Raw genomic sequence first — 142730 nt, 5'->3', positions numbered from 1 at the left:
ATAAAAATAACCAGCAAACACACAAGATGCTCAATGCCATCAGTCATTGGGGAAATGCAAAACAAAACCACAATGTGGTACTGCTTCACACTCGCCACAATGACCCCAATAATAATAATCAAAAAGTGGAGGTCAGGCCGGGCGCGGTGGCTCAAGCCTGTAATCCCAGCACTTTGGGAGGCCGAGACGGGTGGATCACGAGGTCAGGAGATCGAGACCATCCTGGCTAACACGGTGAAACCCCGTCTCTACTAAAAAAAAATACAAAAACTAGCCGGGCGAGGTGGCGGGCACCTGTAGTCCCAGCTACTCGGGAGGCTGAGGCAGGAGCATGGCGTAAACCCGGGAGGCGGAGCTTGCAGTGAGCTGAGATCCGGCCACTATGCTCCAGCCTGGGCGACAGAGCGAGACTCCGTCTCAAAAAAAAAAAAAAAAAAAAAAAGTGGAGGTCGGGCGCAGTGGCTCATGCCTGTCATCCCAGCACTTTGGGAAGCCGAGGCGGGCGGATCACTTGAGGTCAGTAGTTCAAGACCAGCCTGGCCAACAAGCTGAAACCCCGTCTCTACTAAAAATACAAAAACAGTAGCCAGGCGTGGTGGTGGCCCATGCGTGTAATCCCAGTTACTTGGGAGGCTGAGTCAGAATTGCCTGAACCCAGGAGGTGGAGGTTGCAGTGAACCGAGATCACACCACTACACTCCAGCCTGGGTGACAGAGCAAGACTCCCCTGGGCCCCCCAAAAGTAAATAAAAATAAAATGGTGAAAATGGTCAATTTCATGTTATGTGTATTTTACCCCAATTTAAAAAATACATTTCTGCATTCAATCAATGCTCCTTGAGTATCTACTGTGTGTATAGGGAAGTGTGCTATGCATTTGAGACACAAGAATAAATGTGATGGATGTGATGGATGTGATGGATGTGATGGCTGCTTCCAGGCAGTTACAGATTGGGAGGAAATCCAGCAAACAGTGATGGACCCAAGAAATCTAGGGTGTGATGGACCCAGGAAGTCTAGGATGTAGATGACAGGAGTTGGGAGGAGGAGAAATGGTTTTCCCTGGCTGGAGGTGGGGGGAGGGTCGGGGGAGTCTACCTATAAAAGCAATGTGAGATAGCTTTTGAAGGAGGAGGAAAACTTGCCCTTGGAGAGTTAATCTTATTATTGAAGGGATGTGTAATTAGAGGTCACATGATGGCATCCCATCCCTGCAACGGGTAAGACAGTTTAATGTGTGGAGTGTCTAGAGAAAGCAAGGATGGTTAGACCCCAGGAAGGAGGAGCTAGAACACAGACCCCCTCAGAGAGCTCCCTCAGGCTTTCTGTGAAAAGCTCCTGCAGCGCAGTGGTCATGGTGGATCTGAGGGCAGAGTGAAGAAGTGAGGACAACTGATTTAGCCTGCTAAGCATTCTTGGGGCCTCAGGAGCCCCCACTGTCCTTTCTGAGGCTTTTGTCTTCTGCCTCCTGGCAAGGACCAGGCAAGCAGACAAAAAGGTGCGAGAGGCCGGGCGCGGTGGCTCAAGCCTGTAATCCCAGCACTCTGGGAGGCTGAGACGGGCAGATCATGAGGTCAGGAGATCAAGACCATCCTGGCTAACACGGTGAAACCCCGTCTCTACTAAAAAAATACAAAAAACTAGCCAGGCGAGGTGGCGGGCGCCTGTAGTCCCAGCTACTCAGGAGGCTGAGGCAGGAGAATGGCGTGAACCCGGGAGGCGGAGCTTGCAGTGAGCTGAGATCCGGCCACTGCACTCCAACCCGGGCGACAGAGCGAGACTCCGTCTCAAAAAAAACAAAACCAAAACCAAAACCAAAACCAAAACCAAAAAAAAAGGTGCGAGAGACCAGGGCTTGTATTAATTAAGCACCTACTAAGTACCAGGGGTTGGAACACATGGTTTTATGTAATCCTCACAGCAGCCCAATGAGGGAGGTTCTACTATTGCCTCCTCCTTCTACCATTTTTTTTTTTTTGGCTTTCATGTTTTTTCCTTTGTCTTTTAGCTATTTTAAAGATAGAGAAATGAGGCACTGAGAGTTAAAGTGGCTGGCCTGAGGTCATCACGTGGGTGAAAGCTGGATTCAGGTGAGGTCAGTCTGATACCAGGATCCCTCTAGGTGCTCAGAAAAGGAATTCTCCCATGGTAAGGAAGGAGGCCTGGCCTGCTGAGATGAGCCTCAGATTCCTGTCTCTTGGCCCCAAAAACTATTGGCAAACTCAAAGCTAAATTTCACCACTGGCAACTTCTGGTGTGACCAGGTCTCTCAACTTCTGTGGGTTGTGCTCTACTCATTTTAATTTTTATTTTGTGATTAATTATTTAGAGTCTCCCTTTGTTGCCCAGGCTGGAGTGCAGTGGCTCGTTCACAACTCACTGCAGCCTCAAACTCCTGGGCTCAAGTGATTCTCCTGCCTCAGCCTCCCAAAGTGCTGGGATCACAAATGTGAGCCAAGGTGGCCAGCTCACTTTGCTCATTTTTAATGCATGGGAAGCGGGTGGAGATTTATTTTCTTCTTCTTCCCCCATGAATATGTTCTCATACATATATACTATCTAGGTCCCTTTAATTCTCCACTTCCCTAACTATCTATGTTCATGCATATTTACTTTAAAAAAAAATAGGATCATACTGGCTATATTGATTCTGTGACTTTATCTTTTTCATTAAATCATATGCCTCAGGAACCTTTCCAGGTCAGGAATGTGGATCCACCTCATTCTTCTAAAGACTGCTCATTCTCCCACATGAATGCATATGCTGTAACCCATTCCTATACTGGTGCAGTATTCCTATGCAGGCTCTGCCATAGACATTTTTATGTTATGTCAGTGCAAGTGTGAGCATTTCTATGCGAGATTTTTCAAAGTGGGATTGCTGGACCGAAGGGCATGCCATTGAAGTTTCGAAAGACCCTGATAACTAATCTGAACAGGTCCCAGAACTCAGTTGTTTCTCAAACAATTTCTGGCATGGATGTTTCTTTGATCCTTGGTGGAGAAGCGGGTGACGGTCTTAGGCAAGTCTTTTAACCTCTGGGAGGCTTAGTTTGCTTATCTGTAGAGTGAGAAACAGTGTCATAGACACAAGAGTGCTTTGGAGATGATAAGGTCCTATGTAGGCTGGACACTGTGGTTTATTCCTGTAACTCACACCTGTAACCCCAGCGCTTTGGGAAGCCAAGGTGGGAGGATCACTTAAGCCTAGGAGTTCGAGACCACCCGACTCTGTCTCTACTGAAAAGGAAGACAAAAACCAAACAAGAAAATCCTGTGTAAATGTGAGAAATTAAAAACTGTTATTAACATTGGAAGGTTCCGCAGCTAGACACATCTCCTTCTCCTCATTACATGGAAACCAAAACAAGGAGTCTGTGCAAGAAAGAAGCTGTTTTTGGTTTTATTTTGTTTTTTATGTTTTTGGAGACAGGGTCTCACTCTGTCACCCAGGCTGGAGTGCAGTGGTGTGATCACGGCTCACTGCAGCTTCGACCTCCCCGGGCTCACGCAATCCCCCCACCTCAGCCTCCCAGGTTGCTAGGACTACAGGGGCATGTCACCTTGCCCAGCTAATTTTTTTTCCTGTACTTTACAGAGATGGGGTTTTGCCATGTTGCCCACGCTGGTCTCAAACTCCTGGGCTCAAGCCTACCACCCGCCTCAGCTAGGAAGCTGTTTTATATTAAGTATTAACTATGTTTAAGGCCATGTATTAGACCAGCAGTTTTCAATAAGGAAGGAAAAGGATGATTCTGCTCCCCAGGGCACATCTGGCAATGTCTACAGACATTTCTGATGGACGTGACTCATGGGGTGGGGAGTGTCACTGGCATCTAGTGGGTACGGACCAGAGGTGCTGCTGAATATCCTACAATACACAGGGGGGTCCCACAACAAAGAATCCTCCGACCCAAATGTCAACAGTGCCCAAGATGAGAACCTGTCATCTAGACCTGTCTCTTTTCTGATGTCCAACTCCAACAAACCTCATTCAAAGATGAGGAACTGAGGCTCACAGACATGAATGACTTGCCTAAGGTTCCACAGACAGACACTACCAGTGACCAACTCTCTGCTCCATCTGGCTTCAGGGTCTGTGGTCCATTCCATATACTACACTGTCACTCTGGGAAGGCATCGCCTAGTCCCCAGGCGCCTTAGCCCTGGCAGATTATCTACAGCAAGGGTTACAAGTTTTGCCTTCAGGCAAAAGCACCTCCCCACTTCATGATTAGAGATTTTATGACTTTGCACGTGTAATCATTGTTTCTGCTCATTTGCTGTGTGCTAAACATTTTATGAGAATTAACTCATTTTACCCCAAGGATATGTCACAGAGAGGTTAAGATCAGACACCAAGTGGCAGATTTGTGCTCCAGACCCAGATAAAAGGTCTCCAGGGACCAACCTCTCTGCCTCTCTACCGTGGTTCCCCTCATGCTTTGAACTTCGCCTTGGCAAAGTTGGGGTACAACAACCAATCCTTTAGCTGGGAACTGGGTGGCGGCAGAAACAGAGAGAGCCCCTACTTCAGACTCTCTCATTTGTAGGGACCCAGTCCCTGCTGCCTAGGGGGACGGTCCTAGAGAATCTGCCAGAATTTCAGCTCTTTTCCCATGCAATGCCCCAGGAGAAAAGACACAGGGCTCTGAATAGAGATGAGACAATGTGCAGGGAACTCAAAGCCAGAGGGCATGGGCAGGGGCTAAGAGGGAGGGGACCTTGGAGGGAAGGGATGTGACATCCTTAGGTCCTGTCCAAAGTTCTTGTAGCAAAGCCAGCTAGGCAACTGAGGTTCCTGCAGTAGCCTCCACTCCAGTATCTGATTCTCATTAGCTGCAACTGATCTTATTAGCTCTCCTGGGTCAATTTGGATTTTGGCAAGCCTAGATTTGGCAATGGCCTCAATACAAAGATCACACGGGGAAGCAGGGATGCACCGACACCCAGGAATGCTTTCCCCGAGGCAACCTGCTGGGGAACAGACGTTGAGTTCCAGCTCTGCCCCTTCCTGGCTTCATGACCTTCGCAGAGCCTTGGCGCTTCCTCTGACAAGTGGGGACTTGGGACCCAGCAGTCCCCAAGTCCCCATTGTAAATGTGAGGACTGGGGCTTGTGTCAGGGATCCTAGCACCCTAAGGGTCCTGGAGGGGTTGGGGCCAGTTGTCACCCACAGGCTGGGTGACCTTGAGCAAGTCTCTTCCCCTTTTGTGCCTTTGTGTGTTTAACTGTCAAAGGAAGGGGCCACGTCTTCAATGTAGAAGCCCTTTTAGGTCTTAGGACTCCAGACTGGACCATTTACCTCTCCCTGGGGCTGATCTCTTTGGGCCTCGAGGAAACACATTTCTCTATGACTCCACACCGCAGCACAGGCTCCAAAGAGCAAGACACGACTCACTGCCTCCCTCTCTTCTACCCCCCAACCTGACCCACCAGAGAAGAGCTCTTCCCACCCCCTCCCCACCCCCAGGTCACCAACATCCTGTCCCTTAGTCTAGCTTCATCAAAGCAGCAAAGCCAACACTGTCTCCTCCCCATTGGATGGGCCCAGTAGCACCCATCTCTCTTGGCTGAATGCCCAGGGAATTCCACCAGGCAATGCCCACAGGAGCTTGAGGGGGTGCACAGGAGTTTCGGGGGAAAATGGGGGTCCTCTTGGAAGAGGGCCAGTAGTCCTCTCAGACTGTAAGAGAGGATGCACTGAACACAGCCCTTTGTGTGTGTGTTGGGGTGGGGGGCGGGGGAGAGGTGTCGGGTGGTCTCTGCTGGTCCTACTGCCTCAGAGGCCATCTCTGCTGTCAGAGTTTGAAGACTCCTGGAAGGGCCTCTAGGCCCCGGATCCCAGTTTCAAGAGCTCCAGTCTTACTAAATCTCACTGAATCCCCCCCTGGTCTTACCTTGGCCAGGGTGGGTGAGGAAAGGTGAGAGGATGTGAAATAGGTGGGGCAGCCAGGTGTGGGAGTGGAGCTGGGGTGAGGTAGAGAAGGATGGGATTGGGAGTAGTGGGAAGATGGCGCAGGGCGTTACTAGGTTGGGGTTTGTGTGAAAGGGCTTGGGAGGAGTGGAGGGAGGTGGATGACTTGGAGGGGTGGCCAGACCTTTGCCCTGCTCCTGAGTATGAAGATCCCTCATTTTACATCTTTACTGGGGAGGACAGGGGAAATCTCCAAAAGCCTTTAATGTGGTGGTATCAGAGGCCACCCTGCCTCTCTGACGGGTAGGGAGGGGTCTCCGGCAGGGCTAAGGGTGAATCATCTATCTCTCCAGAGCTCAGTATCTGGGGTGGGAGGGTGACTTGCAGGTCTCTGCTCCGGGATTTCCTTGTCTTATGATGGGGGGAGAGCTTCCATTTTTCATGCAGGGGGAGGTCACTGTCATTTATGAGCTGAGAAGACTCCCATTATTCCGAAAGAGAGGGGAGAAGCAAGACACCCAAACTTAGTTTTTTAAGGATGGGGAAGGGGAAGGGGCATCAGTCTCCCAAGAGGTGAGGGGGCTTTAGAGACCTGGGGACCACTTTTAGGGGCCACATTCTATTTCAAGGGGTAAGAGGGAGAGGACTTCTGTCTAGAGCTGGAGCCAGGAGGAAGGGCCCATTTCTGAAGGAGAAAGGAAGGTATTTTGCTCTCTGGGTGGTAGGAGTTCCTGTCTTTTTGGGGGAGGGGCCTCGCGCCTTGGGAAGATGCGGGCTCCGTTTCTTAGGAGAAGATGCCCAGGTTTTGCTCCCTGGGGGCAGGGCAGAAGGACCTCCTCTCGGCTCTCCTCGGAAGGGCCCGTCCCAAGCCACCCGGCGCCTCGCGCTCACCTCCAGGCCCCGGCTCCGTTCCGCGGGATCCGAACCGCCGGGTTCCGACTTGCGGGATGCGCGCCCCGAGTTCCGGCCGCGCTGTGTGTCTGCTCGGCTTCCCCCAGCGACTCGCTGGACTCCCTGGCTCCGCCGAGCGTCCTGGCCAATCAGCGCCGCCAGCCCCGGCCCTCGCTCTCGCCGCAGCCAATGGTTGCGCCCGCCACGGGCCACCGCCCCCGGGAGGGAGGGGCAGGCGGGGCGGGGGCAGAGTCCAGCCTCCGGGGGCGGGGGAGACGAGGGCTGGGGCGGGACCGACCCGGGGGCTGGGAAGAGGGACCGCGAGGGCTGGGAGGAAGTGCTGGAGCTGGGGAGGAGACGGCTGAGTATCCCCGTCAAGTTGTGGGGACACTGGACCCTCTGGGGGGCAACTCCATAGGTTGATTTGACCTGGATCTTAATGGGCCTTTTACACCCTCAGGGCTGCAGGCTAGTGTAGCTCCACCTCCACTCGCGTCTCGGATCCGGTCTCTGGAGCTCTAGAGTCAGAATCAGAAGGGTTCCCTTTGCGGAGGAGGGAAGGAGCATCCCGCCCTCCCCACCTCAACCCCCATCTCGGCCCTCAGGGCCCTGCCAGCCCTTCTTGCTCCCAGCGACTTTCCTCCGCCGGGCCCCAGCACTCCGGAAGACAAACAAGGCACTGGGAGTCAGAGGGGGTTCCTTCTGCATGACCTGGAGCCGGTCACTGCGCCTCCTGATTCTCAATTTCCTGAAATTGGGACAACAGAGATTGTACCTCCTTCGTGGGTATAAACGAGACCCTAGATGTGATGAAGGTCCCTTTCTACCATTGTATAAAATGCTGTGTGGAAGCTAGGTAATACTCAGCTGTGACGGACAGATAGCCCCCACAGCTTTCTAGAGGTATTTGGAAAGAGGATGCAATCTTTCAGTGACAAAATCAGAGACACAAAGAACTGCTCATCAAGACCACAGGCGATGACCAAGTGCTCATAATGAATGAATGGATGGATGGAGATTACAGACCTTAAAAGGCAGAGAAAGAGTTCAGCTTGGTTCTCTCCACTCAGCCTGATCACTGATCACTTGGTATCCAAGATGTTACAAAAAAAAAAAAAAAAAAAAGGAAAAAATAAGTAAAAAAGGAAAAGAGAAAAATAAATTTCAATTTTTTAAAAAAGCAATGACTAGTCAACCGAATAACTGTATTTTAACTGTATCCATTTATTTATTTTTTTAGAGACGGAGTCTTGCTCTGTCACCCGGGCTGGAGTGCAGTGGCGCGATCTCAGCTCGCTGCAACCTCCGCCTCCCAGGTTCAAGTGATTCTCCTGCCTAAGCCTCCTGAATAGTTGGGATTACAAGCGTGCGCCACTACACCTGGCTAATTGTTTAATTTTTTAATTTTTAGTAGAGACAGGGTTTTGTCATGTTGGCCAGGCTGGTCTCAAACTCCTGGCCTCCAGTGATCTGCCTGCCTCGGCCTCCCGAAGTGCTGGGATTACAGGCTAATCCTTTAATTTTTTAATTTTTAGTAGAGACAGGGTTTTGTCATGTTGGCCAGGCTGGTCTCAAACTTCTGGCCTCCAGTAATCTGCCTGCGTCGGCCTCCCAAAGTGCCGGGATTACAGGTGTGAACCACCACACCCAGCCTGTATCTGATTTTAATTTAGGGTGTAATAGTAACAGGAAGCTAGTGGCTATCATATTAAAAGCACTGATATAGCCAGCTAGTAATGCTGAGTGAAAAACTACATGTTCAGTAGGAGAAATGGTTGTTTTTGTGTATTGAAATTATGGATTATTCTAATATTACTTTATTTGCATGTCCATGTCAGTAATTTTTTTATCCCCTTTGGTTTATTTTTAATAGAGGATAAACTCTACAATGTCACTAATTTCTAATTATTCTATAATGAATATATATTACTCTGGTAATAAGAAGAAAATATTTAAAATGAAAAACAGAAAGGAATATTCTAAACCAAAGGGCCTGGAGCCAGTACTCTGGGAGGATGAGGCAGGCGGATCACTTGAGGCCAGGAGTTCGAGACCAGTCTGGCCAACATGGTGAAACCCCATTTCTATTTATAAATATATATTTTTTAAGAGTCTAAGCCAAAGGTTGACAAACTATAGCCCATAGACCAAATGTAGTTCATCATCTGTTTTCCTGTGACCATGAGCTAAGAATTGGTTTTACATATTAGATGGTTAAAAAAAATTCAAAAGAATAATAATGTTATGTGACACATAGAAACTATATAAAATTCAAATTTTACTGTGCATAAATAAAATTTTATGGGAACACAGCCAGGCCCATTTATTTATTCATTGTCTGTGAGCTACAACAGCAGAGCTGAGTAGTTGTGACAGAGACTGTGTGGCCTGAAAAGCCAACAATATTTACCTTCTGGCCCTTTGCAGAAAAATCTGCCATGTCCTAGTCTAAGGCAATCAAGGGAAATAAGAGGTGTGTGCAGCCATCTTCATTCATCTGTTCATTCATTCATTCAACTAGGTATTGAGCACCCATTTGTAGGTCAGGCCCTGGGAAAGAACATTTCTAGGGGATGAAAGGAGCTGCTTTGTCTCTACTTAAGGACCGGGGAGAGAAGGCTATTTAGAGCCAGGTGCTTCGCAAGCTGATTCTCAAATAGCTTCATTGTGATACTTGTGAAGAAAACTGTCAGCGTGTGGAAAAAGCCCTTTCCACATTGGCTTCCCTTGCATTTTCTGCCGTTCTGCAGTTTTCCTATGGAGCTGCTTGGGGTTGCAGGTGTCTGCTGGGAAATGCAGAATGTTTCCCAGAGTTTGGCTGAGGTCTGGGATGAAGACTCACCCATGCTCTGTGCCTATCAATAAGCTCCTTCCAGAAGAGCAGCTCTAGCTGGGAGGGCCCCCACTGCACTCTGGAGAGGAGAAATGAAAACGAAGGCAATGGTAAATGAGGCTCCAAGGGTACCAGTGGCCTGCACAGGAAACTCTTAGAGATCAGCAGCCCATTGTACAGAAGAGGAGACTGAGGCCCAGAGAGGAGGAAGAACTTGTCCAGAGCCAGATTAAAGCACATATTTTATTGGCTAGGCCTGTGATTTCCACATCCCTGGTCACAAAATAATAAAGAGATATCATCTATCCAAAACTATAAAGGGCATTTTGATGTGGTGGAAAGGGGATCAACTTGGGAGTCAGACCTAATATTGAATTCTAGTTCCAACTCCCAATGGCTATGTTACTCTGGACATGTCATTTACTTCCTCTCAGTCTCTATGCTCTTATCTGTAAATTGAATAAAGTATCTACGACATTTTCACATGTAAAAGAATGAAGATAGACCCTTACCTCACACCACATAAAAAACTAAACAATGGATCAAAGATCGAAATAAATATAAGACCTAACACTATAAAATTCTTAGAAGAAAATATGGGAGGGGGGAGAGATGCAATGGCTCACACCTGTATTCCTAGCACTTTGGGAGGCCAAGGCTGCCAGATCACTTGAGCCCAGGAATTTGAGATCAGTCTGGGAAACCTGGGAAAACCCCACTGTTACAAAAAATACAAAAATTAACCAGCTGTGGTGGTGTGTGACTGTGGTCTCAGTTACTTAAGAGGCAGAGGTGGGAGGATTGCCTGAGCCTGGGAGGCAGAGGTTGCAGTGAGCCAAGATTGTGCCATTGCACTCCATCTAGCCTGGGTGACAGAGCAAGACCCCATCTTAAAAACAACAGCAACAAAAAAGCATTGTGATTATACTTAATGCCATTGAATTTTACACTCTAAAATGGTAAAAAACCGGCTAATTTTGTGCAATGTGTATTTTACCATAATAAGGAAAAAAGTATGTACCATAGTAGGTCATTGGGTGGGGTAAGTAAGGGAAGTTTGCTCCTGGTCCCTGGTGGGCAGTGTCCACTGGCGCTGTACGTAGCTGTACTGGTTTTACCAGACTATCTGCTTGATTGTGAGAGGTGGGCCAGAGCTCATTCATTCATTTAGTAATTTTTCCATCAATTTGTTCAGTCATCAAATACACACTTAGCACCTACTGTGTGCCAGGTGCTAAACTGTTCTAGGCATTGGGGATTGTGGTCCTGCCCCCACGGAGCTTCCATTCTGCAGCTGGGAGACAGTGTATAAGAAGGTGAATGTGTAACTAAGAAAGCTCTTTTCTTTTTTCTTTTCTTTTCTCCTTCCTTCCTTCCTTCCTTCCTTCCTTCCTTCCTTCCTTCCTTCCTTCCTTCCTTCTTTCCTTCCTTCCTTTCTTTTCTTTCTTCCTTTCTTTCTCTCTCTCTTTCTCTTTTTCTCTCTCTTTCATTCTTTCTTTTTTTTCTTTCTTTTTGAGACAGAGTCTTGCTCTGTCACCCAGGCTGGAGTGCAGTGGCACTATCTCGGCTCACTGCAACCTCTGCCTCCCCAGTTCAAGCGATTCTTGTGCCTCAGCCTCCTGAGAAGGTGGGATTACAGACGTGTGCTACCATGCCCAGCTAGTTTTTGTATTTTAAGTACAAATGGGGTTTTGCCATGTTGGCTAGGCTGGTCTCGAACTCCTGGTCTCAAGTGATCTTCCCACCTTGGCCTCCCAAAGTGCTGGCATGAGCCACTGTGCCCAGCCTAGGAAGCTAATTTCTGGTAACAAGTGCTCTAAGGAAATGCAAAATAAGGTGATGTTCCCGGGATCAGGGTGGGTACACCAGCCATGAAGCTCAGGGAGTTGTCCGCAAGGCTGTGACATTTAATCTGAGGCCTGAATGCTAAGAGGAAGGCTTCTATGGGATTATCTTGTGCTCGTTCTCATGCATTTTGACCCTTGTGCTAGGCTCCTAGAAGACCCAAGGGCTGCCTCCAGCTTTCCTCCTCTGAACACCTCAGGTAATATGAGGAAAGCATGAGAAAGTGAACCAGGCCCAACAGGCAGCTGCTGCATCTGACATGTAACACACATGTCAGGGCTTTGTTCTACTGTCATTGTGATGACTGGGACCATCAGCACTGCCAGCCGAAAGGATGCGTGGCAGTGCAGTCCCCCTTCTGGCTCAAGACACAGTGAAATGACAGAGGAGCTGGGACATACTGCCACCCCCATGCTCTGCAGGACTTCCTAAAGGCAGAAAGTGAACAGACAATTCTCATGCTCAAGATGTCAGTGGTGCCAAGCTTGAGAAACCCTGCCTGAGTTAATGTGTATATAGTTCCAAGAATACAGAAGGAGCTTAGTACATCCTGGGTCCCTTCCTCCTGTGGCTAGAGATGCCCTGCCTATTCACCCCAATTCTTCTTGACAATACATGGCTGTGGCATCTCCAAGGGTCAGTTGGAGTGTAGCTCCCTCATCGAGACTGATGGAGAAAATAGCTAAACATGTACGTCTTTTCTGAGATCTTTGATGACCTGACTTCTGACAGTGCTTGGCATGCAGTAGGTGTTCTGGCAATACGTATCAATTTCACTGCATGAAAAGAACAGCAGGATGCTGAGGGAGGACATCTCAGCGCTCTCTTGGGGAGCTCTTGGCCCTGAGGCGCTGTCCAGGAACTCTCTGCTGAAACTTCACAGAGGAGGAGAAAACTCAAAAAATGTGGCACATATACACGACGGAATACTATGCAGCCATAAAAAAGAATGAGACCATGTCCTTTTCAGGGACGTGGATGAAACTGGAAGCCATCATTCTCAGCAAACTAACACAGGAAGAGAAAGCCAAACACCATGTGTTCTTACTCGTAAGTGGGAGTTGAACAGTGAGAATACATGGACACAGGGAGGGAAACATCACACACCAGGGCCTGTCGGGGGTGGGGGGCAAGGGGAGGGAGAGCATTAGGACAAATATCTAATGCATGTGGGGCTTAAGACTTAGATGACGGGTTGATAGGTGCAGCAAACCACTATGGCACGTGTGTACCTAAGTAACAAGCCTGCACGTTCTGCATATGTATCCCAGAACTTAAAATAAAATAATAAAATAATAAAGAAAATAAAAATTTAAAATAAATAAAACAACTTTATTAATTTTATTAAGATGAAAACAAACAAAAAAGAAAACCCGAACTAAGATTGAACTCCTCCCCACTGAGAAAGCAAGCCCAGGCATCCTTTCTCCCTCTCATCCTCATCTTTCCTCCCTACAGACAATGGAAGATGAAAATCAGGAGACAGACTTGGGCGCAGTGGCTCACACCTGTAATCCCAGCACTTTGGGAGGCTGAGGTGGGTGGATCAGCTGAGGTCAGGAGTTTGAGACCAGCCTGGCCAACACAGTGAAACCCTGTCTCTACTAAAACTACAAAAAAAAAAAAAAAAAAAAAAAATTAGCTGGGCATGGTAGCAGGTGCCTGTAATCCCAGCTACTAGGGAGGCGGAGGCAGGAGAGTTGCTTGAATCTGGGAGGCAGAGGTTGCAGTGAGCTGAGATTGTGCCATTGTATTACAGCCTAGGCAACAAGAGCAAAACTCCATCTCAAAAAAAAAAAAAAAAAAAAAAAGAAAGAAAGAAAAGAAAATCAGGAGAAAAGCATGGCAGAATGGTTATATCCTCAAACTCTGGAGTTAAAGAGAGTTGGGCTCATATTCTGACTGTGACAATGAAGAATTATGTGACTTTACATAGATGACTTCAGTTCTGAACCTCAGTCCCATCTGTAAAATGGGGATGATGATCACAATGCCTGCGTCTCAGCGATTTCATGAGTGTTAAGTGGGAGAAGTGCCTTAGAGCACGTAGCAGGCAGTGGAGTGGTTGGCATGTAGTAAGCACTCAACAAATATTAGCTATGACCATAAACGTTTTCATAATCATCACTCTTGTAGTTTGGGTTCTCCTAGAAATAGACTCAGAGACAAATATTTGAGTGTTTTATTTGGGAGGTGATCTCAGGATGATTCCAAGAGATATTGGTGGGTCGATAATAAAGGGTGGGTTATCTAGCAAATAATCACTGTGGGTGACTGGAGCTCCATTCCATTTGGGAACACTGGGAGCTGGCACAGAACAGTCACTTTAGGACTATCCCACCATGGAACAAGGGAGCTGGGATATTTATACACCAACTACTCCCTGACATTGGCCAAGAACTGCTTGCTCAGGATGTCAACTCCCCAGCACTTCTGGCCACCTGTCCCTTTCAGGTTGAGCAGACTCAGGTGACCAAGGAACACCCTCAGGGCAAGTCTCAGATGATGACAGAGACAGGTGAACTTGCAAAGAAATAGAAAATGCTGCACAGATATTGGCTTCTCCTCCAGCACCATCACCTGTGGCCACAGCTAATGTTCTAAATGCCTCTGCTGGGCTATCATAGTGAAGGGGTGACCTGCCCCTCCACACTTGTGGACGTTTCTCGTTAGGTGGAACGAGAGACTTGAGAAAAGAAATGAGACACAAAGTATAGAGAAAGAAAAAGTGGGTCCAGGGACCAGCGCTCAGCATACAGAGGACCCACTCCGGCACCCGTCTCTGAGTTTCCTCAGTATTTATTGATCATTATCTTGACCATCTTGGAAAAGGGGAAGTGGCAGGATAATAGGATCATCGTAGGGAGAAGGTCAGCAGTAAGACATATGAATAAAGATCTCTGTGACATGAATAAGTTTAAGGAAAAGTGCTGTGCCTTGATATGCATATGCAAACATCTCCATAAACCTTTTTAGTGCATAAAGAGCAGCATAGCACATCCCACCTTCAGCCCTAAGGCGGTTTTCTCCCATCTCAGTAAATAGAACATACAATCAGGTTTTACACTGAGACGTTCCATTGCCCAGGGATGGGCAGGAGACAGATGCTTTTCTCTATCTCAACTGCCAAGAGGCCTTCTTTCCTCTTATGCTAGTCCTCCTCAGCAGAGATCCTTCACAGGTGTCAGGCTGGGGGATGATTAGGTCTTTCCCTTCCCACGAGGCCATATTTCAGACTATCACATGGGGAGAAACCTTGGACAATACCTAGCTTTCCTAGGCAGAGGGGTCCCTGTGACCTTTGGCAGTGTATGTGTCCCTGGTTACTTGAGATTAAGAGAATGGTGATGGCCGGATCTCAGCTCACTGCAAGCTCTGCCTCCCGGGTTTACGCCATTCTCCTGCCTCAGCCTCCTGAGTAGCTGGGACTACAGGCGCCCGCCACTTCGCCCGGCTAGTTTTTTGTATTTTTTAGTAGAGACGGGGTTTCACCGGGTTAGCCAGGATGGTCTCGATCTCCTGACCTCGTGATCCGCCCGTCTCGGCCTCCCAAAGTGCTGGGATTACAGGCTTGAGCCACCGCTCAGGCCGGCCGGTGATGACTTTTAACCAGCAAGCTGCCTTCAGGCACTTGTTTAACAAAGCACACCCTGCACAGCCTCAAATCCGTTAAACCTTGAGTCACCACAGCACATGTCTCCTGCAAGGACAGGGTTGGGGGTAGGGTCACAGGTTAACAGCATCTCAAATACAGAACAAAATGGAGTCTCTTATGTCTACTTCTTTCTATATAGACACAGTCACAGTCTGACCTCTCTTTCTTTTCCCCACACCATAGTCTGTGCTCACTTCTGTAATAGCACTTGTCAACTTCATTAATTCATTCAGTCATTAATTCACCAGCTGACTCACACCTTCCTGTATTCATCCATTTCCTCACTCACGTATACTTCTACACTTAACTGCTCACTAAATGCTACATGCAGGCCTCAGGCTCTTAAATGGTCTATTCCAGGGGTGCCTCTTCCTGGCCAGGAAGCTCCTTGGGGAGAAGTCCTGGGCCCGATTGGTCTTTTGGTGCCAGGTATTCAGCACAGCATCTGGCACACAGCAGGGCTCAGGATGTGTTTAATGGAGCTTAAGTAAATGAGAGCCCAGAGTGGGGTTTTCCTCTTTTACAAACTGAGCATGCTATGAAGATCCAGGCTTCGTCCAAGCTGGGTACTTGTTAACCTGATGTTTCAAATACTTGTCCTATGGGAACAGTCTTTGTGAAATGAATCTTGGGAGTCCTGGAAGTTTTCAAACCTGAAGTATATGCAAACGCTCACTCTCCTGCTGAATTCGGAGGCAGCAGAGGGAGGGGCTTTGCCTGGAAGATGCCAGGCTGTATGCTGGGTCCTGGAGGCAGCTCCTGACTTGGAGTCACGAAGGTTCAAGATCAGGCCCACCGTTCCTTCTCAGGCATTTGCCTCTGAGCCTCAGCTATTTTTGTTTTATTTTGTTGTTTTGAGAGAGGGCCTCAGTCTCATCACCCAGGCTGGAGTTCGGTCTTGGCTCACTGCAGCCTCGATCTCTTTGACTCAGGTGATTCTCCCACTTCAGTCTCTTGAGCAGCTGGGTCTAGAGATGTGCACCACTATGCCTGGTGAATTTTTTTTTTTTTTGAGACGGAGTCTCGCTCTGCCGCCCAGGCTGGAGTGCAGTGGCCGGATCTCAGCTCACTGCAAGCTCCGCCTCCCGGGTTCACGCCATTCTCCTGCCTCAGCCTCCCGAGTAGTTGGGACTACAGGCGCCCGCCACCGCGCCCGGCTAGTTTTTTTGTATTTTTTAGTAGAGACGAGGTTTCACCGTGTTAGCCAGGATGGTCTCGATCTCCTGACCTCGTGATCCGCCCGTCTCGGCCTCCCAAAGTGCTGGGATTACAGGCTTGAGCCACCGCGCCCGGCCTTTTTTTTTTTTTTTTTGGTATTTTTAGTAGATACGGGGTTTCACCATGTTGCCCATGCTGGTCTTAAACTCCTTAGAGGCTACCGTGGAAACTTCTGCCCTAGAGTCAGGCCCATCAGGGCTCCCACTCAGCTTTCTCACTCACAGGCTGTGGGACCCCTAGGGGGTCCCTCCTCCCCAGGGACCCTCAGTTTCTGTGCCTTTAAAACAGGGTGACACAGCGAGATGTGCCGGACAACGAAGCAGGTGAGATGATTTTCATTCTGACTTCCTGAGCACCTGGTTCAGGCGCTGGGCTACTCTAGGGCCCTGGATAAGGATCTTTGCAGGAAAGACCTCAGTGTCACATGACCACACATGGATCACGTGAGATGGGTCCTGGGAAAAAGCTTTAGAGTGGACCACACGTGGTGGCTCACACCTGTCATCCCAGCACTTTGGAAGGCTGAGGTGGGAGGATCACTTGAGCCCAGGAGTTCGACACCAGCCCAGGCAACATAAGGGACCCCATCTTCACAAAAAAACAAAAAATAAATAAATTAGCCTGGTGAGGTGGTGTGTGCCTAGGTCCTAGCTACTTGGGAGGCCAAGGCAGGAGCACTGCTTGAGTCTGAGAGGCTGAGGCTGCAGCGAGCCGTGATAGCATCACTGTACTCCAGGCTGGGTGGCAGAGCAAGACCCCATCTCAAAAAAATAAATACATAAATAAAATTTAGGCCGGGTGTGGTGGTTCACGCCTATAATCCCAACACTTTGGGAGGCTGAGACGGGTGGATCACCTGAGGTCAGGAGTTTGAGACCAGCCTGGCCAACATGGTGAAACCCTGTCTCTACTAAAAATACAAAAATTATCTGGGCATGGTGGCGCAGGTGAACAGACAGGTGAACTTGCAAAGAAATAGAAAATGCCTGTGGTCTCGGATACTTGGGAGGCTGAGGCAGGAGAATCGCTTGAGTCCAGGAACCAGAGGATGCAGTGGGCCGAGATCACGCCACTGCACTTCAGCCTGGGAAACAGAGCAAGACTCCATCTTAAAAAAAAAAAAAAAAATTAAAAAACTTAGAATGCACAAGGAGAGGAAAGATTATTGCCTAGCCCAATGCTTATTAACTGGGGCCATCTGGCCACATCTGAGACAGTTTTGGTTGTCATGACTGTGGTGGGGGATGGGGGATGAGAAGGTGCTCCTGGCATCTGGTGGGTGGAGGCCGAGGGGGCTGCTGAATGCTCTAAAATGCACAGGACAGTCTCCTATGACATGGGATTACTGAGCCCAACACGTTGGCAGTGATGAGGTTGAGAAACCTCACTCTAGTAGAACTCCTCTAATCTGACAAATGAAACCCAGAAAGGTCTAAGATGATCCAAGGTGTGATTAGCAGACTGACTGTGGGCAAGCTTTAATTTCTCCTAGCCTCAGTTGCTTCATCTGTAAAATGGATGTAAGAATAATAGTACTTACCCCACAGGGCTGTGAAGAGGTTTAAAGGGGATACAGAGTCAGAGCTGGGAAAATGCAGGCAGAAAAACAGGAGGAGCGGGAGGACCTCCCTCAGCCCCCTGGTGGGGCCGCCTCTTGATTTTAGCTCTGAACTCTTCCCCAGGTGACCCTCCCCCTGGAACATCCAGGTATGTGTTGTCATAGAAACCTTTCAGGGACGGTGCACTCGAGAGCTTGACTGATTTTTTTTCTCCCTAAAATAACCCACCCTGTCAGTCAAGTAACACTTAGGCGAAGTGGTAAGGCAAGTGAGACTGTTTTACCATCATTAACGTTGAGCAGGCCGCCTACTTGGGGAGTTTCCACTCTCCCGAGACAGACAGTTAATAGAAATGCAACAGAGATTAATAATAATAGGGAGATGATGATGATGTTTGTTTTGTTTTGTTTTTTGAGACAGAGTTTTGCTCTTGTCGCCCAGGCTGGAGTGCAGTGGTACAATCTTGGCTCACTGTAACCTCTGCCTCCCAGGTTCAAGTGCTTCTCCCGCCTCAGCCTCCCAAGTAGCTGATTACAGGCGCTTGCCACCACACCCTGCTAAATTTTGTATTTTTAGTAGAGACGGGGTTTCACCATGTTTGGCCAGGCTGGTCTCGAGCTCCTGACCTCAGGTGATCCACCTGCCTCAGCTTCCCAAAGTGCTGGGGTTACAGGCGTGAGCCATTGCGCCTGGCAATGGCTACATTTTTTGAACCTTTCTCCCTTGCCTGGTTATATGCTAGGTGCTTGATAGACGTTACCAAGTCCAACTTTGAGAAGTAAGTACTAGTAGTGTGTGCATTTTACAGACCAGGATTCTGAGGCTCAGAGAGGTGAGTGTTGGGGCTGGTTTTAGTTCAGATGCCAGGCGCCATGTTCTAACCATCAAGCTTTATCGCCTCTGAGGAACCTCCAGTGGAAAGAGGTGCCGGATGAAGGCTCTGTTCCTTTTGTCCCTGTCTCCAGCACCCAAACCATCAGCTTCTCGCTGTTTCTTGGTGAGCTCTGAAGCTGGAAACTCCACCACCAGTCCATGCCTCCTAATGTGAAGGTTGTCACCTTCCTGGTCTAGAAGAAACGCTCCACAGAAACACCCCCAAGGAATGCTCCCACATGGCTCTATTAGCAGTTGGTTCCTGAAGCCTGAGGCAGGCAGAATAAGACTGTGATCGTGTCCCAGCCCTGGCACGTCAAACCCTTCGATCCATCCCAAGACAATGGTACAGCATAAGCTCCAATCCACAGGGCTCCTGGATTCCTTCAGACAAACAATACTCACCCTGGGCAGGGGGTCATGGAAAGAGCTCTGGGTTTCCAATGGAAAGACAGAACTGGTGTTAGATCCCACTCTTGTTGCTTCTTTGCTATTTTTATCTTTAGAGAGTCTCGCTCTATTGCCCAGGCTGGAGTGTAGTGGTGCGGTTATAGTTCACTGTAACCTCAAACTCTTGGGTTCAAACGATTCTCTTGCCTTGGCCTCCTGAGTAGCTGGGACTACAGGAACTTGTCACCATGCCCAGCTGATTGTTTTTCTTTTGGTAGAGACAGTCTTGGTATGTTGTCCATGCTGGTGTTGAACTCCTGGATTCAAGCGATCTTCCCACCTCTGTCTCTCAAACGGTTGGGATTACAGGTGTGAGCCACCATGCCCAGCCCATTCTTGCTACTTATGAGTCCTGTGACCTTGGACAGCCTCTGTAAAGATTCGAGCCTTAACTTACTTGTCTCTAAAATGGGTACAGGAGGCTGGGTACAGTGACTCAAGCCTGTAATTCCAGCATTTTGAGAGGCCGAAGTGGAAGGATTGCTTGAGGCCAGGAGTTCAAAATCATCCTGGTCAATATAGTGAGACCCTGTCTCTACAAAAATACAATAATGATAAAATAAAGTAGAATAAAATGAGTACAAAGTTGTTGGGCAGATAAATGAGATCAATGGTAAGGGCTTAATAAAGGTGGATTTTGTCTGAATTCGGGTTTGGGGCTAGCTGGGTACTGGCGGCCGTCAGAACTCATGTGCTGCTGTATATTGTATAGCAGGTTAATTAGGGTCCCCTGAAAGTCACCCACACTTTGGCATGGCTGCCAGGACTGATGGTTACCTTAGATTCCTTTCTGGCACATCTGGCCCTGGATTCATGAGGCTGGGGCACCACCTTGTGGTGAGAATCCTGCCGGGGGGCCAGCAGGGACGCAAGGTGCCTGAGGACCCTGCTCCCCTCAAGCCGTGGAACTTGGGTGAGGAGAACGTGACCTCCAGACTCTTTGGGAGACTTGAAGCCAAGACCAAACTCTGCACCTGTCTTCCCCACTGGTTGGGCCAGAGTCCAGAGCCCTGGTAGCTCTGGGTTTCCATTCACTCATCTGCTCAGCCACTCAGCACAGCTCTTCCTTCTCCCCCTCCACGACTTGCCCACTTGCTGGCCCAGTCACTCCACCTGAAGCAGCTACTGACCTCATTCATGCTCCTCCAGCCCCCGATGGCTCTATTGTTCTTTCTAGTACTTACCAACACTGCCAAGGCTATAATTTTCAAACCATTAAAACATAATTACCTTAAAGTCAATAGTGACTATGTATTAAAATTCATATTTACTTTACTAATGAGGGCCTAGGCAGAATGACAAAGCTGGCTCCAACGAGAATTCGAAAAACTGGGATTCTTCTAGGAAGTAGGAAAAATGAGGAGATAAAATTGCCATATTATGCTGGGTGCGGTGGGTCACACCTGTAATCCAAGCACTTTGGGAGGCCGAAGCAGGTGGATCACTTGAGGTCTGGAGTTTGAGACCAGCCTGGCCAACATGGTGAAACTCCATCTCTACTAAAAAAACACAAAAATTAGCCAGGTGTGGTGGTGTGAGCTTGTAGTCCCAGCTTGGGAGGGTGAGGCACGAGAATTGCTTGAATCCAGATGGCAGAGGTTGCAGTGAGCCAAGATAGCGCCAATGCACTCCAGCCTGGGCAACAGAGCGAGACTCCATCTCAAAACAAACAAACAAACAAACAAGCCATGTTACATGTAAAGTCGGTTAATGTGCTACAGGGCAAAATCACTGTACCCCTGGGGGTGATCTTCCTACTAGATAGAAAAGAATAGCATCACATGGTTTCAGTTCGATAGAAATGAAAAATGTGGCCAGGTGTGGTGGCTCACACTTATAATCCTAGCACTTTGGGAGGCTGAGGTGGGAGGATGGCTTGTGCTCAGGAGTTCGAGACCAGCCTGGGCAACATAGTGAGACCCTGTCTCTACAAAAAAAAATACCAAAAAGTTGGCTAGGTATGGTGTCATGTGCCTGTAATCCCAGCTACCTGGGGGGCTGAGGTGGGAGGATCGCTTGAGCCCAGGAGGTCAAGGCTGCAGTGAGCCAAGATCACGCCACTGCACTCCACAGCCTGGGTAACAAGGTAAGACGCTGTCTTAAAAACAAACAAACAAACAAAAAAAACCCCAAAAAACAAAAACAAAAAACCAAAAAAAAAAAAAAAGAAAAAAAAAATCCTTGCACCCTAATCAACTGTGTTCACAAGTGCTGCACTGTCCTAAGGGCTGTAGCACACAGCCACCTTTTTGCCTCACTTCTAGCTTTTGGACTGTGGTTCTTTACACTACCTGACATTATATTTTGCGTTTATTTGTTTATTGCAGGTTGCCTCCTCTAGAATGTAGGCTCTTTGAGGGCAGACAGGTGGAATGCCTGGCTCCCTGCTGCCTCCCCAATACCTTATAAATATCTAGCATATGGAAAGTGCTTGGTAGTTATTTGCAGAATGGCTGAGAGGGTCAGGCTGGGCAATGAATATGATGCCAGCCCTGTCATCCCGGAACTCATGATCTGGTGAAGGATGGATAATTATCGTACCAAGTTTTTTTTTTTCTCCCTCAGTCTGTTGCCCAGGCTGGAGTGCAGTGGTGCGATCTTGGCTCACTGCAACCTCCTCCGCCTCCCAGGTTCAAGCGATTCTCCTGTCTCAGCCTCCCAAGTAGCTGGGACTACAGGGGCGCACCACTGTGCCCAGCTAATTGTTGCATTTTTAGTAGAGACAGGGTTTCACCATGTTGGCCAGGCTGGTCTCAAATTCCTGACCTCAAGTGATCGGCCCACCTCGGCCTCCCAAAGGCTGGGATTACAGGTGTGAGCCACCATGCTGGCCTTGTTGGTTTTAACAGTTCTTTCCCAAGCAGGCTGCAGCTGAACAGCCAAGTCCCCTCCTCGCGCCATATATTTTTCTGAAAATGTTAGAATGTGTCAAAAAAAAAAAAAAAAATTGAGTCCACTGGCCTGGGCTAATTACCTAGCAGAACATCCCCATGGTTTGGTGATTCTGAAGTATCGCTGCCAAACAAACACTTGTAGAGGCGCAAACAAGGCCATAAAACATGGCAATGGGGGCGTGCTTGCACTCTGGGAAATGAAAATCTGATGATACTCTGAATTACAGTGGATCAAGATTAATTCCAGGCTCTACTTAGAGGAAGCTTTCAGGCCGAGTGGTTTAGACATAAAAGCAGTTTGCCCTAATACGGCAGGTGAAAGCCGTGACAACTCTATTGCTTGGTGCCAATTACATTTATGGGCTTGTCCCCAGGAGTGCTAGGAAATTGTCACCGTTAGTGCTGACGTATTGCCAGCTGGTGGCTCCGTCTAGTGGGGTTCTGATTTGAAGACTCATTATTAATATTCCCCGTCGTGATCTGCAACTCTGCTCCATGATGGCAAGTTTGTCAGGAAAGGAGTGTGTGCAGGCATTTTAGAAAACAGCAATAGGTTGAGGGCTATGCGGTAGGCCCCAGAGCTTCAACTACTGTGCACACAAATCACCTGGTGTCTTGTCGAGATGCAGATTCAGAATCAGGTCCTGAGCTGAGGCCTGATACTTTTTTTCTTTTTTGGAGATAGGATCTCTCTCTGTTGCCCAGGCCAGAGTGCAATGGTGCAGTCATGGCTCACTGCAGCCTGAAGTTCTTAGGCTCAAGCAATCCTTTCCCCTTGCCTCCCAAGCAGCTGGGACTACAGGTGTGAGCCACTACGCCTGGCTTTTTTTTTTTTTTGAGACAGAGTTTTGCTCTTTTTGCCCAGGCTGGAGTGCAATGGCGTGATCTCGGCTCCTGCAACCTCTGCCTCCCGGGTTCAAGTGATTCTCCTGCCTTAGCCTCCCAAGTAGCTGGGATTACAGGCATGAGCTGCCACACCCGGCTAATTTTGTATTTTTAGTAGAGGCAGGGTTTCACCATGTTGGCCAGGCTGGTCTCGAACTCCTGACTTCAGGTGATCCACCTGCCTTGGCCTCCCAAAGTGCTGGGATGAGAGGTGTGAGCCACCACGCCTGGTCTCTTGCCTGGTTATTTATTTATTTATTTATTTTTGAGACGGAGTCTCGCTCTGTCACCCAGGCTGGAGTGCAGTGGCCGGATCTCAGCTCACTGCAAGCTCCGCCTCCCGGATTCACACCATTCTCCTGCCTCAGCCTCCCGAGTAGCTGGGACTACAGGCGCCTGCCACCTCGCCCGGCTAAGTTTTTGTATTTTTAGTAGAGACGGGGTTTCACTGTGTTACCCAGGATGGTCTCAATCTCCTGACCTCCTGATCCGCCCGTCTCGGCCTCCCAAAGTGCTGGGATTACAGGCTTGAGCCACCGCGCCCGGCCTAATTTTTTTTTTTGAGACAGAGGCTCGCTCTGTTATCCAGGCTGGAGGGCAGTGGCATGATCTTGGCTCACTGCAATCTTCGCCTCCTGGGTTCAAATGATTCTCCTGCCTTGGCCTCCCAAGTAGCTGAAATCGCAGGTACACACCACCACGCCAGGGTAATTGGCTGTTTAATTTTTAGTAGAGATGGAGTCTTGCTGTGTTATCCAGTCTGGTCGAACTCCTGGCCTCAACTGATCCTCTTGGCTTGGCCTCCCAAATTACTGGGATTGCAGGAGCGAGCCAATACACTTAGCCTGATATTGCATTTCTAACCAGCATCCAGGTGATGCCACAGATGCTGCTACTGGTCTAGGGACTACACAGTGGGAACGTGGGAAGAGCAAAGGCTCGGGAGTCAGATGGACATGGGTGGACATGAGCTCTAAACCTGACTCTGCCCTGGGTGGCTGTGTGATGTTGGGCAAGTTGCTTAACCTCTCTGAATTTTGGATTTCTCATATGTAAAATAGGCATCACTTCTGCCTTTTAGGTTCTTTGAAGATGTGTAATAACATACATGCGTAGGTTTTCTTCTTGCTCCCAGAGGGGCAGGACGAGGTCACTCTCCTGCATGCTCTGCACTACAGGTTCAGCCGAGACCCATGTGTTCTTCCCTAAAGTACTCGGCTTTCTTCTTCCAAGTCAGGATTTCTCTGCCTCGGTGCGACTCACATTTTGGGCTGATCCTTTTGTGTCGTGGGGGCTGTTCCGTGCATTAGCACATTATAGGATGTTCAGCAGCATCCCTGGCCTCACCCACTGGATACTGGTGGCACGTCTCCTCTACCTGTGACCACCACAAATGTCTCCCCACACTGCCAAATGTTCCTGGAGGAAAAATCACTCACAAATAAGAAACAATGCCCTAATTAGTAACTTATATTAGCAAATCATTCAACAATACATGTTGAGCATCTGTTTGCCAGACCATACACCAGGGATGTAGTGATATTTAAGACAAACAAGGTCCCTGACCTCATGGAGACTTTTTCCTTTTTGGACCTCAGTCTTCTCTGCTGTAATGTGGGTATCACAAGGCTGTGGACCTCCTAAATTTCTTGGGAAGATGAAATGAAGTTAGACTTGCAAGTGCCTGGCCCCTGGCATCAGGGATTAGCCAGTGCCAGGGGTATGATGGGCCTGGGGATGGAACCTGGGTGCTTGGGGAGAAGCGAGTGTGGGCAGGGACAGTGCATGGAGAAGCCAGCAAACCTGAGCTGCGAGGGAGGCAGAAAGGGGCCATGCCAGGCCCTGGTGCAAAGTGTGCAGCAGTAGCAAGACAGGGGAAGGGGCTGCAGGGAGGGCCAAGGGTAGCAGGAAGATGGGACCGAAACTAGAGAGAAGGAGAGACAGTGGGACATAGAGAATGACAGGAAGGGGTGGTAGAGATGGGAGGAGAGGCACAGATGGAGAAGATAAAAAAACCAGATAGACAGACACGAGCACACGTGATAAGATGGAGAGAACAAGGGGCGGAGGGAAAATGAGCCCAGGCTGAAGGGAATACCTCCGAGGAAGATCACTGCACAAACCCCGGTCGGCTGCATGTGACCCCGAAGAGTGACTCTTAGGTTTATTCCAAACGTACCTGATTGGGGTGAGAAAGAGTTAAAATTAAATACAAAGGCCGCTGCCAGGCCATTCCTGGCGCCAGCTCCTGCCCCTTCCTTCTCAGGGGGCCCTCGCCAGAGGGACGGGGTGGAGCATACCCAACCCTGCGAGGAAATGAGGCTTTTGTGCCGAGCGGAGATACGATGGCAATAGTGGCAATGGTAGTCAACCCATCCGTGAACAGCTGACACAGGGCAGTACAAGAATCCACCTCACAGCCAGGGCTGCAACCCCAAGTGAAGCGCACAGCTGAAATGACTGACCTGGGTGGAACTGAGCTGAGAAGGAACGTGACTTGCCTTGACCCTGGAGCACGTATCACAACCATGAGAAACAGGTCACTAAAGTGGCCCCCAGCCCACGCCAACAACCTTCTCTGGCTGCAACTGGGTGGCAGGGACAGACCCCAGAAAACCATCTTGGGTCGTCTAAGGTACATGCAACCATACTTTTAAAATGACAAAATCTCGAGCACGTTGCTTTGGTGAGCTTCTGATTTTATTAGAAATATACTCTAAGAACAGTCGAGACGCCGCGCCTTGTGGAGGCGATGGGTCATGTTACTGGTTCTGCGATGATCTTCCAGAGCTCCTGCAGCAAACAGAGAAAAGGTTTCTGAAGCGCACATACAAGAGCATCACAATTTCATGAAGGAAAGTGATTCGCCAAGGAGAGCAGTTAAACAACACGCCAGCCATGGAGCAGGCGAGCTGGGGCAGGAGCGGGCGGGCGGCTTCCTCCTCTCTTTGTTGCTCTGGCTTGTTCTGTTTACTGTGGCAGAGGCTGGATGGATGAAGTCCCAGCATTAACAGAAGGGGCATCAGAGGATGTCACACAATCAGAAGAGACCAGAATAGCAGTGAGTCGCCACAATCTCTCCATTTTTGGGAAGAGCTTTATATACAGTTTTATTTTAGAGACAGGATCTCACGCTGTTGCCCAGGCTGGAGTGCAGTGGCACCATCACAGCTCGCTGCACCCTTGAACTTCTGGGCTCAAGCAATCCTCCCACCTCAGCCTCCAGAGTAGCTGGGACCACAGGTGTGCACCACCATGCGTGGCTAATTTTTTTTTTAAAATTTTTGTAGAGATCGGGTCTACGTTGCTCAGGCTGGTCTCGAACTCCTAGCCTCAAGCAACCCTCCGACCTTGGCCTCTCAGAGTGCTGGAATTACAGGTGGGAGCCACCACACTTGGCCTTTTTGGGACGTCTTAGGCATCATGTACTGGGTCTACTGATTAGTAAGAAGTGCGTGTTCTTGGTCACGTGACACTACTCTTAATGTTGCCCAGAAGTGGCAGAGCAATAAATACAAGATCCTCCTCGCACACAAAACCACACGAATTCCATGCTGCCCTTGCTGAGGACACGAGAGAAAGCGCGAGGGCGGCAGCTCCTCATGACTCCCTCTTCCTCCCTTATTCCTTAGAACTAGGCCCGGGTCTCCGAAGACACAGAGAAAGGGAGGCCACAGCCAAAAGGCAAACAGAACAAAAGAAGTTAATTCTCAGTCTTTGGACTCCAGTTCACAGAAAAGCCTGTTCAGTCCGAGAAGCCGGTGCACTTCCACAGTGAAGACGTGACCAGCGGCCACCACAGCGGGGCCCCTGCACCAAGGTCTGCTACCCACAAACTTCCCTCCACTGACTTCCTGTTCCCCAAACAACGTCTGCCTCAGTCTTGCCTCCCCTGGAGTCTGAACTGTCCATGGGGGAAAAACGTGCTCTAAAGTAGAAGATAAGGTTCACCCGAAGGCCCCTCTCCAGACATGGTGGCTGCTCCCCCAACAGGTTCCCCCATGATGTAGCTCCCCCAACAGGTTCCACTACAGATGGTGCCCGGCACGCAGGCTTCACCCCCTGCAGGACCTAGGGTGGAGCCTGTGCCTGGAGGCCTTGCTTCATCACTTCTTTGCCCCGGAGTCACCCACTTCACAATAAAGCAACTAATAAAGCTGGACCTACCAGCTGCTGGATGCGCTCGTAAACCAGGAGCTGCGGGAAGGAGGCCTCCACGGGCTCCACCACGAAGCGCAGCTTGCCATCTGCGAGCTGCTCCAGCGCACGCAGGCAGGAGCGGAAGTGATCGTAGGCTTCACATGTGACGTCCAAGTGTCTCAGTGTGAAGTTGAGCCTGCAAACCAGCCAGCCGACACACACATGGCCATCATCACTGGGAAGGGTTTTGCTGTTTCCGCCCATGTTGCTTTCCTGCCCCTCACTGATCTCATATCCCCTGGATGGGCTTTTACGGAGCACCTGTCTCATGCTGAGTGTCTGAGCGCAATTCCTTCCTACATCTGCACAATAGCCTGGGGGGTGGAAACAGCTAGCACTTTACAGATGTGGAAACTGAGGCTCAGAAAGCTGAAGTCACGTGCCCACAATGACACCGCTGGAAAGATCAAGACAGTCCTTGCCTCTGAGAAGCTAGAACTGGTATAAGAGGCAGATGCAGATCAACACTTGAGGATGGCCCTGCAGGTCCTGCCTGCACCCAGCACAGACTCTGGTGGCTGGAGCTGCGCGTAACTATCTGTGAAATGAATGAACAAGAGGCAGTGGCAGGGGGCGGTGCAGAGGACTCTGAGAGCGCAGAGGACAGACAGAAAACTGCTGGGAAGCGGGGGTCTGAGAGATTTCAGAGAGTGAGCGCCTTCAGAAACAGGTCTCCCAGCCCTGCCACTTGCCTTTCAAAAACTCAGTCTACAAGATGGTTTCACTTGAAATTCAAGCTCTTTGCCTTTTTCCCTTTTCTTTCCCATTTTTTTTTATTAAGAAAAATTCCAGACACGCAAAAGGAGTAAGAACAGTCTATGCTGGGCATGGTGGCTCCTGCCTGTAATCCCAGCACTTTGGGAGGCCGAGGTGGGCAGATCACGAGGTCAGGGGTTTGAGACCAGCCTGGCCAACATGGTGAAACCCTGTTTCTACTAAAAATACAAAAATTAGCCAGGCGTGGTGGTGGGCACCTGTAATCCCAGCTACTTGGGAGGCTGAGACAGGAGAATTGCTTGAACTTGGGAGGCGGAGCTTGTGCTGAGCCGAGATTGCACCACCGCACTCCAGCCTGGGCGACAGGGTGAGACTCCGCCTCAAAAAACAAAACAAAACAGTCTAATGAACCCATTACCAGCTTCAGCCACTGTCCACTTTCAGCCACTCTGCCACCTTGGCTCTTCCTGGGGCCCCCAACCTCCTCTGTGAAGCTGAAAATGTCAGTGTGTGTCTCAAAAAGATGGAGACCTTTTCAACTAAAGTTTAACAATCACCCTTTAACGTCAAATATTCAGTATTCAACTTTTCTCAACTGTCCTGATGTTTTTCCTTTACAGTTGATGAAATCACGATCCAAATGAGGTCTGTACACTGCTATTGCTCAGTGTGTGCCTCAAAGCAAGCCTCAGGATTACTGGTATCGGTAACGCTGCAGTCAATTCGCAGATACATAGAGCTTTGTACACAACCATGAGCGTGAATTTCCAGATGCTGAATTGCGGGGTGAGGAAGTCTGTTCAGTTTTATAGCTTTTGCTGTGGATTCCAAATGATTTTCAGAAAACTGTGGCATATTGTTAAGTATTGCAGGAGAATGTGTGTAGCTATCACAAGGTGGGCACTCAATACGTGGAACCTAACATTTTAGGATATTCAAGTGGAAATGTCTGGGAGAGGCTGTTGGGTGAGGAGCTGTCCGATTCAGCAAGAGAAAGAGACCTGGGGGAACTGAAGAGACAGACCAGACCGCACCACAGAGAGAACATTCAGGAAGAGAAGCTCTCGACAGTGTGTGCTGGACAAGCGTTGAGGCTCCAGTACAGCGGACATTCAAGTCCTTGTCTATCACTAGCTAGCTGTGCCCTGGGCAAGGCCCCTGGTGTTTCCCAGCCTTCCCCTCTTCATTGGTAAGATGGGACAGCAGTGCCTGCACATGGAGCTCGCATGCGGACTCAGTGCAGTAACGTACACAACGGATGAGCACACGCCTGGCACACAGCAGGTGCTCAATAAGTGGTGCTGAGTAACAGTCATGATGACACTGACAAGGACACAATTAGGAGGTGAGACTTCTGCCCACACTCGGGACACCAGCATGGTCCCCGTGATGCAAAGCTCACCTCTTCTCCACTGACAGAATGGCCGTGCAGGCATTTTTCAATCTGTGGGCGAGTCGGGAGAGGGTTTTAAATACAGCATCCGTCAAGTCGTCGTCGTAAAACACTGTGGGAAGCAAAAAGGCTGGCATTAGGGGAAAACACGCAAATATTAGAGAAATCGACTTTTCAGAGCGATCCGCACAGAGAGAATGCTTATCACCACGGAAAAGCAGCAGCTCCCAGAATGAAAACTGCAGACGTGGCCGGGCGCGGTGGCTCAAGCCTGTAATCCCAGAACTTTGGGAGGCCGACATGGGCGGATCATGAGGTCAGGAGTTCGAGACCATCCTGGCTAACACGGTGAAACCCTGTCTCTACTAAAAAATACAAAAAACTAGCCGGGTGAGGTGGCGGGCGCCTGTAGTCCCAGCTACTCGGGAGGCTGAGGCAGGAGAATGGCGTGAACCCGGGAGGCGGAGCTTGCAGTGAACTGAGATCCAGCCACTGCACTCCAGCCTGGGCGACAGAGCAAGACTCCGTCTCAAAAAAAAAAAAAAAAAAAAAAGAAAACTGCAGACGTGGTGGCACATCCCGGAAAGTCACCTCTAAAACTGAACTCCGGGGGGAGGTGAGGAGAGACTGCACTTGACTTCATGCTGTGACAAAGGATGTGTATGGTGAAGGAGAAATTTTCTTACCTTCGGCTGCAAACAGGATGGTGGTGTGATTGTACAAGTCAGAAATTTCCTCTTGTGACCAACTGAAGGGGACCTCGGGATCTAAGAAAGAACAAAAGCATGCTTTGTGCCCATTGCCTTCTCTCCTGGCTACCAACTCTCACTGGGACTGACTGAAAGGCACTTCAGGAGAAGAAACAGGGCTGGGGGTAGCTGGGTGCAGTGGGCACCGCCAGGCAGACCAGATTCCCTGCTTCAGGCCCACTGCTGCCCACGTGCAGTCACGGTGGAAGAGGTGCCTTTTCTGCTGAGTGTCTGCTCTAGCCAGCGAGTAGCAGGCGGATTTCAGCCTCACCCGCCGCCTTAGCCTGTGGCCCAGTACAGGACGTGATGTGCCTCATCTGCCTGCTGGGTGGCCCAGGAAAACGGCTTCAGTTTCGCACTCACAGAAAGGGTACAGTACTACTTCCTCACAGGACTACGGGGAGGGTCGAAAGGCCTACAGTGCGCAAAGTGCTAGGCAGGTGACCGGTACTTAAGGAATGACTTTCCCCATCTGCCATGTGACGGGAAAAAAAAGACATCTTTATACAAAGAAGGAGCAAGCACCCAGGTCTGAAGTAGTCTGTGTAAGAAATACGGGAAACTGTCCTACCCGGAGGGCTTCCTGGCACCACTGTTTGTTGGGAAATGGTTTGTGCCCAAGAGTCTGGCAGACTTGGGTCCATGCCCCTACCCTGCTGTGTACCAGCTGTGCCCACAGACAGTCTGCACTCACAATTCAGGGATTATCATGCTACCACACAGGGAAACCACAACACCTGAAGAACAAAATGAACATGTGCCCAGCAGGCAGCAGGCGCTTGGAGAATGACCGCTGATGCTCATCGGCCAATGCAGAGAACCTGCCATGTGTGGGTGGGACAGTGGCAGCAGCTGGGGCTACAGCTCCATCAAGGCTACTGTACCCTGGCACTGAGGTACTACAAAGAAATCACTGAATCATTCTGGGGGACGTCCGAGAGAAACACACACCTGTGCAGAGGTCGTCCTTCAGCCAGTCCAGTTCTTTGACCTTAACTACACCACCTGCAAAAACAAACAAAAAGAGAACCTTCCAAACTATAATCAGGAAAAAAAGATAAACTTTTACACTATATACCAAGATCCATCTATCCACCCATCCACCCTTCCTCTCACCCATCCATCTTTACAGCCCTTCCATCTTTACAGCCATCCATCCATCCATCCATCCACCCACCCACCCACCCGCCCATCTTCCAGCCCTTCCTTCTATCCATCCATCCATCCACCCACCCACCCATCTTCCTTCCCTCCCTCTCCCATCCATCTTCTCATCCTTCCTTCTATCCATCCATCCATACATACATCCGCCCACCCATCTTCTTGCCCTTCCTTCTACCCATCCATCCCTCCATCCACCCACCCACCCACCTGCCCATCTTCCAGCCCTTCCATCTATCCTTCCATCCATCCACCCACCCATTTTCCTTCCCTCCCTCCCTCCCATCTATCCATCCTCTCATCTGCCCATCTATCCATTCTTCTACCCTCCCACCCATCCACCCACCCATCCTTGTTATCCTCCTTCCCTCCTTCTCATCCATCATCCACCCTCTGTCCCTTCCCTCCATTCATCTGACCCATCTATCCATCCTTCTACCCTCCCACCCATCCACCCACCCATCCTTGTTATCCTCCTTCTCATCCATCATCCACCCTCTGTCCCTTCCCTCCATCCATCCGTCCATTCTTCCAGCATTTTTTGAGTGCTACGTGTCAGGGACTGTGCCAGACATAGGGAAAATAAAGATTTAAGAGTCATCTCCCCATCCTTGCAGACCAGCCCCCAGAGGAGACTGGCAGGTTAACCGACAACGGCAAGACTGTGGCTGAGTGGTTCAGAAGGATGAGGCAAATGCACAGGAGGAGAGAGAGGAACTCATGTCAGATGGCGGTTATCCGGCAAGGGCTTCCACCAGCGAGCTCCCTCCTTCCTCCCAGCTCTGCTGACTGCCTACTGTACCCTGAGCACTCAACAAATATTGTGACAGCGGAGAGCAAATGCAGACAGGGTACCTGCACCCACAGAGCTTGTAGTCCAGGGGGGAATGGAAAACACCAATAACTAGTCACACCAGCAGATGGTAAAATGCAATCGTGCAAGGTGTTCCTGGAGTCTGTTGGGGGCTCTAGCCTCAAATCTGGAGGTCTGGAGCCCTGAGCTTGATGAGGACTTGCCGGGAGGAGGGAGGGCAGAGCACTCAGGCGGAGGGAAGAGCAAGGGCAAAGGACTCAAGGGAAAGTGATTTGAAAATGAGGACGGCTGGGCTGGCGGGGTGGGGACTGCAGACAGGCAGGGGCCAGATCCCCCAGAAGATGAGACAAGCAACAGGAAACCACTGAAGGGCCTGAAGCCTGGGGGGCTGCACCGGAGGAGGAAAGGCTGCACTGACAGCCCCGTTAGGACGTAATTGTGTCACCCATCACACACACCCATCCCTGCAGGCTGTGCAGGGAACAGACAGCCAGGCAGATGGGGGTGGGGCCCATCCGGGCAGAGGGACTGGCCTGTGAGTGAGTCCTGGCGTGCTGGATGCAGGGCTGAAAAGGAGACTGTCAGGCGGAGGCAGGGAGAGCAGGCCGGGGCTGGGCCAGGGAGGCCTGGCCATTCAAGGAGCTGAGACTTCACCCCTCAGGTGATGATGCCCCTGGAAGGTTTTCAGCAGCAGGTGAAGGGGACAGGCCTGCATCTGAGAAAGGGCACTCTGGATGTTTCATGAGGACAGCCTGGACTGGTCAACTAAGGAGCTGGGGAGACCAGCTCGGGGGCCGCTGCCAGTGTCCGGGAGAGAAAGAGCTGGAGTAGGATGAGGCGGTGGATCTGGGAATGAGGAGGTGACCCAAGGAGCGTCCTCAATGCTCTGAAGCTCTCTGATGCCCATAAGATGCCTGCTCCCTTTACTCACCTGTTGCAAGGGACACAGGCGGAGCCCTGCCTCCCAATGTCATGGTCTTGGGTGTCTGTCCTACCTGCTAAACAGAGAAACCTCCCTCCCTGGCAGAAGACACTCTGGGCCTCACCTCCAGCGGCAGCCAGGTGGCTGTTGAGGGCAATGTTTCGCTGGCACATGGCCAAGAGATCTGCACCGACATCTGGAATGACAGAGGGCAAGCCATAAAGCGGCGGCCGTTACGACGCTTTTATCTCCACGTTTTTGCCTAGAGAGAGCCGTTTGTTATCAGCAGCACAACTGCAGAAATTAGAGAAACATTTCTCCTGCGTGTCTTACTGCCAAAATTAAATACGCTCACCTTAAGGCTCTTCTCATTGTCTTGTTCCCTAAATAAGAGATTCTCATCCTGATGGGGAGAGACAGTGTGCATTCCAGAGGGAAGGAGTATGAGCTCCCAACATCATCCGAGCATATGGACCATGCACGCACTTCCTTAGATCATCCTTTTCATGTTTATAACCATCCAGGAGCCGGGATCATGAATCCCATTGCACGAATTAAGTGACTTGAGCAACGTCACGTAGCTAGTGAGAGCAAGAGTTGGGATTTGAATCCAGATTTTTCTTTTTTTATTTTTTATTTTTATTTTTGAGATGGAGTCTTGCTCTGTCGCCCAGGCTAGAGTGCAGTGGCCCGATCTCAGCTCACTGCAAGCTCCGCCTCCCGAGTTCAGGCCATTCTCCTGCCTCAGCCTCCCAAGTAGCTGGGACTAAAGGCGCCCGCCACCTCGCCCGGCTAGTTTTTTTTTGTATTTTTTAGTAGAGACAGGGTTTCACCGTGTTAGCCAGGATGGTCTCGAACTCCTGACCTCGTGATCCGCCCGTCTCGGCCTTCCAAAGTGCTGGGATTACAGGCTTGAGCCACCACGCCCGGCCTGAATCCAGATTTTTCTAACTCCAAATTTAGGCTTGTTCTTTGACACCCTAGGAAAACCGACTGGACCAGTTTTCCGGTCAGAAAGGTTTTCTTACGATTCGTCAGAACACGGAACAGATTCAAACAGGCTGAGCCCACTCTCTTAGGCGCGATTCACTTTGCTCCCACCCAGATCTCCCTCCCAGACTCCTGCTACTCTGACAAGTGGGATTTCTCATCATTTCAAGAACTGACTTGTGGTACAGTGAATCCTCACTGGGGGAAGTAGTGCTTTACCAAAAATAAATTTCTGATTAGAAGAAAGTGCGTGTAGAAAGTACAGGATGTCTTGTTAATGACATTTGCTTGGTCCCCTGTGGGCGTGGACTCCCCCATCAACTGCAAACTCGCCGGGACTGGCGTCTGCACCCCAGGGGTCACACAGAGCCACGTAGGGGAGGAGCTCCCTGCTCGCAGAAGGGAGGGATCTGCCCTGTCTCCTGGGCCAAGAGAATACTGACACGTGCCTGACAGCACATGATGGGCTTAGCCTTTTTTGTGTGTGTGTGTGTTTTTTTTTTTTTAAACAGAGTTTCGCACTTGTTGCCCAAGCTGAAGTACTGTGGTGCAACCTTGGCTCACTGCAACCTCCACCTCCTGGGTTTAAGCAATTCTCCTGCCTCAGCCTCCCAAGTAGCTGGGATTATAGGCTCATGCCACCATGCCTGGCTAATTTTTTTTTTTTTTTTTTTTGGTATTTTTAGTACAGACGGGGGTTTCACCATGTTGGCCAAGCTGGTCTCAAACTCCTGACCTCAGGTGATCCACCTGCCTCGGCCTTTCAAAGTGCTGGGATTACACGCATTAGCCACCACGCCTGGCCAGGCTCAGCAGTTTTTAAACTTTTATGATAGTTTCTGTCAAAAGCTTTTAACCCATAAAACAGGTAAGAGAGAAGCAGCTCTGTGTGAGTGGGGAAGGAGCCCTGGTGCCCTGAGTGCGTTCTCCCCAGCATCCCTCGGCCAGCTCCTGCGAGCTCTGCTCCATGCAACACAATCTGAAACCCCACCATGTGACAAGGGCGTTGCCCTGTGAGCCAGCAGGTCCACTGGCCTTGGGTCTCGTCAGCAGCTCTGGGTGACCTTGGGCCAGCCTCAATCTGCCCATGTGGACAACAAAGATAGGAACCCTGGGCTCTGCCCAGCATCACTGTGAAGTTACAGCTAGGCACTGATGCATCTGAAAGGACTTTTCCAACTGGAACGTGGCATCTAAATGCAAGCTTTCTTCCCTATGCTGGTAAATCTCTCTTGGGGATAAGACTTCTTTATATCCTGCTATTAGGCACCAGGCACAAAGCAAAACTCTTGGACGCCTTGTCTCTGAGAAGCGCTCACTGATAATTTACATGACATTGTCAAGAAGCAGCCAATAGCGTGGCTGCACTGTGGACTCCTGACCAGTGGTTAACTCAGCATATTTGAAAACTGTGCCTCAGGGACTGGTGATCTCTAGCTTCTTCCTTCCTATCTCAGAAACAACAGCGTGTGCCAGGAAACGTTCACTAGGAAGCAATGACATGTAAACCACATCAGCGGATACCTCTTTCTGTCCAGCAGATATTAAAGATTTAAAATATAACAACAATGCTCACTTGATGAGATCACTACTCTCTTGTAAACCGGTATATTAGCTCTAAAGAAAGCACTCCGGCACGTCAGGAGTCTGGTTAACTTCACTGGCCGGTTTTGATCATTGTACTATGGTTGTGTGTGACATCACCATTGGGGAGCTGGAGGAAGGGCACATGGCACTTGCTGGATTATTTTAACAACTCCTTTATGAATCTGAAATTATTTCAAAATTAAATACTAAAAAAGAAATTAGTTGGCAACGTTCATTAAGAATAGTCTCACCCACTTCTAGGAACCCAGTGACAGGTTATTAGACAATGATACACAAAGATGTTCATTGCAATGTAACTAACACCGCCCACTCCTAGGAACCTAGGTGACAGATCATTAGACAATATACAAAGATGTTCATCACATCTTTGACAAATACAAAAAAACAAAACAAAAATCCCCATAGGAATGGCCAAAATGCTCAGCAGCAGGAGAAGGGTTATAAAAAAGATGAAACATTACCTGGTCATTACAAGTCATATACAATTTTTTTTGTTTGTTTTTGAGATGGAGTCTCACTCTGTTGCCCAGGCTAGAGTGCAGTGGTGCAATCTCAGCTCATTGCAACCTCTGCCTCCCAGGTTCAAGCCTCCCGAGTATCTGGGATTACAGGCACCCGCCACCACCACGCCTGGTTGATTTTTGTATTTTTAGTGCAGACAGGGTTTCACCATGTTGGCCTGGCTGTTCTCAAACTCCTGACCGCAGGTGATCTGCCTGCCTCAGTCTCCCAAAGTGCTGGGATTACAGACGTGAGCCACCATACCTGGCCTATATAATCATTTTTTAATGCCATGAGAAAATGCTGTTAAAATGTTCTCACTTATGAGTGGGAGCTAAACAATGGGTAAACATGGACATACTGAGTGGAATCACAGACACTGGGGACTCCAGAAGGTGACAGGGTGGGAGGGGTTGGGGATTAAAACTTCCCTATTGGGTACAATGTTTGCTATTTGAGTGGTGGGTCCACTAAAAGCCCAGATGTCATCGCTGTGTAATACAGAAATTTGCATTTGTACCCCCTAAATATATACAAATTTAAAAAAGAAAATGCCCTTAAAAAATGTTTTTCAACATTTTCAGCAGAATACAGTGCTGCTGCAGCTTGATTTCAGCTATCATTTGGAGGAGATTCTTACAACGTAAGCTCCCTGCGGGCAGTGCCTAGTCAGCTCCACTCACTGCAGGGCTTCCTGCATCTAGAAATGAGTGGCACACGGCAGGTGCCCCATAAGTTGCATATTGTTGATTCAATCTAGGGACTGTAAAATGATGAGTAATTTTTATTTGCTGTTTTAAAAATCTCCTACAAAGAATGGGCAAGGCTTCTATAACCAGGAACAAAATAATAAACTTGTTTTCAAAGCCTTCTAACAGGGTATATTCCTCCTGTTTTTTGGAGATATTTGCTCTTTCTCAGGGGTGGGGAGAGAGGTACTAGCAGAGGCACTAGGCACCTCCTGAAGGTGCCATCAGCCTGATAGCCATTGGGTGATGCTGCTGCCACGGAGTCGGTATTGCTGGGTCATTCTGATATCACTGAGAAAAAACGGAGAGTGGAGAGGGCCAGGGGACCAAAATGGCAAAATCAACAGCAGCTAACATCCAATTTCCAGTGCCTCTGCCTCTTTTTTTATACACTCAGTGCATGCTTTGTGAAGGTGACTACTTCCCTGCAGCCTGAGATGTCACCTCATTACCTGTACAATAAACGGTCCGTGCCGCAGTGGCTGCGATGATGCTCGCAAGCCCCGTGCCGGCCCCGAGCTCCAGCGCCGTGCATCCTCGGAAGAGGTCCTGTCGGAACAGGATGTAGTCCGCCAGGAGCAGGGCGCCCCGCCATACCTGGAGGGAAGAGGACAAAGAGCAACACACAGCGTGAGGCTCTGTAGAGACCGTCAGGATTACGGGAAGCGGACACGACCTACCCACCTGCTTGCCAACATCCTCCAGGGGCGTGGCCATGGTGTGCTCTGGATGGGACAGAAACCAAGAGAAATGCCCACTGTGAAATGGGGATGGACAGAAAACCACAAGACAGGACTGCACGGCAACCGCCAGCATGGTCAGACGTGCGCCAGAGGTTGAAATCAGGGGTTCTAGAGAGCAGCAGAAACACAGGCTGTGCTACTGGTTGAGAGGCGACTTTTGAGCACCACTCAGAGGCCAGGAGCTTTTTGCAATGGGGCTCACACTCTTTCATGTAACTGGGTATCTCTGCCCTACAGCCCAAGGCTAGGGAGGGTCACAATTAGGTTTTCACCCAATTTAATCACACACACATGCAGTGCACTACTTTTTTAATGACCAATAATTGCAAATTTACACTCATAATATATTTATTTATATACTACTAATAATCACAACTCATTCAAAAGTAATTTCTTATACTGAGAAACATACTTCATTTTTTTCCTATACTTAGAAATATACTTCTACATTAGAAGTTAACAAAATAAGTTTAAATTTACATCCTTTTTAAAAAAGTTGAAAAGAAGTATAAGTTAGTATAAGTATTCTCAAGTGCAAAATACAATATATTTTGTATTTATAATACATCCTAACAGGATCAAATTCTGGTGGATGGGCAAAGAGAATGGAAATATAAGATCAAGAAGAAAAGGAATGAAGCAAAACATTTTTTGTTGTTAAGTAAGAACTTGCTTCAAGTATTTTTAAGTGAGATGGTAATGGCTATCGCCAATTGCTCTGTCTGTCCCCAAACCAGTAGAGAAACCTACTGTGTAGGGTCCTCTTGGGCACCCGGACCACTGTTCTCTGAGGGTTCCTCCTGGGAAAATCTGGCCAAAGATTTCGGTCCTATGTACAGTTAGAATCTCATCTCTGAATAAAGTGACTAATGGATCGTCCACCAGCATCTTGGCTAGATTTGACATAGTGGCTTATAAGGCACTTTTAATAAAACATGTTCCTTTCAGAATGGCTTCAGATTGCTATGGCCTAACATGGAGTCCCCTGGTTTGAAACTGGAACAGAAATATACCTGCCGAGCCACCTGATGCCAAGTTCCTTCACTGAACCAACGTTCATTAGACAGATACGTTCTGTGAGCCAGCCCTGGGGCCATTGAGATTCTACTTGATTGGCTCACACCTATTTTAAGAGAAAGACACCGACTGAGGCTCAGCATTACTGTTTGTAAAGTTAATAGAAAAAAAAAGCACCTTCTCTGCATGAGGCACTGGGCTAAATGCTTTCTCAATTAATCCTCAAAATCGCCCAATGACAGGTTCGAGTGTTATCTTAAAGATGAAGAAAAGGTGGCTGGAGGAGGTTAGCAGGCTGTGTAGGTCACAGAGGGGGTGAGTGGCAGATGCAGGGTTCCAAGTCAGGTCGTCTGCAGTTTTCTGGCTCTCTCTGTTTTGAGACAGAGTCTCGCTCTGTCACCTAGGCTGAAGTGTGGCGGCACGGCCAAGGCTTACTGCAGCCTCCACCTCCCAGGCTCAAGTGACCCTGCCACCTAAGCCTGTTGAGTAGCTGGGACTACAGGTGCGTGCCTCCATGCCAGGCTAAATTCTTTTAGTTTTTGTAGAGGTAGGGTCTCATCATGTTGCCACGGCTGGTCTCAAACCCCTGGGCTCAAGGGATCCACTGCTTTGGCCTCCCGAAGGGGGATCATAGGTGTGAGCCACCGTGCCTGGCCTTTTCTGGCTCTTCAGCTTGCTTGGGGAAGGGAGATGTAGAATCTGAACCATGCTAGGGACATGGTTTAAAAGCTCGGGGCAGAGCCTCCAGGATGAAAGGCACAGGGACTTGCTAGGCAGGCTGAAGGCTTGTGTGCTTGTGCGTGGAGGGGAAGGGGTGTCTGTGGTCTACACCCCCGCCCCAGGCTCTCTGTGTCAGCACACCTGCCCAGTTCCTCTTCCCCAGTCCCACCCATGCCATCTCCTGGGTGTGGCTCGTAGCCTCCTCTCCTCTCCTCTCCCTCCATTGGCCTGGAAAAGCTTCCTCCTCGCCGTCTGCTCCCTAACCCCAGCTGTCCTAAGGGTTCCTGCTGCCAGGGGAACCCTCCCAGAGCGATCTCGGTCCTACGTGATTGGTCACTTCCTCCCAGGGGTCTCGTGGACATAAGGTCTGCCTCCCAGCTGTCCTCAAGGGGTGGCCAGCTTCCCTTGAGGGAGAATGAGGACTCTGAGGTCAGAGACCTGCATAAGAAGACAGTTTTGTCATCTCCTAGTTAGGTGACGAGTCACTTAACTTCTTGGAGACAGAGCCAGTTTCCTCTTCTGCGAAATGTACAAGTAGCCTCATCCCTCATTTCTAAGGCTGTAACAGGGTTTAACCAGATAGCGCTTCTGAGAGAGCGCAGGCTCGGCAAACATCTGAAAACCACTGAGGCGGTCAAGGCCCCTAGCCCTTGCACAGGTGGAGGTCACTGAAGCCCAGAGGCGGACATGACCAGCCCAAGGTCATAGTCCGAGAAAAAAACATCTAATTAGATCAAAATGTGTCGAGATGGCTGGGTACAGTGGCTCACATCTATAATCCCAATACTTTGGGAGGCTAAGGTGGGAGATCGCCTGAAGCCAGGAGTTTGAGACCAGCCTGGGTAACAAAGTGAGACCCATGTTTTTCTAAAGCCAAATAGAAATAAAAGAGGATTTAAAATGAAGTCGTTTGGGAGTCTGACCAAAAACTGACCTAAGATGTGCTTTCTGCTGATGTTGATGACACGAGAAAACACCAGGGCAAATTAACAAGGGGGAGAACGAAAGGCTCAGGGACGGATCAAAGGAAGAAGCGGATGCCGTGTGATTCCCTGGGACCAGAAGTAAAAAGCCAGAATGAATTCCCCAGGAAGCCGAGTGTGGTCATCCTCAAGGGCACTCTCCTTTCTTGTGTCTGACATCCTCGAGTCTGGAGTGCAGCGATTCCGAGGTCTACCCGACCCCTGCCCTGTTTCAGGCTATTGCTAGTGTTTGAACGGGTAAATACGCTTCTTCATGACTCATTGGATAGTCAGAGATCACAACAAATACCCAGTACGCCTGCCCTGGGCTGGGCCCAGTCCAGTCCAGGCAGCTGCGTAGGGGTAAGGAAGGAGGATTCAGTCCAGGGGTGGAAGCCCAGGTGACTTAGGGACCTCCCTATCCAGGGCCATCTTGTGGCTCCCACTCCCATGAAAAGTCAGAGTTTATATATATTTAAATAATTCCAAAGGTATCATGAGAACATAAAAGGCCAGCCTGAGGAACTATCCCCATGAGAAACTCTAGGGCTAGCAATGGGATGAGACAGTGTTAGAATCTCACCTGTCCTTACCAGATTCTAGAATTACACTTTACCTCATTTGCAAACTGGGTCCTGAGACCTGCAGGAACCTAGACTCTTCATCAGCCAGTCTTCCTCCTCCCAGCTTGGGCCAATCCCCAGGACGAGGCTCACATTTATGGAACACTGAATCCGTGCTAGGCACTATGCCAAGAGCTTTGTATGTGCCATCTCTTAATTCCTCACAACTCAAGGAGGTTGTACCCGTTGTACAGACAAGAAAACTGAGCTCAGAGAGGCTAAGCGACTTGCCCAATTCTCCAGCAGGAAGGCATGGGACTCAGAATCTGATGGCCTGAGTTCTAGCCCTGCCTCTCTCGAGTTCTCTTGGGGTCTCAGTTTATCTCTACAATGGGGGAAGTGAACATAATTTCCTTAGAATCCGGGGTCTGTGGATTCCTAGCAGATCCCTGGATAAACTTTTTAAGGTTTTGTCAATCCCTTGGAATAGTTAAGAAAACACGTTTTTCTTTTTCTTTAGAAAAACCAGTTCCTCAAATGGGTATCTAACTTGAAGAAAATGGGCTGATTTATGGGTCAGAGGAAGAGGGTAGTGAGGAAAACGACGTCTGTTTACCATCTGCTCTGCCCAGGCCCTGCTCCTGGCGCTCACGGGGCATGTTTCACTAAATTATCACTAAAATCCAGGGAGAGTGGTCCCCCTGACCCCATGTGGTTCTGAGTGGGTAAGACACTTGTCTCTGGTTACCTGGCTTGTGAAGATGGAGCTGGGCTCAAAATCCAGCCCTGCAGGATTAGATCGAGTTTTGCAGATGAAAGCGATCTAGCCAGTTTGAAATAATCACGAGTTACCACCTACGTTCATGCGTTAGCTACCTTTCCACTCTCCTCCCTCAGGGCAGGTAGGGAGCTACTGACAGCTGAAAATGTGAACATCCAGGTGTACAGACAAGGGGGCCTCACCATGAGGTCACCGGAACAGGGCAGGCGGGGAAGCTGGTCATAGGCTGGCCCCTTCTTGAGGGACTTTGTTCTTAGCTCACATGATGGTAAATTTCCAGAACATTCACTAGAGACACAACATTGACTGTGGAGTAACTGACAGGTTTGCTCCCCAGCTCGGGGAGGCTAATAACAGTGAGCGCTCAGAGGGAAATGAGCCATCATCGGCCGCCCTGAGAAGCAGGACTTTCCAAGCCTCTTTCGAATGCTCCGCCCTAATGGTGTGGAATGAGAGCACAGGCTGTGGCGTCAGACAGACCTGGGTACAAGTCTCAGCTCTGCCACTGATGAGCTGTGTGACCCTAGGCAAGTTCCTCAACCTTGCTGAGCCTCAGTCTCTTCCTCTGTGAAATGGGAATACTTATCCCTACCTGCAGAGGCCATGAGGGCAGAGGTCACCCATGGGATACATGGAGCAGGGTTCTGGCGTGAGTTCCATGTTGCCCTCTCTGGGACAGTCTAGAACAGAGGCTGCCTGGTACCACTGTGCAGGCGCTCAGTAACGTTTGCTGAGCAGATAGATACAGAGCTGCTGTTCTGTCTGTTTTTCAGAGTGACCCACTGACCGCCATTCTCTGACCAAGGCCAGTGCTGGGGGAGGCCCTTCCCTGGGAACTCAGACACCACCAGGGACTCTGGATCTCAATGAACAGCTTCAAATCACAGATCTGCTCCCCAAATGAGCAGCACCAGGGGGAGGCAAAGCCCTGGTGTGGACACTGCATGGATCTGAAGCTCGCTTACCACCACCAAGCTGCATGGCACTAGGCCTGTCACTTCCTCATCCGTGCACCCGCTCAGGCGGGGCTGTACAGACTAAGCCACTCGAAACTAGTGAAGATATCCAAAACACAATAGGTGCTTAACCAGCACCGATTCCTGGCCTAGTTCCCTACCGGTCCTGGTGTTTCTATAGTGCCAGGTCCCTAGATTTCAAATCCTAGAGTCACCAAACCCCTCTGCTCTGCCCCAATACCTGGGTAGCAGTTCCTCTTTCATCCCACCTCTGAGTATCTGTCCAAACCTCTCCCCTGTCCCACTTTTCCCGCCACTTCATCACCTCCTCTTTCTTGCCTGGCTTCTAGCTCCCAGCTCCCAGTCCATCTGACTGGTCCATGCCCCATTCATTTTCATTTACATCCCTCTCCCTCTGCCACACTCCAGCTCCAGAACCTCCCATAGCTCCCTACTGCCAGCCCAGCCAGGCCAAGCCTGTCCCACACCCTCAACATGCTGAGTTAGAGCGGAGCACAGATGCGGGAGGCAGCAGCAGGGAGGCTTCCTGGAGAAGGTGTGGCTGAGCTGGAAACTGTACGGCAATGGGGAACATGTTAAGGGAGCAGAGGCTGGGGACAAGCACTCTAGGAAGGAGGCACAGTACAGAGGAGAAAGCGCACAGGGTGAGGCTGTGGGGGTGTGAGCCGTAGGAGTGACTGGGGTTGTAGAGAGCTTCCCCAGTCTCACCCGAGCTGGTTCTCATAACCTGTGCTGCCTGGCCCTGCAGAGTCAACACGCAGATCATACTGAACCCTGAGCAGCGACACTGTGGAGTCACCTTGGTGACAGGTGGGCCACACCACACCTCTATTTACCTATTCTGATGATATCGTGGGGGCTGCCTTGTGCTTCCTCTCCCAGGATGTCGTCTTCTTCCTGTGCTAGAATCATGGGATGTACCTTGTCTCTCGGAGGCCCTGCTGGGTTGGGATCAGAGGCGGCTCGTGGTCTTCTCACCACGTCTAAATCCCCATCCTCATCCAGCTGAGCTTCAGCCGCTTCCCGGCCGGTGGTGTCAGCCCCGGCCTGGAGGGAGAAACCCTCATTACTGTGGCCACTTCCTGGAGGGGACCCTGTGCTGCCTGTCTCGGCAGAAGGAGGCTCCTTGGTGTGAACATCTCCGTGATCGCCACCCTTGGCCCCTGAATCTGTCCAAGAGTCTTGGCTCCATAGAAGCTTGAATTGGGACAGGAAAACTGAAAGGCAAGACAAAACGCAAAATGAGAATTCCAAGATGTTTTCTTTTCTACCTTCTTCTTCGAGAATAGCAGTTTACCAACAGGAAAGATTTGTAAAGGCCAGGTAGAGATATACTAATGCCAGCAGAAAAGGGCCACTTGATTCAGATGGGACCACCACCAGCTGGGAGGCGGGGGCCACCACCAAGAGCAGCCCCCATTTCCTGAGAACCTATGAGGCACTCGGCTCGTATCATCTCATTCTATCTCCACAGTCGCTGTGAAGACAGCATGATCAGCTTCATCTTACAGACCCAGAAACTGAGGCTTAGAGGAGTGAGCTGACCCAGGGCACACAACTTTCAGGAATGAGCTCAGGGGCCTCTCCTCTAAGCTCCCACAGTGGCCCGGGCTTATGCCAGTTTTTGGATCTGTTCCATCATCCATCCATTCATCACTGAACACTCACTATGTGCCAAGTACCATGCTAGGTGCTGGGGGTACAGAGCAGAATTTGATATGTTAGGGCCTTACATTTTAGGAGTGAAGTCGGGGAGCAAACATTAAGCAAGTAAACAAGATAATTACAGGCTGTGTTAATTACCAGGGATATAGTAAGACTGAATTCTGTGTGACACAGATGTGGCAAACATATAAGGCAGGGGTGAGCACACTTTGCCCATAACAGGTTAGATGAAAAAGTTTTTCGGCTGGGCATGGTGGCTCACACCTGTAATTCTAGCACTTTGGGAGGCCGAGACAGGCAGATTTCTTGAGCCTAGGAATTCGAGACCAGCCTGGGCAACATGGTAAAACCCCTTCTCTACAAAAAAATGATCTGGGTGTGGTGGCATGTGCCTATAGTCCCAGCTACTTAGGAGGCTGAGGTGGGAGGATCACCTGAGCCTGGGGAGGTCAAGGCTATAGTGAGTCAAGACTGCACCACTGCACTCCAGCTTGGGTGACAGAATGAGACCCTGTCTCATAAAATGTATCTATTTTCAAGCTTTGTGGGCCCCATGATCTTTGTTGCAACTCCTCAACTCTGCCGTTATAGCACAAAAGCAGCTGTAAAAACACGTAAATGAATGGGCATAGCTGTGGCTTCATAAAACTATTTATAAAAATAGCTGCAGGCCAGATTTGGCTCACAGGCTGCAGTTTGTATACCTCTGGTATAATGTACCATCCAAATTAGGGCAGGAGGGCAATGAGAATTATTAATAATCACACCTTAGCAAGCTAATACAGGGTAGTTGGAGTTAGGGATGGTGGCCAGGGATGGGTTGTCGGCGAAGATGATACTTGAGGAACCAGGGATGGGAGGAAAGCAGGTGTTTCCTCCCTGGCCTTGTATCTTATGGTTGCTTCCCTCCCCTCCCTGTGTTTGAGGGACAGAAAGAAACTGACAGTGGCTACAGAAGAGCAAGGGAGAGTGACATAAGGGTAGGCACACAAGCAGAGGCTGGGCCAGGCTGACCTCTCAGACCAAGCTGAGGAGCCTGGATATTATTCTGAGAGCAATGCAAAGCCCCTGGAGGTCTAATTCAGGAAGCGCTGTGATTTGATCTGCATTTTCAAAAGATGTCCTTGGCTGCTGCAGAGATTAAGTGGGGAGGGTGTGCAGCAGTGAATTCAGTGGGAGAAGACAGAGGCAGCCAGGCAAGCAACAGAGGTGGCTGGACTAGGGTAAAGGGAGTGGGGATAAAAAGTAGAGGACAGGGCTGGATGCAGTGGCTCACACCTGTAATCCCAGCACTCTGGGAGGCCGGGGTGGGAGGATCACCTGAGGTTAGAAGTTAGAGACCAGCCTGACCAACATGGTGAAACCCTGTCTGTACTAAAAATACAAGAATTCGCTGGGCGTGGTGGCAGGTGCCTGTAATCCCAGCTACTTGGGAGGCCGAGGCAGGAGAGGTGCTCGAATCCAGGAGATGGAGGTTGTAGTGAGCCGAGGTCGCACCCCTGCACTCCCCACTGGGCGACAGAGCGAGATTCCGTCTCAAAAAAAAAGAGCAGAGGGGACAGATGGAGCCCCAGCACTCTGTCCCCCCACTGGACCCTGGGCTTGCTGACGGCAAAGTTTGGCTCATTCCTATCTGCATTCGTAGCATCAAGTCCTGGGCCAGGCGCACAATAGGTGCTCAGGAAAGCACAGGAGTTTGCTTAATGAAAGTGGGGGGGCAGCAGCTTGCCTGTAATCCCAGGGACTCAAGAGGCTAAGGTGGAAGGGTTGCTTCAGGCCTGGAGCTCAAAACCAGCCTGGGCAACATAGCAAGACTCCATCTCTACAAAATAAAAATCAGCCAGGTGTGGTGATGTGAGCCTGTAGTCCCAGCTACTCCAGAGGCAGGGGAAGGAGGATCACTTGAGTACAGGAGTTTGAGGCTGCAGTGAGCCATGACTGTGCCACTGCACTCCAGACTGGGTAACAGAGTGAGACCGTCTTTAAAAAAAAACAAACAAAACAAAGCAAAACAAACCCCCCCCCACAAAAATTGCAGAGTACAAGGTTTAAAAACAAATTATAATAAAGAAAAAAAAGGCACTTAAGAAGTGGTCTAACAGTTACATAATCCAGTCTTCCCAGTGTTTTCCCCAAAAAGATGAGTATGAGAAAGCAGAAAACAAAATAGGATCCGCAGGGCACCTGGGCCCAGGACCTTACCTGGCTGCCCCACGCTGTTCAGCCGTACCATGAGGTGTCTATGATTTGGGGTGTAGAGGTGGACGTCTGACAGTACAGTGTCGCTTCTAAAGGTGACCTCGTCCATGGCTACAGCAGGAGCCAGCTGCACCATGGCCCAGGCTCCACCTTAGTCCTAGGACAGGAGCCCCTCAGAGGTGAGAACGGGTCCTTAGCATGGCAGGTCCCAGAGAAGATACTGCAGACAGGCTCAAGCTGGCAGCTAGCAGTTTTGCATCACCCTGGGAGAAGGTCTCAGAGGCTTGGCCAGGGAAGAGAATCCAGCTGGAAATTAATTGTGTTATTTTGTTTATATTCATTATATTCATTTCACTCATTATATTCATTCATATATTCATTTTCATAGTAACCTTTTATTTACAGCAAGGGACATGCGTTTCCATTTATAAAGTTTCCTTTCCCTTCTTATTTTTTTCAACTTTTACAAAAAATTTCAAACAGTAAAGATATAGGGGAATATCATAACCATAGAACTACTGCTTAGATTCAGTGATCGTCACCATTTTGCCACATGTGCCTGCCCTCTCTGGTTTCTTCTCCTTGAGCTGAGAGTACACTGCAGACATCATGACATTTTCCCCCTAAATTCTTTAATGTCTGTCCCCTAAGAGCATTTCCCTATATAACCATAAGACCATTAACAAATCTAATTAATAATTCCCTAATAGCATTTAAAGTCAATTTCCTCCACCTGTCTCCCAAAGGTCTTTGAGGCTTTCCCCACCCCCAAACTAGTATCCAATCACAATTTACACTTTGCATTTAGTTGTTATGGCCCTTTACTCTTCCTTTTTAATTCTAGAAGCTGTTATCTTCTGTCCCCATATCATTTGTTGTTATAAAGCTTTCCTATTTTAAACTATGTTTTATTTTTAAACATTTCTTTTTAGAGACGGGGGCTTGCTCTGTTGCCCAGGCTGGAGCACGGTGTGCAATCGCGGCTCACTGCAGTCTCAAACTTCTGGGTTCACACGATCCTCCTACCTCAACCTCCCCAGTAGTTAGGATGGCAGCTATGCCACCATGCTTGGCATTAAATTTTTTTTTTTTTGGAGAGACGAGGGTCTCACTATGTTTCCCGGGCTGGTCTCAAATCCTTGGACTCAAGCAATCCTCTCACCTCAGCTTCCCAAAGTCCTGGGGTTACAGGCGTGAGCTATCATGTCTGGCCTAAAGCTCTGCTACTGAATTTAAAAAGGTGAATGGAATTAGCTGGGTGCGGTGGAGAACGCCGGTAGTCCCAGCTACTTGGGGGGCTGAGGTGGGAGGATCACCTGAGTCCAAAAGGCGGGCGTTGCAGTGAGCCGAGAATGCGCCACTGCAGTCTGTAGTCCAGCCAGGGTGACAGAGCAAGACCCTCTCTCAAAAACAAATTAAAAAAAAAAAAAAGTGAGAGGATTTAAAGGAAAAGTAATTAAGGGAATCACTACACAGGTGATACACAGATACAGAAAAATTATGCAGGTGATACATTAATAACTAAAACTTGGAAAACCATGGTTGAGGCAAAGTTGTCAAAAACAGGGGGGATCTCCCTCCAAACACGTTTCATCTCGTGGAAAAGTATCATCAAACAGCAGTAGTCTCATGGGCTTTCAAACTGGACAGACCAGGTGGGGATCCCTGGTCTCTCACCTCCTAGCCATGTGATCTCAAGAAAATACTTCACCTCTCTGCATCTGTTTCTTCAGCCACAATCTCATGCCGTGTTACTGGGTGGGTAAAGTGCTGGGCAGAGTCCTGGGCTCACAGTAGGTGTTAATAAAACACCAGCAACCTCCTTGTCCTGGGGTTGGTTTCAGGTATTTGACCCAAACCTGCCTGTAACCCCTGACTGCCTACAGAAGCTGTTCCTACCTGGGTAGATGTGTTCCCTAGGCATGTCATGAAATCTCGCCAGGCCCCCGTTTCTTCAACTGCAAAAAGAGGTCATCATGACTCAGGGTGTCCTAACTATCCCAGTACACTGCCGGAGTTCCTACATTTAAGTGCTTGCTGTGGAGTAGCAAAAGCTGTACCAACAAAAAATTTTCTAGGAAAAAGATGATTCCTTATTGGTCTCCATGCTAGCTTTCCCACTCAACACTATAAAGCCATCAAAATGCAAGTGGGTTGTGAAGAAAGTCTGTGAATCTGGCAAATCAATGCAGAATTTCATGGTGTCATTGAAAGTGCTGGACCTTCAGGCAAACACTGTTAATCAATGGGATTGGCAAAATTAGATCAGATTCCAGAAGAGAAAATACAGCTTATACCTACCACTTATTTCAAAGGCAGATCAAGCTCTCTCAGGACTTAGAGATGTCCTGGGGGAAAACTGAGAACTTTCACATATAGTTTCTGTTTTTAATATTGCTGTAAAAATAAAAAATCAAAAGCCATTTCTTTGAAAATGGAACCAAAGGATGCTATTTCTTTTTTCGCCACAGTGCATTTTTTTTTTCCCGAGACAGAGTCTCACTCTGTTGCTCACGTTAGAGTGCAGTGGTGCCATCTCAGCTCACTACAACCTCCGCCCCCTGGGCTCAAGTGATCCTACCTCAGTGTCCCGAGTAACTGGGACTACAGGCACACATCACCATGCCCAGCTAATTTTTGTATTTTTAGTAGAGATAGGGTTTTGCCACGTTGGCCAGGCTAGTCTTGAACTCCTGACCTCAGGTGATCTATCTTCCTTGGCCTCCCAAAGTGCTGGGATCACAGGCATGAGCCACCACACATGGCCTATAGTGCAATTTTGTTGGAAAACTTACATCCCAGAAAAATCACTGTTCTTTGCTTTTTCCAAAAGTGAGCATAACATTACACACTAAATTTTAAGTATAGACAAAAAAGAAACTCTAATTCTTAATCTCTAATTGAATTTTCCATTTTTAAATTCAATCCAACCGGGCTTCCCAAGAAATGCACACTGCAATGTAAGTCCCAGGTGAAGGAGACTCCCTTTAAGTGGTTTTCCCTAGAATCAGCTCTGTGGGAATAAGAAGGCCCTCTTGAACCTACCTCAGGGCCTGTGTGAGGAGTAAATGAGACAACGATCACTTTTAGGGCTCACGACATATAGTAAACGTTCAATAAGCAACAATAGTAAGTACTATCATTATAGCAATATGATGATTAAAGCGAATGCTGGGAAGAAAGAAAAAAGGTAACAGTTTCTCTAGTCAGGAAAAGTCTCCCTCCAGGAATGCAGGGTCTGTATGCATTTGGGGCTCCTCTCTTCACTGGGCAGAGCTGAGAAAGGAGCCCCAGGTTGCAGATGGGGACCCGCCCCGCCACCTCTCCATAGGGCTGCAAGCTCATCCCTGCAGCAGGAGCTAACGTGTTCTTGGCTCTTCTAAGGCTCTGGGGACTAGACTGAGACGCTGCCTAGACTGAGACGCTGTCAGCCTTCCTCTCCTATAGGTCCCCAGTCAGTTGTCCCAAATAAGCAGTTTGCTGGGATCACGGTGTTGAAATAACTTCCCTCCTCTTTCTTTCTGATAAGTGCAACTCACTCAACAATCAGGAATTTGGCGCGATCCCATAACGATTTAGGCCAGGAGCTGGATAACGGAGGGTAGGGTGTGAACGCCTGTGTTGGGGATGGGTAAAACGTAGCCTGGCCACGGCGCGCAGAGTCTTAGTGAGGGGCTCCGGGGACGTCCCTCGTGGGGCTCCTCGTCCTCTTTGTCTTGTCGCCTTCCTAACGCCACCCTTGTGGGTTAACTATTGCCCTCTCAAAAGACAGTCACAGGTCGGGCACTGCCCTCCCTTCCTAATCTTGAACCGAAGGAGAGGTGCCTGGACCCAGGACGGAAACTCAGGTGAGGACGTGGATTTCTTCCCCCAACACCTGTGTTCAGAAGGGGAAACAGGCTAAGAGTGGGGTCGGGCCTCAGGGATCTGGGCCTCAGATCCGTGGGAGCTCGGATTTCAAAGTAGGCTCGGCGCCAGGAGGTTCCCTGCACCCTACCCTGTCCCGCCTCTTCTCCCAGTCACTTACCCGCCGCGGGGCTCAGCCTGGGGTCCCATCCGACCCTGCTGTCGGTCGGTGGGACTCAGGCGGCCGCCATAACAGGCGGTCTGCGCAGGCGCGGCCCCGCCCCCGCGTGCAACCATCTGACCGCAGCGCACCGTGGCTCCACCTACCTGCCCGGGCCGCGCATGCGTGCGGGGGTTGCCGGCAGTGTAGGCTTCACTCTGGTCGCAGGTGAGACGTGTTTGCTGAGGGGACCCGCCTAGGTGGGAACATCTCCTCACATGTGTGGCCAAACTCATTCCTCTAAAGGAGTTAAATAGGAGTTAAATAACTCGCCCAGCTACTAAATGGTAAAGCCTGGATTCACCCGGGGTGTGGGATCCAGAGCCTGTGCTATTTAACCAGCATGCTACTGCATTTATTATCACGAGTGTAATCGTTATCCATGCTCTTAGTACCCATTTGTTTGTTTGTTTGTTTATTTTTCTAAGATGGTCTTGCTCTGTCACCCGGGCTGGAGTGCAGTGGCGCAGTTTTAGCTCACTGTGGCCTTGAACGCCTGGGCTCAAGGAATCCTTCTGTTTCAGCCTCTCTAGTAGCTGGGACTACAGTTGCGTGGCACCTTTTTTTTTTTTTTCTGGTAGAGACTGTGTCTTGTTATGTTGCCCAAGCTGGCCTCGAACTCCTGGCTTCAAGCAGTCCTCCTGCATCGGCCTCCCAAAGCTCATAAATTACAGGCATGAGCCACCACGCCCAGCCAGTACTCGTTGTTATTAATAGGTGGTAGTGATTTCATTAATTCATACGCTTATCAAGTTTCCAACACCAAGGGGGTGGGACAAAGTGGCAAACATAAGAATCCATGTTTGCTCGTTTTTTCTTGCCTGCAGAATTTCACAAAGCCTCTGAGTTGGTGACTGAGCACAGCTCTCCGAAGAATGCCCTGAAGAGGATGAGCAGGAGAGAGCACAGGTTCTCACATCTCTTGCCTGAGTCACTGCATTTTTAGAAAAAGTACAGTCAGTGATATTGGCCCTTTTCTCAACCTGTGTGTTCAGTGACATCATGGAAGTCAGCCTGGCCACAATGGAGTAAGCCAGGGGATGGGCCGTAGGAAACGATACATAGGTAGCCAGGGTTAGAACTTTTGTGACATTGTAAGAACTTCGGATTTTATTGTGCGTGAGATGGGGAGCTGCCAGGGGTATACACCACACTGATGTGTTCACAGACGTGCCCAGACACACACAGTGGTGTCCATTCTCAGACATGTCAGTGAGCACACAAATACACAGGAGCATGTGTAAAGTCCACATATGTAAAATCTATATCCCTGTGTGCTCATGTGTACACACATGCACACACATGGCCTCAGCTGGCAACCTTTGTCTAAATTACTTTTTTTTTGTCTTTGCAAAACAGAATTAAATCAACATCAATTTCACGGTTACTGATAATAAAACGTGGAGAGTTGATAGGGTGACTAAGCAACACAAATAAGACTTTTTTTTTTTCTTTTAAGACACAGATTATGTTTCCTGAAATCCCCCAGGACAGTACACAAAGAGTCAGTTGGGTGTCTTGGGACCAGATTCTATTCATAGTTTTCTCTCTAGTTCACTGAGGGTTCTCTCAGTTATGCCCAGAGGATGTTGGGTGGTGGGGAGGGCACTAGGAAGGCATTGTTCTCACCCTTGGGAATTTTGTCTTCAAATTTAAACCAGGGGGAATGACCCTTTAAAATAAGAAGTCGGATTGCATCCCTCCTCTTGTCAAACCTATAATGTTTTATAGGGCATTAGTGCCCCTACAGAACAGGCCCCAAAGAGCTGCCTCACCCCTTCTATCATGTGAGGACACAGCAGAAAGACAGCCATCTATGACCAAGAATTGGACACAGAACCTGCCAGTGCCTTGATTTTGGACTTTCCAGCCCCTAGAACCATGAGAAATGAATGTGTTTGTTTATCAGCCACCCTATGGTATTCTGTTATAGCAGCCCAGATGGCCCCAAAGGGTTATTATTTGTGCCACAAATTTTGAGGTGGTTTGCAAAACAGTAATAGGTCACTAGATAAGGGGAAAGAAAGCCAGCCCTTCTTGGCAGGGCTGCAAAGAGATGGTAGCTGGGGGAGTGTGGGAGGGGGCCATCTGTTCCTAAGCCTCAGTTATGAACAAGGCACACTGCTGGCCCATTCATCTTGTGGTTTTCCTTCATTCTCACACCCACTCCGAAGCTCAGAGAGGCGAAATGCCTTGCTCAGCGTTACCTAGCTAGTGAGATGCAGACTCACATTTTCTTTCCCTCCCTGCCTCCCTGCCTCCCTCCCTCCCTCCCTTCCTTCCTTCCTTCTTTTGACAGAGTCTCCCTTTGGCACCGAGGCTGAAGTGCAGTGACATCATCTCAGCTCACTGCTACCTCTGCCTCCCGGGTTCAAGCAATTCTCCTGCCTCAGCCTCCTGAGTAGCTGGGATTACAGGCACCCGCCACCACACCCAGCTAATTTTTGTATTTTTAGTAGAGACGGAGTTTCACCGTGTTGGCCAGGCTGGTCTCAAACTCCTGACCTCACGTGATCTGCCCTCTTTGGCCTCCCAAAGTGCTGGGATTACAGGCATGAGCCACCGCACCCGGCCTCAGAATCACATTTTCAAAATGTCCCAGTGAGCCCGTTGAGTGGAGCCTTAGGGTTAAATGCCCTTCCTGGTGTCCCAGGCAGGTCTTTTGCTGTGAGAATCTCCCCCAGACTTAGCGAAGCAAGGGTTAAAGTGCATGCTCACACACGCTGGAGTGTCCATCACTCCCGCCACCTGGACTGATGACAAACCACGTGTGCAGCAGAGGGGAAGGCGGATGAACTGCCAGATGTGTGTTAAGAAACCAGCTTGCAGGAAATTGCTGTCGGGTGATTATTATTAGCTTAGTTATTCAGAACAGTCCTTTCTCCAAAGGTCGTGCATTTACCAAATGTTTGATGTGTTTTCCCAGTCAGCCCTAGAAAATTTTGTCCTCCTGGAGAGAGAGCTTGTCCTCCAGGACTACTGAAAGTGGGTGATTATAATTCTGCCCCCGCCTCCCATCAGCATATAACAGCAACTGCTTTAAATGCACAGTGGTCTGTTTCCTGGTTCTGTGTGCAGAGGCAGGAGGTTGACCTTCAAGTAAGTGCACAGAGCTGAATTCAAATCCCCAGCTTGGCCACTGATAATTATATTCATCCATTCAATACCTAATTTTGAAGAGCTTTTCATATGCTTGGTACTCAGCCAATTGCTTTACTTCTTTGAAACTTAATTTCCTAGTGTCTCGAATACTGATAATACCTTTCCTGGCGTGTTGTGAGAATGAGTGGCGTATCACCCGTGGAGCGTTCCGCACAATAACTCGCTTCCATTTCTTGACATGATCTGACAGCGTCTGTTCTATTTTAAAGAACCCACCAATTTTACTCACTTCACCAAGTCGCACTGATAGATGAAAAAAAAAAAAAAACCCAACAAAAAACGAAGTAAATTACAGTGCCATTCATATTGTATAAGATCAATTATGAATTTAAAAAAACCCTCACAATTATATGTTTTCTCAAGCTAGACAGAATGTGGTCTATCCATACCATTGTATTGTTATTCAGCCATAAAAGGAATGAAGCAAAATAAACAAAAAAGCTTTAAAAAATTAGCTGGGGATGGTAGTGCGTGCCTGTGTTCCCAGTTACTTGGGAGACAGAGGAGGGAAGATCACTTGAGCCCAGGAGGTTGAGGCTGCCCTGAGTGGTGTTTGCGTCACTGCACTCCAGCCTGGGCGACAGAGAGACCCTATATTTTAAAAAAAAAAAAAGAATAGAAAAAGGGAAAAGAAATAGGGCCATTGTAGATGCAAGTAGTTAAGGATCTTGAAATGAAATCATCCTGGATTTAGGGCAGGCCCTCAGTCCAGTGATGGCTGTCCTTATCAGAAGAGGAGAGGACTCAGAAAGAAGACAATGTGGAGACAGGCAGAGATTGGGGTGAGGCATGTAAGAGCCAAGGATCGCCCAGGATTGCCGGCAGCCTCCAGGTGGCAGGACCCAGGCGCAGAACAGATTCTCCCTCAGAGCCTCCAGAAGGACCCAGCCATGCTAGTACTTTGATTTTGGACTCATGGCCTCCAGAACTGTGCGGGAACGCAGGTCTATTGGTTGAAGTCACCCCGTTTGTATATAGTTGAGAGACTAATACAAGGTTTTGGCTAATTTGTGCCTAAGGTCTTTTTATTTGCCTTTCCCTTGGCTCAGAAAGCCCACCCTCAGCCCAGTTTCCATCGTTACAACTGGCTCCTTCTCGTCCAACATAGCTTAAATTATTTTTATTTTTAATTTTATAATTTTTTTTTTTTTTAAATTTTGTGAGAGTCTCACTGTCACCCAGGCTGGAGTGCAGTGACACGATCGTGGCTTACTGCAACCTCTGCCTCCTGGATTCAAACAATTCTCCTGCCTCAGCCTCCCAAGTAGCTGGTATTACAGGTGCCCGCCACCATGCCTGGCTAATTTTTGTATTTTTAGTAGAAATGGTGTTTCACTGTGTTGGCCAGGGTGGTCTCTGACTCCTGACCTCAGGTGATCCACCTACCTTGGCCTCCCAGAGTACTGGGATTACAGGCGTGAGCCACTGTGCCCGACCCATAGCTTAAATATTATCTGCTCAGTTGGCCCTTCCCTGCCCATCCCATCATGTGTTGCCCCCTACTATCTGCCCAAGTAGCTCTCCTTTACACACCCTTTAATTTTCTTTCTTATTTCCTTTTTTTTTTTTTTTTAAAGTAGAAATGAAGTCTTGCTGTGTTGTCCAAGCTGGTCTCGAACTCCTGGGTTCAGTCAATCCTCCCACCTTGGCCTCCCAAGTTTCTGGGATGACAGGCATGAGCCACTGCAACTGGCAACTTATATTTTCTTTTTAGGTCTGTCACTCTCTGGAATGACCTATTATTTATTTATTTATTTATTTATTTATTTATTTATTTATTTAGAGATGGTGTCTCTCTGTCGCCCAGGCTGGAGTGCAGTGGTGCGATCTCAGCTCACTGCAACCTCTGCCTCCCGGGTTCAAGCGATTCTCCTGCCTCAGCCTCCCGAGTAGCTGGGATTACAGGTGCGTGCTACCATGCCTGGTTAATTTTTTTCGTTTTTAGTAGAGACAGGGTTTCACCATGTTAGCCAGGATGGTCTTGATCTCCTGACCTCATGATCCACCTGCCTCGGCTTCCCAAAGTGCTGGGATTACAGACGTGAGCCACCGCGCCTGGCCTATTTGTTGTATTTTATTTGAGCTACGATGTTAGCTGCTTGAGAGCAGAGCCTTGCCTGGCTGCTATAATGCCAGCACCTGGCACATCACAGGGGCTGGAGCTGGAGGTTGGGGTTATTTGCAGAATGAATGAGAGACTGAAGACATTTGGAACACTGCTGGGGGCACTGTTGCTCTGGGCTGTTGACATTCCACCCACTCAGCAGGGAGAGGAGAGTTTAGCATTAGACCCGGATCAAAGTGTTCCCTTGAGATGAGCTGAAGAAGTCACCCTGTTCCTTCTTGTGTCTGGCTTTGGGAGAAAAATAGATATTTTCAATTGTTACAAGCCCGCTCTGTTTATCTTCTTTCTAGGTTACCCCCAGGACCCTGGGGAGGCCACAAATGTGGTAGAGGATTGTGGGCAGTGTCTGTTCCTGACCAGTCTCTCCTCCCCGAAACCTAGCACTGACTGTAGAATCCCAGCAGACTGCAGTCCTCAGCCTCAAATATACAGAGCAACCAGAGTGTGAGATGAGGGGTGGGGAGGCTCAGGCACCTTTGCCCCCAGGGAAGGACTAGCCACTTTTCAACATGTCACTGTCCGACAGCCTTTGGGTCTGTCATTTTATTTCTGTTTCTATTTAATTAATTATTTATCCTATTTTATTTAAACTACATCTTGGCCAGGCGCAGTGGCTCACTCCTGCAATCCCAGCACTTTGGAAGGCCAAGGTGGGAGGATTTCATGAGGCCAGGAGTTTGAGACCAGCCTGGGCAACATAGTGAGATCCTCTCTCTACAAAAATTAAAAAAATTAGCTGAGCGTGGTGGCGTGCACCTGTAGACCTAGCTACTGGGGAGGGTGAAGTGGGAGGATCACTTGAGCCTGGGAGATAAATGCATAGTGAGCTGCAATTATGCCACTGCACTCCAGCCTGGGTGACAGAGTGAGACCCTGTCTCAATAAATAAATAAACAAACGAACGAACGAACGAATGAACAAACTACATCTGTTTCCTTCAAGTTAGTGGGCATTTGGTTAGATCCCATCACCCAGGCTGGATTGCATGGCAAGATCATAGCTCACTGCAGTCTGGATCTCCGGGGCTCAAGCTATCCTCCCGCCTCAGCCTCCTGAGTAGCTGGATTAAAGGCATGTGCCACTGAAATGAGGTCTTACTATGTTCCCAAGGTTGATCTCAAATTCCTGGGCTCAAGTGATCCTCCTGCTGTGGCCTTCCAAAGTGCTAGGATTATAGGCCTGAGCCACTGCTCCTGGCCAGTTGGTTTTTTTCTAGCTGGTAAGGGGGCAGTGGCTCAGGAATATGAACTCGTGTCCTGGTCAGTAACTCCCAGATGAATGGAAGATACACTCGACAGCTTACACATTTTCTCACTTTTTGTCCTCACAAGTCTGTGAGTGAGGTGTTGTTTTTTCCTATTTTATAGACGAGGTGCCGAGAGTAAGTTATGTGCCCAAGATCCCTTTCCCTTTTCTTTTCTTCCTTTGCCTTTTCTTTATTTCTTAAAACTTAAAAATAATAATAAACCTTATTTTTAGAGTAGTTTTACGTTCACAGCAAAACTGAGTGGAAAATACAGAGATTCCTTGTGCGTGGACCATATTCTCCCTGACCCCTGCCCTTAACCTCCCTCACTAGCAACATCCTCCCTCCCTACCCCCCAAAAGTGGTGCATGGGTTACAATCTGTGAACCTACATTAATACATGATCATTGTAGTGGTCCGTTCTCACACTGTGAATAAAGACATACCTGAGACTGGGTAGTTTATAAAGGAAAGAGGTTTAGTTGACTCAGTTCCACATGGCTGGGGAGGCCTCATGATCATGGTGAAAGGCACATGAGGAGCAAAGTCACATCTTACATGGCGGCAGGCAAGAGAGCTTGTGCAAGGGAACTCCCATTTATAAAACCATCAGATCTCATGAGACCTTACTCACTACCACGAGAACAGTATCGGAGAAACTGCCCCCATGATTCAATTATCTCTACCTGACCCTGCTTTTGACACATGGGGATTATTATAATTCAGGGTAAGAGTTGGTTGGGGATGCAGCCAAACCATGTCAATCATCTATCACCCAAGTCCATAGTTTACATTAGGGCTCACTCTTGGTGTTGTACCTTCTGTAGGTTTGGACCAATGTGTAATGACGTGTAGCCACCATTAAAGTATCATAAAGAATAATTTCACTGCCTTACAAATCCTCTGCTCTGCCTGTTCATCCGTTCTTTCTCCCCAACCCTTGGCTACCACTGATCTTTTCACTGTCTCCATAGTTTTACCTTTGAATGTCATACAGCTGAATGTCATAGAATTGGAATCATCCTGTATGTACCCTCTTCAGGCTGACTTCTTTCACTTGGTAATATGCATTTAAAGTTTGTCCACATCTTTTCATGGCTTGATAGCTCATTTCTTTTTAGCACTGAATAATTTTCCACTGTTAGAGGTACTTCAGTTTTTATCCATTCACCTGCTGAAGAATATTTTGGTTGCTCCCAAATTCTGACAATCATGAGTAAAGCCTGCTAGAAACATCTGTGTGCAGGTTTTTATGTGGACATAAATTTTCACTTCATTTGGGTAAATATCAAGGAGTATAATTGCTGAATCATATAATAAGAGTAGGTTTAGCTTTGTAAGAAACTCCCAAACTGTCTCCCAAAGTTGCTGTACCATTTTTCATTCATGTGCTTGCCAGCATTTGGGGTTGTCAGTATTCTGGATTTGGCCATGCTAATAGGTCCCATTGTTGTTTATAATTTGTAATTCCCTAATGACATTCTTTAATTTTTTTTTTTTTTGAAACAGCGTTTTGTGCTGTCACCCAGGCTGGAGTGCAGTGGTACAATCATAGCTCACTACAGCCTCCAACTCCAGGACTCAAGCCAACCTCTCACATCTTTCTCCTGAATAGGTGGGACTACAGGTGCATGCCTTCATGCCCAGCTAATTTTTTAAACTTTATTTTCAGTAGAGTCAGGGTCTCGCTATGTTGTCCAGGTTGGTCTCAAGCTCCTGGGTTCAAGTGATCCTCCCACCTTGGCCTCCCAAAGTGCTGGGATTACAGGCATGAGCCTCCATACCTGCCCCGGATGACATTCTTAAAACATTTTTATTATGATATATAGCATTCATATAACACATCTGTGCAACATATACAGTACACAAAATATAACAACTAGTTATAAAGGAAACACCCATGTAATTACCAGCCAGTTCAAGATATCGATATTGCCAGAACTCAGAAGCTTCTGTTTATTTCCCCTTCACTCCCTTAGAAATACTCACCATCCTTTCTTCTGTGGTTCTCAGTTGTTTGCTTGTTTTTATAGTTTTACTGCCTAAGCATGCACCCTCACAACGTACTTTAGCTTTGCTTGCTTTGAACTGTAAATAGAATCACACCGTATTGTATTCTTTGGTGTTTGATTTTTTTGTTTACTCAGTATTATAAGATGAATTGGCCGGGCGTGGTGTCTCACGCCTGTAATCCCAACACTTTGGGAGGCCAAGGTGAGTGGATCACGAGGTCAGGAGATCGAGACTATCCTGGCCAACATGGTGAAACCCTGTCTATACTAAATATACAAAAATTAGTTGGGTGTGGTGGTGCACCTGTAGTCCCAGCTACTTGGGAGACTGAGGCAGGAGAATGGCTTAAACCCAGGAGGCAGAGGTTGTAGTGAGCCAAGATCGCGCCACTGCACTATAGGCTGGAGACAAAGCGAGACTCTGTCTCAAAGAAACAAAAAATCAAAAACAAAAAGATAAAATCAAAAAACAAAAAGTAGCCGGGTGTGGTGGTTCACGCCTGTAATGCCAGCTATTCGGGAGGCTGAGGCAGGAGAATTGCTTGAACCTAGAAGGCGGAGGTTGCAGTGAGCCGAGATCATGCCACTGTACTCCAGTCTGGGTGACAGAGTGAGGCTCCACCTCAAAAAAAAAAAAAAAAAAAAATATATATATATATATATATATGAGATGAAATATATGTAGATGAAATATATATGATGAAATATATATATATGTATATGTATGATGAATCTATGCTGTGTCCCATATGGTTTGTTCATTTTCATGGCAGTATATTTCAAGGAATGAATGTAATATGATGATTTATTCAAACCCCTGAGATGGACATTGGGTTGATTCCATTTTAGCTATTTCATCACTGTTCTTGCCACAGTATTAGGCTGGGTTGACCCCACATGGAGCAAAAATGACACAGTTAATTTGCTCAGGCAACTTCCACCTCTCTTTCAGTGGTATAGTAGCACACAGAGCAAATAGCATTCTAAACTCTACCCAGTCCTATCTGGGTGGAAATGACTCATGTAATTATAAAGCATTGAGGCATCTCAGATTATCCCACCGGGTCTCTTCTTTACAGAGAATGTCCAAACTAGCTCCAGAGAACATTCTGTGCTGAGTGTTAGTTACCTATTTCTTAGTGGCATCTTGAAATCTCCAGTGCGGGTGTGCAGGTGTGGTCTTGACATTTAGTAACATGGTGCCATGATGGATGACTATGGATCCATGATCATGATGGGATGGGTGGTTCTGCTTATAGAGAGGCTTTCTTGTTTGTTTCTGAGACTCCTCTGGGTGTCATAGCTGCATTGAGTAAAAACCTCTAAGAACATGTTGTGGTTTGAAATGCTGGACTTGGTGGATGGGGACTAGGCTGGAGGGTGAAGGGAAGAATGGAATCAGATCAGGAGAGACCTCAGACAGCTTAAGGGAGGCTAGGGTTGAGAGTCTGGCCTCTGGATTTGAGCAGACCTGGATTCAACCCCACCTGTGATTCAACCTCTCTGAAGGTCAGTTTCCTCATGGGTGAAATGGGACAGGCTTAGTCAATGCCTCCCTGACTGAAATGCCTTCCCTATCAGAACCATCCCCCAAGAACAAGAGTGGGGCTGCTGTTAGAGATTCAGAACACAGACTGCCCTTTTCATTGTGTTCCTGGCCTTTGTGATTTTTCCCTTTCCCCTCCAACTTGCATTTTTCTCTTTTTCAGCTGATGATATACCACGAGCCTTCAGATCTAACAGATATGCTTTGATAAGATGGCTCGCCATTAGCTCCTTTCATCTTGGGAACATTGCGCAAACCAAATCTAATCCATACAGGACATTGAGGGCTCATGGAGGGTCCACATCTTCCAGAGCACTGCCTGGGGGCGAGATTGCATCACCTGAGTCCGCACACCTGGCTAGACGTGTCTGCCCCATACCTACCCAGTGGTTCAGAACACAGTACCCAAGGCCTGGGCTCCGGCTGCATCCTTACATACACCATCTCGAATTATCCTGGCTACCCTGAGGGGGAGATAGCAAGACTGGCCCCATCTTGCAGATCAGGAAACTGAGGCTCAGAGATGCTAAGCCACTTACCTATGGTCACTCAGCTCCTAGGGGGCTGGCCCAGGTAGGTCTGATTCTGAAATAAATTACATGAGTCTTCTAACTTTCTGGGGTTAGATAGCCTCGGTGCAAATCTTGGCCCCGCCCCTTATTACCTGTCTTAAGTCAGATGGCCCCAGAACCGACTGAAAATGGGAATTGATATGCAAATGATTTATTGAGGAAGGCTCCCAGGAGAAACTGGAAGTCGAGTGAGGAAAGCAGACTAGGGAAGGGCAAGTTCAAGTTCAAGTGGGATTCCAGCCTCAGCCTGATTCTGTGGGTTTCTGGAGCATAAATTACATTTTAGCATTTGTCCTGCCTTGAAGCAAGTGTGGTAGTTTCCTAGACCTGTCTAAAAAATTACCACCACTGTGTGGCTTAAAACCACAGGAATTGGCCGGGCGCAGTGGCTCACGCCTGTAATCCCAGCACTTTGAGAGGCTGAGGCGAGTGGATCACCTGAGGTCAGGAGTTCAAGACCAGCCTGGCCAATGTGGTGAAACCCCGTCTCTACTAAAAATACAAACATTAGCCAGGCATGGTGGCACATGCCTGTAATCCCAGCTACTTGGGAGGCTGAGACAGGAGAATCGCTTGAACCCAGGAGGTGGAGGTTGCAGTGAGCTGAGATCACACCACTGCGCTCCAGCCTGGGTAACAAAGCGAGACTCCATTAAAAAAAAAAAAAAAAGAAAGAAAGAAAAAATCAACAGGAATTTATTCTCTCACGGTTCTGGAGACCAGAAGTCTGAAATGAAGGTGTTGGCAAGGTCGGCTTCCTCTACGAGCTCTAGGGGAGGATCTGTTCCATGCCTTTCTTCCAGCTTCTGGTGGCCCTGCAATCCTGGGAGTCCCCTGGCTTGTAGACACATCCGTTCCATGTGTACCTCCATCATCATATGGCCTTCTCTTATTTTCTGTGTCTATGTCTTTTTCTGTTCTTATAAAGACAGTTGCCATTGGCTCATTGACCTGGATAATCCAGGGCTATCTCATCTCAAGATCCTTAACTTAATTACATCTACGAAGACTGTTTTTCCAAATAAGGCCAGATGCACAGTTTCTGTGTGGACCTATTTTTGTTTATTTATTTATTTTTGTGAGATGGAGTCTCACACTGCCTCCTGGGCTGGAGTCCGATAGCGCTGTCTCAGCTCACTGCAACCTCTGCCTCCCGGGTTTGCACAGTTCTCCTGCCTCAGCCTCTCGAGTAGCTGGGATTACAGGCACACACCACCACACCTGGCTAATTTTTTGTAGAGACGGGATTTTACCATGTTGGCCAGACTGGTGTCGAACCCTCCTCGTGATCTGCCTGCCTTGGCCTCCCAAAGTGCTGGGATTACAGGCATAAGCCACCCTGCCCAGTCATGAGTGGCACCATTTAACCCACGAGAGCAAGGAAACTGGGCTTTCATACTCCTACTCTAGTCAGTGATTGGCTAAGGGGCACCATGGGAGGATGTGAACCCCCAGGCACTACCAGCTTTCTGCTAGTGTAGACAGAGTAATCCAGTACCTCCAGTCCCCTCGAGAAAGTCTGTTAGAAGAAGTCAAGCTTATAGACCCTGTGGATAGATGCAAAAAATGGTAATAGGGATTCAAAAATATGTTTGCATTATATAATGTTGAGTAAAAAACTACTCTAGGCTGGGTGCAGTGGCTCATGCCTGTAATCCCAGCACTTTGGGAGGCCTAGGCAGGCAGATCACTTGAGGTTAGGAGTTCAAGACCAGCCTGGCCCATATGGTGAAACCCTGTCTCTACTAAAAATACAAAAATTAGCCAGGTGTGGTGGCGGGCACCTGTAATCTCAGCTACTTGGGAGGCTGAGGCGTTAGCATCACTTGAACCTGGGAGGCAGAGGTTTCAGTGAGCCAAGATTGCACCACTGCATTCCAGTCTGTGCAAAAGAGCGAGACTCTGTCGCAAAAAAACCAACAAACAAGCAAGCAAACAAAAAAAACTACTCTATAATGTAATGTCTTGATGCAACTGTTTTATTTTGCTTCTAGATCTATGGGGCAGGAATTTAGGAAGGGTTTGGCTGGGCTGTTTCTCTCTGATGGTATGGACCAGAATGGCTGGGGCTGTAGGATCCACTCGCGGGCTAGATTCTTCACTCATGTGTCTACTATATCGATGGCCCCTGGCCTCTCTCCCCACATGGCTGGTCATGCTCCAGGCCCTTTCCTGGAGGTGGTGTTCTCCTCACCACCCCTTGGCAGCAATCAGAAACTTGCCAGCCCTATGAGGGAGCCACCTTGGCAGCAAATCCTCCAGTCCCAGTCAAGCCTTCAAGTGATGGCAGCCCTGGCTGACATCTTGACTGTAACCTCATGAGACCACCCAAGACTGTCTTGAATTTTTGACCCACAGAAGACAATGGACCGTCATTATAGTTATGATTTTATGCTAAGTTTTGGGGTAATGTATTATGCAGCAATAGGTAGCTGATCCAGGAGACAAGCGACAGATGACAAAGAAACAGGCAGGTGGCCACAAAGATGGGCAAATGTTGACCACATTTTAGGTGCTTAAGAAATGCTTGCGATTGAATGAGTGATACATGCGTCTACTCTTTGGGTTGGTCCCTGAGCCCTTCTCTGTGTTCCACAGTTCATTGTCACAGTTTGGGCCACCTAGTTGCTCACCTGTATGTCTGCAGTCACCAGCTACCTGGCATTTCTGATCCCAAACTCACTCCTTATAGTGTCTGATCCATTCCCTACTCTCCCCATGGCCATGTGACTGAGTCCTCACACCCGGCTAGATGTATTTCTGTATTTGTTTATATGGCTTGACTGGAAGCCCCTGAAACCAGCAATGGCTAATTTATGCTAAAAAATGTGATGGTGTGTATCTCACACCAAATGGAAAGAAAAGCTGGAAAACCCAAGCCTTGAAAAAGAAAGGGTCCAGAAAGGCTCAGGAAATTTAGGACAAAAGCAGAGACCTTCTTCAAGGCATTGTCTCAGAAACGAGTAAACCTTATGCCCCAAATACTTTTTATCATTATATTTCCTGTTTATGATGCAAATTCCAGGGAGAAAGCATCTGGCCTACCTTGGCTGTAGGGGGGTGGGTCAACTTGATTGGCAGTCCCGCTAAGACCGTGCAGTGGGAAGGGATGGTTCCCCTAAGGAAAACTGGGGTACCATTACCTGAAGAAGGAAGAATAGGTGCTGGGCAGCTCCAATCGTCAGATGCCTACCTCACAGCCCCTGGTCACTCCTGGTGTGACTGCCACACTGGGCTGTTGCTTGCTTTCCAGAGACCATGCTCTACCTCTGGATCTCTGTATCTGAAATGCTCTCCCTCCTGACTTGCCCACTGATTAATTTCTGCACATCCTTCAAGCTCTCCATCCTTTGGATAGTTTTGTCCATTGCCTGAGCAGGCCGAATTAAGAGGACTCTGTTCTATGGGGGACCTGTGCTTGTTTCTGTCAGCTCCCCGAGGAGGCTTGGTTTTCTTCCTCCTCATCTCTCCAGCCCCCAGGCAGCTGCTGGCCATGGTGCAAGCTCAGGAAATATTCCTGAAGGAGGGCCAAGTTGCCAGCTTCCCTTTTGTATGACTTTGGTTGTTATTCCTGTTCTGTGGGGGGAATTTTAGCCACAGGTGAAAAGGGCAGCTTGTACAAAAACAAAATTTTTGACTTTTTCTTTCTCTCTTGGGAAAATGTGTGCAGACAGAGCAATGCTGTTGAGCTCTGTGGAGAAGAGGGAGAGAGAGCTGGCGTGGGCCGGGAGGGAGGGAGCCTGGGGGAGCTGGATGTGGGAGGCTAGGATGCCTGGGAGCAACAGGGGCTGAAAGACCTGTAATGGGATATCCAGGGGAGGCAGTGTGATGTGGGCACAAAAGCCTGGGCTCTGGAGTCTTGGATTCAAGCTCTGCCCCTTTCCCTAACAAGGTACATGACTTTGGACAAGTTATTGGTATCTGGGTTAAGGTCCTTGACTCACTGCACCAAATCACTCTCCAGAATCATAGCAGTTGTGTTAGTTTCTTGTTGCTGTGGGTCAAATCACCATAAACTTTGTCACTTGAAACAATGCACATTAATTCTGTCACTGTTTCTGTGGGTCAGGAGCAGTTTGTCTGGGTCCTTCGCTTTTCCATCTTTCATGAGGCTGCAGTCAAGTTGTCAGCTGGGGCCAGGGTCTTATTTGAAAGCTCAACTGGGGAAGGAGCTTTCTGTACCTTTTGAATTTTCTATACCTTTTGAATTCCAAGTCACTCAGGTTGTTGCTGAATTAAGTTCCTCCAGGGCTGCTTACAGAGGATCTCAGTTCCTTGCTGGCCAGCCTCAGTTTCTATCCCTGTTGGCTTGTCCAACATGAAGTGAGCAAGCTAAGAAGGCACATAGACAGAGACCACTAGCAAGATGCCAATTACAAGCCCATGTAACATAATCACAGAAATGAAATCTCATCAACTTTGCTGCATTCTACTCATAGAATCAAGTCACAGAGCTCAACTACATTCACAAAGAGGGGGTGAATACCAGGATGAGCGATCACTGGGGGTTACCACTTTTTTTTTTTTTTTTAATGAATTATGCTCTTTGTGTCCTAGCTAAGAAATTCTTGCTAACTCAAGTCACACAGATTTTCTCCTTTTTTTTTTTTTTTTTTTTTTTTAGCTCTATAGCTTTAGTTTTTACATTTAGGTCTGGCATCCATTTACGGTTTATTTTTCTATATAGTACAAAGTAAGAATAGACATTTATTTTTACGTTTATTTTGATATCCAATGGGGTGACATAATTTTAGTCCTAAAGCACAAAATGGAAAACTCTACATGCAGGATGATGAAAATTCTAATAATCATATTTTACATGTGAGTTCTTACTATGTAACAGGCTCTGGGTAAGTGTTTTACCTGCGTTATTTTATTTACTTCTCACAATGACCCAAATGGAGGTGGAACTCGTTAAATATCCTCCCAACACCATGGAACTGATGAATTAGAAACCACTCTTGACTGACATGTAATGACCTGTGAGACGTTTTGTTATATTAACAAAGCAAAGCGTAGACTATACGCTTCACCTGTGTGAAGAGAAATGCATGCACAGATACACACACACACACACACACACACACACACACACAGACACACACACGCACACCTCTCCAAAGCTATATTTGCCTGCATAAAACAACTCTGGAAAGATAAAAAGAAATTGCTAAATGTGGTTGCCTCTGAGTAGCTGGGCTCAGGAGAGGGAAGGGGACTTTTCACAGTATGATGTTCTGTACCTTTTGAATTTTAAAACACGTGCATTTTACGACTTGTGTCAATATTACCATATAAGGAATATATAAAATTAGGGAAAAATAGGAAGTGGTCTTCTTCCAAAGACTATACTCTTACTCACCATCCTGGCTTCCATTTCCATTCATATATATTTACATCTATTCATCCTTTTATAGTTTCATCTCTCTTTGCCTCTGTATTTTCAGCTGTTAACTAAGATGATAATAGTCCCTGCCTGGAAGGATGGCAGTGAGGATTGGGACCATGCACACAAACATTTAAAACAGGGCCCTGCACTCAGAATAAGCTCAGTAGATGCTATTATCTTTATTTTATTCATAGAAAAAGCATTGTAAAAGAAATGCACCTGACATGTTAATAGAGTCTTCTCTGGTTGTGAGATCATAGGTGACTTTTATTTTCTTATTTTCCCCAAAGTTTAAAAAAGTTACATACTATTTTTATAATAAGCATGTTTGCTCCTTCCCAGCCTGGATGACCCCAGGAGTCTCTGCTCGCAAGTTCTCTGGGGGATTCTATTCAGACTTTAAGTAATGGCTGAGGTTGGAAAAGGCCAGGCTAGTCTGGCCTGTGTCTAGACAGTTTATTTCCCTCGCCTGCTGTAGAAACGAGATGCTTCTTAATACTGGAAAATGTTTTTGAACAAAACCCCAGGCTCTGGGAGATCATAATATATCAGTGTGGGTTCATCAGTTGCAACAGATGGTGGTAGATGCTGATAATGGGGGGAGGCTATGCAGCGATGGGAAGCAGGTACACAGGAAGTCTGGGTATCTTTTGCTCAGTTTTTCTCTGAAACTAAAGTTTCTCTAAAACAAACAGTTTATGTATTTATTTATTTTTTAGATAGGGTCACACTATATTTCCCAGGCTGGTCTTGAACTCCTAGACTCAAGTGATCCTCCCAAGTAGCTGGGATTATAGAAGGCCATTATTTTAAGTGAAACAAAATTCAGAAACAGAACGTCAAATAATGCATGTTCTTTCTTATAAGTGGGAGCTAACTAATATGTACACATGGACATAAAGTATGGAATGACAGACATTGGAGACTTGGAAGATTGGAGGTGGAAGGGGAGTGGATGATGGCAAATTGCTTAATGGATCAAATGTTCATTACCTGGGTGATGAATATACTAAAAGCCAAGACTTCACTACTAGGCAATACATGCATGTAACAAAATTGCACTTGGATCCCTTACATTTATACAAATTTAAAAAAATCTGTTAAAAAACAAACAAGTGATGGGCACTGTGGCTCATGCCTGTAATCCCAACACTGTGGGAGGCTGAGGTGAGCAGATCACCTGAGGTCAGGTGTTTGAGTCCAGGCTGGCAAACATGGTGATACTCCGTCACTACTAAAACACAAAAATTAGTGGGGCATGGTGGCGCATGCCTGTAATCCCAGCTACTCAGGAGGCTGAGGCAGGAGAGTTGCTTGAACCCTGGAGGTGGAGGTTGCAGTGAGCCGAGATCGCACCACTGCACTCCAGCCTGGGCGACAGAGAGGGACTCCATCTCAAAAACAAACAAACAAACAACAACAACAAAAAACAAAGCCAGGTGAAATAGCGCACACCTGTAATCCCAGCAGTTTGGGAGGTCAAGGTGGAAGGATTACTTGAGCCCAGGAGTTCAAGACCAGCCTGGGCAACATAGTGAGACCCTGTCTCTACAAAAGTATAAAAATTAGCCGGGTGTGGTTGTGAGCCTGTTGTCCCAGCTATTCAGGGGGCCTGAAATGGGAGGGTTGCTTGAGCCCTGGGGGCAGAAGTTACAGTGAGCCAAGATTACACCACTGCACTCCAGCCTGGGTAACAGAGTAAGACCTTGTCTCAAACATCAACAACAACAAAACAACAACAACAACAAAAACCCTCTCCAGGGTTAGGGAGAAGAAGGAAAGCAGGTAGAGGAGGATGGCTAATGTGCTTGGGTTAATAGGCATTAATAATGCCCATTTTTCAGACAGGAGGCTGATCTTCAAGAAACGTCCCAAACATTAAAGTGAATTCTGGAATGGAGATCACCAGCTGAACTGTTGAAGTCCTTCCTGAAGCTACTGTTTTTGCCTTGACATTATGGAATTATAGGGGAACCTGGCCTGGTGTGTTTTGGGGACGTCACCTGCATAGATGTCACTCTGGCAGGCAGTGTGTAGCACTGCCACCCTGGAATGCCCTACTTATCTTGCACAGCTTATCTTGGTTCCCTCTCTTTCTGGAAGCTGTCTTCTCTGGCCTGCTCTTGACTTCTGCATTGCCTTTTGTAGCACAGTGGAAACCAGACCCAACTCCCACAGCTCAGATAAACCTGGTTTCCAATCCCAGCTACTTTTGTGACTTTGCACGCCACATTACCTCCCTAGGCCCCAGTTTCCTCATCTCTAGTGCAGAAGTGATCAACAGTCCCTACCTTATTAGGGTTTGTGGAAGGCACAGTCATGGCCCACCAAAGATGTCCACATTTTCATCCCCCAAACCTGTGACTATGTTCCCTTATATGGCAATGGTGACTTTAAGGTGGGATTGAGTTAAGGATCTCGAGGTGGGGAAATTATTCTGGACTCTCTAGGTGGGCTTGGTGTAATCACAAGATACCTTGTAAGAGGCAGGTAAGAGGGTCAGAAAAAGAAGATGGAAGGGTGGAAGCAGAGGTCAGCTTTGCAGATGAGGGAGAAGCCACAAGCCAAGGAACGCAGGTGGCCTCTAAAAGCCAGAAATGGCAAGGAAATGATTTCTCCCCTAGAGCCTCCAGATGAAGCAGAGCCCTGCCCACACCTTCATTTTAGCCCAGGGAGCCTGATTTCAGACTCCCAAGCTCTGGAATTCTAAGAATACATTTGTGTTATTTTAAGCCACAAAATTTGTGATAATCTGACACAGCAGCCGTGAGAAACTAATATAGGGTTGCTGTAAAGATGAAATCTCACAGGTTATGCGGGAGAGTCACTGGGATGAAGGCAGGAGTGGGGGCTATATGAACACACTGGTGTAGGAAGCCCTTTTTTATTTCAGCACTCAGCAAATGGTGGTTATTATTAAATAGTATTATTTTGACTTATTTTTAGGACTACAGGTGTGACACATTGTTACATGTATTTCTTTCCTTTTCTGTTCTCTGCAGGACATTGTGAGCTCCCTGGAGGAGGCAGAGGACCTTGTCCTATTCCTGTTGTATCCTTAGTGCCTGGCATACAGTAGTTGCTCAACAAACAAGTGCTTTAAATACATGCACGGATTTTTAGACGTCTGTGTCTGACTTACCTAGGCCTGAACACAATGGAACAGGATGAGAAGAGCTCAGGAATGAAGGTGAGGATGATGATGGTGCAATGACGATGTTGGGGATGACGACAGTGATAGTCATCACAACAGCACCACTTACTAGACATGAATGCCTGCTATGTGTCAGACACTGGTTGCATCCATCATCTTTCATTAACCCAACAATCCTGGGAGGCAGATATTGTTTCTATCAGAGGTGCTGTGAGGTCTACAGTCAGCATGTGGGCTCTGCAGGCAGGCTGTGGCTGGGCTGAACCAAGATACCTTTCTTCTTGTCTTTGGTGAGGGCTTGAGTAACCGTTTTATGTCCTTTCTGGGTCTCACTTTTCTTCTCTGTAATATGATGGGCAGATGCTATGGGTTCTCCCAGCTCTGTGGTTCTAGTGCTTTGCTTCTTCCTGGATCCCCACCAAGCCGCAGTAGGGAGAAGGACAAAATCTGTCTCTCAAAGGCTCTCACTGCAGGCCTGGGCTGGGGGAGTGGGGTGCCAGTGGCCCCAGCAGCAAGCAGTTTCAAGACAACATGACTGGGGAGACCTGACTGACTCCTGTCCCCACACTCACCATCCCCTGTGATGTTCAGAATCTCTGTCAGTGAATTTCTAGCATGGCCTTCGTATGCCCTGGCCATAGATGGCAGGCAGGGGTGGGTGGAGCTGGCTGGAGGCTGGTGCTGGGCATTGATGTGGCAATTCTGGCTTTAACAAACTGTAGAGATGCTGATTCCTGGCAAACACTAAATGTTTTCAGCGTGGAGAAGAGGAGTAGGCTGCCTGCTGTCTGTGGCGCTGGGGCAGACAAAGGTGTCAGACATAATTGTTCAGATGAACACCTGGGTAGCAACAACAGCCTTGAATTTGGAGCTAGGCCTGGGTTTAAATGCCAAGTCTATGCCTTATTAGTTGTGTGACCTCGCTGGGTCACACTCTGAGCTGCTGTATGGCGTTTCATAGGAGAAGGACTTGAGCTAATAGCTGGAGCTAATGTTTACCAGCTGTTTTTTCTGGGCTGCCTGGGACTCTGCTCAGGACTTGGCATGAATGATTCCAGGTCACGTCCTTATAATCTCGCAGTCAGGATTATCTTTATGCCTCCATCTCCTAGGCTCAAGTGATCCTCCCACCTCAGCCTCTTAAGTAGCTGGGACCACAGTTGCTCACCACCATGCCCAGCTTATTTTTAAATTTTTTACTTGTAGAGAGGGGGTCTCACTATGTTGCCCAGGCTGGTCTCAAACGCCGGGGCTCTAGCCATCCTCCATACCTTGGCCTTCCAAAATCCTAGGATTCTAGGTGTGAGCCACTGTGCCCAGCCTCTCAGATATTGTCTCATTTAATTTCGACGATAATTCTGTGATTTGGTATCATTACGCTCATTCTTCTGATGAGGAAAATGAAGTTTGGAGAACTAAAACCATTGATCACTGTCCCTTGGCAAATAAAGGACGGAGGTGGCATTTGAAATGAAGTTTCTTTAATACTTCAATTCTTTCCGCTACATCTCTCATATTAAGCTATTGTCAGGCCATATGAGTTAATACTGACTGAGGCCAAGCCCCATGGCTCATGCCTGTAATCCCAGCACTTTGGGAGGTCGAGGCGGGTGGACCCCTTGAGGCCAGGAGTTTGAGACCAACCTGGCCAACAGGGTGAAACCCTGTCTCTACCAAAAATACAAAAATTAGCTGGGTGTGGTTGTGGGCACCTGTAATCCCAGCTACTTGGGAGGCTGAGGCAGGAAAATCACTTAAACCCGGGAGGCGGAGGTTGTAGTGAGCCGAGATCACGCCATTGCACTTCAGCTTGGGCGACAAAGTGAGACCCTATCTCAAAATAAATAAATAAATAAATAAACAAATAAACAAATAAATATTGACTGAGTATCTCTTACATGTGAGTCTTGCTTTATGCTCTTGTTACTCAAATGCATGAAACCAATCCCACATTCAAAGCGTGGCTTTGAAGTTAGACAAGCTTGTGTTTGAATCCTGCCTCCTCTACTTAATAGCTGTGTGATACTGATTCACTTACTCAACCTTTCTCTGAGCCTTGAGTGTTCCTATCTGTAACATGGTTGTGTTAGGCATACTTCTCTCCCAAAATTGATGTGAAGGTTCAAGCAGGAACGTGCCTGATGGGCCTGCCTCATTATCACAATTCAGCACATATCAGCTATCGCTGGAATAGATTCCCAGAGAAGGGCTTTTACCAGCCCCTCTTACAGATGAGGAAACTGAGGCCCAGAAAGGAGAAGTAACCAGATCAGGACCTTTCAGCCAGCTAGTGGCAGAGCTGGTGCTGGAACCCAGCTGTCCTCGTTCCTGGTCTAAATTCTTTCCCTTCAGCCATGTGATGCCTGGAAGAAGTTTCTCTCTGGCTGAGGATTTCTATTCCAATTTGGGAAGAAGTTTCCCCAAGGAAAGAGAGCTCAGACTTTAATATCTTGGTGTTATGCCAGGTGGGTAATGGCAAAATTAGACCAGTGGGTTACTGATCTCTTTTCATTCTAAGCTAATTACATCACCTAGGATATGGAGAGTGGCAGCTAGCTCTTCTAGATGTCCTTAATGGATGGATAAAGGCTTTATACTTAAATGGTTATGCAGAGGTCAGGTCCAGGGAGTCCAGTTCACCAGCAGAACATCATGACCTCATGAAACTTAATACAGAGAAGAGGTTCTCTCTAGCGCAGCAATCTTAATAACTGTACCACATCCTAGCTATATTTCTAAAGCCTTCAGCTGGTTCCTTACAGTTCCTTACAGCCACACAAAATAAGCTCCGTGCTTGCAAGAAGATACTTTTTGCAGGATTCATTTATTAAATCAACAAATTTCTATTACACACATATTGTGTCTCACATACTAACCCAAAAGCCATTGATACCCATTGGATAGCACCAGTGCAATCCCTCTCTGCATCAATTCACAATGCATTCAGTTGCAAATAACAGACAACTCTAAGTTAATGGCTTAATAGATAAGGGTTTGTTTTTTATCTTGTAACAAGAATTCTGGAGGTAGGCAAATCAAAGATGGGGCAATGATACTATTGGGTATTCATATGGTCACCCAATGGAGAGTTGCATTGTTCAATGATACTATTGGGTGCTCAGGTCTCTGTAACTTTCTGTTTTTGCCATCACAGATGGTTTATCCTCATGGTTGCAAAATAGCTGCTGCACTTCTAGACATCACGTTTACATTCCAGATGGACAAAAAGCCTTCTTCTTCCAAGGTCTTGTCGTTTTTGCTTGGGGGAGCCATTTCCAATAGACTCTGTGTCTATCTCATTGGTCTGAACTATGTCACATGGCCACTACTGGCTGGAAGGTGTCTAGAAATGTGAAAGAGAAGTGAATCTGAATGGTGTTGAGTGAGCCATCCTGTAGTATCCCATATTGCCTGAATGAGGTTTATAGTCCAAAGGAACAGACACGTAGCTAGCAAATAACTTCGTTGTTAAATATTCCTTAATTGCTATTAGGAAGGTCTCTTTGAAGTTGTAAGAGTGCTAGATAACATGTCTTAGGTTGGGTTTTTCAGAAGTAGACCCTGAGATAAGGATTTAAGGGCAAGTAATTTTTTTTTTTTTTTTGAGACGTAGTCTCGCTTCATCACCTAGGCCGCAGTGCAGTGACATGATCTTGGCTCACTGCAATCTCCACCTCTCAGTTTCAAGCGATTCTTCTGCCTTAGCCTCCCTCCTGAGTAGCTGAGACTACAGGCATGTGCCACCTCACCCAGCTAATTTTTTGTAGAGATGGGGTTTTGTCATGTTGACCAGGCTGTTCTCGAACTCCTGGCCTCAAGTGATCTACCTGCTTCGGCCTCCCAAAGTGGTGGGATTACAGGCATGAGCTACCGTGCCTGGCTGAGGGCAAGTAATTTTATTTGGAGGGTTATCCTAGGATGCCCTGGTACAAGAGTGGGGAATTGAGATGCAGGAGGGAGAAGAAAAGTAAACCAATATAAGCTGTACTATTGAGCAGGACACCACTTTGGGGAGCTGCAACTCAGTCTCCTTGGGAACCTCTGGGAGCCAGAGTAGAACATGCTCAGAGCTTTCCCCTGCCCTAACGGATGAGATCACTGGGGGCTATTTATCCTCCATTCTATTCCCTTTCACACTGGTATTTATCCTAGTGAAAGCCTTGTAGATCTAACCCTGTCTGTGTCAGCTTCTTAGAAAACCTGAACTAACAGACTGGGAGTGGGGACAGGCCTCAAGTAGGATTGTCTTAGCAAATGCGAAGCCATAAAGAAGCTGTGGGAAAATGAATGACATGTTCTGAGTTGTGTTTCATGATGACCGTGCAGGCTTTTGTAAGAATGGATGGTCATAGTGGTGGTGGGGCAATGGCAGACAACAGCAGAAGCAGGGGCACCAGTGTTCAAGTTATTAATAGCTGTGTAACAAGCTACCCCCCAATTCTCTGGCTTAAAACAACTGTTTTATTTTGTTCATGCTTTTCTGGTTTAGGAATTCAGGAAGGGCTCAGCTGGGGGGTTCATCTCTAATCCATGTGGCAGCAGATGGAGGTGCTGGAGCTGGAGGGTCTACTTCCAAGATGGCCTCTCCACTCATAAGCCTGGCACCTTGGTTCTCCCTGGCCCCATCCACCTGCTCTCTGGCATCTCATCCTCCAGCCTTTCCTCATGACCCAGGCTTCTCACAGAAGGGTGGTCTCCAGGAATTTGCATCCTTACATGGTAGCCAACTTCCAAGAGATTGAAAATGGAGACTCCCAGGCCAGTTAAGGGTAGTGCCTGGAACCGGCCCAGCATCTTTTCTGCCAAATTCTATTGGTGAAAACAAGCACAGTCCTCCTCAGCTTTGAGGCAGTGGAGAAATACAGTCAACATTTTGCTGGGGAGTGTCAAAGTCCACTGGAGAAGAGCCTGTGGCATGGGCAATATTGCTGCTACCATGTTTGGAAATGACAGTTGGTTATAACCAGGTAGGAGGTTTTGTAGCATCCAGGCAGAGAAACAAAGAAATATTAATGACATGGCTGTGAAGATGGAGAGTTGCAGATACATAATACATTTTGGAAGTAGAACTGATCAGAGGTGGTGATGTCTTGGTTGTGGGCCTTGCAGGTGAGAAGAGCGCTGAATGGCTTCCATGTTTCTGTGAAGGCAACAGAGGACATGATAGCTCTGTTTCCTGAGGTGGTAATGTCCTGAGATAGAGAAGGAGATCAAGAGTCCAGTTCTCAGGGCACTCATGGGTGGTCATCTGTTGAGTCAGAGAGTTATGCCATCTCTGCAAAGTTATTGACCTTGGGCAAGTTGCTCAAACTCTGAACCTCAACTTCCGCATCTGTAAAATGGGCATACATCACCTCTCTGATTGAATAGTTGTGAGGACTTTGTGGGTGTGGCAGTGACCTCGGGTGGATGCTTTTTTTTTTCTTTTTTTTTTTTTGAGGCAGGGTCTCACTCTGTCACCAAAGGTAGAGTTCTGTGGCGCAGTCTCGGCTCACTGCAACCTCTGCCCCCTAGGCTCAAGTGATCCTCCCACCTCAGCCTCCTGAGTAGCTGGGACCACAGGTGCACATCACCACTTCTGGCTATTTTTTTTTATTTTTTATTTTTGGTAGAGACTGGGTCTCATCATGTTGCCCAGGCTGGTCTCAAACTCATGAGCTCAAGTGATCCTCCTGCCTTGGCCTCCCAAAGTGCTGAGATTACAAGTGTGAGCCGAAGTGCCCGACCTTAGATGTTTAACTGATGCCCCAAGGTTTCCCTGCTGACCCATCTGGGCTCAGTCTGGGCTAGAACAAACTGTCCAGGTCAGAGAACTTCCTGGGAACTGGGAAAGGGGAAGGGAATTCATGGACTTATTGAACATCTACTATGTTTCAGACGCTTTTTATACATTATCTTATTAAATTCCTCTGCAACTCTATTTGTAAGATACATGTAGAAATAGGGAAACTGAGGCTCCAGGAAAAAGGGACTTACTCAAGTTCACATAATGGTGAGTAAAAGAGCTGGCAGCCAAATCCGGGTCTCATTAATTTTTTAAAAAATATCATTTTTTCCCTATGATGCCTCAGTGCTTCATAATAAGAGGTAACCTTTCTTCCCTACATCCTGATACCTCCCTCCCTCTTCCTTTATTCTTTCTTTTAAATATATATATTTTTTATTTTTTTAGGGACAGGGTCTCACTGTATTGCCCAGACTGGAGTACAGTGGCATGATCATAGCTCACTGCAGCCTCAAACTCTTGGACTAAAGTGATTCTCCCACCTCAGCCTCCCAAGTAGCTGGGACTATAGGTGTGCCATCACGCCTAGCTAATTTTTTATTTTTATTATTTTTTTGACGGAGATAGAGTCTTGCTATGTTGCCCAGTCTGTTCTGGAACTCTTGGCCTCAAGTGATCCCCCCATCTCAGACTCCCAAAGCATTGGGATTACAGGCATGAGCCACTATGCCCAGCCCTTTCCTTCTCTTTCTTTTAAAATATTTCCTCTTTTCATTCTTAACGTGCATTTCCCTCCACACTTCTGAAAGTGCTTTCCACTTACCTTATTTTTTGAGACACAGTCGCACTCTATCACACAGGCTGGAGTGCAGTAACGCGATCTCAGCTCACTCCAACCTCCGGCTCCTGGGTTCAAGCGATTCTCCTGCCTCAGCCTCCTGAGTAGCTGTGATTACAGGTGCCCGCCGCCACGCCCAGATAATAGACAACTTCTCTGGGCTCAGACAGCCTGTCAGATGCTGATTTAAGACTCAAAACCAGCCTCTGCAATCCTTGCTGAACGTTGTGCTCCCCCACGCTGTAGTGAGCTAGCACGGTGCCTGGTGTAGCCTTAATCTTAAACGCCATGGCTTGTTTGGATCTGGCCTTGGGAGCTTTCAGATTTTATCAAGCCTCTTCAGTTGACTGGCTGAGTAATGATATTACATGATGTTTGATGTGCTCCTCTCCTCCTCAGAATCATAAAAAAAAAATTACTTTCTGTTCCTTTTAGAATGACTGAGCATGATTCAGGTGGAGTACAGTAAAACCCTCGGGGAAAATACATCGAAACCTATAAGGTTATCTTTGCCCAGGAACCTGGAAGAAGGTCTCCTTATATAGATGAGGAACATGGGACCCAGTGAAGTGACAGGCCCATGGTGGGTGCAGGGGGCAACCCCTGTTTTGGCCTGCCATTGTCCGTTCTCTTGGTTCTGATAATGGCACCTTGGTTTTTCTTTCAGGAGTCCGCTAGGTTTGCTGGATACAATAGAAGCCATCTGGTTAAATTTTAACTTCAGATAACACAAATTTTTTTTTTTTCTTTTTTCTTTCTTTTTTTTTTTTTTGTTTGAGATGGAGTCTCGCTGTGTCTCCCAGACTAGAGTGCAGTGGCGCGATCTCGGCTCACTGCAAGCTTGCCTCCCGGGTTCACACCATTCTCCTGCCTCAGCCTCCCGAGTAGCTGGGACTACAGGTGCCCGCCACCATGCCCGGCTAATTTTTTGTATTTTTAGTAGAGATGGGATTTCACTGTGTTAGCCAGGATGGTCTCGATCTCCTGACCTCATGATCCACCCGCCTCAGCCTCCCAAAGTCCTAGGATTACAGGAGTGAGCCACCACGCCCGGCCTAAAAGTTTTTCTAGTATACCTCAAGTATTGCATGGGACATATGCTGAAAAATTATTCACTGTTTATTTAAAATTAAAATTTAACTGGATTTCCTGTATTTTTGTTTGTCACATTTAGCAATCATAACACCTTTCAGCTCAAATGGCTTAAACAACACTTTTATTTTAAATTCAAGGGCACATATGCAGGTCTGTTATACAGGTAAACTCATGTTACAGGGGTTTGTTATACAGAGTGTTTCATCATCCAGGTATTAAGCCTAGTATCTATTAGTTATTTTTTTTCTGATCCTCTCCCTCCTCCCACTGTCCACCTTCAGGTAGGCCCAAGTGTCGTTGTTCCCTTCTATGTGTCCGTGTGTTCTTATCATTTAGCTCCCACTTGTAAGTGAGAACATGCAATATTGGGTTTTCTGTTCCTGTGTTAATATACTAAGGATAATGGCTTCCAGCTCCATCCATGTTCCTACAAAGGACATAATATCGTTCTTTTTTATGGCGGCATAGTATTGCATGGTGTAGTGTACCACATTTTCTTTATCTAATCTACCATTGATGGGCATTTAAGTTGATTCTATATCTTTGCTATCATAGTTGAACTCAAATATTTAGGGTGGGACTGACTTCTCCCACTCTGGCTCCAGGAGTAGACGGGTGACTGAGGCTTGGCCAATTAGCACATCTGGTCCCTTTGAGTGACAGAGATTGATTCAGAGATGGGCACATGACCAAAAACAGGCCAATGAGATTGAATTCTGGGGATCTGGCACTTTTGAGAGAGAGATTATTTCTTTTTCTTGGAGTTGCTAAGCTGTGAAACTGGCTCCTATGATTGAACAAATGAGAGCCTGCTTGAAAAGTGAAGTCAACCAAGAGGAAAACAATTGAGAGATGGCAAGGAGAAGAGAAAGAGGGAAGAGATTGAACCTCAAAGACATTGTAAGGGTTCCTGGGATCAGCCTCAACTGAATTTTACCTGCATCTCTCAAGTTGATGGTGAGGACTATTTGGATGATGGTGGAAGTAAAGATAATAGTAGAAGTGTGATGGAGTTGACAGCAAAATTATCAGTGATGATGGTTTTGGAAAAGATCTATTTTCATCAAGATAGTGGTGGAGGGGTGATGAAACAGAATGGTCTGCAGAATCAAGGGAGGGTATATTCTTGCTGGTGATAGCTCTGCCAGGGTGCTGATGCCCTTGATAATGAAGATGAGGATGACAGTGATACAGATTAAGGTGGTATTGGCAAGGAAGAATAAAGTAACAAGGAAAAGGATAATTCTCAACCCCAGCCTATCACCAAACCCTACCAGTTCTATTCCCTCAACTTTTAAAAACTCTACACTTTACTGTCTGTTCACTGCTGCCCCCACCCTGGCCCAAGTCAGCAGGATCTTGCTGCTGCTTCTACGATGTCCTCCTAACTGGCCTTCTTGTTCCCTTTCTTGTCTCTCTATATTCTATATTCCACACTACAGCAAGCATAGTGAGATTTTTTAATACGTTAGTTAGAACATTCTACTTTCGTGCTGAAAACGGTTCAGTAGTTTGGACTAAAATCGAAACTCTATCGTGGATCTCAAGACCTGTGTGACCTGACCACTTCTTATACCCTCCATCTGATTTCCCTCTGCTTGCTCTTCCCTTACTACATTCTAGTCTGATAGCCCTTCTTTCGACTTCTCTAGAATGGACGAAACCCCTCATATAAGCCATTCTCTAGACATGGATACTTTTATATCCTTCATGTCTCAGTGTCAATGTCACTTCCTCAGAGAAGCCCAGTGAGATCTCCCCTCTGGTACTTTCTCTCATAGCACCCTGTCTTAAGCACACTTTGATGATTCTCTTCCAACCTGACCAGCACCTGTCAACTTTTGGACCTTGACACAATGGTCCCTTAAGAATGGATCACAGGGCCAGGCACGGTGGCTGAAGCCTGTAATCCCAGCACTTTGGGAGGCCGAGACGGGAGGATCACAAGGTCAGGAGATAGAGACCATCCTGGCTAACATGGTGAAACCCCGTCTCTACTAAAAAATACAAAAAACTAGCCGGGCGAGGCGGCGGGCGCCTGTAGTCCCAGCTTCTTGGGAGGCTGAGGCAGGAGAATGGCGTAAACCCGGGAGGCGGAGCTTGCAGTGAGCTGAGATCCAGCCACTGCACTCCAGCCTGGGCGACAGAGCGAGACTCTGTCTCAAAAAAAAAAAAAAAAAAAAAAAAAGAATGGATCACAGGAGTGCCAAGATTTTGATTCCTCAGCCATAAGGTCAGCCTTGAGGGGCCTTTAGTAGCTGTAACTCCTGAGGATTGGTCATCCCCAGTATCTAGAAGCCTCTTCTATTAATAAGCCATGCAAATATAGGTATTTTCTCTGTGTCCCCTGTGTGTAAAAGGCTGGGAAGCCTGAACCCTATACTTCTTAAGGGCAGGACTTCTTTTTGGATTGTTCACGCCTATATTCTTAACATAGACTATAGGATCAGACACATAGAAGGTACCAGAAGTATTTCTTTACAGAATAAAAGGTTTTATGGTTGTGAAGAAGGTGGTTGAATGGATAAGAGTGATGGTGATGATAAAGAGGAGAGTGGTGCTGGTGCTGGTGGTGGTAGTGATGATGATGATGGTGATGGTGGTGGTGGTGGTGATGGTAATGATGGCAGTGGTAATAGTGATAATGGTGGTGATGATGGTGATGATGATGGTGATGGTGGTATGATGGTGGTGGTAATGGTTGGTGGTGATGGTGGTGGTGGTTGTTGGTGGTGGTGATGACGACGATGGTGATGACAATGGCAATGGTGGTGATAGTGATGGTGGTAGTGGTGGTGATGATGATGGTGATGATGGTGGTGGTGTTGGTGATGCTGCTCCTGGTGGTGATGGTGGTAGTGGTGGTGATGGTGGTGATGAAGATGATGGTGATGGTAGTGATGATGGTGGTGATGCTGGTGGTGGTGGTGGTGATGATGGTGGTGGTGTTGGTGATGCTGCTGGTGGTGATGGTGGTGGTGATGATGGTGGTGGTGATGATGATGGTGATGGTAATGATGATGGTGGTGGCATTGGTGGGGATGATGGTGATGGTGGTGGTGATGGTGTTGCTGTCCATGGGGATGGTGGTGGTGGTGATGATGGTGATGAAGATGATGGTGATGGTGTTGCTGTCTGTGGTGATGGTGGTAGTGGTGGTGGTGATGATGATGGTGGTGGTGTTGGTGATGCTGCTGGTGGTGATGATGATGGTGATGGTAGTGATGATGGTGGTGGCATTGGTGGGGATGATGGTGATGGTGATGGTGGTGGTGGTGATGGTGGTGATGATGATGATGGCGATGGTAGTGATTATGGTGGTGGTGGTGGTGCTGATGATGGTGATGGTGGTGGTGATGGTGTTGCTGTCTGTGGTGGTGGTGATGATGGTGGTGGTGTTGGTGATGCTGCTGGTGGTGTTGGTGATGCTGCCGGTGGTGATGGTGGTGGTGATGATGGTGATGTGGTGGTGATGGTGTTGGTGGTGGGGGTGATGTTGGTGATGGTGGTGGTGATGCTGCCGGTGGTGATGGTGGTGGTGATGATGGTGATGGTGGTGGTGATGGTGTTGGTGGTGATGATGGTGGCAGTGGTGGTGATGGTGTTGGTGGTGGTGATGGTACTGGTGATGGTGGTTATGATGGTGATGGTGGTGGTGGTGGTGATGGTGATGGTGGTGGTGATGGTGGCAGTGGTGGTGGCTATGATAATGAAGAAAGACTTTGGGGGTACAAATGATAGATTCTGAGGACCTGGACTACCTCAGTGCTTTAGAGAACTTTTATGAAAAATTGATGTGCCTTTTCCCATTCTAGTCAGCCCGGACTACACTTGAAGGTGGATTTTGGAGGAAGGGTGCTTGGAGCTGGAGGGACTCTTGGAGATGATTTGCAAATCTTGGCAGGACTGTGAGGCCCGCCACACCCCTCCTTCCTACTGCCCCAGGTGGTCCCAAGGCCGCCTTCCCTTCCACACTCGTAGCCTCCAGCACTCCAGGGCTGGGGACCGCCCCTGTCTGTGCTGCGTGCGCACTCCGAGTTTGTCCTCGGCGGCGAGAAGGAGGGCGCAGAGGGTCAGCTGCGACCTGGCCAGAGCAGGAGCTGCGGGAAGACCCTGGAGAGCAGGGCTGGGAGTGGGGAGCTGGCAGCGTGGGGCCAAGAAAAAGGGTTAGGGCGGAAAGCCAGAGTCAGAGGCAGAGAGGGGAGCAGAGAGGGGAGCATCTAGGGTCGGGGGAAGGGTTCGTGGAGAGTGAGGCAGGGGAATGGAGGGAGTAGGGGTCTGGGGAAAGTGAGGATTTTGAAGTGAGAGAGTCCGCTTGGGCTGGGCGTGGAGGGCTGAGGGTGGAGTGGGGCTGGGGGACAAGGTGGGTTAAGGTGCTGGTGGGGAAGGACTAGGGCTTCCAGGAGGGTCTGAAGGCGGAGGTGGAGGTCGGACAGCACACAGGTGAGGGGGGCTGCAGGTAGAGCTGGCATTGGAGGGCTGGGAACGTGGACGGGGGCTGAGCGGGCGCGCGTGCAGATGGGAGCCGGCAGGTGAGGCTCTGAGGGTGGATCCAGGGTCTGAGCTAGGGCTAGGGGTCCAAAGGAAAGGCTTTCAGATCTGAGCTCGGCGGCTCCGGCGGTGGAGCTGGGAGCCCGCGGTGGCCTACTGGTGACGGGGGCGGGCACAGAGGGGTCGCGCCTCGGCCGCAGGAACCCGCGGCTGCTGGTCCTGGGCTCGGCGATGCGGGTGCACCTGGGCGGGCTGGCCGGCGCGGCTGCGCTGACCGGGGCGCTCAGCTTTGTGTTTCTGGCGGCCGCCATCGGCACGGACTTCTGGTACATCATTGACACCGAGCGATTGGAGAGGAGCGGCCCGGGGGCGCAGGACCTGCTGGGGTCCATCAATCGCAGCCAGCTGGAGCCTCTGAGCTCCCACTCCGGTCTCTGGCGGACCTGCCGGGGTAAGGGTGCACCCCGGGGCTGGGAGCTGTGGCTGCGAACTCCCCCTGCGCGGTGCCCTGCTCGCTTGGGACCTGTTGCTTGGCGCGCTCTCCTCCCCCAAGTTCCTAGAATGCAATGTCTAGAGACTCGGGGGGAAGGTGAGCAGAAGGCCGGGACTGTGAAAGCCCTTCCGAGAGGCGCCCGCCTGCGATCCCAACTGCTCTAGTTCTCCCCATGCCCTCCCCGGGTGGGGCACTTAGGGTGAGCATGGGGGCAAAGCCGCAGACAAGGGTTCTGCGCAGAACTCCGGGGTCCTGCGCCCATGGATTCCTCCGTCCTATCCAGTCCAGAGCCCGTGCACACCGCTGATGAACCCCTTCTGGCTGGAGAACGTGACAGTCAGCGAATCCAGCCGGCAACTTCTCAGTGAGTCCGGGGAGGGTGAGGATGGAGGAAGCGCCCCAGTCCTAGCCGTGGGTTCTGGAGCCTTTCCCCAAACTTCAGAGGTTGCGGAGGGGGTGGCTGGGGTGGCCTCTGACAGTCCGGCCTGAGAATGCAGTGGGCATAAGACCCAGGGGTGGGGTCTCTCCTGATCCACCTGTGACGTTTTATGGTTTAGGGTTCATTCAGCTGACGTTGACTAATGGCGTTCTTTGCACCGTTTTGATTGATGGTTAAGACACAGGCCATCCCCTTAAGGAGCTCACAATGGTGCTGGGGACAAATGTGGAGATGCGCAGTTAGAGTTCAGAGTGAAGAGCAGCATGATGAGGGGAAGGTGGGAAGACCCTGCAGAGACCTAAATTAGCCTGGGGAGGTGAATGGTGAAAAGAGAGGTCTCATTCCACAGATTCCATGCCAGCGTTGTTTGTATCCACATTTCCTAGAACAAGGACTTTGCAGTAGTGGGGTATGATAAAAATTTGCATATAAATATGTGATTGGAGCCAGGCAATTAGGAGGTGGGAACAGCCCCTCCTCCCAGGGCCATTGTGTCCCTGTTATTCAGAGTTGGTTCTTAGTACCCAGCTCAGCGCCTGGAACTCAGTAAAAGTTGTGAGGACTGAAAGCAAGAAAGGAAATGGGATGAACGAGCATTTGTGGAGGGAGGGAAATAAACGTAACAGTTCAATTCATTGAGGCTTGCGATAAGCCAGACATGCAGCGAACTGCTTTTCATCTATGTCTTCATTTGATTCCTACAGCCACACCCTGTGAAGTTATCAGTATCTTCATTTCTGCCTTCATTTTTCCAATGAGGAGGCCCAGAGAGGTTCTGTAGGACGATCTGATGAGGAAATGAAGACTGAGTTTTGTAGGCTTTGAAAATGTGGGCAGGTTTTTTTTGAGACAGGGTCTTTCTCTGTCACCCAGGCTGGAGTACAGTGGCACAATCTTGGCTCACTGCAACCTCCTCCTCCCAGGTTCAAGCAATTTTCCTGCCTCAGCCTCCCGAGTAGCTGAAACTACAGGTGCTTGCCACCACGCCCGGCTAATTTTTTGTATTTCTAGTACAAATGGGGTTTCATCATGTTGGCCGGGCTGGTCTCGAACTCCTGACCTCAAGTGATCTGCCCATCTCAGCCTTCCAAAGTGCTAGGATTACAGGTGTGAGCCACTGCATTGGTACCAGGTTTTTTTTTTTTTTTTCAATTAAAAAAGATATTTATTTATTTATTTATTTTAAATAGTGATAGGGTCTTACTATGTTTCCCAGGCTGGTCTTGAACTCCTGGCCTCAAGTGATGTTCCTGCCTTGGCTTCCCAAAGTGTTGGGATTTCAGGTGTGAGCCACTGTGCCTAACCTTCTCCCTCCACCCAACCCTACCCAGAGACAGGATCTTGTTCTGTTGCCCAGGCTGGAATGCAGTGGCACGATCATAGCTCACTGCAGCCTCAAACTCCTAAGCTCAAGCGATCTTCCTGCCTCAGTCTCTCAAAGTGCTGAGATTATAGGCATGAGCAGTTTTTGATAGACTTATTGAGGCTGTGGATAAAAAAATAGACAAGTGCCTAGCATGGCCCACAAGGCCTGGTAGGTCCCTCTCCAGCCCCATTCTCCCTTTTACTCCTTTCTCTCCAGCTGGGCTGGCCTTGGTCAGTTCTTGGAACATGCCAAGTTTCCTCCTGCCACAAAGATTTTGCACAGGCTGTTCCTTCTACCTGGAATCTCCCTGCTTTTATCCCACCACCTTGACTTGGCTAACTCCCGCTCATAGTGCAGGTTGTATGACTTTTTTTGGGGGGGTTTAAATCTGACTCCTTCGTTAGATTGAAAGCTTCATGGGGACAAGGACCATGTCTATCTTGCCACTGCTGAATTCCCAATATTTAGCATAGAACCTGGCACATAGTAGCCCACGAGTCAAAGTTTGCTGAACAAACATGTTAGTGAGTGCAAATTATATTATGCTGTAGGTGGAGCTCAATATATGTATTTATTGTATGAATGTATGGGTTTATGGTGAACTGAAACTGTTTCTCTAAAGTCCAGAGGCATGCTGGAAATATTGAACCACTGGATCTCTGCAAAATTAAAAGAAATAAAGCCCTGGTTTGTAGCATTTGCCAATTTCTGTGGTGCAAATACTTCCACCATGGCCAATTTCAAGATACCAACATGATGTTACCTGGCTCACAAAATTCTCAAAATCTTGATTGGGTCTCGTGAGTTGATGAGTCAGCTCCTGCACACTGCTGTGTAAAGTCCCACCAAAGGAGACATACCCTAGACACCTGGAATGTGTGGGAGTTGACGAAAGGTGAAGGTACTGCATGCTCTGTCCTGAGCCCCAAACTGCACAACGGGGAACTTTGAGTGTCTTTGAAGCACTGTTTCAAGAATTATAAGAATTTGGCCAGGCATGGTGGCTCATGTCTGTAATCCCAGCACTTTGGGAGGCTGAGGCAGATCACCTGAGGTCAGGAGTTCGAGACTAGCCTGGCCAACATGATGAAACCCCATCTCTGCTAAAAATATAAAAATTAGCCTGGTTTGGTGGCACATGCCTGTAGTCCCAGCTACTCAGGAGGCTGAGTCACAAGAATCGCTTGAACCTGGGAGGCAGAGATTGCAGTGAGCTGAGATTGCGCCACTGCATTCCAGCCTGGGCAACAGAGTGAGACTCTGTCTCAAAACAACAACAACAACAGAAAACGAATTATAAGAATTATTGTCATGGAAGTGAGGGAAATGGGGGTCACGTCCCAGCTAAAACCCTTATAGAGGCCTTCTGTGATCCTGGGATAGGTGTCTTAACCTCTCTGGGCCTCAGTGTTCACATCCATCAAACTGAGATGTGGATACCATCAAGGGATATGGTTAGAATTCCATGAGAGGGGATAAAAATGGATGAACAAAATGGACCTTGCCTAGGACCAGTCATAAAGGAATGACCAGACTTGTCAGCAAGGAGTGACTTGACATCAAGGTTCCAGACATATGGTAAGTGCTTAGTAGGCATGAACTCTTCCTTTGCCCTTCCTTCCAGCCTCCTTCTAGAGGTAGTAACATCTATGGAGTGCTGATCCTTTGCCAAGCTGGGTGTGGGCATTCAGCCGACTTATTACATCCGTGGGTCAATTGGACAGCTAACCACAGTAGGCACTGGGCTGGCTTCCTCTTCAAACTTGACAATGCAACAACTCTGCTTGTTCCAGGATTTTGAGAAACAGCATAACTCACATGCACAGTCTATTCACTCGTTCACCCTCAGTCCTAGGGCTAACCGGCAGTTTCACCGCCAAGTAGGCACGTGACCATGGGCGTTTCCTTATTTCGTTATACCTCTCTGAGCCTCAGTTCCCTCCTGTACAAAATGAGGATAATTGTCATCTCTTTTTCTAAGGTTATTGTGAGGCTAAAACAGGAGAGTGTATTTAAAGAGCCTAATGTGGTGCCTGGCCTCCGTAAGTGTGCTATAAGTGGTAGCTGCTATTATTTCCATTATACCATCCAGGAAAAAGGACAAGCTGCCCCTTCATACCATGTACTCCTTGCAAATCACCCCCAGAAAGAGCTTTTTTTTTTTTTCCCTCCGCATAATCTCTTTTTCTTCCAAAATGAATTTTGAGTTTGGTCCAAGCTCTTCTATTACATGAAGACATTTCATTCCTTTAAGGACCTGCTGCAGAGGCCATAGAGGAGAAGGTAGCTGACAAGCAGCATGTTCGATGAGCAGCATGTTCTCTTAAGTTCAGCCTCCTAGACAAATCCTTGTGGGGGTGTATGGGAAGAAATCTTGATTTTTCCTCTAAGAAAACCCTCACAGAGAGACCACTTCAGTGCCAAGTAATTCGCTGTAATCACCTGGCAGATGGAGGGCTGTGAGGGAAGTCCCACGATCTAACTTGCCTTCTGATACGGTTTGGCGGTGTCCCCACCCAAATCTCATCTTGAATTGTAGCTCCCTTAATTCCCACGTGTTATGGGAGGGATCTGGTGGGAGGTAATTGAATCATGGGAGCAGGTCTTTCCCCTGCTGTTCTCATGAGAGTGAATAAGTCTCATGAGAGCTGATGGTTTTATAAAGGGGGTTGCCCTGCACAAGCTCTCCTGCCTGCCACCATATAAGACGTGACTTTGCTCCTCATTCACCTTCAGCCAGGATTGTGAGGCCTCCCCAGCTGTGTGGAACTGTGAGTTCATTAAGCCTCTTTCTTTTATAAATTACCCAGTCTCAGGTATGTCCTTTTCTTTGTTTGTTTTTTGAGATGGGGTTTTGGTCTTGTTGCCTAGGCTGGAGTGCAATGGTACGATCTTGGCTCACTGCAACCTCCACCTCCCGGGTTTAAGTGGTTCTCCTGCCTCAGTCTCCTGAGTAGCTGGGATTACGGGTGCCCACCACCACACCTGGCTATTTTTTTGGTATTTTTAGTAGAGACGGGGTTTCACCATGTTGGCCAGGCTGGTCTTGAACTCCTGACCTCAGGTGATCTGCCTGCCTCGGCCTCCCAAAGTACTGGGATTACAGGGTGGGCCACTATGCCCAGCCAGGTATGTCTTTATTAGCAGCATGAGAACAGAGTAACACATCTCCTTAATTCTACTTAGCCACCTTGGGAGAGTGGAGTTGAGCAGAAATATCAACTCCATAAACAGGTACATCCCATAACCTCCAGTCTTTCAGCCACAGAGAGAAGTTTTCAATGAAACAGGTTCCTTGTCAGCAAAATCCACTTTGCTGAATGAAGTGTTTTGCCTTCCAGATTAGTTCTGGGGAAGTCATGGGTTTGTTTCTTGGGCTAGGGACTGGAATTATTTTTGGTAGAAAGGAGGTCTTCAAATTCAGCACAGCGTAGATGAAAGAGCTATGGTTTAGAATGAACCAGGCTAGCTGTATCAGCCAGGATCTTTTTGGTGGCAAGTGACAGAAACTCAAATCTTACGGGCTTCAGTAAGAAAAGAAATTACTGGTTCAGGTAACTGAAAAGCTCATGTCTGCTGGAATCCACTGTTAAACTCAATTTCTTTCCTCTTTGTTTTGGGCTTTGCTTTCTTCTGTTTGAGTTCTGCTTTCAGCTAAATCCTCTCCCACCTTAGCAACCGTAGTAAGAGAGACGTTTTGTTTCTCAAGAATTCCACCAAACTTCCAGCTAGGTTTTCTACTGGACCACATTGGGTCACATGCTCAGTCCTGAGCCAATCCCTGGAGCCAAGGGGATGAAATATGCTGATTGGCCAGGCCGAGTCATGTGCCCACTTGTAACCCGGGTGGGTTGGGATCAGCTCCATAGATAGGGGTGGGAAGGTGGGGAGGAGTGGTCACATGGTCACAGGCAGATCAAGTTGCTGTTGTTAGGTGTAGAGGTGGTCAAAACCCACATGTGCCTATATCACTGGGGTTCAAATCCTGGCCCTACTTCTTGCTGGCTGTGGGACTTTTTTTTTTTGAGACAGAGTCTTGCTCTGTTGCCCAGGCTGGAGTGCAGTAGCATGATCATAGCTCACTGCAGCCTCCACCTCCCAGGCTCAAACAGTTCTCCTGCCTCAGCCTCCCAAGTAGCTGGGACCACAGATGTTCACCATTACACCCGACTAATTTTTGTATTTTTTTTTTGTAGAGGTGGGGGTCTTACTATGCTGCCCAGGCTGGACTGGAACTCTTGGGCTCAAGCGATCCTCCTGCCTTGGCCTCCCAAAGTGCTGGGATAACAGGCCTGAACCACTGTGCTCGACCAGCTGTGTGACTTCTGATGAGTCACCTGCATCCACAAATGGGCTGTTCTAAGATGAAATGAGATCGCATAAATAAAGCAGCGAGCACTGGGCCTTGCGCATAGTAGGAGCTCAGTTAATGCCTCCTCTTCCTGCTCTAATTCATATTGCCATCCTGAGCCTCAAGCTTTTCATCTATGAAATAGAGCAAATCATTGCAGACCCACCAGACACATTTATTTGCTCAGTACATACTGATTTCATCCCCAGTACTGGGCCAGCTGCCTGGTGTAGAACATGGTGAGACAGTTGCTGTGTGCCGGACACTATTCTGAGCTCTTGGTTTGTATCTACTCATTTAATCTTCACAGCAGCCCAACAGGCACTATTATTATCATCTTTATTTTGCAGATGAGACATAGAGAAGTTAGGTATGGTATTTAAGTTTGCACAGTAACTGGAACTTCTAGGATTTGAACCCTAGCAGTTTCTCTCTCTCTCTCTTTCTTTCCCTTTCTCCCTCTCTCTCTTTCTCTCTCTCTCTTTCTTTCTTTTGTCTCTCTGTCTTGCTCTGTTGCCCAGGCTGGAGTGCAGTGCTGAGATCTTGGCTCACTGCAGCTTCCACCTCCTGGATTTAAGCAATTATCCTGAGCCTCCTGCCTCAGCCTTCTGAGTAGCTGGGACTACAGATGTGCACCACCATGCCCGGATAATTTTTGTATTTTTGTAATTTTAGTAGAGATGGGGTTTCACCATGTTGGCCAGGCTGGTCTCCAACTCCTGACCTCAAGTGATCCACCCACCTCGGCCTCCCAAAGTGCTGGGATTACAGGCATGAACCACCACACCCAGCCTACCTAGCAGTTTGTTTCTACTCCGTTGAAGCAATGCAACACTGATTATAGTTTCAGTGTAATGTGTGTATATTAAGACTAGAGGTCATGGTAGCCCAGAGGAGCTCCTAGCCTGTTTCTGGGGTTCAGAGTCCTGCTATCCAACATTGCCTCTTTCAGACAGGAAACCAGAGACCTGCATTACGGGAAGGAACAGCAGATTCAGAGTCATGAGGCAGGACTGAGCTTGGTATGTTCCAGAAATAGCAGGAAGACTGGTGTTTCTGGAGGCTGATGTGGAAAGTGCTTCTTCAGGGCACTTCCTGTTTTTTTTTTTTTTTTTTTCTATGTCTTACCTCAGCTGTGTCTCCTAAGAGCCCGTGAGAGAGGCCAGGCTGGCCAGATGAGGACACCAGACCCAGAGAGGTCAGACGCCTTGTCCAACACAGCACGCCAGTGGTGGAAGCTGAACTGAGAGGAAGTGGTCTGGCCTGGCTGTCCTCTGAGGCGACCAGGTTGGAAAATCACAAGATTTGATTTCCAGTTTCTCTGGGTGCTGGGCTGTTGCAGTGACATGGAAAATTAAAACCGGCCCACCCACGATGCCTGGTGCAAATTGCAGGAGTGGAGGAGGTGAGGGACAGAGCAAGGATTGGGAACATAAGTGCGTGAAGAGGCTGCCTGAGCCCAGGAGGGAGGAACTCTCAGTGTGATTTACGCATCGCTGTGCTGCAGGCAAGCAGGGAGGAAGCAGGTGCCTGTGGATCTTCGCTCCTCTGGGCACAAGGGACTGGGCTTCAGGCTGCCTTTCTGAGGTGCCCATTAAAAAGTCAAGGCCACATTTTAAACTAACAAAAGTTCATATTTAAAGCAAGTCCACTTCTGGCTGGGCCTGGTGGCTCACACCTGTAATCCCAGCACTTTGGGAGGGCAAGGTGGTGGATCACTTGAGGCCAGGAGTTTGAGAGCAGCCTGGCCAACGTGGCAAAACCCTGTCTCTACTAAAAATACAAAAATTAGCCAGGCACGGTGGCGTGTGCCTGTAGTCCCAGCTACTTGGGAGTCTGAGGCACAAGAATTGCTTGAGCCCAAGAGTCAGAGGTTTTAGTGGGCCGAGATCACACAATTGCATTCCAGCCTGGGCGACAGAGTGAGACCCTATCTCTCTCTCACACACACAAGTCCACTTCTTGGTATCGGCCATGTGAGGCTTCTAGGAAGTTCACCATACCAGTTTGAAACTGAGAAACAAGATATATACAGCCCACTGTCCATAGATGGAGAAATGGCTAGACATTTATAGGTGTATATTCATGTTATGGAGTATTATATAGCCTGTAAAAAGAATCTACTAATGCATATTAGTATTAATATATAGCCTATAAAAAGGAAATATTAAGATGTATTGTGGAATGAAAAAAGCAAGTTACAGAGTGTTATGGGCAGTAGGATGTCATTTATTATCCCCACCTCAAAGAAACTCCCCAATATTACACCTTTTCTGCGGGTATATAACAAAATTGTAAGATGCACGTTTACTTTATGTGCCATTAAGATAGACAAATATACTGCCAATTATGATTGTGAGATGCTGTGGATGGTCAAACATACTCTGTTTTCAGATCTGTTAAAGTATGATAAAGGCTGGGTGTGGTGGCTCACGCCTGTAATCCCAGCACTTGGGGAGGCTGAGGCAGGTGGATCATTTGAGCTCCGGAGTTCTAGACCAGTCGGGGCAACATGGTGAAACCCTGTCTCTACCAAAAATACAAAAAATTAGCTGGACGTGGTGGCATGCACCTGTGGTCCCAGCTACTTGGGAGACTGAAGTCGTTGATTGCTTGAGCCTGGGAGATGGAGGTTGCAGTGAGCTGAGTGCCCATGGCACTTCAGCCTAGGTGTTAGAGTGAGACCCTATCTCAGAAACAAACAACAAAAAAAGTATGATCAAGTGTGCATTGTAGAATTTGAGGAATATGTGAATATATAGAAAAATTATAAAGGTATAAAAACTGGGAAGATGCACACTGAGTCATTTACAGAGGGTCACTCTGGAAAGGAGAGGAAGACACAGGGCTTGGAGTGGTGACCAAAAGGGTCTTGTTTTAATTTTTTCTTTTTTTAAATTTCTTTTGAGATGGAGTCTCGCTCTGTCGTCCAGCCTGGAGTGCAATGCTGTGATCTCACCTCACTGCAGCCTCTGCCTCCCAGGTTCAAGTGATTCTCCTGCTTCAGCCTCCCGAGTAGCTGGGATTACAGGTGCATGTCACCACGTCCGGCTATTTTTTGTGTTTTTACAAGAGACGGGTTTTCGCCATGTTGGCCAGGCTGATCTCAGACTCCTGGCCTCAAGTGATCTGCCTGCCTTGGCCTCCCAAAGTGCTGGGATTACAGGCATGCATCGTACTGGGCCTTGTTTTAATTTTTTCTAAGAAGAATGTTATCATGTGCTGATGTAAAGCAAGCTCCAAGAGGGCTGCCTCTGTGGTTGGATTTCTCATTAGTGTGGCTCGTAGGGTTATTTTTGATCCTGGCTCACCTCTCCAGCTGCAAGAGCTGAGATATTGCTACTTTGGATGTCTCCTGCTTCTGGATGTTGGCATTTTCTGTCCCCACTTTTGGGAATCCCTCTCCTCCCTCTCAGCCCAGTTAATGCCTCACCGTCTTGTCTCCAGGTCTCAGCTGAGACCTCTCCCCACTCAGGAAGCCTTTCTTAACTTCTCAAGCTCGAGTACGTGTCCACGTCTGCAGTCCCATGACCCCTTTGTCTACTTCCTTTGTAATCTCATTCCAGCTCTGACACTTCATGGCCAGTAGATCTTGGGGTATTTGATGTAAGTTCCCTGAACCTCAATTTTCCCACCTGTGAAATGGGAATTAAAAACTCCTACCTGGTAGAGTCTAAGTTGAAAATGAGAAAGAGACAATTATTCTCATATTCGGTGCCCACGGCTCTAGAAGGTCGGAGTCCAATTGACAGGTGAAGAAAACGAGACTTTTGAGCGATGATGTGGTTTGCTTGGGTAAGAGGCAGAGTCAGGATTTGAACCCACGTCTTTGCTTGGAGACTCCTGCTCTTTCCATATTCTAATAATACCTCTTGGAGGTAGTCCCCATCCTCCAGGACAGACTCAAGGATATATATATATATATATATATATATAATTTAAAAAGCCACTTCCTTACCGGGCATAACAGGACTGCATAGCTCTGAGCTCTTTCTGAAGCCTCAAAGTCACACTGACAAGGTTAGAAAATAAAGGCGGTGATATTTCTTCCTTGTAGTAAGTGGATCCTGAGACCTTCTTGTTTTGCCAGAGCTTTGAGATATCCCTCCAGTCTGCGTAAGAGCACTGACCACCCCGGGGCTTCCCGACCTTGCAAACATCATGGAAGGCTGCTTTCCCCCTTGAGCAGCTCTTCCAACAGCACGATAATGGAGCAGTCACAAACACTTCTTTTGTTTGTTTTTGGTGTGAACATCTTTGCTGATTTCTGGGCTTGCTTTTCTCTTGACTTGCAACAAAGCATTGCGCATCTAAAATATCTCTGCACTTGAGCACACACGTTTACCATTGATGAAACAATGCCCTGCCAATATTTTATTTTATTTTCTTGAGATGGAGTCTCACTCTGTCACCCAGGTTAGAGTGCAGTGGTACAATCTCGGCTCACTGTGACCTCCGCCTTCGAGGTTCAAGAAATTCTCCTGCTTCAGCCTCCCAAGTAGCTGGGATTACAGGCCTGTGCCACCATGCCCAGCTAATTTTTGTATTTTTAGTAGAAAGGGGGTTTCACCATGTTGCTCAGGCTGGTCTTGAACTTCTGACCTCAGGTGATCCACCTGTCTCAGCCTCTCAAAGTGCTGGGGTTACAGGTGTGGGCCGCCATGCCCAGCCAACATTTTAGTATTACTAGTAATTCCATGTAATAATCATAGCTATCATCTATTGAGTACCCACTGTATGCCATCCAAGACGCGGCACTGTGTGGATGGCGTCACTCCTAAAAAGATACGCTCATGAACTAAGCCCCAGTACCTGCGAAAGTGATTTATTCAGAAAGAGCATCTTTGCAGGTGTAATTCAGACTCTCGAGATGAGGTAACCTTGGACTAACTTGGTGGGCCCTAAATCCTATGACAAGTGTCCTTATAAGAAGAAGAGAAGGTGGCCATGTGTGGATGGAGGCAGGGATTGGAGTGATGTAGCCACAAGCCAGGGAGCCTCACAGATTGCCAACGGCTCCCAGGACATGAGAGAAGCGAGGAGGGATTCTCTCCTAGAACCATCAAAGGGAACATGGTCCTGCTGATATCTCGATTTTGTGCTTTTGGCCTCCAGAACTGTAAGAGACCAATTTCCTGTTGCTTGGAAGCCACCCGGTTTACCTTCATGTGTTACAGTGGCCACAGGAAACGAATACCACCACCTGGTCCAAGAACAAGGTCTCCCTGCCACTGCCCCCTGTTTTTCTGCATCATCACACTTACTTCCTTTGTGAGACATCACAACCTGCAATGGTCTTTGTTTCCTTGCTTCCTGGCTACTCTGTCTCCTGTGCCCATCCGTGAACTCCATCAGGGCAGTGGCCTTGTTCAATGTGGTGTCCCCAGGCCCTAGGACAGGGCTTGGCCCTCACTGGGGACCCCGAGGCGTTTGTTTCTGAATGAATGCATGTGCCCAGGGTTGAGTGCAGTGCTTTTGAAAACACTGCCGGTGTCTCATGCCTATAATGCCAGCACTTTGGGAGGCCGGGGTGGGTGGATCACTTGAGGTCAGGAGTTCAAGAGCAGCCTGACCAATATAGTGAAATGCTGTCTCTACTAACAAATACAAAAATTATCCAGGAGTGATGGCAGGCGCCTGTAGTCCCAGCTCCTCAGGAGGCTGAGACAGGAGAATTGCTTGAACCCAGGAAGTGGAGGTTGCAGTGATCTGAGATGGAATCACTGCATTCCAGCCTGGGTGACAGAGCAAGACTCCATCTCAAAAAAAAAAAAAAAAAAAGAAAGAAAAAAAAAGAAAACATTGCCAATCTGGAAAACAACCCTACAGGGAGGTCTTAGGTCTTAAATTTTCTTTTCTTTTTTTTTTTTTTTTTGAGATGGAGCCTTGCTCTGTCACCCAGGCTGGAGTGCAGTGGCATGATCTCGGCTCACTGCAAACTCCGCCTGCCGGGTTCACGCCATTCTCCTGCCTCAGCCTCCCGAGTAGCTGGGACTACAGGTGCCACCACCACGCCTGGATAATTATTATTATTATTATTTTTGTATTTTTAGTTGAGATGGGGTTTCACTGTGTTAGCCAGAATGATCTCGATCTCCTGACCTCGTGATCCACCCGCCTCGGCCTCCCAAAGTGCTGGGGTTACAGGTGTGAGCCACCGCGCCCGGCCAGGTCTTAAATATTTTTTACAAATGAGGAAATGAGGGCTCAGAGAGGTAAAGGGACTTACCTAAGGTCACAGGGTTAGTAAGAGTATCTGGCTGGCCTCAGACCGAAGAGCCTTCTCTCCCAAGACCATCAACAGGGAATGACGGAACTGAGGCGGAAATCCAAGGTTCAGGAAGTTTGCATTTGAGTCCAACGCAGTAGCTGCCCCCGCATCATTCCTCTCTAGCTGTTAAAGGCAGACACCTTTAACAGCTTCAGGGTCTGTGGGAGAAGGAAAGGGCCAATTAGGTCTGCAGAGCAGAGGGAAGGGAAGTGGCTCTGGATGAGAGCTTGAGCCCCAGTCATCTGCTGTGGTCCTTATGTCAAGATGAATATGGTCCATTTCCGTTTTTCAGATGAGAAAATCGAAGCTCAATGGGGCAGCTTGTCTGAAGTCACATGGCTAGTAAGAACCACACTCAGGTCTGACTCTAAATACTCCACACTTTCCTCTAAAATTCACTGCCTTAAATGGAGGGCCTGTGATCATGTGGACTTAGCCTGGCATCTCTGAACTAACACATGGCTGTCTGAGTGTCTTAAGGCACCACTTTCGCCTGACATTACAGCAATTTATGTCTACATCTGAACTTCCTTTGTGAATTATAAGTTCCAAGGAGGTGGGATTTATGTCTGATTCAACTTTGTACCTCTACAATACCCATCTCAAAATAATGCACCTATTAGATGCTCAGCAAATGCTCAGTTCCCTCCCTCCCTCCCTCCCCCCTCCCTCCCTCTCTCCCTCCCTCCCTCCCTCCCTCCCTCCCTCCCTCCCTTCCTTCCTTCCTTCCTTCCTTCCTTCCTTCCTTCCTTCTCTCATTCATTAGCTCAGCCATCCATTGCACAGGGAGCATGTACTACCTTCTAGGTTCTGGGTTGCAAGTTATTGGGCATTCAGGATGTGCAAGAATACATCACAAGAAAGACATTATCCAGGTCCTGCTGGCCTTTGATTCCTGCCACCTCTGTCCTGCTCCATCATATCCTCCCCGCTCGCCAGTGCCCGGGAGAGCCCCTGGCCCCTGCCAATGCCCTCCAGCCAGAGACCACTGGGGACACCCCTGCAGTTCAAGTTGGGGTTGATTACTTATTGCAGCAAAGGAGAACACACACCATGGGGAGCCGTGGGGTGTCTCAGTAAGAGGTTGCTAGGAAGGACTTAGGGGATTCGGGCTTTGATCGGGTGGCTTTGGAGGGTCTGAGGAGTTGGAGGTTTGCTCTGGACTGGGTAATATCAGGAAGCGGAGACAATTCTGTGACTGAATATCTCAATCTTATCTACAGGGAGGCAGACTAGCTGTGTTGAGCAAGGAGGGACACTCATATCAGCTGGGAGAAGGAGGTGTGGATATTCTGTGGGTGGCACAGACCTTGTTTTCACCTCTGCTTAGGCAGCCTGTGGAGTGCCCTTGCTGGGCCTCATTGTGTTGTGGTCTCAGATGACCTCATCTGATGTCGGAGTTCTACGATATTATATCCAGCAGAATACCGCAGTCTAGCTACGAGCGCCACGCCAGTTCCCAGAAGCTGGAAACTGTTTCTTTATTTTTATTTTTATTTATTTATTTTTATTTTTTAGTAGAGACGGGGTTTCACCGTGTTAGCCAGGGTAGTCTTGAACTCCTGACCTTGTGATCCACCCGGCTCGGCCTCCCAAAGTGCTGGGATTACAGGCATGAGCCACCGTGCCCGGCCTGGAAACTGTTTCTTTCTTTCTCTCCATCACAGGGGTTCATTAGAGGCTTGTTGATGAACGGGAATCAGGGCTCATGACCTTAGATCTGTGTTTGGTTTTAACAGGTTTTCCATATTACCAAAAGGTGTGCAAGATTTCACGCACGTTATTTCATTTAGATAGCCCAATATCAAGCTGAGAATAACAATTAACACTTTTATTAGGTTTATGATGTGACAAGTACTATTCTAAGAAGTTTGTCCATTTTATCTCATCCTCAGTACACAATCGTGTGAAGTGCATACTCTTAGTATTCCCATTTAGTTGATGAGAAAACTGAGGCTTGAAAGTTATAAAGTAACTTGCCTGCAGCCCCTCAGCTAGAAGTGATAGTGCTGACATTGAAACCCTGGTGAGCATAGGTGGCAGGTGTTGCATCAGTGCTTACTGAAACAATAAACGGAGAAGTGGGGTGACCAGTTGTCCTGGTTTATCCTGCCTGGTCCCTGTAGACACCTATGGTCATGGTAGATAATTTAATACCGTTGATGATTGTTTGATTCTCAAAAGTGTGGTTTGGATGGTCAATCATACAGGTACTCCCATCAACGTGCCTGTAAGAGAGGAACTATCTGTGACTTATTTGTCTTCAGTGCTCAGTGTGGAGCTAGACTCACAGCAGACACTCTTAATATGTTTGCTGACTTTAATAAGTTGTAGGAGATCAGTGGGCAAGTATTTTTACTCTTGTTTTGCCGACGAGGCTTAGAGTGGTCCAGTCATTTGTCCAAAGTCACACAGCTTGTATGGCACAGACTCTTATTCAGTGGTCTTTTGACTGTAACCCCTCACTCTGAAACTACATATCCACCATGTCCCAAATAACCCAGCCCCCACAAAATTGGTGATGATGATTATTTTTATCATATTCACATTCCAAAGGGGAATATCTTCCCCAGGCGCATTCAGAGATGTGGCTAGCGATGGGAACATTTGCAAGTAGAACAGAACTTGGAATCAATATTATGTTCTAAAACCACAATCCTGGGGAAAAAAAACATAGCGAAGAATAGGGCACACACACAAAGAAAGCTAAACCAAATTTCAGCAGGAGATTTTACAAGTCTTTCCTGGGTAACTTGTTCTTACCCAGACATTTAATTGAATGTGGACATCAAGGCAGCTTGCAGCATGACTGCGGAACTCACATGGGGCCGCCCCGGCTGCATCAGCTCTGGGAAACCTCATTAATTTCTGAATGAGAAATGATTTCCTTTCTTGGCCACAGTCTGAGACGATGGTGTGCGGGGGATGGATTTTAAAGGACTAGGTTTTTGCATGAAATGTAGTACTTCCCTGCCCAAGATTTTTCCCTGAAAAAGAAAGAAAGAAAGGAAGAAAGACCATAGGTCTCATCCCCTGTAATCACATTTCATCCCAGGACAGCCCTGGGAGGAAGTTCAGTCTTGTTTTCTTGACTCACCAAAGTTAGTGCCACTTGAGGGACTGAAGACAAAATGATTTGGTCACAGTGGAGGTCACAGACCAAATTATTATTCTCATCATCTTTATTATTGGTAGAGTTATGATTTATTTAGTGCCTGCTCTATGGGACACAAGACTACACATCTTACTACATCGCCCCATGTTGCCCTGTGGTCTTTACAAGTATTATTCTCATGATAATTCTGTGAGCCGTATACTTTTACCTCCATTTCATAAGAAGTGGAAATGGAGGTTCTGAGTAATTACGTGACATGCCTAGGACCCTACAGTCAGCCTGAATTCGAATGCAAATAATCTGGCTCTGAAGTCTATATTTTTCATCGCCATGAGGTCATCTCTTAGGCTTCCTCAGTTTTTTTCATATTGCCTAGAAACTGCCATATTTTTCCTGCCTGAGAGCCACACTGTCTAGCTCAAAATTCACTCATTCACTCACTCATTCATTCAATACATTGGTCAACACACATCTCTTCAGCACTTACCATGTCCCAGGACAGAACCTCTGCTAGAAACTCAGGGACACAATTGTGCACAAGGAAATAAGATCAAATAAGATCCTCCTTGCCAAGGAACTCATGTCCTGTCAGGTGAGACATAAAAGTGACTCAGATGCCCTCAATACTAGGTAATAAATGCCTGTCCCTATGGGGTACTGAGGGGGCACAGAGGAAGGGCACTTGACTGGATGGACAGTGGTGAATACAGAGTAAGGAAAGACTTCCCGGAACAAACGATGCTTAGCCTGTACTAAAGGATGAGAAGAAAGTATTTATTTTCATACTGAAGGATGAGAAGAAAGTATTTATTTTCATACCTATCCTATTGCCAAAAGGATTTAAAGATGCTTGGCATCCAGCTCATAATAAACACCCAGTACACATTTGGTAAATGAAAGATGGATAAAAAATATAACTTTGCACTTGTTTCCCTTTTTTCTTTCGCTGCTGGGAAGCTCAGAGCCAAAGTAGTGGCAGAGGTATAGACCCTGAAACCTTAGACTTCCTCCTTTCCTCTTGCTCTTCCTCCATTCAGCCCCCACCATGGGTCTTGACTTTCATGTCATTCATTCTTTTCTACTTGCTGATTTTATAGATTATATTAATATTTGTCTTTGACCGTTTGGGCTTGGGAGTTCTCTAGAGTTGGTCCCAGATCTTATTAAAGAGGAGGCAAGAGAAATACATTCAATGCAGGACTGTTCTCCAGGTGGATCCGTTCGGCTTTGCAATCCAGGGGCAGCATCTCCCCCTTCACTTTGGTTATCCCACACATCATGTGGTCTTCATGCCCTGAGAATAACAGTGTCCCCTTTAGTTCTCTCAATGCTCAAAGCCCTTCATCCACAGAGTCCCTGCTCCCCCATCCCATCCAAAAAGCTGGCATGATGCAATCAAGGTGCTGGCAAAAACTTTAAACAAAACAAAACCCAACCCAAAAAGCTTGCACGAGGCTCCTCCTTGTGGCGACAAATATGTTCTTGTAGAGAACCGGGCGGGCACTCTGGTCAGTGAAGGATCCTTATCCTTGGGAGAAGGGTAACTTCTAAATGATCAGCAAGTACTGTCCCCAGATGCCATGCTAAAGACCACAGTGGCTTTTAGATCTCTTAAGGTCCCATGGCTGTGGAGGCAGAGCCAAGCACAAACCACTGCCAGCCATCCCCCAATCCCAAGTACTCCCTACACCCAGCTCTTGTAATGAATAATTAATGATGTGTGTGAGCATCTGCACTGTGGCTCCCCTCTTGTTAGAAACCAGCTCTGGCCAGGCACAGTGGCTCACACCTGTCATGCCAGCACTTTGGGAGGCCAAGGTAGGAGGATCGCTTGAGCCCAGGAGTTTGAGACCAGTCTGGGCGACATATCAAGACCTCATCTTTACCAAAAATCAAAAAATTAGCCGGGTGTGGTGGTGCACACCTGCAGTCCCAGCTACTCGGGCAGCTGAGGTGAAAGGTTCCCTTAAGCCCAGGAGGTTGAGGCTGCAGTGAGCCATGGTCATGCCATTGTACTCCAGCCTGGGTGACAGAGCAAGACCCTGTCTCAAAAACAAAACAAACAATAACAAACAACAACAAAAACAACAACAAAGCACACAGCCTTGCACACGACGTGCCTCAACCACTGTTGCCATGGTCATCATCATCATGAGAAACAGTAGAAGTAATAGTCACAGGGGCAGTCACAGTGTGGATTTTTCCCAGCTCTAGTAGGTGCTTGGAAAGTGTTTGTTGATTGAATGAAGGATGTTAGTAACTCTCCTCTGCCTGGTATCCTCTCTATCTCTTCTAAGCCATGCATGGGACGTTTGTGATTCTGCTGCCGCTCAGCCTGATCCTGATGGTTTTTGGGGGGATGACAGGGTTTCTGAGCTTCCTTCTCCGAGCCTACCTCCTCCTTCTGCTCACTGGAACTCTCTTCCTCTTTGGAGGTAGGTGCCCACCCTGCCTGGTGCTCTGGCTTGTGGTCTGGGGGTTGGGCGGTGGCTACTGTGTATGAACCCTCAGCAAAGGAGGGGGATCCCAGGACCTCGTGGGGTTCATTTTCCCCTTCTGGGATATCAGCTGGAAGAGATGAGTGGTTTCCAGTCCAGAATCACTTCGTCTCTGGTTCCAAGACAGGAGCAGTGCAGAGGGAGCAGCTTCCAAGAATCGCTTTTATTGTTTCACCAAAGAAGCCGCGTATATTACCTTTGCCCGAACTCTTGATGGCTTCAAGCTTTAGGGCTGTGAGCTGGCAAGAGACCCTCGTTCCAGCCACCGTCAGGCTCCCCTGCTGATCAGCCGTTCTGATCGATACTGCTTTGATTGACTGAAAAACGGGCCGGACCAGGCTCAGAAAGACAAACACCCCATGGTCTCCTTTCTATGTAGAATCCGGAAGAGTCAAATTCACAGAAGCAGAGAATGGAACAGGCTGGTGGGGCAGGGGAGCGGGGGGAGATGTTGGTCAAAGAGCACACAATTTCAGTTCAAAAGGAGGAAGTCCAGTGATCTATTGGGCATCACGGTCACATCACGTTAACAACAGCCTATTGTGTTCTTGAAAATCGCTGAGAGTAGATTTTAGTTCTCACCACACACAAAAGAAATGCTAAGTATGTGAGGCCGTGCCTGTGTTGAATAGCTTGACTGAGCCATTCCACAGTGTGCACATGCGTATCAAACCCTTGTGCCGTGCACCATAAATACATACAATTTCTACTTGTCAAGTAAATAGCAGCACACACGAAAACAAGATGAAACAAAACAACAGGTGGACAGACATTGGCTAGGTTCGCACCATTGGTTGGTTCAGTGGACCAGAGGTTTTGAAAAATGGGACCTTGGCCGGGCACGGTGGCTCACGCCTGTAATCCCAGCACTTTGGGTGGCCGAGGTGGGTGGATCATGAGGTCAGGAGATCGAAACCATCCTGGCTAACACGGTGAAACCCCGTCTCTACTAAAAATATAAAAAATTAGCTGGGTATGGTGGTGGGTGCCTGTAGTCCCAGCTACTCGGGAGGCTGAGGCAGGATAATGGTGTCAACCTGGGAGATGGAGTTTGCAGTGAGCCGAGATCATGCCACTGCACTCCAGCCTGGGTGACAGTGAGACTCCATCTCAAAAAAAAAAAAAAAAAAAGAAAAAGTGGGACCTGGCACATGGCTGGCTGCCTTAAGGCTCCCTGTATCCCTGTGTATTTGAAATGTTCCTTAAAAAAAGAAAAAAAAGCAGTGATGACATGCACCCTTGGAATCCACAGAGGGAAAAAAGCAAAACGGATGTCTGGAGGTGAAAATATTGCAAAGCTCTCATTTCCTCTTACCACTCACTATTATTATTAATACTAGCATTCATAGTTCACCCAATGACAAATTCTCAAAACCAGCACTGACTGGTAGAAGTTTCTGTGATGGTGGAGAAGTTCCCTAGTCCATGCCGAGCATCGGGAGCTGCAAACCAGGCCAGGGCAGCGAGTGCTGATGGGGGACTGAGCTGTTAACTTTATTTAAATTAATTAAATTTAAATAGCCATGTGTAACTGGCCAGTAGCTATTGTACTGGACCATGTGGCTCAAATCTAATATCTGTGGAAAACCACCATGGGCCAGGCACCATTCTAGGTGCTGGGGAATTGAAAATGAGCAAAACCAACACGAGCATGTCTGCCCTCTGGAAACTCATGGGAGACAGATGTTAGTTAAATAATTACACGAACACTACTGCAATCCCAGCACTTTGGGAGGCTGAGACAGGCAGATCACTTGAGGTCAGGAGTTTGAGACCAGCCTGGCCAATATCATGAAACCCTGTCCCTACTGAAAATACAAAAATTAGCCAGGCGTGGTGGCAGCACCTGTAGTCCCAGCTACTCAGGAGGCTGAGACAGGAGAATAGCTTGAACCTGTGAGGCGGAGGTTGCAGCGCAGCAAGCTGAGATTGCACCACTGCACCACCGCACTGGGCGACAAAGCAAGACTCTGTCTCAAAAAAAAAAAAAAAAAAAAAAAAAAAAAGACACAAACGAATGCAAAGTTGCAATTGTGACCTGGGCAGTGATGGGCAGCTGTATGTGCTGTGGAATCACTGCTCAGGCAAGTCCAGGAATTGAAGCCTGAGCTGCGATGTGCGGGGAGGGTAGGAGTTGTCCGTGACAGGCAGAGAAGCAGGAGTGAGTGCATCTAGTGGGGAGACCAGCAGGAGCAAAGGTCCTGTGGCAGGAAGGAACGAGGACGCTGGACATCGGGCAGCGTGGCTGGGCAGGGCGAGGAGGAGGAGGGGAGTGCTAGGGCGGGGTGGGGGTTGATCTGCTCTCCCTTTGCCCTCCCTGCAGCCATGGTGACCCTCGCTGGGATCAGCGTCTACATAGCATATTCAGCTGCCGCCTTCCGGGAGGCGCTGTGTCTCCTGGAGGAGAAGGCCCTCCTGGACCAGGTGGACATCCACTTCGGCTGGTCCCTGGCCCTGGGTTGGATCAGCTTCATCGCGGAGCTGCTCACTGGGGGGGCCTTCCTGGCAGCAGCCCGTGAGCTCAGCCTGAGACGGAGGCAGGACCAGGCCATATGAGCCTGGGCGCTGGGTCATGAAGGGGAGGAAGGGGTTTGGTCCCGGAGCTTCATGGAGCTTCATGGGCTGCGGCCTCCTTTTCCTCAAAGGCCACTTGGGGAGGCCAGACACCCCCCCGTCCCCCACAAGTCCCCACGGACTAAGCTCGGGGCCTGGCTGTTATCCTAGTGCCTGTGTGCTCATGTCCGTGTGTGTCCGTGTGTGTCCGTGTGGCCTGGAGGAGCCTGAGGGAGTGCCAAACCTCTTTACAAGAAATAAAAACGATGCTTTAATCACACACAGAGTTTCACAGATTGCAAAGTCCTTGCGCCCCCTCCGACTTCATTTCCTTCTCACCCATGTCCCTTGGATCAGCTCCTTGGTGGACCTGAGAAAGGGAAAGGGTGCCCTACCTCCTGGGCCCTGTAGTGCATTGAGCTCTCTCTGGGGAGCTTTGGCCTGGAGTTCCTTTTGCTCTAAAATAACTCTGGCATGACATTGGCTTTCTGCAGGGTCGGGTTAGGTCTGCAATATGAAGCTGCAAGACTCCCAAGAGGCTGGCCAATTGATAGAGCGCTCTTCAAGACTAATCATACCTTTTCCGTCCTTCCCCAGAAAAATCCAATCGTCCTTTCATCCTGGTGTTCTGCCCCTGGGAATGGGCGCCACCTCCAGGTCCTCTGGGGCAGTGCTGCTCCCATTTAGCGTGCCTGAGACTCTATGGGCTTGTTGGTACTCACGGGCTGATGCCACCCCCAGGGTGTCTGAGCCAGGAGGACTGGGTGAAGCCCAGGAACTCACATTTCTTTCTTTCTTTTTTTTTTTTTGTTTTTGAGATGGAGTCTTGCTCTGTCACCCAGGCTGGAGTGCAGCGGCACAATCTCGGCTCACTGCAAGCTCCGCCTCCCGGGTTCATGCCATTCTCCTGCCTCAGCCTCCTGGAGTAGCTGGGACTACAGGCGCCTGCCACCACGTCCGGCTAATTTTTTGTATTTTTAGTAGAGACGGGGTTTCACCGTGTTAGCCAGGATGGTCTCGATTTTTCTGACCTTGTGATCCGCCCACCTCAGCCTCCCAAACTGTTGGGATTACAGGCGTGAGCCACTGCGCCCAGCAGGAACTCACATTTCTAACTAGCTTCCAGGCGACACTGAGGCTTCTGGCCCAGAGCCACACTTTGCATAAATGCTGAGGTGGGGTGTTTGTTAAGTGACAGAGAAGGGTTGTCACCTTGCTGCTCTTAGAATCACCTGGGTGATTCCCAAAATCCTGCTGCTCTGGCTACATCCTTGATCTGATATTCTCTAGGGATGGTGTCCAGCCATCAGTGTTTTTTAAGAGCTCTCCAGGCTATTCTAACCCAAAACCATGGCTGAGATTCTGTTCCTGTAAGATTCCAAGTCATGAGATGTAGGGAAGGGCCCAGGGAGCCTTTGGCTTGGGAAACTCTGGGAGGTGCTGACGGTTTGGGGAATACTGATGTGGATTAAAATATGACAACACCATTATCAACAATATGACATCATCATCTTCATCATGACATCATCATCACCATGACATCAGCATTGTCATCATCATAGCTGACACACACTGAGTACTTTCTATGCACCTGTGCTTTTCTCAGTGCCAGTCGGTCAGTCAGTCATTCAACAAACACCCAAAGGAAGGCCGGTACACACCAGCAACTAGGGGGCAGTGACTCCTCCAGACCCAGCCCTTGCTGTCTGGGGTGCCACATGATTGAGGAGAGAGAGGTATATGAAATATGTAGCCCGGGATGAGGACTAGGAGATAAGCAAAGCAGGGTACAGATGAGGAAACTGAGGCACCAGCAGGTTAACATAGCTGGACTAAGGGGTTAAGGAGAGAAAGGGATGCAACTGGGAGTAAAATTCAGAACTGCCTGATCCCAAGATGGTCCTCCCTGGAGTCCCACCAACGCCTGCACTTCTTTACTGGCTGTCTGCTCCTGGGTTCAGGACGTTGCTTCGACATCCTTGTCTCATCTGGAAAGGCGCAAATGAGTGGCTTGCTCACATGGCCCCATGGGGCTAAATAAGCGCTATTGGAAAATCAGTTGCTAGGCTGAGAAACTTTTTGCAAAGTGAGGGCAACCATGCTACAGAAAGGGCGGTCTCTGCTTCCATCTGCTGGTCATATTATGGAACTGCTCCAGAGGCAAGATTTGATTCCCAAATTCAAAAAACACGTGTTCAGCACTCCTAGCGCCCAGGTGCTGGATTAAATACTGCAGCGCCAGGGTCCTCAGCTGGGGCGATTCTCTCCCCCACCTGACATTTGGCAATGTTTGGAGACAGTTTTGGTTGTTCTTAGTGCGTGTGGGGAGTAGTATTACTGGCATCTCCAGTGGGAAGAGGCCAGGGATGCTTCTCAATGTCCTACGATGCTCAGGACATCTGGTCCCACATGTCCACCTCGGGACATGCTGAGACACTCTGCTAAGCGAGCAACAATGAACAATAACAAACCAAAACATGTGCACTCCAGGATCTGACAACGTCAAAGAATCTCATTCATTCCCCCATCCATTCATGCATTCCATAAATGCCTGCCAGATACCTACTATGTGTCAGAGACTGTTCCAGGGCCTGGCGACACATGAATGGGGGTGGCCAAGAAGATCTCCACCCTTCCTAGCTCACATGGGAACAGACGATAAACATATGAACCAATAATCTATCTGAGAGATTCAGACAGTGATTAGTGTTATGAAGAAAACAAAACAGGGCGATGAGGCTGGGTGCCATGGCTCACACCTGTGATCCCAGCACTTTGGGAGGCCAAGGCAGGCAGGTCACCTGAGGTCAGGAGTTCGAAACTAGCCTGGCCAACATGGTGAAACCCCGTCTCTACTAAAAATAAAAAAAAATAAAAAATAAAAAATAAATTGCCGGGTGTGGTAGCACGCGCCTGTAATCCCAGCTACTCGGGAGGCTGAGGCGGGAGAATCACTTGAACCCAGGAAGCGGAGGTTACAGTGAGCCAAGATTGCACCACTGCACTCACTCCAGTCTGGGCGACAGAGCAAGACTCTGTCTCAAAAAAAACAAAAAACAAAAAACAACAAAAAACAAAACAAAACAGAAAAAACAGGGTGATGGGATGAAAGGTGTCTGGGAGAAATGCAACCGCAGGGAGGACAATTAGAAAGGGCCTCTTGGAGGAGGTGGCATTGTACTGAGACCCGCATGAAGAACCTACCTGCAGTTAGTGAAACTGTAGACCAGGCAGGTGACAGCACACGCAGAGGCCCTGAGGTGGGAGGAAGCTTCTGTGTTTGAGGGAAAGAAACAGGAGGTGAAGGTAGAGGCAGGAAGGGAGAAGGCAGTGGGCGGTGCCCATGGCCTGTGGTAAGGAGGCGCTGATGATTAAGTGGGGTTGGGATGCTGTTCTGTTCTGTTCTGTTCTATCCTGATCCATTCTGATCTGTTCTATTCTGATCCCTTTTTTTTTTTTTTGACACTGAGTCTAGCTCTGTCACCCAGGCTGGGGTGCAGTGGCGCAATCTCGGCTCACTGCAACCTCCACCTCCCAGGTTCAAGTGATTCTCCTGCCTCAGCCCTCCGAGCAGCTGGGACTACAGGTGCGCACCACCATGCACCACGCCTGGCTAATTTTTTGTATTTTTAGTAGAGACGGGGTTTCACCATGTTAGCCAGGATGGTCTCAATCTCCTGAGCTCATGATCCACCTACCTCGGCCTCCCAAAGTGCTGGGATTACAGATGTGAGCCACCGTGCCCGGCTCGATCCATTCTGTTTTGATCTGTCCTGCTCTATTCTAATCCATTTGGATTGGTTCTGTTCTATTCTGATCCATTTTGTTCTGATCTGTTCTGCTCCATCCTGTCTTGTCCTCTCCTCTTCTATTTTTCTGTTCCACTTGGACTCTATCTTGAGAGCGATGTGCCTTTGAGACAGTGGTTCTCAAACCTGGCTTTATATTAGCATCACGTGGGGGTCTTATTTAAAAAAAACAACCAGTTGCTAACACTTGGGCCCTAATGGAGCCAAATGCAATCAGACACTCGAGGGCAGACCTGGGCACTGTTATGTTCACAAAGTTCTCCAGGTGATTCTGCTGTGCAGGGGAGGTGAGAACCATTGCTGTAAGACCCTTAAGTCTGTTGTGTGAATGGACCGGCCTGCAGGGGTGGGAGTGGATGCAGGAAGTCCAGGGAGGGGCCTCCCAGGGCCAGATGAGAGGAGAAAGAACTCGGAGCAGGTGGAGGTGTGGTCGGATCCAGGTGTGCTGGACTAACCACGGGGTTAGAGGAGGGGATTTATATTCATGAGAAGGTAAAAAGGAGGAGGAAGAGGGGCTAGGGTGCCTGTCCCTTTGCTGGGGAGGCTCAGCCCGGATTTCTCCCCTCAGGTCCAGACCTGGCTGGAACCCCTGGCAAACAACTGGCCGCTCTCTTTCTCTCAGAGGGGGTGCTCTATCTGGCACTGAAGATCCATTCATTTATTCACTCACTCATTTATTCACTCGTCATCTACCCGTCCATTCATTTACTCACTCATTTCTTCACTTATTTATATATTCATGCACACATTCAGTCTTTGTTCATTCATAAGTTCACTCGCTTATACCTGTCCCATGCTTCATTCATTCACTCACTTATTCGTTCGTTTATTCATACATTTTCCCATTAATCCATTCACTCCTCCAACCGTGCATCCATCCACCCATCTATCATTATCCATTTGCTCACTCACTCATTCACTTACTTATTCACTCAGTCATTCATTTACTCATTCACTCCCTCACTCATTCACTCATTCATTCCCTTATTCATTCATTCACTCACTCACTCATTTACTCATTCACTCATTCACTTATTCCCTCCCTCCCTCCCTCCCTCACTCACTCATTTACTCATTCACTCACTCACTCATTTACTCATTCCCTCCCTCAATCACTCACTCATTCCCTGACTCATTCCCTCCCTCCCTCACTCATTCCTCACTCACTCCCTCACTCATTCATTCACTCATTCTCTCCCTCACTCCCTCACTCACTCATACACTCAGTCATTCACTCACTAATTCTCTCCCTTACTCACTCATTCACTCACTCACTTATTCACTCAGTCACTCATTTACTCATTCACTCACTCATTCACTCCCTCACTCATTCACTCCCTCACTCATTCACTCACCCATTCCCTCACTCACTCATTCCCTCACTCACTCATTCACTCCTTCACTAATTCATCCCTCATTCATTCACTCACTCACTCATTCCCTCACTCATTCATTCACTCACTCACTTATTCACTCATTCCCTCCCTCCCTCCCTCACTTATTTACTCACTCATTCACTCACTCACTCATTTACTCATTCCCTCCCTCATTCACTCACTCATTCCCTCCCTCCCTCACTCATTCACTCCTTCACTCACTCATTCACTCACTCACTCATTCATTCTCTTATTCATTCACTCATTCAGTCACTCACTCATTTACTCATTCACTCATTCACTCATTCCCTTCCTCCCTCACTCATTTACTCATTCCCTCCCTCCCTCACTCACTCATTCCCTCCTTCCCTCACTCACTCATTTACTCACTCATTCACTCCTTCATTCACTCATTCCCTCACTCATTCATTCAGTCATTTACTCTTTCACTCGTTCAGTATTCACTCACTCATTCCCTCATTCATTCATTCCCTCACTAATTCCTTCCTCGTTCATTCACTCACTCACTCATTACTAATTCATTTATTCACTCATTCATTTATTCACTCACTCATTCACTCCCTCACTCATCACTTGCTCACTCACTTGTTCATACAGTTATTCATTCATTCATATGTTCATTCATATGTTCATTGACTCATTCATTCAACAGTGACTTATTTGATGCCTGATGTACCAGTGCTGTTTGAAACACCAAGGATTTAACAGTGAACAAAAGTGACTCAAAACCTGCCTTTTGAAGCTGACATTCCAGGGCCTGTGCATGTGTGTGTATGAGTGCATGGGTATGACACACAGTAAACATGGCTGGTGGAATGTGGGGTATACTTCCTGGTAAGAAGTTCTATAAAGCAGATAGGGAGAAGGTAGCAGGGAAGAGTGTGTTGTACAATGAATATAATGTGCTGTCTAGTCTTTTGAGAGACCAGCAACTCTTCCTCCTAATTTTGCCTTGATTAATTAGCTCAATAAGTGTTGCCCAAGCCTGTGCTGTAGGTAAGGGAAGGGGAATCTCCCTAGGGCTGGACAGACAGGGGCAGAGTGTAAACCCAGTGATATGGTTTGACTGTGTCCCCACCCAAATCTCATGTTGAATTGTAGCTCCCAGAATTCCCACATGTCGTGGGAGGGACCCTGTGGGAGATAATTGAATCATGGGGGCAGTTTCCCCCATACTGTTCTTGTGGTAGCGAATAAGTCTCATAAAACCTGACGGTTTTTTAAGAGTTTCCCTTTTTGCTTGGCTCTCATTCTCTCTCTCGCCTGTGTCGACATAAGACGTGCCTTTCAACTTCTGCCATGATCGTGACGCCTTCCCAGCCATGTAGGACTGTGAGTCCATTCAACCTCTTTTTCTTAATAATTTACCCAGTCTCAGGTACATCTTTACCAGCAGTGTGAGAACAGACTAATACACCCAGCCTCAGTCCCCAATGCTGACTTTGGTGCCTTCTCCTGCAGGTGAATGTTGGGACTGATGGGGGATCCCAGACATAGTGAGGGCCCCCTGAAAACTTGCCAAGCATGTTCTCATGCCCTGACTGGCAGACAGGAACCTGAGGTTCACCGAAGGAGAAGACTTGCTCTGGTAGAGGCTGACAGTGAGAGAACCCGGGATGAGACTCGAACTGCGGCCTCAGAATCTCCCTTTCACATCTCGGGCTGCCTCCCTCCCTTTCTCCCTTGAGAATAGACAACCTGCCTTTTGGAGCCTGCAGGAAGTGCCTCCTCTGTGCCCAGCCCCTAGTCGCTGAGGATGGGCCACCCTGGCTTGCAAACCTTTGTTAACATGGCAGAGCACTTTAGAGTTTCCAGGGCAAGTTCCAAGGCTCGTGTGACCCTTGCCACTGTCCTCCAAGGAGAGGATGCCCACCCTTGCTCCCATTGATGGACAAGCCAACAGAAACTCAGGGAGGTCAAGGATGCATCCAAGATCATTGGCCAGGTCGGGCATGGTGGCTCACACCTGTAGTCCCAACAATTTGGAAGGCCAGGACAGGAGGATCGCTTGAGCCCAGGAGTTTGAGACCAGCCTAAGCAACATAGCAAGACCCCATCTCTACAAAAAAAAAAAAAAAAAAAAAAAAAAAAAAAACAAAAAACACAAAACACCTGTGTTTGGTGGTATGCACCTGTAGTCCCAGCTACTCAGGAGGCTGAGGTGGGGGAACTGAGCCTAGGAAGTCGAGGCTGCAGTGAGCTGTGATGGCACCACTGCACTCCAGCCTGGGTAACAGAGTGAAATCCTGTCTCAAACAACAATAATAACCACAACAAGATCGTTAGCCAGAAGTTTGCAGAACGGAGACTCCAAGCTAGGTCTTCTGAGTGCCCAGCTAAGCCGCCCACTTCTGCCTCCCATTCAGCCACCCCAGGCTCCCAACTTCCCACCCTTAGGGTCTAAAGAGCCCCACAGGGAACTCAGTCCTTGTCCTGGTGCTGCAGCTTCTGTGTCATGGAAACCTGGGCTTCACGCACACGCAGCTCCTCCATCATGAGCAGCACGAAGTCAGCAGCATCGCAACTGCAGGGCTCAGGCACCTTCTCCTTGCGAGAGTGGCATGGGGCTTCTGTTAGAACATCTGCGTCTGTCCCATATTCATTTCTATTTCCTCAATGAAATGCTTCTTTTAACAGAGTACTCAGAGCCCCATAAGAGGAACAACGCTTTGATGACTGATAAAATATTCATGCATTGAAAAAGCTGACTCCCCCATCCCCTTCCACCTTTGTTCCTTGGTGGAGTTTGCTCCCTCCTGCACCCACTGGATTGCTGGGTCCTTGCTTGGAAGTAGCAGCAGGCTGAGGATTCACTTGTAATGCTTGAAGTAGCCATTGGTTTTTCTCCACACCTGGGACGTTGGTCCTGATGTGTGTGATGGAAGCAGCTAGTATCAGAACTGGGTGGAATTAAGGCCAGATTTGGTGGCTCACGCCTGTAATCTCAGAGTTTTGGGAGGCTGAGGTGGGCGGATCACTTGAGGTCAGGAGTTGGGGACCAGCCTGGCCAACGCGGTGAAACCCCGTCTCTACTAAAAATACAAAAATCATCTGGGCATGGTGGCGCATGCTTGTAGTCCCAGCTACCCGGGAGGCTGAGGCAGGAAAATCACTTGAACCTGGGAAGCGGAGGTTACAGTGAGCCGAGATCGCACCACTGCACTCCAGCCTGGGTGACAGAGTGAGCTCCATCTCAAAATAAAAAAAGAGGCCAGGCGCCGTGGCTCATGCCTGTAATCCCGGCACTTTGGGAGGCTGAGGCGAGGTCAGGAGATCAAGCCCATCCTGGCTAACACGGTGAAACCCTGTCTCTACTAAAAATACAAAAAAAATTAGCTGGGCATGGTGGCACGTGCCTGTAGTCCCAGCTACTCGGGAGGTTAAGGCAGGAGAATCACTTGAACCCGGGAGGCAGAGGTTGCAGTGAGCCGAGATCACGCCATTGCACTCTAGCCTGGGTGACAGAGTAAACTCCATCTCAAAAAAGAAAAAAAAAGAACTGGGTGTAATCATATCAGCAACTGATCTTCCACCTTTTGTCAATGGGACCCTGAGAGGCAGGGTGACATGCTCAGGGTGGGTGTTGTAGTTGACTACCTAAAGAGGGGACTGTTGTGGGTTCCAGCATGTGCCCCCAAAACATCATGTTGAAATTGTAACTTCAGTACCTGTAAATGTGACCTTACTTAGGAAAAGGGGTCTTTACAGGTATAATTACTATAGTTAAGATGAAGTTATATTGGATTGGGGTGGGCCCTAAATCCAATGGCTGGTGTCTTTTTAAGAAGACCAGGTGAGGGTGGAGAGATGCACAGAGAGAAGGTCACGTGAAGGCAGAGGCAGGGGTTGGAGTGATGCTGCCACAAGCCAAGGAGCACCTGGAGCCACCAGGAGCTGGAATCGGCAAGGAAGGATCCTCCACTGGAGTCCTCAGAGGGTGCATGGCCCGCCTGACATCTTGATTTTGAACTTTGTTGTTTTTTCTTTTTCTTTTTGAGACAGAGTCTCACTCTGTTGCCCAGGCTGGAGTGAAGTGGCGTATGCTCACTGCAACCTCTGCTTCTCAGGTTCAAGTGATTCTCCTGCCTCAGCCTCCCCAGTAGCTGGGATTACAGGCATGCACCACACATCCGGCTAATTTCTGTAGTTTTAGTAGAGACGGGGTTTCACCATGTTGGTCAGGCTGGTCTTGAACTCCTGACCTCAGGTGATCCACCTGCCTCAGCCTGGGCTGATTTTGAACTCTGGACCTTCAGAATTGTGAGAGAATACATTGCTGTTGTTTTAAGCCACCTAATTTGTGATGGTTTGTTAGGGCAGCTCTAAGAAGTCACTAAAGTCACGATATCACGAGATTATTTTAAAGATCAAAGTGTTAATAACAGCTCATATTACCAAGTGATGACGGTGCTTTATCTTCTTCAGTCTTCCCACGATGTCTGTGAGGTAGGTGCTGTTATTATCTTTCCCAAAATGAGGAAATTGAGGCTCAGAGGCAGGAAATAAGCCCTGGGTAAGTTGGTTCTGGAAAAGGGACCAAGCTGCTGACCAACACCTGTGCTCTTAAGGGCCACACATATTTCTTTGTAGCTGCCTAACAAATCACCCAAGATGTAGTGGCTAAAACCAGTGACCCTTGTATATTACTTGTGGTCTTTGAGAGTTGGGAATTGTGGAAGGACTCAGCTGGGCGATTGTGGTTTGGCTTCTCTCATGCAGTGGCTGGAGCTGGAACAGCAGTCAGTGGAGCAGCTAGGGGCAGGCTGAGCGCTTCTCTCTTTACATCATCTCAGGGCCTTTCCATATGGCTCTCCACATGGGCTGGACTGGGCTTCTTGACAATATGGTAGTATCAGGGCTGTTGGGAGGCTTATATGGCAGTTCCTGGGCCCAGGGCTAGTGCTCTCATGGGCAAGGTGGAAGTTGCGTTACCTTTTGTGACCTAGTCTCAGAAGTCATATAGCATCCTTTCTGCCACAGTCACAGCGTGTTCTGATTCACAAGGAGGGAACAACCTCCTACTCAACCTCCCTGGGAGGAGTAGCAAGGTCATATTCTAACAAGGGTGCGGGGGATTGGAGAGCTGCTAGAGCCGCCTTTACACAGTACAATCCGCTACCCTCTCCGAGTGTAGCCTGTTTTCTGAAGCCTCACGGACTCATTGTTTCTACCATGGGATCTCAGACACCTCAGATTTTCCTCTGGTCCCCAGCAAAATCCAACTATTTATTTGCATCCTTAGCAAGAACAGAGGCTGGAGGGGTCAGCAGGGGCCACATTATGGAAGGCCACAGGGAGGAGCATTGAGATCAATGTGGAGGGTTTAAAAAATTGTTATAAAATACACATGACATACAATTTACATTTCAATCATTTTAAAGTGCACAGGGGTCAGGCGTGGTGGCTCACGCCTATAATCTCAGCACTGTGGGAGGCTGAGGTGGGCAGATCACCTGAGCTCAGGAGTTCAAGACCAGCCTGGCCAACATGGTGAAACCCCATCTCTACTAAAAAAATTAGCTGGGTGTGGTGGCAGGCACCTGTAATCCCAGCTATTTAGGAATCTGGGGCAGGAGAATCGCTTGAATCCGGGAGGCGGAGGTTGCAGTGAGCCAAGATCATGCCATTGCCCTCCAGCCTGAGCAAGAAGAGCGAAACTCCATCTCAAAACAACAACAACAAAAGATAAAGTGCACACAACTCAGTAGCATTTAGTACACGCACCATGTCATGCAACCATCACCACTGTCTAGTTCTAGAGTATTTTCATCAGCAAAGGATGAAAAGCATGAATGTCTTCACCCCTTTTCAACCCAAAAGGAAACCCAGTGGGGAGTTCTGTGGAGGAGGCGATACTTTTGTGCCCTAGAAGGATCTCTGTCTAGAAGTTGAGTGATGGGCTGGAGCAGCGGGGGCTGGTATAACTGCAGGGACAAAGGCTGGCAGAGAGGCTGATACTTGTGTAGATGACAGAATGTGGGCAGAGCTGACGAGAAGGAGAGAAGAATTCAGACTTGGCATTTACAAGGTAGAATTGATGGACGGGTGAGTGATAGATGCAGGAAGAAGAGACCGGGTTCCCAGATGAAATATGAGTGTGGATGGTATTATGATTCACAGGGCTGGAAAATGCCAGGAGGCATGTCGACAGGTAGTGTTGAAGGAGGGGAGTAGATAGTAAATTCATTCTGGAAGAAAGCGCTTGAGACACAGTAGGGACATCCAAGAGGGACACGTCCAAGAGGCAGTTGGAGATACTTCTTAGGGTTAGGTCAACCAGACTTTCCCAACTTTGGTACTAGTGACATTTGAGGCCAGATATTCTTTGTTCTTGGGAGCTGCCTTCTGCATTGTAGGCAGCTTGGCAGAATCCCTGGATTCCAGCCAGTAGATGCCCACTGCACCCCCTCTTTGCAATTATGACGACCAAAAACATCTCCAGATGTTGCCACGTGTGCCTGGAGGACACAATTGTCCTGGTTGAGAATTACCTGGTCAGAGGCATGGGGAGTCATTGACGTGGAAACAATGGTGAGATAGGGAGCAGGTGCAACTGGACCCCAGACCAGATTGAAGACTGGTGGAAGCGGGGAAGAGGCATCAAAAGACACATCCACCAGCACCACGACAGTTTACCATTGCCATGACAACACCTGCAAGTTACTGCCCCTTGCCATGGCAACACCCCCTCCCCCACCCGGAAGTTACTGCTCATTTTCTAGCTGATTCTGAAAGGCTGCTCCTTAATTAGCTTATCATTAAAAGTGGGTATAAAGACTGCAAAACTGACCTGAGCTGCTCCTCTCACCACGCTGCCTGTGAGGTGTCCCTGCTCTTGTAGGAGCAGTCATGGAGCTGCAAGCCTGCTGCATCCTCAGTGCAGCTGTTTTCTTGTACCACGGGCTTGCTCTTGAATTCCTTCCTGGGCTAAGCCAAGAACCTGCCCTGCATCAGTAGTGCAAACCTTCGGGATGTATGAGGCGCTCAGAGAGTCAGTGTGACATGCGAAGAGAGAAGAGCTCAGGAAATGTGCATGATAAACACCAACTCACATGGGCAAAACCGGAGGAGACCACAAAGGTTGCTAAGAAGGAGAGACCTGGGAGGAGAGGGGAGGGAAACCCCACGAGTGGGCAGGTTCTGGTACTGAAGGCTGCCTCACCTTCTGACTTCCAGCCATCTATGAGACCGCATTTCCACGTTTACTTCTGGGGGTCTGCAGAGCATGGGGGCTCAAGGCACAGGCTCTATGGGCACTCGAATACCCAGCTGTGGTACCAAGGACAAGCAGCTTAAGCTCCTCGTCCCTCAACTTCCTCATCCTTAGGACAGCACTAACATCAGTGCCTACCCTCAGGGTTGTTGCATAAGTTACAGCAGGCAAAGTGCATAGAACAAGACTTCTCGTCTGTGAGTGCTCAGCCAGTGTCAGCTGCTCTTCTGATTCTTATTTGACTCATTTCCAGGCCTTTTGAACCTGGCCTCACTCCTTGGGCTTAAATTAACTCCATCATTCTTACATTCAGCAAATATTTATGGAAGACTTAGTATGCACCAGCAGACACTGTGGGTGGGGAGCAAAAGAGAAGCAGAGCCCACCCCACAGAAAGCATGGTTGGGGGTGGAGGATCAATCAAGTGCCACATGTATGATTCCAAACGGAGACAAGCGTTATGAAGGGGCTATGAGAGGCCAAGAAGGAGACCCTCTCGCTGGTCAGCAATGGTGCCTCGTTTTTATTATTATTATTATTATTATTAGAGACAGAGTTTGGTGCAATCATAGATCACTGCAGTCTTGAACGCCTGGTCTCAAGCGATGTTCCTGCCTCGGCCTCCCAAAGGGCTGGAATTGCAGGCTTGAGCCACTCTGTTCACCCCTACCCATTTTTCCCCCTAAATCACATGACCTCATCTGTTTGCAGGGCTCAGGTAGTCAATAAAGGGGAAAAAGAACGGAAGCCCTTTCAAATGCATCTCTTATTGTTCTGGAGAAAGAAAGTATTACAGTGAAGCAGTCTTAGGGAAGCCAAGGTGGGCGGATCACTTGAGCTCAGGAGTTCAAGACCAGCCTGGGCAACATGGTGAAACCCTGTCTCTACAAAAAACACAAAAATTAACTGGGTGTGGTGGCGCATGCCTGTAATCCCAGCTATTCAGGAGGCTGAGGCATGAGAATCGCTTGAACCTGGGAGGCAGAGGTTGCAGTGAGCTGAGATCGCACCACTGCACTCCAGCCTGGGTGACAGACAGACGCTATCTGAAAAAAAAAAAAAAAAAAAAAAAAAAAAAAATTAGCAGCCATAGTGGTGTGGGCCCGTAATTCCAGCTACTTGGGAGGCTAAGGTGGGAGGATAATGAACTTGAAAAGCTGAGATTGCAGTGAGCCCAGATAGTGCCACTGCACTCCAGCCTGGGTGATACAGCAAGACTCCGTCTCAAAAAAAAACAAAAACAAAAACAAAAAACAAACAAAAAAAAAGGTTTAAGTGCTTGAATCTCCATCTCCTGATTCTTTAGACTCTACAGCTATTTTCATTCTCCTGAAAGAGTTCTCCAGCCACAGACACCCACAGGGACCTCCCATGGCCAGATTTTCCAGAACCTCAATTTCAAAGTGATATGAAATAATGCCTGTTGAATCACAGGTCTTGATCTTGGTCTGGAAAGCAGGGGCACTGAGCTGATGCCCCAGGGCCAGCTGAGAGTTTCTCAGACCAGAGAAATGAAACGGCTGCGGTCAGCACTCCTGTGCTCTCCTGCCCTCTCCATCCTGGCCTCTTCGCCAAGCAAAGGGTGAGCAACAAAGGGGAGGATGAGAAGTCGGAAGAAAAACCTGGCAGGAAGCAAGAACCTCGGCTGGATTAGCAAGTGACCAGAGTCAAGCCATCAAAGGACCTGGATAAAAGGATGGAGATCACTCGGGGAGAGTTTAAATACAGGCAGCTTAAGTGGTAAGAGACCTAAAGTGAGTGATCAAAGACGACTTCAGAATCACAGCTCGGCAGGCCCTGGGAGCTGTTAAGCCGGAGAATCAAGGGCTGCTGGGAGGGGAGGGGAGGGGTTTGTGTAGAAACAGCAAGGTTTCACCTTCAGTGTGGAAGGCCAGGGTCCCTGAGTTAGAGAATTCAGGAGCGGGTAGGACCTTAGAGCAGCACAACCATTGTCTTTTTTTTTTTTTTTCCATTTATTTTGAAATAACTATAGGCTCGCAGGAAGTGGCAAAAATAGTATATAGAGTCCCTTGAACCCTTCACTTATCTTTCCCCAGTGGTGACATCCTACATAATTGCAGTACAATGTCAAAGCTAGGAAATCCACATTGCAATACTGCTAAACTACAGATCTTATCTTTGTGTGTGTGTGTGTGTGTACAGTTTTGTGCAAATTTCTGCCATGTACAGATTTGTGCACAGCACAATCATGAAGCAGAACTTTTCCATCACCTCAAAGGAGCTCTATGTAACTACGCTTTGTAGTCTTTTTTTTTCTTTTAAACAAATGGAGTCTCACTCTGTTGCCCAGGCTGGAGTACAGTGGAGTGAACATAGCTCACTACAGCCTCAACCTCCTGGGTTCAAGTGATGCTCCCACCTTAGCCTCCCTAGTGGCTGGGACTACAGGCACGCACAACCATGCCTGGCTAATATTTAAATTGTTTTGTTTTGCAGAGATGGGGTCTTGCTGTGTTGCCCAGACTGGTCTCAAATTCCTGGCTTCAAGAGATCCTCTTGCTTCAGCCTCCCAAAGTGCTGGGATTACAGGTATGAGCCGCTGTGCCTGGTTCTCCTTGTAGCCCTTACTTGACCACTGGCAATTACTCATCTGTCCTCTACCTCTGGAGCTCTGTAATTTTGAGAATGTTATATGTAAGTGTAATCATACAATATAGAATTTTTGGAGACTGGCTTTTCTTCACTCAGCATATTTGCTGGATACCTTTGAGATCCAACCACGTTGTTGCATTTGTTCGTTTTCATTGCTGCGTAGTATTCCATGGTTCTGAGGTAGTACAGTTTGTGTATCCAGTAACCTAGTGAAGGACATTTGGGTGGTTCTCAGTTTTGCACAATTATGACCATGGGTTTTACATTTGGTACATGAGCTTGAATGGAGAAGTTTAATAAAACACCCCTAGAAACACACTGTTAAATTTTATTTCGGAGTGTTGTTTGAGATGCTCTCATAACATCAATTGTGCTATTCTATGAAAGGTTTTGAAAAGACAAATTTCTGTCCTGCCTCACAGACAGAAAGTCAGTGTTTCTTGTCAATCTTTACTATGGTTAAATCTGAGGATACTGGGAATGTTGTCACTGATAGACTTTCTGTCATTGCTTTGGCCACCAGGAAGTTGAGTTTGGGGCCAACTGTTTATTTGTGGAATTCTCTTCTTATGCAGTGCTCACCTAATTTGGCCTTGACATAGTCATCTTTGTTTTTTTACCTTAAATATTATTTTTAAGTATAACAGTATAGAGAAGGCTACACAGTGTAGGCTAAGCCATTCCCTCAGTCAGGGTCCCACCTTTACTAGGGGCTGGAGCTTGGATTCAAACACATGGTGTCTGACGAACTTATTTGAAGAACAGGCTTTTCAGAGGGTCCTGCTTGCAGCCGTTCCAGGAGCGTGAAACTTGCATTTCCCCTGCCTCATGAAATTAACAAAGTCTGGCCAAATATTTTGGCCAGAGTCTTGTTCCTGGTTCTTGGTTCTGGTAAAAACCAGAATTCTAGGGGATCCTTTCTTTGGAGAAAAAAATCCTCCAGTGCTAGAGACCAGACCATGTTTCCTGGGAGACCCATAGCTCAGTAGAACAAGGAAGAGTGAACGAACAGGATGGCAAGAGACCTCTGTCACCTTTGCTAGACTTTGAACTCCTTTAGGGTCAGAACCATGTATCATTCATCTTTGTAGTTCTGCAAATCAAGTACAAGGTGAGGTGCAGAATAGCTGTGCCCAGTAATGTTTTGCTCGCTCTTCTTCTACTGTGGTTCTCTCAGGAGGAGAGCAGTGGATGTTCTATCCTATGGGTTCAGGGAGGACCACAGGGTGAGGAAGGGGATGAATTGCTCTAGCAGCCACAAGCATGTGTGGATACGGGAGTGGGCAGGAGGTGGACCTTCAGAGCCCCAAGAGCTGGAGTGTTAGGAGGGACCAGTTTTTTGTTGTTGCTGTTTGTTTCTCAGACGAAGTTTCGCTCTTGTTGCCCAGGCTGGAGTGCAATGGTGTGATCTCGGCTCACTGCAACCTCCGCCTCTGGGGTTCGAGCGATTCTTCTGCCTCAGCCTCCCGAGTAGCTGGGATTACAGGCATGCACCACCATGCCTGGCTAATTTTGTATTTTTAGTAGTGACGGGGTTTCACCACGTTGGTCAGGCTGCTCTCAAACTCCTGACCTTGTGATCCGCCCGCCTTGGCCTCCCAAAGTGCTGGGATTGCAGGCATGAGCCACCGCGCCCGGCTGGGAGGGACTAGATTTGAGATTCCAGGGAACACGAACAAAATTCTGGGGCACTGTGATGGTTAATATTAAGTGTCAACTTGATTGGCTCGAAGGATGCAAAGTATCGTTTCTGGGTGTATCTGGGGATTTCTGGCTGTTGCCAGAAGAGGTTATCATTTGAGTCAGTGAACTGGGAGAGGAAGACCCACCCACAACGTGGGTAGGCACCATCCCATTGGCTGCCAGCAAGGTTAGAAAAAGCAGGCAGAAGACGGTGGAAGAAGCTGACTCGCTGAGTCTTCTGGCCTTCATCTTTCTCCCGTGCTGGATGCTTCCTGCCCTGGAACATCAGATTCCAAGTTCTTTAGCTTTTGGACTCTTGGGCTTACACCAGTGGTTTGCCAGGGGCTCTTGGGCCTTTGGCCACAGACTGAAGGCTGCACTGTTGGCTTCACTGGTTTTGAGGTTTTGGGACTCGAACTGAGCCACTACTGGCTTCCTTACTCCTCAGCTTGCAGACAGACTGTGGTGGGACTTCACCTTGTGATCATGTAAGCTGATTCTCCTGAATAAATTCCCTTTTATGTATTCATCTATTCTATTAGTTCTGCCCTCTAGAGAACCCTGACTAATACAGGTAAAAGTTCTGTTACATACTTTTCATCACGGCAAGTAAGTCCATCAATTCAGCCACCACCTGAGCACACAGACACAGAACCCCACATACAAAAAGACAGTCACTACCGTTTCCTGTTACAACTGTCTCTCATACACGTACACACACACACACGAAGGAAAATATATCTTGGAATAAAAGGTTGAACTTTAAACAGAATGCATATGAACTTTCTTATTTTTCTCAGTTCACACAAATCTCACTTTGAGATCATGCATTCTTTTTTTTTTTTTTTTGAGACGGAGTGTTGCTCTTGTTGCCCAGGCTTGAGTGAAGTGGCTCGATCATGGCTCACTGCAACCTCTGCCTCTGGGTTCAAGTGATTCTCCTGCCTCAGCCTCCCTAGTAGCTGGGACTACAGATACCAACCACCACTTCGGGCTAATTTTTGTATTTTTAGTGAGATGGGGTTTTGCCATGTTGGTCAGGCTGGTCTCGAACTCCTGACCTCAAGTGATCCACCCACCTTGGCCTCCCAAAATGCTGGGATTACAGGTGGGAGCCACCACCCTCGACCTGAGATCATGCATTGTTTTTTTTTTTTTTTTGAGATGGAGTCTTGCACTGTTGCCCAGGCTGGAGTGCAGTGGCGCGATATCGGCTCACTGCAAGCTCCGCCTCCCGGGTTCATGCCATTCTCCTGCCTCAGCCTCCCAAGTAGCTGGGACTACAGGTGCCCGCCACCATGCCAGGCTAATTTTTTGTACTTTTAGTAGAGACGGGGTTTCACTGTGTTAGCCAGGATGGTCTTGATCTCCTGACCTCGTGATCCACCTGCCTCCGCCTCCTAAAGTGCTGGGATTACAGGTGTGAGCCGCCGCCCCCGGCTGGATCATGCATTCTTAATGCAGGCAACAACTGGATCTCTCTCTCTCGCTCTCTTTGTTGAATTGGAAGATGCTTTATTTCTTTTGAACACTAGCTCCTCCACCAACTGTATAAAATTGAAATATTTCACATGGTCATTCCCATCAGTTAAAGTAAAACAAAGCATTTTCCATATGTGGGTGTATTTTTTTTTTTTTTTATACATCCATACACGGCAGTTTTTAGCTCACTTCTCTACGGACAAGAAAAAGGACAAAAAAATGCGTATAAGATTTCATCTTTGCTCAGATAATTGGCTCTTGCGGGGGGGGGGGGGTGAAAAGGTGTTGGATAATACAATGGTTTGTGGCCCTGCAAAGGGTCACAGTACAGAAACAGATACACAGTGCACCTGTGCTATTATTTCAAGGGTGTGTGTGGGGTGACGATTAGGAAAAAAAGTTTGAAAGACGCATCAGGGAGGTAATAATAATAAAAGGTTGTAAAGCCATGCCGTACATGGCTAGTATCTGAGAATCATTGACCTTGACTGTAGGAAACTATAGACGTGTCACCCAGCACTCAAGAAACATGCATTATAACCGCCAGAGTTTGCTATGGGCCAGGCACACTGCCAAACCCTTTAAATGCATCATTTCACAGCAACCCTGAGAGGCAGGAACTCATATTATCTCCTTTTCACAAATGAGAAAATCCGGGGGTGGAGAGGCTAACTAAGCCACTTACTCAGTTTGGGTCCCACCGTTACTAGGAGCTGGAGCTTAGATTCAAACTCACGGTGTCTAACTTACTTATTTGAAGAACAGGCTTTTCGGAGGGTCTTGCTTGCAGCCGTTCCAGGAGCGTGAAACTTGCATTTCCCCTTCCTCATGAAATTAACAAAGTCTGGCCAAATGTTTTGGTCAGAGTCTTGTTCCTGACATTTCTATCACCTGGACTGGGAATCATTTCCACAGCCCCAGCAAATCCAGATGTTGGAGGTCAAAAGAGCAAGCCACAGGCCCATCAAAGGAACGATGGGCCTCCCAAGCCCAGCAATTAAGAGGGGTTTCTCAGCTGTGAACTTGCCTGTTGGCATCCTGATGAAAGTCTCTCATGGTAATTAAATAACCATGACTGTGGTTCGCACTTCCCCGAGACTTCGCTCAGAGGCCACGCAACGACCTCTTTCTGCCTGAGAACACAACCTTGCCAACCTTTGTGTTCCGTAAAGAAAGCGTGCCGGCCGGGCGCGGTGGCTCACGCCTGTAATCCCAGCACTTTGGGAGGCCGAGGCGGGTGGATCACAAGGTCAGGAGTTGAAGACCAGTCTGGCCAAGATGGTGAAACCCTGTCTCTAGTAGAAATACAAAAATTAGCCAGGCGTAGTGGCGTGCACCTGTAATCCCAGCTACCCAGGAGGCTGAGGCAAGAGAATAGCTTGAACTCGGGAGGTGGGGGTTGTAGTGAGCTGAGATTGCACCGCTGTACTCCAGCCTGGGCTACAGAGTGAGAGTCCATCTCAAAAAAAAAAAAAAAAAAAAAAAAAAAGAAAGAAGGAAAGAAGGAAAGAAAGCGTGGCTTTTCAGGGGCAATGGGAATGCATTTCAGGACAAGGAAGGGCCTCCATGGAGACAGAATCTGGTCTAGAGTTCTTGCTTAACCCCTTTGGAGAAATCCTGGTTGATACATTCCGCCCTTCCTTACGCCTCATCCTCCACACAGCTGCTGGGATGGTGTCTTTAATGCAAAAATCGTGACACCTTTCAGCTCAAAAATTCCTTGATGACTCCCCCTTTCCCCCAGCCGTATTTGCCATCAGTGAGACCACACGATCCCTCAGCAGAATTCCAGAAAACAGCCTGAGAACACGTACCTGCAGCAAGCATTATATGCAGACTGGATAAACATTCTAATGGGTCTTGTACATACAGGTATTTTATGTAATGCTTAGATACATTTACCCAAGGCTCAGTTGGCTGTGGCCTTCCCCTGTCCTCCCAGCTAGCTTTAGAAATAAACGCAGCCCAACCAAATAAGAACAAGCAAAAGCTATTTATTCAGAGCTTGCCGTAGCAAGGGAGTCAGCCAGCATCACTTGCGTTTTGGCAGACACTCAAAGGTAGATAGAGGAGAGGGAAACCTTTATTGCAGAAGGAAAAGAAGACTCGGTGTGCTCTGATTGGAGCTGTTGTCATGGGGAACCTGAAGGTGGGATAATTAGAAGTGGTCATCTGCTGTGATCTGGTAGGGGTGTCTGTTTAGCTTTCTTGGGTTTATCCCCAGTTGGATGCAGGGACAAAAATTTTAGGGAAGCTGTCAGTTATTTTTGGAATCCTGGGCATTTGGGACCGATTGTTACTGCGGTTGTTGCCTGGCTTCCTGAACCAGTTGCTACATAGAGTGAGCGGACTGTCTACAAGTCTGACTTACAGAGAGCAGGCTGGTGCCCTGGGCTGGTTCCTGTAGATACTGTCCGGGCCGGTCGTTGCAGATAGTTGGCTCAGGGTTCTATATAGAATCTGGCCACTGACGGTACATTCAGTCTCTCAGGTAAACATGTAAACCTAAAGAGATCACATGAAATTCTTGGCTCCTCATTTATAAATGTTTACAATTACTGACAGGTGACAATTAGAAGGAACGCAAATTATCTGTGTTGATTTACTTAACAGTTTGAAATGAGTTAAGGGATTCTTTAATGTATACACAATCAATCTTAAACATCATGGTGCATGTAAAAGTGTTCATCGAGATTGTATGTATGTATTTATGAACATTTATGCTCTTAATGTAATTGTTTTATTCATTTTGAACATTTCTTTTTTGTTTTGAGACAGGGTCTTGCTCTGTTCCCAGGCTGGAGTGCAGTGACATGATCATAGCTCACTATAGCCTCCATCTGCTGGGCTCAAGTGATCCTCCCACCTCAGCCTCCAAGGCAGATGGAATTACAGGCACATACCACCACACCCAGCTAATTTTTAAATTTTCTGTAGAGATAGGGTCTTGCTGTGTTGCCCAGGCTGGTCTCAAACTCTTAGGCTCAAGCAATCCTTCTCCCTCAGCCTCCCAAAGTGGTGGGATTACAGGCATGAGCCACCATGCCTAGCTGAGCATTTATTTATGAAATCAAAGGTTTCAGAATTTGAAGAAGGGTAAAATACATAAGAAACCGATGAAACTATAGACAAAATGGTCATATAGTAGGAGAAGGGAGATAAGGTAGCTCACTACTTCTCAGAGTGTGGCCCCTGTGGATCAGTGGCATCAGCCTCATTTGGGAATTTGTTAGAAAAGCAAATTCTCAGGCCTCACTAATGATCTACTGAATTAGAAACTCTGAGAATGACGCCCAGCAATCTGTATTTGAGTAGCCCTCTGGGTGGTTCTGATACACATGAATATTTAAGGACCACAAACTTAGATTAACACATCAAAATGTAACTTGACAGCAATAGATGATGATGATGGTGATGATGATGTTTTTTTTTTTTTTATACAGAGTATAACTCTGTTGCACAGGGTGAGTGCAGTGGTATAATTACAGCTCACTGCAGCCTCAACCTCCTGGGCTCAAGCAATCCTCCTACCTCAGCCTCTCGAGTAGCTGGGACAACTACAGGCATGTGCCACTATGTCTAGTTATTTTTTATTTTTTGTAGATAAGGGCTCTTGCTATGTTGCCCAGGCTGGTCTTGAACTCCTGGATGCAAGTCATCATCCCACTTTGGCCTCCCAAAGTGTTGGGATTACAGGTGTGAGCCACTGAGCCTAGCCAACAATAGATTAGTGATCAAGAACATAGGAGAAAGAGGAGAACAACTAGAAAGAAAAGAGAAAGGGTGCAGCATAGGCCTGATTAAACAAAAGACAGGAGCATCTGATAAAACAGGTCCACGAGTTATAACCACACTGGCAACATGCACTGTGGAAACTGCATTTCAATGCCAAGCCTCACAAGATAAGATATTAGGGAGAGAGACAGAGAGAGAGAGAGAGAGAGAGAGAGAGAGAGAGAGAGAAAGAGAGAGAGAGAGAGAGAGAAAAGGAAAGATGTTGAGGAGAGAAGAGCAACCACTTGGAATAGACACATTCATATTTTACTGATATCTCTGAGGGGAGCAGTGTATGTTTTGCTGGGCGCAGCTATTTTTCAAATGTCTGTAAATTTGATTGGGTTGAACAAAGTACAAATTAATTTAAATGCATCACTGAACTTACTATGACTTTTGCTGTCATGTGTTTTTCTCAGTCGATTTGCACTGAGACTACTACCATGAAATCTCTGAACACTGAAAAGGGGTCCCCCTATGTAAAACAGTTATAGACCAGTGGCCTGTAGGGCAAAGTCTAAACTTATCAGCAAGGTCTGTTCCTAAGTATCTTATGAGCTATCCTTCCTTGTCTCAACAGGTTGGTTGTCTGCTGACTGCTCATTCACATGTGTCTTGTAGCAATATCAAGTCACTTGACGTTCTTAAAATTCAGCAGGTTTTGTTTCTTCTGCTAGTGAACTCCTACATATCCATTAAGACTCTGCTCAAATATCACCCCCTTTACTTCCCAGTAAACAATGTACTCCTTGAGTGAGGAGACCATGTGTTTTCTTCTGTATCTGCACAGGACCCAGCTTAATGCCTGGCTCAGTTAATGCTCAACAAATATTTGTTGAGTATTCATTTGCCACTTAGACACTTGTTACTTATCCAAAAGGTGTGCTTGTCTGTTAAATAAGACATAAAGCAAGCATGAGAAGGCTTGCATATATCCTTTACTTGGTCTTTGCAGTTTGCCTATATAAAGTTGTTGCTATTAATGAGTCAGTAAATGGGAAACAGAAAACAAAAACAGCAACAAAATCACAGTGAAGGAAAAAGAAAATCAGTCAACAAAAACAAAACCTAGGCTAATACTGTTGTTATTGTTTATCATGGCATTTAGCTTTGAGCTTCCTGGCAGTCTAGGTGAAAGGAAAATACTGGATTACATAAGCCAGTTTGACCAGTGAATCACAGTGGTTTATGAAGAGAGATGCATGGTTTTTTACACAAGGAATTTACTGTGTAGGTTCCTATGTTATTGACAAAGTGTTAGGTTACTCCAGTAGCTATAGAGAATATTTATTTGTTCATTCTTCAAATATTCTTTCAGCACGTGTCCTATCCTAGACATTGTGCGGATCTTGGGCTATAGAAATGAGTGATACGTTCACATTCTACAGGAGGAGAGACACAGGTGGATTCATGCAATATAGGGTGATACAGTCCATGTTAGAAGGAAGGTCAGGAGGGTCTAGGAGCCCAAGGCAGAAACCTTGGCTGTCATTGAGAAAGGAAGGCTCTGGGGAAGAGAAGACATCTGAGCTGAGTTTTAAAGAATGAGTTGGGTTGGCCAGATGAAGTTTCAGTGGAGGGGTGTCCTGGTAGATAGAACATCAAGTGTAAAGTTTTGGAGGAATGAAGCATGGTGCAAGGTGCAGCATTGCATGATGCAAGCGACTCAGTCACACTAGGGCACTTGGTGGGGAGGGGAAGCAGGTGAAATTGACAAGGTAACAAGCAAGTGCCACACCGTGAATTATCCCCAGTGACACCAAAGGACCTTGGTCTTTGCGTTCTGCAGGGCAGGGCAAGGGGGAGCTATAAAAATAATTTAAATAAAAAAGGGACATAGTCTAAGTTATGTATTTAAAGATGAACAAATGTTCCTCATGCCGTCTCTCCTTAGTCCCCCACTGGGGCCCAGCTTTGCTCTGTAGGCAATCTGCCTGATCCTAAGTTTCTTCGCTACGAGGCCAAGCACTTCGGAAACACCGAAGCCTGAACTGACATCAATTATGCTGAAAGGGGGAAAAATTAATTAAAAGTTTTCGAAGGGCCGTGTTCTGTATTCTTCTCTATTTTCGTGTTATCAGCAACGCTGCCTTTTCTCCTGGCTGGGAGTTATTACAGTATAACATTTTCATGTTGCTTGTAGGGTAATTATGTCAAATATATGGGAGATGATAAGCGGCAGTTTGTATTATTCTGTGATTAATCTCCATACATTCTGGCATTTCAATCTGGTCTAAGAAGACTACATTTGCTAAACTCTGGTGCAGAGGGAGGATGTGGGGAAGAGCTGGGAGGATTGGCGAGTCGAGACTGAGGAGATTCTGGTTGGAAATATCCCAGTTCCCTCAAAGACCCCACCAACCCCAGGCTCCAATTCCCCTGTTCCTTCCAAGGCTCATTAAGCGTAGTGCTTCTGAAAGTGCACCTGGCTTGCTTGTGTACAAAGCACACTCCTACCCCCTTTGCTGGCCTCCCCCACCCCAAACCCACAGAATCAATATTTAGAATGTTATAAAGCCAAGGAATTTGCATTTCCTACCACTCCCTGCCAAATCGTTCTTACATGTTTAGAATTTTTGAAAAGCAGGTCTAGCTCTGTCAGACCCAACCCTTTGTAAACCTGAAATCGGATATGAAAGTTTTCCAAGATGGTGCTGGAGGAGCAGACTTGGGAATTTAGAATGACCTGGGATGACCCAGGGAGACCCTTGCATCTCCTTATCTGGGCTTCTTTAAAAATGTGAAATAGATGGAACTGGTTTATTGTTACCCAGAGGTAGGATAAGGCATCTCTTGCAAGATGTTAGAACAGGGAAAAGAACATTTCAGTAGAGGTTCTAGACACAAAGTTTGGGAATGAGCCCTGCAGTTGGAACAGAGTCTGAAGCAGAAGAAATCTTGGCAGGGAAAGTAGAGGGGTGCCTGGTTTCACATCCTCTTTGGTCAAGGGACCCCCCGCCCTGAATCATCCTCAACATCTCAACCAGAGGGTGATAGCAGACGACTTCTCCAGGCACACAATGCTGTGCTTCTGCTGCATTTCAACCTAATGTTGGGGTGCTTTTTTTTTGAGACGGGTCTCGCTCTTTCACCCAGGCTGGAGTGCAGTGGTGCGATCTCACCTGACTGCAACCTCCACCTCCCGGGTTCATGCCATTCTCCTGCCTCAGCCTCCCCAGTAGCTGGGAATACAGGCTCCCGCCACCACACCCGCCTAATTTTTTGTATTTTTAATAGAGGCAGGGTTTCACCGTGTTAGCCAGGATGGTCTCGATCTCCTGACCTCGTGATCTACCCACCTCGCTGGGATTATAGGCGTGAGCCACCGCGCCTGGCCAGGGTGCTTTTTCTTGATCACCACGCTGTTCTGGTTTCTGAAAGCTGCCTCACAGGGTGGTGGATCCCTTAGAGGTAAGGTTCATATGGGGCCTCTGTGTTACATCTCTCTAAGCCATTCCCATTGGGGCCGGACCCCTTTCGTCCTCACCAGCGTGACCTCTTGGGCCCTGCAGCATTCCAGATTCTTCCCAGTTCCCAAGTGGAACCCTCTGCCAAGTAACCCCTTACACAGACAGGCAAGGAATATTGTGGCTTATGTTGAGTTCTCTTTAGTTTATGATTTATTGATGGAGAGTATGAAATTTTCATTAAAACAGACTGCTGTTTCTCACTCATTTGTCACATTTTTAATTTGTATTTTAAAACATTAATAAAACTGACACAATTAATTATTTTTCAAAATGTCAAATATATTGAAGATATGGGACTGCAATGAAGCTTCGTGTTGTAGCAGAAGGAGGCATTGGTTCAAGAAAATGATCTCCTGGTTACACTGAGATCTTTCCCCTTCCTGAACCTTATGGTCAGATAAATTGTCTCTGAGTTCTTAACAGATATCACTGTTTACAAAGTACTTTCATTTAAAAAAAAATCCTGAGATATTATCCAGTAGTGCTTGGGGGAGTCCTGGGTTATGTCTGTGGTCTTAGTGTTATTAATAATGTATCCCTGGACTGTCCTCATTTGTATGACAAATTGTATGATGTTCTGAGTCTAAGACTGTAAGGGGTCTTGAGTTAAACATAACTGGTTCATGTCCTTGGTAGCCACATGACCTCAAGCCTGTTTCCCCATTTGTAAAATGCAGAAAATAATAGCACTAGCTTCATGGTATTGTCATGAGTTTAGATGAGATGATATAATATGCCTGGCATATAGCAAGAGATCAATATACGACTGCTGCCACCCTGTTTGTGGCCATTATTATCATTAGACCCTGCATAGGGCTGGTCCCGACTTTGCTCTCAGCCTCACCTCACTCTACACTCCCCGTTGCAGCCTCTCTCTGGCAACTGTGGACTTCTTTCAGTTCCATGTGTATGTCTTTGCCACAGGGACTTTCTTTGCACCTGCTGCTTGATCTTTTAACCTGAATCCCTTCTCAGCTCAAACATTATTCCCCAGGGAAGCCTGCCCTGATCTCTCTCATTAGATCAAGTCCTGTCGTCAGCTCTTGAAACATCCTACATCTCTCTTCTGTAACTATTGTCATTGTCAAAATTTAGCAGTTATTCGTGTGATTCTTTGGTTTATGTCCATCTCCCCCTCCAGTCTGTAAGTTCCAAGAAGATAGGAACTATGTCCGTCTTTGCTTACCACTGGTTCCCAGTACGCAGTGGAATGCTGAGCTATAGTGAGTGGTCAATAAAAATTGGTTCAATGAGTGAATTGAATTTCACTGCTTCCTGACTCATCAGTTCTACTTCATCTGTTCCTATTAATGCCCAGGTCTCCCCGTCTTTTTCTGTATCTTTCACTGACTATCCAACCTTGGATAAAATGGGTGCTATTATAACAGTAATAATAGCTGAGATTTTTGGAGTGCTTGCTCTATACCAGATATTTTACTTGCATTATTTTATTGGAGACTTATGACAATCTGATGAATTCAATGCAATCATCATGACTCTCATTTCACAGATGAGGAAACTGAGGCTGAGGTAATGATATCCAGCAGGTGAGTGACCAGCTGGGATTCCCGCACAGATGGCTGGACTCCAGAGCTCTTGCCTCTAGCTGAGACTGTTCTGTTCCTCCTGTAAACTATTTTATGAGAAAATAGTTCATCACTGTATGCTTAATGTCCAGCCAAGTGTCTGGAATATAAGGAGTGCGATAAATATGTACTCAATAACTTGATGTTTGAATGAATAAATATATTCTGATTATAAAATGCCATATTTGTGGCCCAGCATGGTGGCTCAAGCCTGTAATCCCAGAACTTTGGGAGGCTGAGGTGGGTGGATCACCTCAGGCTGAGGTCAAGAGTTCAAGACCAGCCTGGCCAACATGGTGAAACCCCATCTCTACCAAAAATACAAAAATCAACTGGGCATGGTGGCACCTGCCTGTCATCCCAGCTACTCTGGAGCCTGAGGCAGGAGAATTGATTGAATCTGAGAGGTACAGGTTGCAATGAGCCAAGATTGTGCCACTGCATTCCAGCCTGGGTAACAGAGCGAGACTCTGTCTAAAAAAAATAAAAAAATAAAATAAATAGCATATTTGTGAGTTGTAATTTTTTTAAAGTTACTTCCATTTTTTTTTCTTTTTTAGTTTAGTTTTCCTGTCACAATCTGGGATCGCCATGGAACATGTGACCTATATGAATAATGTCTGTCTTATTTGCGGTGGTGAATAAATATTTAAGAATCCCCGGGCCAATTGCACGCAGGGTGCTTCCAGCTGGTATAACCTGGAATCCCAGGTTGGGATCTGAAAGAGTGAAGACTCAGGAGTAATTTTCCTCTGAAGGGAGTCGGGGCGTGGGAGGATGGAAGGAGAAAGTGGTGTGAGGTTGCGGGGAAGATCTGCCCAGGCATCTGAGCCTGCGTGCAGGAGGCAGAGCCCTCCTTTGGGTCTGATGAGGGTCAGAGAGAGAAGGAGGCTCTGCGGAGCTGAAGCAGTCACTCGGGCCAGGGGCAAGTGTTCTGGGTAAGTGGGTCTTGGGTTGGGATTCTGCTTTTAGCTTCCCTACCTCCCACCCCTCAATTCCCTTCTCAGAGGAAAAGGACCACTGAATCTTGTGTCTTCCAGATCCCATCCTGGAATTCCAGATCATATCAGCTGGAAGCACCCTGAGGGCAGTTGGCCCAGGGATCCTCAAACATTTATTCAGCACCGCCCACAAGGCAGACGTTGTTCATATGGATCACATGTTCCATGGCAATGCCCAGATTGTGACCGAACACCCAAACTGAAAAAAGTGGAAGTAACTAAAAAATATCGCAACTCACAAGTATGCTATTTAATAATCAGAATGTATTTATTCATTCAAACATCAAGTTATTGAGTACATATTCATCGAGCTCCTTATATTCCAGGCATTTGACTAGAGGTGGAGGATACAGTGATAAACTGTTTTCTCAAAGACACAAATAGATACACTATAAACGATATAATTTAAATATCACACAAATTTATCTACTGTATACAAATAAAATACATACATACACACACATATGCAATGAAGTATATACAACATGAAAACACAGCACGGCCGGGCGCGGTGGCTCACGCCTGTAATCCCAGCACTTTGGGAGGCCAAGACGTGTGGATCACGAGGTCAGGAGATCGAGACCATCCTGGCTAACACGGTGAAACCCCATCTCAACTAAAAATACAAAAAATTAGCCGGGCGCGGCGGCGGGCGCGTGTAGTCCCAGTTACTCGGAGGCTGAGGCGGGAGAATGGCGTAAACCCGAGAGGCAGAGCTTGCGGTGAGCCGAGATCGTGCCACTGCACTCCAGCCTGGGGACAGAGCAAGACTCCGTCTCAAAAAAACAAAAAAGAAAGAACAACAAACAAAAAAAACCCCACAGCACACTCATTCTTTGTCTAGGTTCATGCAGTCATGTGGTCTAAAATTCCGTGGGAGCTACAATAGGGTACACAATGACCGTTCTCTCTCCTCCGTCGGGTCTCTGTCTGCCCCCTGTCTTATCTCCCAGCACAACCAGCACCATCGATTCTTTGGTTTCCCCTCCAGAGCAAATACGTTTATCTTTTTTTTTTTTTTTTTTGAGATATGATCTTATTCTGTCACCTAGGCTACAGTGCAGTGGAAAGATCATGGTTCACTGCAGCCTTGGTTTCCTGGGCTCCAGTGAACCTCCTACCTCAGCCTCCTGAGTAGCTGGGACTACAGGCAGGCACCACCATGTCCAGCTAAGTTTTTTTTTTTGTAGATACAGAGTCTCACCATGCTGCCCAGGCTGGTCTCGAACTCATGGGCTCCAGAAATCTACCTGCCCTGGCCTCTCAAAGTGCTGGGATCACAGGTATAAGTCACCACACCCAGTCTCAGGGCAAAAATGTTTAAATATTGCCCCCCGCTGCCCCCGCCACAACACCTTTCTTTTTCTTCTCTCTCTTGTTTTATACAAATGGGAGCAAAGTAAACAGTGTTCTAACCTTGTCTTTTATGCGTATACATATCTTGGAGGTGGTTCATATCAGCACACAAAAAGCTTTCTTGTTCTTTTTTACAGCTGCTTTTTGATAGCTCCACAGATGTCAATGGTGAATTATTAACAGGAAATCAATAGAATGGTAAACTTCTGCAGGGCTTTCCTGTTATGGAAAGAAGTTCCTGGTATAAAACAGAATGGGGGAGAAAACCAGATTGTAGTTTCACACCATATGATATATGATATTATCATGGTTATGAAAAATAGAATCTACACATATATGTGAATAGCTATATGGATTGGGAAGAATGTTTATTAAAATACTAACATCAGTTATATCCCAGTGGCAGATTTATTGTCGCGTGTGTGTGTGTGTGTGTGTGTATATACACACACGTACCATATATATACACACACACACACACACACACACACACACAGTGTTTTGTTTTTTTTTTTTTGAGATGGAGTCTCGCTCTGTCATCCAGGCAGGAGTATAATAGTGTGATCTTGGCTCACTGCAACCTCTGCCTCCCAGGTTCAAGCCATTCTCCTGCCTCAGCCTCCCAAGTAGCTGGGACTACAGGCATGTGCCATCACGCCGGGCTAATTTTTGTAGTTTTAGTAGAGACGGGGTTTCATCATGTTGGCCAGGCTGGTCTTGAACTCCTGACCTCAGGTCATCTGCCTGCCTTGGCCTCCCAAAGTGCTGGGGTTACAGGTGTGAGCCACCATGCCTGGCCTGTTTTTGTTTTTTGAGACAGGATTTCACTTTGTTGCCCAGGATGGAGTGCAGTGATGCAATCACAGCTCACTGCAGCTTCAATTTCTGAGCACATGCGATCTTCCAGCCTCAGCCTCCCAAGAAGCTGGGACTACAGGCATGCACCACCACGGCCAGCTAATTCTTACATGTTTTGTAGACATGGGGTTTCATCTTGTTGCCCAGGCTGGTCTCCAATTCCTGGGCTCAAATGATCCTCCCACCTTGGCCTCCCAAAATGATGGGATTACAGGTGTGACCCACCACACCTGGCCTGTATTTTTAATAAAAGTAAAAATGGGTGATTCCTACAGCCATGACAAAGGAAATATTATCTTTGTTTTGAAACAAACAAGTGCCCTTCACACCTGCTCTGCCTTTTACTACTGCTGAGGGTGGATAATTAGCGCGATTCCCAGGGCCTCAACTGTGAGTCCTCCCCTTTTTCTTAGCTCAATGCCTGGCACATGATTAAAACATGGAAGCAAAAAACCCAAAACAAACAAAAACAAACAAACAAAAAACAACAACAAAAAAGAAAAAGAATAAGCATCTGAACTTAAGGGAGCAAGAATGGCTTTGTCAAGGGAACTTTGAATCCACTTTAATTTGCTTTAGCAATTCATTGAAGACTTCATTACTTGAGCTGATTTTAGTAATGAATTGGTTGTGACTCTCCCCATTGCTAGTCATTATTCCCTAATGTTGAGATACCGAGGTTGCAAGTCTTCACCCAAGTCAACCTTCTCATTTTAGAGACGAGGATGTTCAGTCCCTCAAAGGGCCCGAAGAAGACGTCAAGGCGTGGTGAAGTTAGTGATGTACAAGTTATTATATGAAGAGCTTTCAAAACATACAAGTACCTGGGGGCTACAAATAATAAAATGGGTTGTTAGAGATGAAAGAGTTGGGATTCAGGACCTGTTTCAACCCCTTCTTTTTTTTTGAGACAGTGTCGCTTGGTCACCCAAGCTGGAGTGCAGTGGCGCCATCTTGGCTCACTGCAACCTCCGCCTCCTGGGTTCAAGTGATTCTCCTGCCTCAGCCTCCCGAGTAGCTGGGATTACAGGCGCACGCCACCACACCCAGCTGATTTTTGTATTTTTAGTAGAGACAGGGTTTTGCCATGTTGGCCAGGCTAGTCTCCAACTCCTGACCACAGGTGATCTGCCAGCCTCGCCCTCTCAAAGTCCTGGGACTTTGAGGCATGAGCTACTGCGCCCTGTCCAACCCCTTCATTTTTGATGCTTTTGTCTCTCACTTTGACCACGAGGACTTGAGAAAACACTTGTTCAGGATCAAACCAAAGAGCCAGGGCTAAAACCTGGGTATTATGATTCTCAGCCCTGGGACTTTCTTCAACATTGTGTTCCATACACCCCAGGCAGCACATGAAAGATGGCAGGGCTCCCTACGCAGTGAGTCTTCCATACCTTCACCTTTACTTGACTTGATGAGAATTATGCAGGAACCAAAATTTGCAGGTGACGTTCCTACGATGAAGGATTGGCTGCAATGCCACATTCATCACAGAACTCATAAGAGCAGTGCCTACAGTTTGGAAATCCTTTTTCCTTGACAAATGATATATTTCATTTATTTCCCATGATCTTCTTGCATTATTTCAGTATTATTAATACTTGGCAAATATATTAAAAAAGTAATAAACTGGCAATTATGATTGTGCTATGGACCCCAAACTGCAATTATTCATTACGTTTCAATTATTAACTTCCCTTCAAATGTCTTTCAGTGAAGATTGTAAGAAGAAAAAAAAATCCCGATGAAGCTCTGTACCCTAGTTCCTGGAGATCTATGTTTCACTCTGACTTGACATTTTTCTGATTTATCTGCTATCTCAGGGCTATAGGAATCAAAATAATAATAAAAAAGTCCTCGCTACTTAATAAACAATAACCATCAACACCTTATATTTATATAGAGCTTTTTAACTCTTCCTAGTGCCTTAGTATCTATGACTGCATTTTATTTCAAAACTAGGCTCATGAAGTATGTGGTTCCAATATGTGCCCCTGTTTATTGATGGGGGACACAGAGACACATAGAGACTCAGAGACTAGGCACAGAGGACACTCAGACGGTGAGACTTCCCACCACTCACACCCCTCCACCACCACTCCCCACCATAGCATCTCAGCCCCAGCCCCAGTTCCAAGGCGAGTCTTGACCTAAAGAGAAAGTCAATCACTGAGACTGATGGAGAAGGTGATGATGACAGGAGTAGCTGTTCTCTGAACTTGCACAGGGACCTGAGTGCTGGGCACATGTTACTTTGTCTAATCTTCCCAAGATCCCAGTGGGGAAGATATAGTAATAATTCTACTTTATGGAAATCTTAGGAGATTTGCCCAAAGGCCCACAGCCAGTATCTAGGAGTACAACCATAGTGATGATAACCCTGATTATAGTTGCGTGAATTCAGTGTTGACCATGTGCCAAGTATATTTGTAGATTTTATGAGAGTCCTGAGGATCAAAGGACTTGCTCAAAGTCAGTAACAACCACCATGTTGCTCACCTCTCCACCAGCACCTCTGCCTTCAGCACCCCCACCAAGCACTTGTGTGTGTCATCCCATCTGATGTGCCACCTCATTACTGTTTTTGCTTTAACTGCCAAAGGAAAAGTAGTGATGGGAACAGGAAAGAGGGATGTCTATGGATGTAGTTGCCTTGGAGAGACCCTCCCACCAGAATTTGGCTTATGATTAGCCCTCAAAGCAATTCTACACCCTCCACCTGCTCCCACTTCTCACATTATCCCTGTAGGAGTACGATAAGTGATAGCTATAAAGGACATGAAGAATTCCTTTTTTTTTTTTCAAATAAGCAAATTGCATTAAATTTTAATGATGGCCATTATGGACTGGTTTGTCTTTGGTGCTTAAGCGAGTCCTCCGGTCCCCTTTGAAGAATTACATTTGCACAGATTAATTGTCTGCAATTTTGTCCGGCACATCCTTATCCCAGTCATCACACTGCGAAACCTTGTCCCCATCTGGGCACAGCTCAATGATGTAGCACTTTGGCCTTTAAAATATGCACAATAAATATTTCAGATTTTCTGATGAATGACTTGCTCTCATGGCAAGGCTGCAGGGATAGAGTTTTGCAGGGACAGAAGGAGGGAGAAGCGAAGCAAATCTCAAAACGAGAGTCACTTTCAGGCTTCACAAAGAGGTACTGGGTGCCAGGCAGAAGGGGTGGCTTTTGTGGTCAGATGCCACAGCAGCAGGAGTCACGCTGGAGTTGCTTTCTGAAATGCCTGACTGTGTCCTTCTCCTGGACAGGTGTCACTTTCCCAGGATGACTCTCTTCCAAGGAGCACATTTAACCTTCCCAATCTTAGGAACCCTATATGAGACCAAAGTTCCTGCTGAAAGAGATGTGTGATTTTCGGTAAACCGGTCCATGGAAAACTCAATGAAGTGACCAATGTAACATTCAAGCTAACAAGTGAATAGTAAATGGGACACTCAGTTGAATAGTCTGTGGAACCCTCAGTGAAATAATCAATGTAACATTCAATTGGTACTTTGTACTCCATTTATTCAACAATTCAATTTTCCATAAAGCATCCACTTGGTCCTTTAAAGCTCTGGACCAGATCGTGCCATTTACCTTTTAAAAATATTCCGTGGTTTCCTATTACACTTAGAATAATATACTAACTCCTGACCATGTACCTAAGGCTCTGACATGAACCATAACCACCTCACGCATTCATCACCTCTCACAATACTCCATCCACACGGGCCTTGGCCCATCTTCCCTGAACTCACAGAGCATGTTGCTGCTCCAGAACCTTGACACTTGCTCCTCTCTCTTCCCAGAATACTCTGCCTTGGGATCTTCCCAGGGCTGGCTTCTTGATGTCATCCAGGTCTCAACTCAAACGTTCTGTCAAATGTCTGAGGATATATTCTTGAACTAATCTAAGGCAACCCCTTCATCTCAACCATTCTCCATCAATTACTTTATTTTATCAGCTCTCATCACTATTCCAACTTGTTTGCTTTGTTTATGTGTGCTTTGCTTATTGGTTATCAGTCTCTTCCAGTCCAATGTAAGTTCCATGAAGGTAGGGACTTATTTATGTTGTTCATCGTGGTATCCCTACTGCTTAGAATATAGCTCATCACCATGTCAGTGCACAGAAGACATCTGTTGAATGAATGAATATTTCTTGAGCACTAATGACATGCAGATTGTATGTTGAGCACCTGGAATATAGCACTAAATGAGACACGTGGTTCTTTTTAATGGATCCCTTTACATTCTAGTAAGGTGTTTGTTCTTTCACCTTTCATGGCCTTGCACAGCAGCTCTGGGAGGCAAACACACCCAGATAGGAGTGACTGGTGTCCAATTTTGATCATGATGCTAGGGTCAGATTCAGAAGTCCTAGAGGTTTTAGTGTCAAAAGAGTTTTTAGAGATCACGACATCCGAACTTCCTGTTTATAAGTCCCAGAGAGAGGATGTGGCTTAGACAAGTTTACACAGAGGGCTAGCGGCAGAGTGAAAATTAAAATGCAGGACTTTTGACTCCAGGAGTTATGTTCCTTCAATTTTATTGTCTCAACACTAGGATCTGGGTTCTGAGCAGCCTACGCATTGTTTCAAAAGAAAAATTTATACTAGCACATTCTAATTAAAACCCATCAAATCAAGATTGGTGTATTGGAGCTGAACCCCAGGTAGTACCACAAAAGACCTTACTAGGGGCACCTGAGCCAGGTAAGCATTCCCACTGGCTCTTCCATAAGCAATCCACCTCTCCATTCTTTCTTCCAACAGATTTTCAGTGCCTCACTTATATTGGGACACAAAAACAGCTAGAGCTGCTATGAATTCAACTTTACTTCTCATCTACATGAGGTAGGTTCCCTATCTCATAATAGAGGTATCTGCCAAGAGAATGTTCCTCATTTCTAGTTCACAAAGAATTCTACAGCCCTTTCCATTAAATATCCGATTGACAGTCCCTCTGAGTGCTTCACAGACTATTCAACTTTTCCATGGACTATTCCGTTGACTGTTACATTGGTCATTTCGTTGAGGATTCCACAGACTATTCAACTGGGTGCCCCATGAATTATTCAATGGTTACCTTGATTGTTACACTGGTCACTTCATGAGTTTTCTATGGATGAGTGCACCAAAAATCACACATCTCTTTCAGCAGGAACTTTGGTCTCAGATGGAGTTCCTGAGACTGGGAAGGTTAAATAAACTTCTGCATGAGTGCAAGAGGCCCTTCTATCTCTGTTATCTTGTTGTGGCAGAATCCTTCAGTGCCCACTCCTTGAGGAAAACCAACATGGCTTCCCTTGTGATAACTCTCACAGCAGTTTCAAACGTGGCCATAAAAAGCAGCACTTGATTTCCCAGCTGAAACACTTCTTTTTCCAGTGTCCCAAGGAGGGGGTTGGAATGGGATAAGTTATGTGTTGTGGTTTTAGGCATTAATGAATATGAGAAACTAAATTATTGAATTTTGCAATGCAAATTATATTTTGAACAGAAATTCTTCATTTCTGAATGCTAAGGACTCATAAAGAATGTCAATGGTTTATGAATTAGGCCATTAGCATGCAATTTGTGATTCAAACAGCACACTAGCACTGTGTAATAAGTAACTATATAAAGAGTAGTGTTTTTGTCTACATTTTCAAAATATTTTGCTTAATGCATTAGAAAGTTTTCAAAAGGCTGCAGTGGGCCTCCCTTCCTTCCTCACTCCTCCCTCCCCGCCTTCCTTCTTCCCTCCGTCCTTTTCTTTTGAGACAGAGTCTCGCTCTGCTGCCCAGGCTGCAGTGCAGTGGCGCGATCTCGGCTCACTGCAAGCTCTACCTCCCAGTTCAAGCCATTCTCCTGCCTCAGCCTCCTGAGTAGCTGGGATGATAGGCGTATGCCACCACACCCTGCTAATATTTGCATTTTTAGTAGAGATGGGGATTTCTCCATGTTGACCAGGTTGGTCTCGAACTCCCAGCTTCAAGCAATCCATCTGACTCGGCCTGCCAAAGTGCTGGGATTATAGGCGTGACCCACCATGCCCGGCCCCTCCTTCTTTTCCAAGCTTCCTCCCCAATCCCAATTCTCTCCCTCCCTCCCTCCCATCCTCCTTTATTGGTTAACTACATTCCCCTCCCTTCCTTCATCCCTCCCACCTTTCCTTCTTCCTTCCTTCCTGCTTTCTTTCCCTCCTCCCTCTCTCCCTCGCTGTCCTCCTTTCTCTCTCCTTCCCTGTCTCCTTCCTTTCTTTCCTCTCTCTCATTCTCTTTCCATTGGCTACATTAGCTATTACTCCTATGCTTCCCAGTCTAGTCCTTCCCAGATTAGATTATGGGAGCTGAAAGAGTTTTAAGAACTAATCTAGACTAGTCCCACTAGCTCTAGAGATGGGAACCCTGAGACCCAGAGAGTGAAAGGTCATGTCCAAGGTCCCACAGGGATAGATCCAAGTGGAGCCAGGTCTCTGCAATACTCACCCCCTCAATTGACTCCATCATGCCAGTGAGCAATCGACTTATCTAAGATACTTTACTGAGAGTGGGTTTTCACGGAGGCAGAGAGATTAGGGCACTGGCTATCAGGTGAGATGAGAGGGTGGGAAGGAGATGAGAAACTGGAGGTGAAGAAAGGGTGTGGCAGGAAAAAGCTAATGCAAATTTCAACTGTACAGTTTATTAATTGGGATGACTTGATCTCAAGGCAACTGGGACCAGGAAATAGCATTGGTATGGAGTAAAATTTCAGTTCAGTTGAAAAAATGAGGTTTTGCAATTAGAACCATCAGTCAAAGAAGGAAGTACCTAGTGAAGTGGTGCGCATTCCATCACTTAGAGAATTTCAGGTTGAGTGCAAATACTAATACATAGAAATCCAAGAGCCTAAAATTATTCTAGCTTAGTGGTGGTCAACCTTGGCTGCACCTCAGAATCACCTAGGGGAGATTTGAAAACCCTCTCCATGCCCGAGAAACACTGTCAATGAAATCGGAATTTCTAGGGGTGCGACTTGAGACATCAGGACTTTTTTTTTTTTTTTTTACGTTTTCTTTTAAGAATTCCAGTGTTCAGCTAGGATTCAGAAGTACTAGTAAGCCCAGTGGTTCTCAAATTTTAGTGTGCATGAGAAACACCAATGAAGCTAATAATCAATGTAGGTTCCTGGGTGCCTCTGCCTACCTATTCCAATTCAGTTCATCCGAAGGGGGACCTGGGAATCAACGTTTGAACAAACAACCCAGATGACACTGATGCTGCTGATCTGAGGACCACAGTCATAGAAACACTCCCTGTGTACTTCTCTGTGTGACATTCGATTCTCTTCAACAAATGTCCCTGCTAGTTATCCACCCGCCACTTTGCTACTTCCAGAAACAAGGAGGAGCCAATTCCACTAATGGGTTAACTGCACGTGAGAGAGCTCTGACTCAAGGCCAACAGTCTCAGATGGCTTTGGGGAGTCCTGGTCAGAATCATTTGGGAATAGACGTATTCAACTTTTAGCTACAGGGATGCACACATAATCCTAGCCTTGAGTGGAAAGCTAGCGATAAGAGAGAAATAACCTTCATCCAAATCTAGCTGTTCTCTTCCCATATTGATGGAGGATTTTTGGTCATCCTTGCTTCTCACCCTAGCCAGCTGCAGTCTCTTCCAGGTAACCAAGATGCTGAGGATTTTGCTGTCTTCTCCAAACAATTCTCTAAAGCCCTTCTCCAAACAATTCTCTAAAGCTTCTGAGAGTGCTTTTCCCACTTTGCAGGAAAGACCTTCAAAGTCAATAGTCCTGTGTTAGCTGTAATGAAATAGACAAGATCTAGAGTCTGCCAGGGATTCCTGCAGCAGCCATTTTCCAGGAAGATGGCAAACAATAGCATTATTCAAATGACCAGAGGCAAAATATCCCCCCTACCAAGAGTACCTTGCAGATTTGCACATTCTGTAATGGACTGTCTTCAGAAGCACACACAGAGAGTGTGCTCTGTGAGTGACGGCCAGAAGGCAAAGAGCTCACCTTGGGCTATGAAATATTTAGAAGTTAACTTAGCACCCTCATGCTTTATAAAGAAGAAAGTTCATGCATTTTTAAATTATTTTGTAAATCATGTTGAAGGCTGACAATGCAGATTTACCACCACGGCTGCGATTTAAATACCAGGTTATCCTCTCATTATGTTAACAGAGTGAAGAGAAAGAGAGAGTCATTCCCTCTGATCTGTCAAAAGCCTGTTGCGCTCCTCTTGGTGAAAGCATGCCCCCCTCCTCAACTCTGGCTTCCAGGAGATGCTCCCCCTTGGTGTGAGAGGTTGAGGAAGGGTGTGATTGGATGCTTTGAGAGAACTGTCTGTGTTTGGGGGAGCAGGTCGGAAGGGGCGGCAGAGTGTTCATGCCTATTAACTAGAACAGCATGGTGCATGAGCCAGGTTACGTCTTCTGCAGCAGACTGGGGCAGCGGGTGATGTGAGATGCATCTTCCTCCTTTATCAGAACTTGTGAATTCCTTCAAAAGAGAAAGTGTGTGTGTGTGTGTGTGTGTGTGCGCGCGCGCATGCATTTTGGGTGAACAAATTCATATCAGAAACTATCAGGAAACTATTTCTGGAATGGTGGCTTAAACCATGAGTTCTAGCACTTTGGGAGGCCAAGGCAGGCAGATGACTTGAGCCCAGGAGTTCAAGGCTAGCCTGGGCAACATAGCGAAACCCCATCTCTACCAAAACTTAGCTGGGCATGGTGGCATGTGCCTGTGATCCCAGCTACTCAGGAAGCTGAGGTGGGAGAATAAAGTTGAGCCTGGGAGGCAGAGGTTGCAGTGAGCTATCACACCACTGCACTCCAGCCTGGGCAATACAGGGAGACCTTGTCTAAAACAAACAAACAAACAAACAAACAAGAACAAACTATCAGGAAACTGGAGACCCAGTCTAGGTGATGAGGAGGGGGAAATAGTAACTTGCAAATAGCTCACAGACCCCACACTCCACACCCCGTATTGGGTGGAGACAGAGTCATGGTGTGGCTTTACAATCAGATGCTATTTAGTAGCTGTTTGCAGCTGTGTGGCTTTGGACAAGTTACTAAACCTCCCTGAGCATAGTTTCCTTTTCTGTAAAGTGGGGCCCAAAACTACCACCCTCAGTGGTCCCATGTGACAATAAAAAGACACAGCACAAGAAAGGGGCTTAGTACAGGCGCAGAGTACAGTCTCAATGCAGTCTGGCCAAAAACACGCAAAATTCCATGATTAAAAAAAAATCTTACTACAGACTAGAAATTTGTTTGGGCTTTGCAGTTGTTATCTTATTTTGTGCTCACAGCAAACCCACGGGGAACTGTCCATATTATGCTTATCTCACAGACAGGACTGAGGTTCAGATAAACAACGAGCCTCAAAGCACACAGACACTAACAGGCAGAGGCAGGATTTGAATTTGGGTGTCCCTGACACCAAAGCTGGGGCTTTTCCACTTTCCCCTTCTGTCTTGCTTCCCTGGAGAGAAGATCTCATGGCTTTATGAGCTTAGGAGCTGTGAG

The 142730-nt window shown here is 47.5% G+C and overlaps 3 protein-coding genes and 1 long non-coding RNA gene across 28 annotated transcripts in view; 1 reads left to right on the top strand and 3 right to left on the bottom strand.

Annotated features, from left to right (window-relative positions):
- ABAT (4-aminobutyrate aminotransferase) overlaps positions 1 to 6899 on the bottom strand; it is a 106385-nt gene extending 99486 nt beyond the window's left edge. For all 3 annotated transcript variants that reach the window (XM_065537177.1, XM_045381765.2, XM_005591210.4), the window contains exon 1: positions 6809 to 6899. The gene's annotated coding sequence lies outside the window, so the exon portion shown is untranslated. The remainder of the gene's footprint in view (positions 1 to 6808) is intronic.
- A 17576-nt stretch (positions 6900 to 24475) lies between these two features.
- On the bottom strand, positions 24476 to 25256 carry LOC141409312 (uncharacterized). Its single transcript, XR_012429215.1, has 2 exons — positions 25119 to 25256; positions 24476 to 24668 (listed from the first exon to the last, which is right to left on the bottom strand). It is a non-coding gene; the product is annotated as an uncharacterized lncRNA (long non-coding RNA).
- Positions 25257 to 25702: 446 nt separating this feature from the next.
- METTL22 (methyltransferase 22, Kin17 lysine) lies at positions 25703 to 50568 on the bottom strand. 20 transcript variants are annotated; one of them, XM_065537431.1, is made up of 13 exons: positions 50479 to 50568; positions 49991 to 50328; positions 48753 to 48848; positions 46455 to 46757; positions 43424 to 43804; positions 37509 to 37675; positions 37277 to 37421; positions 33101 to 33172; positions 31031 to 31084; positions 30017 to 30097; positions 29340 to 29442; positions 27188 to 27356; positions 25703 to 25813 (listed from the first exon to the last, which is right to left on the bottom strand). In XM_065537431.1, the coding sequence occupies exons 4-13, from the start codon at positions 46585 to 46587 to the stop codon at positions 25778 to 25780; spliced, it is 1341 nt and encodes a 446-aa protein (XP_065393503.1). In that variant the 5' UTR covers positions 46588 to 46757; positions 48753 to 48848; positions 49991 to 50328; positions 50479 to 50568; the 3' UTR covers positions 25703 to 25777. The 20 variants fall into 20 exon arrangements, 14 of the variants coding, with proteins under 14 accessions (XP_065393503.1, XP_073883813.1, XP_065393504.1 ...); XM_074027712.1 differs by having other exon boundaries at positions 37509 to 37549; XM_065537432.1 differs by lacking the exon at positions 48753 to 48848.
- A 19051-nt stretch (positions 50569 to 69619) lies between these two features.
- On the top strand, positions 69620 to 132734 carry TMEM114 (transmembrane protein 114). 4 transcript variants are annotated; one of them, XM_005591202.3, is made up of 4 exons: positions 81412 to 82323; positions 82649 to 82729; positions 100205 to 100342; positions 102729 to 103243. In XM_005591202.3, exons 1-4 carry the CDS (start codon positions 82104 to 82106, stop codon positions 102959 to 102961), a joined length of 672 nt encoding a protein of 223 aa, XP_005591259.2. In that variant the 5' UTR covers positions 81412 to 82103; the 3' UTR covers positions 102962 to 103243. The 4 variants fall into 4 exon arrangements, with proteins under 4 accessions (XP_073883818.1, XP_005591259.2, XP_065393506.1 ...); XM_074027717.1 differs by lacking the exons at positions 81412 to 82323; positions 82649 to 82729 and adding an exon at positions 69620 to 69759 and having other exon boundaries at positions 102729 to 103094; XM_065537434.1 differs by lacking the exon at positions 100205 to 100342.
- The last annotated feature ends 9996 nt before the right edge of the window (positions 132735 to 142730 follow it).

This window comes from Macaca fascicularis, chromosome 20 (assembly GCF_037993035.2).
Source record: "Macaca fascicularis isolate 582-1 chromosome 20, T2T-MFA8v1.1".
Classification (NCBI taxonomy): domain Eukaryota; kingdom Metazoa; phylum Chordata; class Mammalia; order Primates; family Cercopithecidae; genus Macaca; species Macaca fascicularis.
Note: the sequence above shows the minus strand (reverse complement) of the source record. Positions and strands in the feature narration are given on the sequence as shown.

Excerpts from the sequence above, each read along its gene's own strand:
- METTL22 (XM_065537431.1), bottom strand. The coding sequence starts at position 46,587 with ATGGTGCAGCTGGCTCCTGCTGTAGCCATGGACGAGGTCACCTTTAGA. Across the intron at positions 31,085-33,100 it reads CCACCTGGCTGCCGCTGGAG|GTGGTGTAGTTAAGGTCAAA; the intron begins GTGAGGCCCAGA and ends TTGTTTTTGCAG. Across the intron at positions 30,098-31,030 it reads GAAGGACGACCTCTGCACAG|ATCCCGAGGTCCCCTTCAGT; the intron begins GTGTGTGTTTCT and ends GTTCTTTCTTAG.
- TMEM114 (XM_005591202.3), top strand. The coding sequence starts at position 82,104 with ATGCGGGTGCACCTGGGCGGGCTGGCCGGCGCGGCTGCGCTGACCGGG. Across the intron at positions 82,730-100,204 it reads ATCCAGCCGGCAACTTCTCA|CCATGCATGGGACGTTTGTG; the intron begins GTGAGTCCGGGG and ends ATCTCTTCTAAG. Across the intron at positions 100,343-102,728 it reads AACTCTCTTCCTCTTTGGAG|CCATGGTGACCCTCGCTGGG; the intron begins GTAGGTGCCCAC and ends CCCTCCCTGCAG.